Source organism: Lactuca serriola, chromosome 8 (assembly GCF_051521515.1).
Source record: "Lactuca serriola cultivar US96UC23 chromosome 8, Lser_US96UC23_V15, whole genome shotgun sequence".
In the NCBI taxonomy this organism is placed as follows: Eukaryota; Viridiplantae; Streptophyta; class Magnoliopsida; order Asterales; family Asteraceae; genus Lactuca; species Lactuca serriola.
In genome coordinates, this window is record NC_136415.1 from 132,468,547 (window position 1) to 132,612,725 (window position 144,179).

The 144,179-nt window shown below is 37.5% G+C and overlaps 4 protein-coding genes and 1 pseudogene across 4 annotated transcripts; 4 read left to right on the plus strand and 1 right to left on the minus strand.

The window, feature by feature from the left end:
• The first annotated feature begins 48,491 nt into the window (after positions 1 to 48,491).
• LOC145071167 (putative phospholipase A2 homolog 1) lies at positions 48,492 to 49,579 on the plus strand. Its single transcript, XM_079018083.1, has 4 exons — positions 48,492 to 48,737; positions 48,818 to 48,857; positions 48,952 to 49,071; positions 49,259 to 49,579. The coding sequence occupies exons 1-4, from the start codon at positions 48,648 to 48,650 to the stop codon at positions 49,435 to 49,437; spliced, it is 429 nt and encodes a 142-aa protein (XP_078874209.1). The 5' UTR covers positions 48,492 to 48,647; the 3' UTR covers positions 49,438 to 49,579.
• A 7,083-nt stretch (positions 49,580 to 56,662) lies between these two features.
• LOC145067413 (uncharacterized) lies at positions 56,663 to 57,776 on the plus strand. Its single transcript, XM_079014563.1, has 2 exons — positions 56,663 to 57,437; positions 57,529 to 57,776. Exons 1-2 carry the CDS (start codon positions 56,663 to 56,665, stop codon positions 57,774 to 57,776), a joined length of 1,023 nt encoding a protein of 340 aa, XP_078870689.1.
• Positions 57,777 to 84,760: 26,984 nt separating this feature from the next.
• Positions 84,761 to 88,969, plus strand: LOC145066237 (uncharacterized). The gene is made up of 7 exons (XM_079013448.1): positions 84,761 to 85,077; positions 85,165 to 85,297; positions 85,837 to 85,940; positions 86,016 to 86,187; positions 86,256 to 86,396; positions 86,482 to 86,656; positions 86,748 to 88,969. Exons 1-7 carry the CDS (start codon positions 85,028 to 85,030, stop codon positions 88,733 to 88,735), a joined length of 2,763 nt encoding a protein of 920 aa, XP_078869574.1. The 5' UTR covers positions 84,761 to 85,027; the 3' UTR covers positions 88,736 to 88,969.
• Positions 88,970 to 89,072: 103 nt separating this feature from the next.
• On the minus strand, positions 89,073 to 91,130 carry LOC145066238 (deoxyhypusine synthase-like). Its single transcript, XM_079013449.1, has 7 exons — positions 90,803 to 91,130; positions 90,510 to 90,677; positions 90,194 to 90,412; positions 90,031 to 90,117; positions 89,778 to 89,883; positions 89,440 to 89,675; positions 89,073 to 89,345 (listed from the first exon to the last, which is right to left on the minus strand). Exons 1-7 carry the CDS (start codon positions 91,010 to 91,012, stop codon positions 89,262 to 89,264), a joined length of 1,110 nt encoding a protein of 369 aa, XP_078869575.1. The 5' UTR covers positions 91,013 to 91,130; the 3' UTR covers positions 89,073 to 89,261.
• A 4,340-nt stretch (positions 91,131 to 95,470) lies between these two features.
• LOC145067414 (plasma membrane ATPase 2 pseudogene) lies at positions 95,471 to 95,803 on the plus strand (annotated as a pseudogene).
• Positions 95,804 to 144,179: the final 48,376 nt, after the last annotated feature.

The following is a 144,179-nucleotide window of genomic DNA, read 5'->3' on the forward strand; positions in this document are numbered from 1 at the left end:
GAAGCACTTCGGAAGATGCTATGGAGAAGTGACCTGCTATAAGTGTGGTAGCACCGGTCACTATTCCAGAGATTGTACGTTCGATAATAGGAAGTGTTACGAATGTGGAGATGGTGGTCATATTTAGAAGAACTGCCCAAAGAAGGACAAAGCTGCAAATAAAAACGTACCGCTACAGCCAAGGGCATTCCACATGATCCTCGACGAAGCGAATCAAGGATGAGGATTTTATATCCAACGATCAAGTTATGAAGTAACAATGCGAATAGTAACTTATGATGTAGCCTATTAGAGGCATAGTATAGGGTGAACTTGAACTTTTGTGTAATAGTTTCAAGAATTAATATAAACCCTGGTTTGTTATCTGATGTGTTGAATGATTATATGATTTATGTATGGTGACTTGGTTAACTGCGAGACAATACTTGGGACGAGTATGAGTAGGTGTGAATGGTAGTAGAGATCTATACTACCGGAAGCACAGGACTCGCACTTGGATCAGGGAAAGTCGCAAGGTTACCAAGAAGCTAGTGATTGATTCCATTTTATTCTGGTATGTCATTACCATTGTTTCGGTAATGACTAGTAAGATGGTTCTTATTCCGACCCTAGTGGTCATGTTTAAATTTGAGTTCGACTACGAGGAGTATGTTACGTGGTCTAGAGGACCAAGTTAGATGTAACATCTGACTTAAGTCAGAAGGTTGAAGTTAATGCGATTGATAGTGTCGCGCTCGTTGTTAAAAGAAGTTTGTTGGTAGAAATGCTACATGCTGAAATGTGATTATATCACATTAGAATATGAAGGAAGGTATATTCCATTTTGGAATTTAACTCTAAGAGACCTGAGTCTAAGCATTGCATCATTCGATGAGAGGTCAGTAGAGCACGACCCATCGGTTTGTTACAATAGATAAAGGAAAGTATTTGTCCTGAGAAGAAGAAGGAGTCCATAATAACGACTTATTTGGTAACTCGAGGGTTACGATTGAAAGTACAACATAGTACGATAAGCAGATGCAAGATTGGGCATCGTCTGCGGTCAAGAAAGCCATAGAGTTAAATACTCTTTCGAGGAAACATAGAATTTACGGTTATTACCTAGGATGAAGAGATAGCGTATGGATTCATTATACAAGTTCTATTTCGTTGATGATTCCGGGACGTAATCATCCTAAGGGGGAGATAATTGTAACGCCCGTAGATCAAGGCTAGTCAATTTAGAGACGATAGGCGTCAAAAATGAATTTTTGATGAAAGATTATTTAGAATGAATAATCTTAAATAATTTGTAGTATATGTTACAAGGTTTCCGTACATATAAAGAACGCCGAAATCCGAGTTACAACGAAGAAGTTATGATTTGTCAAAGTTTCGCGACAGAACCGTAACGACACAGCGCGACGTAAAAAGTGAATTTACGTTAGAGTGATATTTAGCCTTAGCAATCTAAATGAAAGTCGTAGAATAAGTTAAACCGTGAGCGTGCATAAAAATAACGCCCAAATCTGACTTTGTATGAGGAAGTTATGATTAGTTTCAACTTAGCAATATGCAACCTGAATACTCGATTTGAGACCGAGCGGTTTTTAGTCGAAACAATCTAAATGAGAATCGAATATCTCATTAATTGTAGTAAAACGATAAAAAGATAGGCAAAAACGGACGTCAGATGAAGAGGTTATGATTTTATAACGGAGTTTTCCTGTCCCGGCCTACTAAAAATAAATAATAAAAATAAAGTCAAAATTAGCCGACGGATTCTAAACGAAAGTTGTAGAGCATAGTCTCACCTACGTGGGGATATAAAGAACGTCGAAAACGGAGTTCGTATGAGGAAGATATGAATTTTTGAAGTTTATTAAATATTTTCGATATTTAATTTAATTATAAATTAACCGATATTATCCATGGGGGGAGTCAACGATCTGATCCACATTACGCCCAGCGTAATGTAGATTTACACCCAGCATAAATAGGCTTCCAGCCCCCTATAAAAGGGTGTTGAGGGCAACCGACTTCTTTGCTCATTTCTTCCCTCTCTCTCGCGTTTTTGCATCGTTTTTCGTGCAAGAAATATCCCGAAGCCCCGGTATCATTCCCGAGCCCCGAAGCAAGTCCCGAGGCCCCGAAGATCCCGAGAAGTGCAATTCCCGAGCCGAAGCTCTGTCCGCGAGAAGTCCGGTTTTTGTGAAGATCTTCTAGATCTACCGAAGAATACTACTTCTACAAGTCGTAGTGTTGTCCGATCATCTTCTGATCAAGTGAGTGTGTAGTTACTTTCTTCTAACACATACTTTCTCCATCCTCTCTCCTCTTCATCCTCTTGCTTATGGTGTTTATGAACCATTAGAGGAGTGACATTTGTGACTCTAGGCTTTCTAAAGTCAATACAAGGAGATTTGGGATTGTTATCACTACATAACAATCAAGGTAACATCTTAAACCTATTCTTATGTTAATATGATTACTTGTATGCTAGAATTAGGGTTTATAGTCTTGGATAACTTGCATGTACAATAGAGAGACCTAGATCCAAGCATTAGGGTTTGTATGAGCATATAGGATGTTCTTAGGAACAAAACCCATCAATAATTCATTAAACTCATGTGGGGATTTTATGCCCTATGCAGGGCATAACCTTGGTTACGTAGGGAGTAGTGGTGCAGAGTTCAAACCCTAATTTTCAGGGTTTTGAGCTCTACTTAAGGACCATAACCCCGTCAGACCTTTCTTATGACCATCCTTCATCACCTGTAACCCCCATCTCGAAACCCTAGTCAATTGGAGAGAGTTTTGGAGCTTAAGTGTGATTTTTGGTGCATTTTGATTTTGAAGGAAGTCCATTATAGAAGTTGTGGTGCACTCAAGCTCGTGGATCCAAATTTTGCATCCTTTTCGTCTTCAGAAGGTATCAAGTTCAAACCTTGATTAGTGCTTTGTTAGATCCTTCTAGTTTATGAGTTTTTGTCCTTTTTGTCCCATATTCTTGGTCTTCTTGGGTATTAACTACTCCAGACTTTGTGAGTAGAATTTCTAGAAGTTTTGGAGTGTATTAAGTCATAAAAATGCAATCTTGGCCCCTTCCTTCCATCCATGCATGAGATGTGGATCGTGAGAATGAGTAAATGGTTAGGGTTTTGGATTTGAGATCTTTTTAGCCATGCAAAGGCATAAAGTTGGAAAACTTATGATTTAGAATTTTCATTAGGGTCAGATCAGAGATTTGATTGAAATGTATTAATGTATTAAGTGCTTAAAATGAGGATGTGTAAAAGAGTTGTACACGGGGCGTAATATGGGATACCCCCAAGGTAACCTCATTTCTAACTGATTCTAGTTAAGGCTCTATGCCTTATGTAGAGACCTTGAGTACACCATGTGTAAGTCAACAGAAGGTCGAATGTTGATTTTTTGACCAATTTGACTCTCGTCAATTGTAAGGTTTGAGGACCTGGAGGGGCAAAATGGTCTTTTGCCAAAATGAGGATTAGTCTTGGTATTTGGACTTGTTGAGTTGGAATAATTACCTTAATAGTTAATTAGGTCTATTTTTATATGATTAGTAGGAGGAGTCTAGTACCGGTAGTTTGGGTGTGAGGTTTATCAGTCTTTTGTGAGAGGCAAATCTTCTCACTATATTGCATATGTCATAGTATGTGTGCATGCTGACAAGTTGGGTCTTACTGGATATTTGTTGTTATCTATTATTCGAAGTTTCTGATAACTGATGATAATTAGGTGATGAGTTACGAGTCCAGGCGATGTTGTGGCTACGTATTCACGCGATGATAGTCTATCCCTTATTATGAATTACGAGTCCAAGCGATGTTGTGGCTGCGTATTCATGCGATGATAGTCTATCCCTTATTATGAATTACGAGTCCAGGCGATGTTGTGGCTGCGTATTCATGCGATGATAGTCTAACCCTTATTATGATTTACGAGTCCAGACGATGTTGTGGCTATGTAATCATGCAATGATACCCTAACCCTTACTAGACATATATTGAGGGAGTGATCCCCGAATTAGCATTGTCTATATGATACAGGCGATGATCCTTAGGAAAAGTTCTTAGGAACAAGCATTTAAAGGAGATGTAAATCATTAGTGTAATTGAATGTAAGTTCTGTTTATGCTTATATGTCTGTATCGGAACATGACATCCCGAGGTTTTATTATTAAATGAAAATACATTCTCTTTGAGAAATGTTTTGATAAGTTATTATCATATCTTGTTTTGGGAACAAATTCCGCAACTGTTTTCTTTAAAAGATTACTCTGATTTTATAAAACAAAGCATAAACAAATCGGTCTTTTCTGGCCGTGAAAATGGGGATGTCACAAACCCTCCAAGGTATTACACCTAAGTGCCTCGGGAACCCCCCGAGGTCTTGACCTAGGATGCCAAAGAAACCCTCCTAGGTCTTACACCTAAGTGCCTTGGGAACCCCCCGAGGTCTTCTATGCAAGTATCATAAAGGCCACTAACATATCAAGTACCACAAAATCAATTACCATATTACATATGTTGGAATAGTGTCTAAGGCTGCAACTCTATTAGGCAAGTATTTGACCCGGTTGTGTATGGTCCTTTTGGGTTGCCTTCACCATAGCAGCTTGATAGGATGATTTATTAAGATAGAGTAAATATTATTAATATATTATGAGAATAATATAAAGAATAATATATTGTTATTTGATTAATATAAGTCATAAAATTAATTGGAATTAATTTGGTGACTTAAAGAGATTAATTAAATAAGAGGGTATAAACTGTCGATTGTTTGATAGTTAAGCTTTAGACTGTAAATCCATATAGATATACAAGGGACGGATTCTAGAAGCTAGGATAGCTTCAAAATCGTCCAAGGGGTTATCTATGGAATGGATTTGGATAGCCTTAAGAGAAGATTATCCAATTAGGGTTTAGGTTGTAACCCTTAAGGAGTCTACAAGTATAAATAGACCCCATGGCTAAGGGAAATCGGCACTTCACCTAAAGTAAGAGAACCCTGGCTGATTTCCTTCCCTCTCCTCTCTCCTAAATCATCTTTCTTGCTATTGGTGTTTGTAAGTCATTAGAGGAGTGACAATTGTGACTCTAGAAGCTCCAAGACTACAAGATCAACAAGGAATTCAAAGGTATGGTTCTAGATCTGTTTCAATGTTGTTATTTAAACTAATTAGTCATTAGAAGTCTTGGATTTAAAGCATGTTTAATTAGAAAGCCTAGATCCAAGCATTAGGGTTTTGCATGCGCACATAGGAAAGTTCTTATGGCTAAAACCCATCAGTGGTATCAGAGCCTAGCTTGGTTTTCATTAAATTGTTGCTTAATTGTCTGAAACATAACTGCAAAATTCGAATTTTGTGTTTCTAAGTCATGGACTCGGCGAGTTCCAAAGTGGACTCGGCGAGTTGGCCTAACTTGGCGAGTCCCTTTGTGCACTCGGCGAGTCCAAGCGTCAGGAATGGCCAGATTCGGGATTTCTTCATAATTATCTTATGGAAACTTACCTTAATCATATTAGATCAACCCTAATCCGATTTTTTGATATATATGACTATTATCTTGATCTAATTAAAGATATTTATCAACTAATAAAATATTTAATTTCCTTATATGATAATTAATTAATTATTTTGATTATTTTGGTAATTATCTTAAAAGGAAATCTTGAATAAAATCAAATATAGATAATTAGGATATTAATTGTTAATTGGAATTATTTGTTATTTGATCTTCCATGTTTTAAATGTTTAAAACTTGCCCTCAAGTTTTTTAATTTATATTTTGTGATTAAAAGTTTTAATTTAGACAACTTAAATTTCAACCCTAGATTTTAAAAGATTTAAAACACAACCTTATACTAATATGATATTACTAGAATAATATATATATGTATAACTAAATGCTAGTCTTACCGTTAGTAGGGCTCATTCACGAATCCGATCTATAAGGTGGGTATAAGGTTGCGGCCTATAAAATGGCGCTTAATGGGTGTACACTCACACCCACCGCTTGCTTGATTGGTGGAGGGTCGTTAGCCGAACGGGTAGGATAGGGCAACCTCATCCTCTCATTAAAAGTATAATAAGTAATACAAAGTAACTACACATATTTTTAAAATTTCCCAATCTTAGTTACTTTAGGAAAAGTGAATTGATGCAATCCCATGAAATTACACTTTGCACCCTTGCTAAGAAGTTAGTGGAGCGTGTGTGGTTTACCGGCACACTAATTGGTTCTAAGCCAAGGTGGCAAAGGGTGATTCATTGTTTATCATAGTTCGATGGAGCGTGTGTGGTTTACTGGCACATCGAATAGGTGGTCGTTACAATGAAGGCACCATGTGAATTTGCATGGTAATTCACACCCGCTTTGTGATCCTCGGTATCCCAGTCACAAACAAGAGGGGCATATCGAGATTTAAACATGCCATTGAATAGTTTCAATGAATCTCATCCGAACCTAGGAATTCTCAAAAAAAACATTTAGGACTAATAGTTAGATTTTGTGGTGGAGAATTAGTGAATCGTCATTCACTTACCTTCAATTTATTTGCATGTTAGATTACGGCATCCCTTTTCTAATATGTAAATGTTATTGTTGGATCCTAGCCCTAATTTTTCTTTTTGGGTGATAATTAGGGATTCTTATTCTAATCTATCTTTGTCCTTTCTCTTTGTAGATGTCAAACGCTAACAACGCTGCTGCTAGTTCTTTCACGTTGATGAGCCTTTGCCAAAAGGTCACCTTCGATGGAACGAACTTTAGCAAATGGATAAGATACATTCGCACCATTGCTCGCTATGAGGATAAGGAGTATGTCCTCGATGAGAAGCTTGAGAAGATCAACCCTGAAATCGCTACTCCGGCTGAAATCACCGCTTTAGAAACTCATGAGCGAGATGCAACGAAGGTACATTGCATCATGATTGCCACCATGAACTCCGAATTCCAAAAGTCCTACGAGGACATGTACCCGTACGAGATGTATCAAGACTTATTGGAGAGATACCACCAAAACGCGAGACAAGAGCGTTATGAGATTTTCACCAACATGATTTCTGCTAAGATGGGTCATGGAGAATCTCTTACCGTGCACCTGCAAAAGATGCAAAGGTATGTCGACCGCCTTCGCAAGTTAAATGTTGACTTTGGGGAAGACTTGGCGATCGACATGGTGCTTCACTCTTTGCCTCCGATGTACAATCAATTTAGGATGACCTACCACATGAACAAAGAGGAGGTCACCCTAAGCAAACTCCAAGGTCTATTGAGGGTCGCTGAGAGCAACTTCAAAGACAAGTCTGTTGCACCAACTCCCAATCCACCCGTTGCTCCTGTCTTGGCTATTGGTTAAGGAAAGGGAAAGAAGAGGAAGGCTTCGTCTAAGAACTATCGCAAGGTTAAAGCCCACGATGGTGCCTCTTCTAGTGGGACCAAAGTTGATCCCGCTAAGCCCGACAAGATAGGACATTGGAAGAGAAGCTGCCCAGAGTACCTGCAAGCCATCAAGGAAGGAAAGATCAAGCCATCTTTCGCAGGTATATACACAATTAAATCAAACGATTCTAATCATGCTATTTCTTGGGTTCTTGATACCGGTTGTGGTTACCACATTTGTTCTAATGTGCAGGGACTAAGAAGAAGTAGGGATGTGGAGCAAGGAAGAATCAATCTAATCATGGGGAACAGAAGATCGTCACCTGTGACCAAGATTGGAGTGTATTCTTTAGTGCTTAGGAGTAATTTGTGTTTAGATTTGAACAATTGTTGCTATTCGCCAGAAATGGCTAGAAACATCATTTCATTTCATGGTTTGTTTAGACAAGGTTTTAGATTTTCTTTTAATAATGAGAATGGTTCTATTTTGGCTTATCTAAATGGTGTCTTTTACTTTGAAACTATACCATGTAATGGAATTTATGAAACTTTTATGATTGTTGATAACTTAGGAAATGATGTTTTGAATATTGATTCTTCGACTAGCATGGATAAAGCATCCTTGTGGCATTGTCGTCTTGGACATGTCAACAAGAAACGCATAGCCCAACTCCAAAAGGATGGAGTGTTGGAGTCATTCGACCTTAGGGAAGATGACACGTGCGAATCTTGTTTACTTGGAAAGATGACTAAATCACCCTTCACAAGTACGTGTGAAAGGGGTGAGGGTCTATTGGACCTAATACATACCGATGTATGTGGACCGTTTAGATCAACCACGAAGGATGGGAACCACTTCTACGTGACTTTCACCGATGATTATAGTAGATATGGGTATATCTATTTAATCAAGCAAAAGTCAGAAACCTTTGAAAAGTTCAAAGAGTTTAAGAATGAAGTGGAGAATCAATTGGGCAGGAAAATCAAGATGCTTCGATCCGATCGAGGAGGAGAGTACCTAAGTTTTGAATTCCACGATTATCTCAAGGAGTGTGGAATAGTTTCGCAATTGACGCCTCCTAGGACACCGCAGTTGAATGGTGTGGCAGAAAGGCGTAATCGAACCTTATTGGATATGGTTCGCTCTATGATGAGTCGTGCTTCACTACCTATCTCTTTTTGGGGGTATGCCTTAGAGACTGCCGCCCATATCCTTAACCGAGTCCCTACCAAGAAGGTTGCCAAAACACCTCACGAGATGTGGACAAGGAAAGCTCCCTCGTTGGCACATATCAAGGTTTGGGGTTGCGAGGCTTTCGTAAGACGAGATACTCACGACAAGCTCGAACCTCGAAGTGAGCGATGCATTTTCATCGGCTACCCGCAGACTTCCTTTGGATATCTCTTCTATAGACCGAAGGACAATGTTGTCTTTGTTGCGAGGAGAGGAGTTTTCCGAGAGCGAGAACTCATAAGCCAAGGAGACAGTGGGAGGCAGATCGAACGTGAAGAGATTCAAGAGTCGATAGATGAAGGAACCTCTACCGCTGGCATTCAACCCGAGGAGGAAACTCCGGTTGAACCGGTTGATGAGTCCTTACCTCTTAGACGTTCCGATAGAGTTAGAGTTCATCCCCAGTTTTATGGTTTTCATATTACTACCGAAGGGGACACGTATATTAATGATGGTACACTAATAAATCTCGATGAACCTAATAGCTATAAGGAAGCCATGGAAGGCCCGGAGTCTGCGAAATGGAAAGAGGCAATGGATAGCGAGATCCAATCCTTGTATGACAACCAAGTTTGGAATTTGGTTGATTATGTGCCCGGACGTAAGACCGTTGGGTGCAAATGGATCTTCAAGAAGAAGACCGACGTGGATGGAAAATTACACACATATAAAGCACGATTGGTTGCAAAGGACTTTACTCAAACTCCTCGAGTTGACTATGATGAGACCTTCTCACCAGTTGCAAAGATAAAATCTATTAGACTGATGCTAGGAATTGCCGCATTTCATGATTATGAGATTTGGCAAATGGATGTCAAGACCGCTTTCCTTAACGGGAAGTTGGCTGAGGATGTTTACATGGCTCAGCCAGAGGGGTTTGTGGATCCGAAGCATCCAAATAGAGTGTGTAAGCTTGAGAAGTCCATTTATGGACTTAAGCAAGCGTCTCGCAGATGGAATCTTTGCTTCGATGAGAAAGTCAAAGAGTTTGGATTTGTACGAAGCGAAGACGAATCATGTGTATATGTCAAAGCCAGTGGGAGTATAGTAAGCTTTCTCGTTCTATATGTCGATTACATATTACTCATAGGAAACGATATCCCGACTCTACAGGAGGTTAAGTCCTGGCTCGGGAAGTGCTTCGCTATGAAGAACCTCGGAGAGGCTTCTTACATTTTGGGAATAAGGATAGTAAGAGAAAGAAGTAAGAGACTAATTGGACTTAGTCAGAATACTTACTTGGATAAAGTACTAAAACGATTTAGTATGGAAAACTCAAAGAAGGGAGAATTACCGATACAAAGTAATGCCAAGTTGAGTAAGACTCAAAGTCCGAGTACCGAAGCTGAGATAGCAGAAATGAGCCGAGTACCATACGCTTCCGCAGTTGGCTCAATTATGTACGCTATGACTTGTACTCACCCTGATGTAGCCTTCGCTTTGAGCATGGTTAGCAGATATCAAGGGAATCCTGGCATAGCACATTGGATTGCGGTGAAGAATATCCTTAGGTACCTTCGGAGGACGAAGGAATGGTTCTTAGTCCTCGGAGGGAGTGATGACTTGAAGGTGCGAGGGTATAGTGACGCCAGTTTTCAGACCGACAGGGACAACTACCGTTCGCAGTCGGGCTGGGTCTTTACCCTGAATGGAGGAGCAGTGACATGGAAGAGTTCCAAGCAGGAAACCGTAGCTGATTCAATGTGCGAATCATAGTACATTGCAGCGAGCGAAGCGTCGAAGGAGGCAATATGGCTAAAGAACTTCATCGGTGATCTTGGAGTTGTACCTGCCATAAAGGAGCCCATGGAGATTTTCTGTGATAACGAAGGAGCGGTTGCCGTGACCAAGGAACCGAGGGATCATGGTAGATCAAGACATATCGACAGAAAATATCACTTCATTAGACATCGTGTAGAAGAAGGACAACTCGTAGTGAAGAGGATATCATCAGAAGATAACCCATCAGATCCGCTTACGAAGGGACTGAGTAGGGTTAAGCACTTGCAGCATGCTAGGAGTATTGGGCTGAAGGATGATATTAGCATTGATTAGATAGTATTAGAAACGTGTAATAGATCAATGTAATTAACATTTGATGATTAAATAAAGGAGTTTTATTTATGAGTAATGTTACTGTCTTATGTTAATTGTTTAACTATTGTTTCACTTTGCATGTTTTGACTTCCAGAATAATTGAGTTTATTAGGAATAATCGAATTGTTCAAATTGTCCACAATCGTTCATATGTTGGAAGTAGATATGAATGAAGATTGTCATGAATTGGTGTGTAGATTGTCTAAATGGTGTTAGACATAGCAAAGGGTTGCTGCAACGTTCATGAGTGCTTATGAACTAGTTTTGAGCATTGGAACAAACCCGCGCTTGCTGGAATCATCTTATGGAATATGATATAAAAGGGTGATCGCAAGACGATAATATCATATAGTCTTAAAACCTAGATATATGGTTTATTATTTGTTAATTGATTGTACATTGATAATGCGAAAACGCATCAGTAACTCGGTGTTATAAAACGCATTGTTGTGTATAGTTAGTTAATGAATAAGTAAATGCATATAAGTCGAAGTTTATCTGTAACTTTTATCTAAGAAGGTAAAAGTGATATCTCGGCCGCTTGATGATTTGAATTTGACTTATGTGCCGGGCCCGGTCAGAACTGAATTGATTTGTTCGATTAAGTTCTATGTCAAATAAATCAGAGATCGAGAAACCTAAATGCTTGACTAACCATTCCATAGGATTGTCAACATGATATCTAACAGAGGACTGTACGATCCCTTATCAAAAAGACAAGATTGATTAGATCAGAGTTTGACAGCGTCTTTGAGAGCTACGATTGCAAACCGAATTGTACTTGTGCATATAGTTACTAGAATTATCCAAGTGGGAGACTGTTGGAATAGTGTCTAAGGCTGCAACTATATTAGGCAAGTATTTGACCCGGTTGTGCATGGTCCTTTTGGGTTGCCTTCATCATAGCAGCTTGATAGGATGATTTATTAAGAGAGAGTAAATATTATTAATATATTATGAGAATAATATAAAGATTAATATATTGTTATTTGATTAATATAAGTCATAGAATTAATTGGAATTAATTTGGTGACTTAAAGAGATTAATTAAATAAGAGGGTATAAACTGTCAATTGTTTGATAGTTAAGCTTTAGACTGTAAATCCATATAGATATACAAGGGACGGATTCTAGAATCTAGGATAGCTTCAAAATCGTCCAAGGGGTTATCTATGGAATGGATTTGGATAGACTTAAGAGAAGATTATCCAATTAGGGTTTAGGTTGTAACCCTTAAGGAGTCTACAAGTATAAATAGACCCCATGGCTAAGGGAAATCGGCACTTCACCTAAAGTAAGAGAACCCTGGCTGATTTCCTTCCCTCTCCTCTCTCCTAAATCATCTTTCTTGCTATTGGTGTTTGTAAGCCATTAGAGGAGTGACAATTGTGACTCTAGAAGCTCCAAGACTACAAAATCAACAAGGAATTCAAAGGTATGGTTCTAGATCTATTTCAATGTTGTTATTTAACCTAATTAGTCATTAGAAGTCTTGGATTCAAAACATGTTTAATAAGAAAGCCTAGATCCAAGCATTAGGGTTTTGCATGCGCACATAGGAAAGTTCTTATGGCTAAAACTCATCAACATAATCACTAGCATACTCCCTATCACATAACCAGCTAACATGCAACATAATACAACTTCAACTAGTGTATCAGATATCATAAAATGGGCTGGCATTGGTGCCTTAGACCCATTGGTATGGTGAGGAGACTCTCCTGGCAGTGCTGAAGTCCCCCGGTTGCAAATCCAGCTGCTGGTTGACAGATTCCCGAACTGCCAACATCAAAAAATACCCAATTTATATTTGGGTCCCAACACATAACCATAAGTTCCTGGATTAACAGGCTACATTACCCCATATTGGCTTGATTAAAGCCCAAGGCCCAATACATAGACCAAAAAGTCAAACTAGGAATCAAAGCCCAACATATGGCACGATTTTCCAAATGGGCCCAAGCCTTTACATGGTCTTATTCAAAGGCTCAACAATTTATTTCAGTCCAACATTTGACATTCTAGTGGCTAAATAACATATAATCATTAAGGCCAAAACTATGGCCTAATTTTCCAAATTGGGCCTAACTCCTCATATAGGCCTTACCTCAAAGCCTATTAATTATTCTAATCTAATTGCTTGACCTTGGATGGCCCATTAATAACCCAATCATCAAGGCCCAATAGAAAGGCTCAACAATAAACCCAAGTGAAATTAGGGTTTTCACATAAAATGATGATTAGGATTAATTTTTCCTACTTAACCCATTAAGGACTTAATCTATTGAGTCCCACATGGCCTTTGGTTTAAATGCAAATGGTTATTAATTAATAGTTTAAGTAAATAAATGATTCTAGTGCGGGTCCCGATTAGTCCCAAATTAGGGTTTCATGGCAGTAGGGTTTCCAACCCATATTAGCCTAATAGGCTCAAAATCAAGTCCTTAAGTCCATTAGGGTTTCCTTAGGTCCATTAGGGCTCACTAGACCCATTAGGGTTTCACTAAGCCCATTAGTCACATGTTTGGGATTTTAGGTCCAATAGGGCTTCATTTGGCCCATTAGGGTTTCAGTCCCTTGTCCAAACATTCAAACGTGTCACGATCCAACAAGGCACACCGCCACCCGACATGGCGGCCGGTGGCCGCAGCCACCACCCTAAGGTGGTGGTTTTCAATTTCTTTCCATTATTCCATTTTTACAATTTACACATAAAATACCAAAATAAACACACACACACACACACACTACACTAAATAAGCACACACACGCAATCACCCTAGCGGTGGCCGGCGGTGGCACGTGGCGGCAGCCACCACCTCACGGTGGTGGTGATGCCTTTTCCGACCAAATAAACACCCACACACCTACTTCTGATTTGCGAGATGCACCTCAGCCACCCTCCCGGTGGCTCGCAGCGATGACAGCAATAGATTTGGGGACGTTAGCCACCGCATCACGGTGGTGTGTAAGTCCATAATCTGCTTGTGTATCAATCAGATCCGTTTGATGGTGTGGAATCCCAATCAAACGGATGATGTCAGATCAAATAGAAGAGGAGAAGAAGAAGAAGAATATGAATCTTCAATGTATTGAATAGATTGGAATGATGCTACTTTACATGAGATTCACACACACACATACACATAAGCTCCTATGTTATCTTCTGTTCATCAATCTGTACTCCTTACCCCTAACACCTATATATATATATATATATATATATATATATATATATATATATATATATATACATATACATATATATATATATATATATATATATACAAAGGGAACATGGGCCAGGTGAACATGAGCCGTAAATGGGTTCACGGCCGTAAACACCCACTGACCGTAAACCTGACCGTAAACTCATAAAATATTACAGAAAAATACATTTTCCTAGAAAAGTAAAGTATAAACCATATTTTTGACCCAACAATCTCCCCCTTGGTTTATAACTTTCTTTTCTAAATGACCCAACAAGCTCCCTAAAAAGTAGTTGGCTTTTCTTGTCAATCTTCATCGAGAGATTGGCTTCAACATTAATCTTCAAATTCGCCACAACTTCAAGATGAACTTGATGAATCTTCAATGAATGACCTCTTCTTGAGCAGTTGGGCTTTTCTTCAGAATTTGACTTTGAACGCACATTGGGTGAGGAGGCTTGCGGTACTGATTCTTGAAAAATAGCGCTTTTAGCTTGAGAATCTTCAGAGAGAACAAATCTTCTGGATCACTTTAGTAGGTACAATGATAGCAGCAGACTGATTGAGGAGGCTTCAATGCAATCTGTCACATAATCTTCAATTTCTGCTTCACCTTGGGTTGAAGGATTGAATGTTGAAAGAATAATCTTCATTTCTTGCTCCTTCGAATGAGAATTCTTCGATGCTCACAGACGAAGCCTTGGCTCAGAAATCTTCGACACAAACTCCATGAGTTTCATCTTCACCTGAATTCACTTTTCAAGACAAAACAAAACTAAAAGAAAATTTAGCACACAATATTTTTGGGTTTTTCATATTTTCTGAACAAAAAGTAAAACAGAAATAACGCTACTTTTATTTTTTGTTTTCTGATTTTTGTGTGATTTTTTTTTAAATTCTCCCCCTAAATTTGTGCATAGAGGAAAACTATGAACAAATTTAACAAAAACAAAAATATTTGGGATCAAAGTTATGAGACAGCCTTAATCCACTTGTTGGTACCCTTATTTTCACGTCTTCGTCTGATCGATTGCCAGTATTGTGGTCCACTTAAACACGAAACATTTGTGACATAATTTTGGACAATTTGCCAATAACATGACATTTTTTAGCCCTTATTCTTAAGTAAATTTCTTAGGGACCATTTAGCTGACGACAACCATGGATATTGTTGTGTACCTAAATTGAGCAGCGAGATCTACAGACAATTTGTATGTGTTCAATTTTAATTATACTAGAATGTGTTTCCCGTTTCCTGGTATGCTCCAGTAATCAAGGATTTCTAGAATACTCCTTACATCGGGCGAGCAGACAATTATTGAGAGAGAAGATAGATTTAGAATGCATATGCTATACACCCAGGTCGGATCTCTTCCAATCATGCAGAGGATGAAACATATGACTAACTGAAGTTTTAGAAGGGTTGAGAAAAAAAATGATGCATATACTATGTACCGGGTCGGATTGTGAGTCGCACAGAGGAGACAATATATGGCTAACAAATAGAAAAAATTGCATAGATAGAAGATGCAGAGAGATAGAATTGCATATGTTACAGTCCAAGTCGGATCTCTTGATCACGCAGAGGAGGCAACATATGGCTAACAGACAGAAAGAAAGAAAATAACTTTCTACAGACCTAATTTATTGGAATTCCCCAGTCACCCCATCAATATCGGAATTAAGGACAGAATCCGCACATCGAGGAAAAGTGAATCCACAGTTCTAGATACAGGTTCTTTTAGTGTGACCGGTAGATTCCCATGTATATCTCCCTGCTCAGCCTATCCGAGCGTCGTATTGTCAGGCTAAACGGATCTAACTAGTTCAATATTTGTCAATTCCTTGAATTCCTTAAGTTCAAATCTTCCTAGTCAAGTCCATTTAGAATCTCTCATGCCTACCGATGCATCGAGCACAGAGTGTAGACAATTTAATTTTGGTACGTTACGCACATTCAGATTGCCCATTATCACTTGCTAATTTCATTTCCCAAACAATACCTACTAACAAAAAACTATTAAGAAAATGAAAAGTTGTCTTTAAAACGAATCACAGTAAGATAAATTCAGGAGTATAGAGAAGAAAACGCAAACCGTAATTCACCGATTGAATCTGCATCTAGAAGGTCTGAGAATAGCACGCATAATCTCAGAACAGATCCAAAAATTCTTCATGTCATTAAGCACAAACCCCATGTGATCCCTTCCTTTCTTCCCTTCCCGCAAAGGACACATACTCTCAAACAAAAGTCTAAATGTTGTACAGTTGAGAGATGTCCCCTATCATGTGCCTGGAACAGCCACTACCAACAAACCGAAGTCTGATGATATGCCTCCATAGCTGCTCCGACACAGAGCGGGATTAATTGGTCTTTGGAACCCAGTCCATTTTGAAACTGGGTCGACCTTTGTCATTAACGAACGATACTCTCTCCTATCACATATCCTGCTTATCACAAACCGAAGATGTAGAAATATTAGAATCATTAATTGATTTGGGAGATTGAACCTTTGGTACCCATTTGTAGTCGGGTTTAACCCATTTCTTGTTGGATCGGATGGGTGCCTCGGCACTTGCTTTTGATATGGATGTCGGCCATTGAGATGACTTTGACCTAACTGGTCTTTGTTTCACTGGAGCATCTCTTGGATTGGGCTTCTTGGCCGACATTTCCTTCTTGCCCTTGGGATTCGGATTCTTTGCCTTGTGGTTTTGATTCTTGGCCTTCTGCGCGTTCCAGTCACCATTGTCTGAACATGACCTGGAAGGGTTTCTTTTGAAGTATCTCCCACTTGGCACATTTTGCCATCCTTGTGCGTAGTAGGGAACGTACGTGCGATTAGGACAATTTCTGGCAATGTGTCCAGGTATTCCACAGTGAAAGCATGTCTTTTTCTTCACTGGGAAGTTGTCTCTTCCTGCCCCTGGTGGCGTATCCATGCCTTGTCTCTTATTGATCCCACATGCAGACTTGCAACAAGCACTCTGTTGCGTTGGAATTGGAGACCTGTATTTCACAATGACAGGTTTGTTAGGAGTAACAGAATTCGAAGCAACAGATTCTGAGTTCAAGGGGTCATTGGTTTGTTCAATGGTTTTCTCCTTGTTCTCATCTTCTGCTACTTTACCTGCACATAAAGTAGACGAATTAGTATTCTCAACTTGAATACCTCCTGACACAAATCTAGATGGTTTGCCATATTGAAGATGTGCCTCCCTGTCAATTTCTTCCTGTGTCATAGGGATGGATGTGTAGTTATGATTGAAAGGTGGAGGAACACTATCATACCCTAGACCCTTGTTTTGATTATCTTTGAATTTTAATTGGGTTTCAAATAAGGACTCGATTGTCTGACCTGACGCAGTATAATTTTTGAAACTAACATTTGTTTTTCCACACTTAATTTTCAAAGTGTCAAGTTCTTGAGTTACAGCAGCAAGTTGTCTCTTAATATAGTCATAATTTTCACACTTGTTGCTATACACTTCCTGAAGCTTCCTAAAGTCTTTGGTTTTTGCTTCTAATTCAACCTTCAGGGGTTTCTGTCCTTTCCTAAGTTGATATCCTTCGTATTTTAGGTCCTCGACTTCCCTTTTTAGCAAATCATTATGTTCACAAAGAAGTTTAATCGTATCTTCACAAGATGGAGTACATGAAACTTCATTGACCGAGATGTTTGTGGAACTCATTGTTTTTCCACACTTCAAAGTGTCAAGCTCTTCAATTACATCTGCAATACTAAGACGATTGAGATCTTTTGTCTTCTTGATGATAGCTACGTTCATATCCCACGATTTCGAAAGTGAATTCAATAGCTTTTTGTTTATCTCAGATTTGGTCAAGAAGATCCCAGCTAGATTCATCTCGGTAGTCAGTGTGGTACATCGATACAACTGAGTTTCGAGGGTTTCTCCAGGGATATAATAAAAAATGTTGAAATTTTGTCTTAACATATCCTGATGACTCTCTTTCATGTTTTCAACTCCCTCGTAGACCTTAAAAGCCATTAAAAAGCACAACTAGAAGCCAAAATCAAACTTAAAAGTCAAACCCTTTGATTATAAACCTCAAAAGTCAACCTTAAAAGTCAAATTTAAAAAGTCAAACTTGAAAAGTCAAACTTAAAAGTCAAATTTAAAAAGTCAAACTCAAAAGATAACCTTGAAAAGTCAAACCAAAAAGCTAAATTTGAAATTTTAAAAGTTAAATGAGAATGTCAAAATTTAAAGTCAAAGGTAAAATTTTAAAAGTCAAAGTCAAAATTTTAAGAAAGAAAAAAAAATCCAAGTTAAAAGTCAAAAATTAAAAACGAAATTTTTTATTATTATTATTATTTTTTATATTTTATTATTATTATTTTTAAAATTATTATTATTATTATTATTATTATTTTGGTTGAAAATGGAATTTAAAATTAAAAAAAATTGAATTTTGGGGTTAAAAGTGTCAAAATGCGAAATTAGGAACCGAACAGGACTCCTTTTGAATCAAATTGCGAAGGAAAGGAATAAGATGCAAGCTGATTCAACTGGTAAGACGTCTTGTTGAACTTAGAGGAGACCCGGGTTCGATCCTCGCCACCCACAACTTCGCTCCCCTTTTTTTTATTGAAGCAAGCTGCGCGGACTTCAGAAGAGATGCGATGCGACGACGAAGCTATGCGAGAACGAGGTGCTGGCCGCAAACCGAGGCCGTGAACCTCGGGCCGCAAACTCCGGACCGTGAACTCCGAAACCCTAGCCGCCGGCCGCAAGCTCCGCCACCCCCTCGCAGGTTTCGACCAAAAACAGTGATTTTTGCCCTTTTTTGCTCCAAAACTCGATCAAAAACCCATTTTTATGAAAAACGCGAAGAACAAATCCCCCTTATTTTTCAGATATCTATCCAAAAACGCAAGAATCTTTCAAAAATAAGATCAAATTAGCTCCAGATCTGACAAAATTGACTGATACAAACCTTGCTCTGATACTAATTGTAAGTCCCTAATCTGCTTGTGTATCAATTAGATCCGTTTGATAGTGCGGAATCCCAATCAAACGGATGATGTCAGATCAAATAGAAGAGAGGAAGAAGAATAATAATATGAATTTTCAATGTATTGAATAAATTGGAATGATGCTCCTTTACATGAGATTCACACATACACACACATAAGCTCCTATGTTATCTTCTGTTGAAATTTGAAATTGAGTTTGAATGTAATCCAAGTATGAATTGAGTAAATGATTTTAACGATGAACACTGGAGTAAATAGAATCTTTGTTCAGCTCGTATTATGCTTTTCAGTTTACAGAATACAATGACTAAACTGTAAATCTGTGTCAAAGCGATCCCTAGAGCACTAGTACGGAGCCCTATTTATAGGTGAACAAAAGCATAACAATCTTCTAAGGACTAAACGTTAAGCCTCGAATTTATAATGCCTTAGAAAAATAACTATACATACGAAGACCCCTACATACGAAGACTAAAGACTCTTCGTAACAAACAAACTGACTCTTTGACTATTACAACATTTAGCCCTAACAATCTCCCCCTTTGGAATCAAGGTCGAAGTCTTCAAGTAGTCAGTGATTGAACGGCATACATCAGCACTCTTCGGATCTCCGTATACCAAGAGATAACCTTCTTTATCTCTTTCTTATCTCCTTCTGTGTTTCTCTTGCAGTGGTTCATACGAACAATTAAGTTCGTATATTGAGAGTTGTTGTACCTCTCCACTTCGCAAGTTTGAAACAAAAATCTCTTTGCTCTTCCAGCTTTATCTTTCCCAGCAAAAACTATCCCTAATGGTTTTAAGCAGATTACACCATCTTCGTATTTATTCAGCTCAATTTGCTTCTTTGTTGGAGCCATTGGTGCAGTTATATCGATTCCTTTGACTATTGCAAGTTCTACATCAGTTTGAGCCAAGCATTCGAAGTAATCTTCCAAGAATATTTTTATGTGCTTGCATCCAAGGCTAAAAACATCAGGCTCAGTGTCTTGGAGATACGAAAAAGATTTGTCTTTAAGCATCAAGGCAGTATTGATGAGATCATATGTATTCATCAAAGGAAAGTCTGCAACTGTAAATTCTTGAAGTTTCCCACTTGCTCTTGCAACAGTGTATTTGATATTTTCAAACTTCCCTTCGAAAATGACATCCCTTTTAATAGATATCACCTTTCGTATCTTCTCCAAAGACCAAATCTCTTCTGGAGCCTTTCCCAACACTGCATTGAATCGAATCTTCATCTTCTTTCCCTCTTCTGTTTCAAGTGATTTTGCCTCAGCTTTAAACTGTGGCATTACGAACATCATCTCGTTGATCAGGAAATCAAGTTGACATAAATCAGAGTTTGTCACCATGTAGCTCTTCTTCAGAATCTTCTCAAAAGAATACATATGGTCAAACAGAACCCTAGATTCAATGGTTTCGTAATTATATACCTTTGTCGGATCACCCTTGTCAACCTTCGAACCATCCAAAGCTCTCTGTCTCATGATACTTTGCACCTGTTTCATTCTTTCTACTTCAGCTGCAACCTCAACTTTCTTTTCTTCATTAGTCTTCTCAACAGCAATACCCTTCCCCTTATCCTTTATATTTGAAGCAACAACTTTAGCTGACGAAGATACATCAGTTTGCATTCCAATAACAACCCCCTTCGTGATTGGATTTGAAATTGGAACTGTTGTGATCACAATTAAAGTAACTGGACCAGCAGAAACAACAATTGGCTTTGCCGCTACTTTCGAAGGAAACACCTTACCAACCACCTTCGCATCTTCTGTGGTTGTCTTCATCCCTTCGCAAGTTTTCACTTGTTCCCCAGCCTTCGTTTGTTCTATCTTCTCTCCCCCTTGCACCCCTGTGAAAACAGGTGGGGCATCTGATACAATAGGTAAAAGGTTGGAAATTCGAAGCAATGGAACAAGTTGCTTGTGTAAAATGGCTTCGAACTGAGTAAACTTCTGGGAAAGGAATTCTTGTGAAATAATCAGAGAAACAGACTTTGAAGATAGGTCCTTTAATTCCTTAAACAAATTGACCAACTCTCCAAAGTTCTGTTCCTCTTTGGCAGAAAGAGTTGTCAATGTTGGATGCATGTTTTCGAAAAGTTTAACACATCTGGTGACTGCATCATAGATGATATCAATCTTCTGATTACCCGAAGCATAATCATGTTGTACGATTAGAACTTCCTTTTGCATATCTTCTCTAAGTTCTCGGATTTGTAGGTTGACATCCTCCCGTACCTTCTTTACTTCTTATACGAAGAGCACATGACGCTCCTTCGTAACCACCTTCAAATCTTTCAATTCTCTCATAAAATCTACTCTCTGAGAATTGATTCGATTCTCAGTAGTAATATCATCATTTTCCACTTTTTCAAGCACTCTACTTTCTGAATCCCGAATTAACCCAGATACCTTCGAAAATACCTGGCCTTCCATCAATTTCATCAAAGAATTAACCTCCAATCTTGTAACCCCAACACCACCAACATCTGCTTGTGATTGCAAGATCGAATTCAATTTGGAATTCAGAATCTTGAATTGCTTCATCGTCATAAGCATATGGTCTGGAAAATCTTCTTCAGAGTTATCAAAGTGAAGATCTTCAAATGTTCCTCCAAAGCCTTCATTATCAGTACCAGCATCAGTGGCCATTGTTTCATGAACAGGTGAGGATGGGTTTGGTGGAACAGTAGATTGAGTAGAAAAAATCGTAGTGAACGGTTGATCCATAATTAACTGGAAAGTTGGAGAATCAGTGGTTGAAGTAACTTGGGGTAAAGAGACAACAATACCTTGATCAACAGTTGCTTGTTGAACAACAGGCTTTGAATCATCTGGCTTCGAAATATTAACAGGAGGACTGGTCTTCGCTCGTTCACCACCCTTCGAATCCACAGAGGTGATTAAGACCATGTTATCATTGGGTGAATTTTCTTCTTGAAGATTTGCCTCAGGTGTTTCAGGAATTCTTTCATCTTCATCAGTCCTTTGGTTCTTCTGTATGAATTTTGCAAGATCCTCAGCCCTTCGTTTCTTCGAAGATGGAGAAACAGGGGCTGGAATTTCCCAAACCATAACACCCTGATGTGTTACTTGGGTTTTGCTAACAAACTCAGATGAAGATTTTCACTTGCATTTGAGTCGGCGAAAAACCCCTGACTTGGATGGAATAGTCTCTTTCTCCTGAGACTCTTCGAAAATTGGTGTATCAACAGCAGTCATAGAAATAGTCGAAGCAAGCTGTGCAATAACTTCTTCAACTGTAGCAGGCTTTAGCTTAGGAGACTTCTTCTTTTTCTCTACCTTCTCTGGGTGTTACGAAGACCCAACCTGTGTCTTCTTAGTTTTCTTGGACTTTTTCTTCTCAGGTTCGTACAGAATACCAGTGACAACGGCTGTGTCTATCGTTTGAAGATAAGACAAAAACACGTTATTTGTAGGATCCACCTTTTTGAGCATCGCATCCGGAATGCGAGCAATAGACGTAAAGATTTCAGGATCATCAGCGACCTCCTTCGGACATCCATACATATGAAAAGAAGCTTTTTCTTTGAAATCAGGACCTTCAATCCTCTCCTTAGTGTAAACGTACTAAAGAATAAGACTCCAATATCTGGCACATGAAATCCCCTGCCTGACATTGGTCTTCGAAAAGCTCGTTGAGAACTCCGTCCATAACTGTTTGGAATAATCAATTTGCAAATCATAATAAAGCCCAGCCACCATAGCATAGACTTCCATTCTCCCCTTGTCAAGACCCACTGTTCTTCCCGTAAGACAACGAAGAAAAATCCCAACCAAAAAACTCCATACCGTTGGTAAGCTAGATTTCTTGAAATCACTTATTCTCGTCAATGGGGGTTGATGACCCATCTCGTTGAACATAAAAACAATCTGTGGATATGTGAATTCCACAGTCGGAGAAGTGTTTGGAATCCCCAAAATCTTGCAAAACAATCTCTTTGACACCCGAATTCTTGTTTCATTCACCATGGTAAACTCCACACTTTCAGTAATTTTGTTGTATGATGCTGTTGATCCAGCCTTAGACAACCAAGACATCGGAACCGGAAAAGAATCAAACATTGCTTTTGAAAGAACTGAATTTTTCAAAGCAACCACCAACATCTTTAGTTCATCCGGATACTTGGATAAATCCGACTCCACTTGATAATTCGAACCCTGGATCTTCAAAATTGGAACAGAAACAACTTCTTCAGTTGTTGGTGATGACGGAATAGGATCTTGCACTGGAGTCGCCATTGTTAAGAGTTTGAAGAAGATTGATTGCTGAGAGAATTTGTAAGTATGAGAGTATTTGATCGCATAAAGTGATAAGGATCACTGAATTCCCTTTTTATATGTAACCCTAGAATTTTGAATTTCAAGCGGGATGCATTAAATGCTTGCTGACATGGCACCTTGAAATACGGACCTCAACACCAAAAAATAGGCACTCATCAAAAAGTAACAAACGTAACTGTCAGTACGCCTAAAAAACCGTATCGTATACTATACGTCACCAAAAGACAGACTGTTTTGTTTACCCCAAGAGAATTGTAACCGTCAGAACCCTTCGGAATAGAAGTAAGGCTCTTTCACTTTTGGGTTAAAAAGCAAAGTCATATGCTAGAGTTTCGAAATCATCAGCCTGAGTTGGTATTACTCAAAACCTCAAGGATTTCGTGTGTGCTGTGTTCCAAAAAAAATTTAGATAAGAAACAAATGTAAAAAAAATTTGGATTATAGTGATGTCAAAATTTTGATTTGACACAAAAATAGTTAAATCCCGAGCAAAGATTACTTCGAAAATTATCAAGAGAGATAATCAACAGCTTGCTTGGTTTCCCGTGAATTACAGTCGACAACTTGTAGAGAAGTTTCGAAGGGTGTCTTTTATAAGGCAAATGGGTGGCTTCGAAAATTTCATTACATATCAACCTAAACATACGGTGAGTAATTGTAACTGAAATTATTTGTTTGACCAGTGTAGTCAGTGACAAATTGGTTTAGAATAATATTCAAAGTAACAAGGATTTTCGAAGTATACTCACACGGAAATCATATTCATGAAAAAATATTATGCTGGATCTTGTTGGGAACAAACATCTTAGGCTTCGAATGTTTGATCAAGACCACTCAAAAAGAATGAATACGATTTGGAGTATAAAAGGTTGGTACTGAAACAAATGTTTCGTAAGTTTTGGAATAAGGTTCCCCGTCAATTCCTTAATTGGTTGGATTTTTGGGTTTCACTTCCATCACGGTCTCATGATGTATAAACACAGACTTGTGATTTGTCTAGGTTTTGATTGGTTTGATCAAAGACCTCAAGGACAAATCTCTGATACCAATTGTTTGGTATCAAAAGATTGGTTAAGAAGCGAAGTGTACCTCTGTTATAATGGACAAAACAGAAAACTCTTAACTCCAATGAGAAGAGTAAGGTAGCTCAGTCGACTAATGTGAATTTAAGCCTGATTGGGAAAAACCCTCCGTATGAAAGATTCATTAAGGCTTTCAGTTTTCACACATTGAGTCTTTTTGAGGCTTTTGGTCTATATACAGCAGCATGCTTCTAGGGACAGCTTAACTAGTTATGAAAATTGAATAAAAATAATGTACCTCCCCTAGAAATGCCAAACAAGAAGTCATCGTATGTTATCGTCATAAAAACTTTTGCTTTACATGCTTCCCATCAAACATACGAATACGAAGCATTCGAAGAGTTGACTTTGAACAGTAACCTCTGAATAAGAGCTTCTTCAAAGAACAAAACATACGAATGCGAAGCATTCGAAGAGTTGACCATGAACAGTTGCCTCTAAATGCGGAACACTTTTTAAGCTAACTGTCCTTCAGCGCACTGAATCATTCTGACCCATCGCTCTTAGCTTTTGTCGCATGGAATTGAATTTCCATCAATCATTCCCAATCCTTCTAAAATACGAAGAAATGATTTTTCATCCAATGCCTTTGTGAAAATGTCTACCAGTTGTTCCGTTGTGTTCACAAAATGAACTTCGATATTTCCTTCTTCCACATGATCTTTTATGAAATGATATCTGAGAGCAATGTGCTTAGTCTTCGAATGCTGCACAGGATTATGACAAATTCTTATTGCACTTTGTGAATCACAATATAAAGGAATCTTTTTCGTATTTATAGAATAATCACGTAATTGACTTTGAATCCAAATAATTTGTGATGTACACGCAGCAGCAGCAACATATTCAGCCTCAACAGTAGAAATCGAAACACATGTTTGCTTCTTCGATTGCCAACTGACCAATTTTCCATCTAGTAATTGACGTCCACCAGTTGTGCTTTTTCGATCAAGACTGCATCCTCCCAGATCAGCATCTGAATAAGCTTGAATAAAGAACCCTGTTTTCGAAGGGTACCATAAACCTAACGAAGTAGTGCCTTTCAAATATCGGAAAATATTCTTCACCGCTGTTAGATGTGGTTCACGTGGATTCGATTGATACCTAGCACAGTTACAAACAGAAAACATAATATCAGGTCGACTGGCAGTTAAGTATAATAATGACCCTATAATGATTCTATACAGAGTTAAATCAACAGCAGATTTGTCTAAAGAAGGAGTTAGCTTTATGCCTGTTGCCATTGGTACTCGTAACCTTGTGCTATTCGTCATTCCAAATTTTTCCAGCAAATTCTTTGTATATTTCTCCTGATTAATGAAGATGCCTTCTCTGTTTTGATGAATATTTAAACCCAAAAAATTATTAATTTTTTCCCATCATACTCATTTCGAATTTGCTTTTCATCAAGTCTTCGAATTCTTTAGACAAAGCAGGGTCAGTAGATCCAAATATTATATCATCAACATAAATTTGAACAAGCATCAGGTGACTCCCAACTTTCTTTCGAAATAATGTGGGATCAACTGATCCTTGTTTAAATTTTGACTGTTTCAAAAATGATGTTAAAGTTGCATACCATGCTCTTGGTGCTTGTTTTAACCCATATACAGCTTTATCTAAAATGTAAACATGATCAGGATGTTCGTTATTTATAAAACCTGGTGGTTGTTCAACATAAAGCGTTTCTTCAAGTTCGCCGTTTAGGAATGCACATTTTACATCCATTTGATAAACGTCGAAATCTTTATGAGCTGCATAAGCCAGAAAAATACGAACATCCTCGAGTCTTGCGACAGGAGAAAATGTTTCTTCATAATCAATTCCTTCTTGTTGAGAATATCCTTTAACAACAAGTCTAGCCTTATTTCGAATAATATTTCCATCTTTGTCGGTTTTGTTTTTGAAAATCCATTTAAGTCCAACAATTGAAACATCGACAGTTAGGAATTAATCTCCAAACCTTGTTTCTTTTGAATTCAGACAATTCAGCTTGCATAGCAACAACCCAATCAGAGTGTTCCAGTGCAACCTTAAATGTCTTTGGTTCGATTTTGGAAATAAAGACATTAAACATGCATAGCTCTTGGTGAGTATTGAGTACCTCATTTCTCGCATGAAGTTGAGCCCTTGTCAATACACCCGCTTGAGGATTTCCAGTTATTTGTTCTTTTGGATGATTTCTTGTCCATTTTTCCATTGGCGGATAAGTAGGATCAAAGTCCAAAGGTGCATCTTTGAACATATCATCGTTTTCTGATCCATTTATTGAACATTCATCCTCAGCATCATCAAAATGCTCCCTGTTGAGTATTGGTTCCCTCTCGAGTATTGGCTCCCCCTCGAATATTGGTTCCCCCTCGAGTATTGACTCCCCCTCAACATCAACATTGGTAGACATATTATCCTCTTCGTACGAATGCTCCCCCTCAACCAAAGTGTTCGAATCCAAGTGCTCCCCCTCCACTGGACCATCAGGTATTTCATTTGGGTTCCCATGCGAAAACGACATTGATTCATCATCAAACTTCGAATATTCTGATTGTTGATTATCTGGTGCTTTTCTTTTTGCATCAATTGCGTGATCTGAAACACCAAAAATCAATTCATAATCGATATCATCCATTTCTATGGGTTCGTTCTCATTTTGAGAGTTTTGCAAAATAGGATAATTTGCAAATTGATGATCAGTCTTTTTAAGATAATAATCATCAAATGTCAAATTGAATGTTTCTTCCACTTTGCGATTTCATTTATTTAACACTCTATAAGCTACAGAGTTGTATGAATATCCCAAGAAAATTCCTTCATCAGCTTTTGTTTGAAACTTCGAAAGATTATCCTTGAGATTCATTATGAAACACTTACATCCAAAAACATGGAAGAATTTGACATTAGGTTTTCTATTATTGATTATTTCATAAGGAGTAACATTAAACCGTCTATGAATGAATGATCTATTTTGAGTAAAGCAGGCAGTTGACACAGCTTCAGCCCAAAGATATTGAGGTAAATTCGAATATGCCAACATTGTTCTTGCGGCTTCGCATAATGATCGATTTCTTCGTTCAACTACACCATTTTGTTGCAGTGTATATGGAGATGAGAAATTATGCGAAATGCCTTTCTCCACCAGAAATGAATCCAAAACACGATTTTTGAACTCAGTTCCATGATCACTTTTAATTTTTCGAACTGGCTTCTTCAACGAAATTTCCATTTTCTTTATAAAATCAATCATCACTTGTGAGACTTCGGATTTTAACCTGAGAAAGTAAACCCACGTAAATCTTGAAAAATCATACACGATAACTAGAATGTACCTTTTCTTGTTAAGAGTAGCAACTATTGAAGGACAACATAAATCAATATGCAAAAGTTCCAGTGGTTCAACAATCTTCGAGTCTACTGTTATTGAATGACCTTGTTTGTGTTGTTTTCCCACTTCGCAAGCTGCACACAAACTTTCATTATCATATTTAAGAATGGGTAAACCTCTTACCAGATCGTATACTACAAGTTTGTTGATGTTTCGAAAATTGAGATGTGATAGCCTCCTGTGCCATAACCAACTTACATCGGCAGCAGCCTTCGAAAGTAGACACACAGCAGGTTTGCCTACAATTGGATTGATGTCCAATGTAAACATATCACCTTTCCTTTTTGACTTGAGTAGAACTTCGTTTGTCTCAACATTCGAAATGACACTTCCTTCTTCATTGAAAAGAACTTGATTGCCAGTACCCACAACAAGTTGTGAAACACTTATCAAGTTATGTTGTAAGCCTTCTACAAAAGCAACTTGATTGACAGTGAATTTTCCATTCGTTATCTTTCCATAACCCCTGACTTTGCATTTATGGTTATTTCCAAATTTAACCACTCCACCATTCTCTAGGCTTTGAAAATCACGCAAGTTTTCCTTCTTCCCAGTCATGTGACGTGAGCAACCGCTATCGATATACCATTTGTTGTCATATTGCTCGTCACAAAGTACCTGTGATTATTGAAAAAATTTAGGTACCCAAGGCTTTTTTGGGTCCATTTATATTAGGTTCCTTTTCCAATTGTAAAGTATAACCATTAACCCAATCACAAACTCTAGTTTTGATACTGTCAACAAAGTTAACATCTTCATTCAAAGGGTCAGATATATGAGATTTTACTGTCTTCAAATTTTCACTGACTGTACCCTTCGCATTTTGAGTTTGTGATATGACAGTCTTCGCTTTTGTGACCGGTTTCCAAGCTTTGACTGAAATATTGGATTCCTTGGATGATTAACTGCCATTCATTGAAGGATTTGCATACTTTTCATATGCTTCATGTATCTGTTCTTTCGAAAACTTACTTGATTGATACACTTTTCCCTTTCCTTCCAACCAATGATCAATATGTCTTTTAGTTGTTATACCCTTCGCATTTGAAGCTTTTTCAGCTTGTTTCTTCGGAAGATTGGAACAATTTGCTGAAAATGGAACATAATCCACTTTTGGTTTTGAAAGATATGATTCATGATAAGACGAATTTATTTGTGAATTTGAAATCTGTTTTTCAACCTTTTTCTGAAAACTTTTTCTTGGAAGTGTTGTTATTGGTTTTTTAGAAAATGTTGTTTGCTTATCTCTTTCAGAGAATTGTTTAGGTTTTTGAAAATCTTTTCTAAAACTAGTTTGATTATTTGAATACGAAGCATTTTTCTTTTCAAAAATTTGACTATTTGATTTTCCTTTAGACATAACTTGATTTTTGTTATGAAGAATTTTCTTTTCTTTTGAAAAATTTATTGATGTCTTATTTAATGACTCAATGGTTTGCCAAAAAATTGTTGTTCTTGCTTGTCTTTTTAAGATTTTATTTTCTTTTGAAAAAATTTCAACTTGTTCTTTAAACTCCTTTGAATTCAATTTTTATCGCTTTGTTAACTTCTTTAATTACTGGTTTAACAAATTCTTTCCTTGTTAGCACATTTTCAGTTGTATTAACCAACTTCTTTTCAACTTTTGATTTTTCAACCCATGTTCATTTTGGTTTTTGACGTTGAAATGTATATGAGTTCTTTGTTAGATTGTTATCAACCGTGCTTTGATTTGCGAAGAAGCCTTCATCAGAAGTTTTCTTATTGTCCTCCTCCACCAACTTTTTGAATTCAGGCTTTATATTTTCAACATTGCTTGTTGTTATGAAGACTTGGTTTGGGAACACAATATCATCAGTGCATTTGAAGATTGGATAAACCACGGTATTTGATTCAAGATAATGAGCACCTTTTTCACTAAGAATTTTCTCAAACTCTTGTGAATCCATATAAACCTGATCGACAACAACTCGAGAAATTTCAACCTCTTTCAGACTTTTCTTTGTCTTCGAATGTTTGGTTTCTTCCTCATTGTCACTATCATCTGTTTGACTATCTCGTATATCCACAAAATCCATATCAAAAACTTTCGAAATTGAGGGTTGATCAGTGTCAATTTTCACCAATAATTCCTCACATTTTTCTTTCCCTTTAAAAGAAGTTGTAACATTTATCACAGACAACTGGGAACAATCTACATCCTCTAAATCACTAATTTCACTAATATTGTCAGAATTATCTTCAATATCAGCAAAATTAGATTGAGAATTAGATGTAGAATTCTCAGTCTTTTTCAAAATTCGAATTTGTTCAGATTTGGTCAAGGTCTCATTCACAATTTTTACTAAATCATCAGCATCAAGATACTCTTCGACTTTAACAATTCCATATCTAAACCTATCAGCTGGAACTTTGTTAAAATCAGCTATTTCTTTTTCACAATCATATGAAACATTATCTACCTTAGCTCTTTCATAAGCTAAAAATGGTAGTAACTTTCTATGTTGTTCCTTACTAATCTCACTAGAATGATGCAATTCAGTTAATTTTCCATAAAGTCTTTTTGCAGAATTACAAAAAATATTACGTTGTGCCAGTAACAAGTTTATTTCTCTAGCTAAATTCTCCCTATCTGCCATAATATTTGAAACTTGCAATTCTAGATAATCAATCCTAGTGACTTTCGAATCTAGCTTCTTTCTTGTCTCTAGTAATTGATCATTTAACTTTTTCGCCTCATTGCTAGCAGATACGACAAGTGAATCAAAGTAAGTAACAGTTTCATCAAAAGATACTAATTCAGAATTGTATGCAGAAACTGGAATATTAAAAGATTCAAGAATGTTACGTACCTTTGCTCTTGACTTTACTTCTTCCAGCTTCTCAGTATAATAGGCTTCATCCTTTGTTTTGTTTTTCTTTTCCTCCTTCTTTCTCAACATACAATCCATTGCCAAGTGATTAGCACCATTGCAATAGTGGCAATCAATCCCAGTGTCACCCTTTAACTTCTTTTCCATTTTCTCCACTCCGCTCTTCGAATCCTTCTTTTCTTCCTTCACCTTCTCAACCATTCCACTTTTGTTCTCAAAACTTCCCTTCGAATCTGATGACTTGTTCTTTGTATTAAAAGGTTTCTTAAAAAATTTCTTTACTCGATTGTTTGAGTAAAAAGCCACAGCTTCATCATCAGAATTCATCAGAAATCCTTCTTCTTCATCAGACTTCGATTTTTCACTCTCTTTTTCTGAAACCTTCAAAATTAGAGCCAATGGACCACCAAGACTCGCCATTGCTTCCTCAGCTATTTCATTAACCTCATTTTCATGATATTTCAGTTGATTGTACAAGTCGTTAAGTCGAAGTGTCAAAGCTCTGTTGGTTTTTCACCATCATACTTACACTCCTCCATTCCTTTTGAAGTCCCATCACAAATATCAAGTTGAACTCCATTGATGACCTTATGATACCATAACGATTGCAATGGTTGATTAACTCGTTGAACCGATCATAGTATACTTCAATGGATTCAGACTCCTTCTGTTTGAAATCCTTGATTTCCACTAGACATTGTTTCACAGAAGTGATCTTCGTCTTCTCACTGCCTTGAAATTTATCTTTGAGGTTGTTCCAGATTTCTTTAGTTGTTGTGCAAGTCCTGACATAGTTGTACACAACAAGAGGCAAAGCACCTCTTAATTCCCTCATACACCTCTTCTCCAGCTGTTTCAGACGATTAGATTGATTATCAACCTCTGAATTGTTTGAAGATGAACCAATTGGCTGAACTGTTGCAGGTGGATTGATTTCCCATGAAATGCAATTCCATAGTTCCTCATCCAATCCGTTCAAGTAGTCTTGCATACGATCTGCCCACTGATCGTAACATTCCGGAATTAGCATCGGAATCTTTGTGGATGATCCAAGCAGATGAGAAAATGATGTCATGGAGTTAAGATTGAATAACGCCATTGTTGTACGGAACGAAAACTTAAGTTTTTTATGAAAACTTGGAGAATTTGAAATCAAATTTTATAATTCAGATTAGAATCACAAAACAAACACTCGATTTACAAAAACTTTTGCAGAATCAAATCCTAGACCTGGATCTAGAAGAATTTTTCACACACAAAAAGAACGGAAACTTTTTGAATCACACAATAGACTCAAAAACCTTTTTGAACGTATGAAAATCAGATCACAGAAAGGATTCCTGCTCTGATACCAATTGTTGAAATTTGAAATTGATTTTGAATGTAATCCAAGTATGAATTGAGTAAATGATTTAAACAATGAACACTGGAGTAAATAGAATCTTTGTTCAGCTCGTATTATGCTTTTCAGTTTACAGAATACAACGACTAAACTGTAAATCTGTGTCAAAGCGATCCCTAGATCACTAGTACAGACCCCTATTTTTAGGTGAACAAAAGCATAACAATCTTCTAAGGACTAAACGTTAAGCCTCGAATTTATAATGCCTTAGAAAAATAACTATACATACGAAGACCCCTACATACGAAGACTAAAGACTCTTCGTAACAAACAAACTGACTCTTCGACTATTACAACATTTAGCCCTAACATCTTCTGTTCATCAATCTGTACTCCTCACCCCTAACACCTATATATATATATATATATATATATATATATATATATATATATATATATATATATATATATATATATATATATATACAAGGGGAACATGGGCCAGGTGAACATGGGCCATAAATGGGTTTACGGCCGTAAACACCCACTAACCGTAAACCTGACCGTAAACTCATAAAATATTACAGAAAAATACATTTTCCTAGAAAAGTAAAGTATAAAACATATTTTTGACCCAACATGGTGGCGGTGGTATCTTTTGGTTCTCAGTCAAGCAACAGCAGTTCAAGCAGCCACGACAGTGGCTATCGGTGGAAGATTGGAAAGGAAGAGGAAGAAGAGGGACGACGACGACTGGACAGTAACGCTATGGCGGAGTGGCGATCTCCACCGGAACAACAACAACGACAATGATGCCCCAAGGTGGGTTTCTTCCGATTTCGCGCTGCCACGACATCAAATGGAGGTCTCCGTCTTCAATGGGGTGGCACAGCGGCGGTACAACAGGAAACGAGGGATGTGGCGATTGTAGCTTCATTTATTCCAACGAGGCTAGGAGGCAGTCGATCGGTTCTTCAACGTGCCTCGGGCTTGTCGACACTCGTCAGGGAAACATCTTCGGTGGCCATAGCAGCTTCACAGCGGCTAGAAGGTGGTGGTCGAAGGTTGAAGGTGGAGAGGGCGGCGGCTGGTGCTCCTTCTAGGGTTAGGGTAATGCAACAGTTAAATACCCGACACCCACTCAAAATTAACCCCATAATGTCACAAATAGTTCCTCCCCATAGTATTCTTTCCACATAAAGTCCATAATTTACTCTTCCCACCCCTGCTCACATAATTTCTTTCATATTTAGTCCCACAGTTACCATTCAACCCCTCCTTTACAAATTATTCTCAAATAAAGTCCAGACCTTACCCTTTTAACCCCAACCTTCAAAACTCTTTACAAATCGAGTCCGAAATTTACCATTTAGCCCTTAGCTTCCAATATCTCTTCATATTAAGTCCTAATAATTACCGAATAGTCCCTGCCTTTATGATTATTTACGAAACCAATCTGAAACTTACACTTTTAACCAACAATCCCAAAAATTATGACGATTAGCTCCTCGAGACCAACACCTTACTATATAATTATTGATTTTCGGGCTACTATGCATTAATTAATAAATTAATTAATTTAATAAATAGGGTGTTACAAAACCCTATCATGAAACCCTAATTTTCGAAAAAGGCAAATCTTGGGGAGGAAGGCAAGGATTTCAATCCTTTCCATATTTCGAAAATCATGAGGGTTAAGGAACCCTAATTTTCAAAACTTGTAGGTTAAGGGAAAGGGTTAAAACCCTTTTCCAAATTTTCGAAATCTAGGGTTAAGAAACTCTAATTGCGAAAACCCTAAGTCCAAAGGGTTTAATTGCCATAAACCCTAATTGATCAAATTCAAACAATTGCAATCAAATTCAATAGAAAACAAGCCAAGGCTCTGATACCACTGAAGGGTTTTGAGCATAACAAACAATCAATATGTTTGCATGCACCCTAATATCTTAGATCTATGTTTTCTCTAATTGAACATACAAATATTGAATATCAAAAGGAAAACCTAGGATGTATATGCTATTTTCAAAATTCATAAAACTAGGGTTAGAATACATACCTTAATTGTTATATTGTAATAACAATGGATTCCTTGAACATCTTGAACTTTGAGAGCAAGTGTCACACGTGTCACACCACTAGTAGATCACACCCAAAACTTAGCAAGATGATGAAATTGGAGAGAGAGAGAGAGAGAGGGGGGAGAAGCTCATAGAAATTTGATTATCCTTCTATGAATATGGTGGCCGAAATTGTGAAGGGGTGAAGCCCTTTATAAGTGAGGTAGCTTAGAGCCAAAGTTAGGGTTTTAGGAGGAAACCCTAATCCCCTTAGCTTGAGGACTAAACAACCCAAGAACTCCCATCCAAGAGGCCCTTGGACGAAAATTCTAGGGCCTTCCTAGAAGTTTTCGTCCAACCCTTCTAGGGAGGTTCTAGAACCCAATTCCTCAGCTATTAATAAATTGTCGAAAAGTCCATGCACTTTTTATTAATACAACTAATCCCAAAATTAATTCTAATAAATTTATGATTAACTATTAATTAAATAATATGATTTCTAATTAATATATTATTTCCATAATATATTAATAAATCATTTATTTCAATTTATTATTCAAATAATAAATTCAACAGCTCTCCAAAAGTTATCTTGTATGGTTGCTAGTTATGAGGTCAACCCGAAAGGAATGCGCTACTATGAATTTAAGATTGTACCAATTATAGTTATGGGCTTAGACACCTAATCCAACAACACAAACGTATGAGACAGATGGAGGCAGTTAAGGAGGAAGAAATGAGGCCGTAAGAGTGCTTAAATACAAGACACATCCTAAAAATTAGGGTTTCCTTAACTGGAAAGTACGCCATGCGTACACCATGTACGTGTGGCGTACTCCCAAGGCCAAATTACGCAAGTGCCACTAGGGCTCCTTTTGCATATTTTCTTGAACTTAGGGACCAAAATGCAATGTAATAAAATTATAGGATTGGAATTTGAAGTACCTTATCATCGGGATGTTATAAAATCCTCAACACCCTCCAGAAGGGTCAACACCGGGGCCTTACATAACCTCTGTCGCAGCGTCTCAAAAGTAACCTGCTGCTTAGGGCCCAGCAGAAATCCACTCCCTTCCTCGTCAGACCAGTGAGGACTACTGCGATCTTGGACAAATCATGGATGAATCTCCGATAGTATCCAACCAAACCCAAGAAACTCATGATCTCTAAGGGAGAGTTCGGAACCTACCACAACATCACGGCCTCGATCTTAGCCGGATTGACCAAAATCTCGTCATGGTTAACGAGTTGTACTAGGAAGTGGACCTCTCGTAACCAAAACTCACACTTCGAGAACTAGGTATACAGTCGTTCCTGACTTAATACTCCCAAAAGCTCTTGAAGGTGCTCCTCTCTCTAGCCTTGGAATACACCAAGATATCATCAACAAACACAATAACAAATCGGTCAAGCACCACGAACTCGTAATGCCCATAACGAGTCTGAAACACGGTCCTTTACACGTCATCCTCTCTCACCCTCACCTGATGATACCTCGACCTCAAGTCGATCTTAGAGAACCTAGATGCACCCTGTAGCTTATCAAATAGGTCATCAATCCGCAAAATGGGATAATGGTTCTTCACTATTAACTTGTTCAACTCCCGGTAATCAATGCACATCCGGTATGAACCACCCTTCTTCTTGACGAACAATATCGACGCTCCCTACAGTGAATTGCTCGGTTTGATGAACTGCTTACCTAACAACTCCTGAAGCTGAGATAACAACTCATGTATCTCGTGTGGTGCCAAACAGTACGGTGCCTTGGCGATTGGAGTTGCACCTGGCACTAGGTCAACCTGAACGTAACCTGCCCCTCGAGAGGCACACCGGGTAACTCCTCTGGAAATACATTAGAAAACTCCCTAACAATTGGTACATCTGAAACCAAAGTCTGCTGCCCCACTGGATTATAAACCACATAGGCAAGATAACCCGCACACCCATGTTGAATATACTGTCGATCCCTGGCTTCCGAACAAAACCCTAAACCAACCCTGGTACCTTCTCCATAGATAACCAGTTCCCCCCCCCCCCCACTTGGGGTTCGAACTACTACTCGCTGGCCCTCGCAATCAATCATGGCACCAAACTTGCTCAGCCAATCTATACCCACTATCACGCATACATCCCCCATGGGGATAGGGATCATATCAATCGAATAAGGCACCTTGAATATCTCAAATACACAACCCTGGTATACATTGGATGCAGAAACCCCATGTTCGTTGGTGATAGAAACCCACAGCAGACACTCTAACTTCCCAAGAGGCATATCAAACTCCCTACTGAATGTCTGGGATATAAAAGACTGACTCGTACCTAAGTCAAAAAAGTACAAGAGTAGGAAAAGAGTTCACTAGGAAGGTACCCAACATAATAAAAAATATAAGCATACCATAAAATAATCGACAGAATATAAATAGAAACATACCCATCACAACGCCTGGCACTGCCCTAGCCTCCTCCGCCATGAGCTAAAAAGTGTGACCTTGAGCCCTTGGGGGCTCCGCTCTATCCTGGCTCCCATCAGTAACCCTCAGAGTAGCCGGTGTTGGGGCCTGTGTCGGTCTTGAAGCAAGAAAGGGATAGATGGCCTTCACATGGCCCACCTAATCACAGTGATAGAAAATCTTAGTACTAAGTATTGGAACCTACTGACGGTAGTCCCTCACAATGTGTCCCTTCCTGCCACATTTGTGGCATCTAGAAGAAGATCGGGAAGCTCCATCATGAACCTTGATGCACTTACCACAAGTGCGGCCCCTCTGACTCCCAGATCTTACACCAGCCGCCTTGAACCGCTTTGCCGCAGGATGTGACAGCATAAGGTCCTTCCTCTACTCCCTCTTCTGGAGCTCCATTTTGATCTCCCGCCGCCTAGCGACCTCCTGCAAAATCTACCAGTGAACTATAGTGCTATGTAGACACAAACTGGCGGATGTCCGTCTTGAGCATGCTCAAGTACCGAGTCATCTGAGCTTGCTCAAAAGTAGAAAACTCAAGGAAAAACATGGGTATCTGTTTAAACATCTTGGTGATCTCTAACACCGATGTGGTCCCCTGTCTCAGATCCAAGTACTCCTGGACCAGCCTCTCCCGCACCACCAATGGAACATATCTCGAGCAGAACATCTTAGAGAATTGCTCCCATTATAATGTAGCTCGCTACTCTAGGGTGTATGAACTAGTAACCAGCCTCCACCAATCCTTCGCTCCAGACCGAAGAAGGTTTAGAGGGCACTTGACCTCCTGGTCAGCTGGGCAAGAGCAAGTAAAAAAACATCCCTCAACATCTGACAGCCACCTCAATACAATGATTGGATCTTGGACTCCATCAAACACTAGGGGCATCATATTGTCGAAGTCCCGGTACGGGAAAACCCTCCCAACGCTAATCCCCGCAGCAGCCATGGTTGTGGTGGATGCAGTAGCAACAACCTCAGCAAGTGCAATGTATCGGTCATCGAAGAACTTCATCATAGCGGTCTTTATAGACTCAAACAACTTTGGTATCTGCTCCCGGACAATAGAAACAACCTCCTCATGAAGGATCTCCCTAACCCGATCCTTAGTCAATCCTGGCTCATCTTGGGCACGTGATCTGGATTCTGAATGAAATCGTCTTGTGTGACATCCCCAAAATCATGGCCAGAAAAAACCGGTTTCATTGCCTTTAAAATAATTTTAGAGTAAATCCTTTTGATTTAAAAGAGTTGCGTAATTTGTTCCTAAAAACAAAACGTGATAAAATAATATTTACCAAAGCATTTCATAAAGAAATGTATTTTCATTATATAATCAAAACTCGGGATGTCATGTTCCGATACAGACCATAAAGCATAAACGATAACATTACAAGTCATTCAGCAAATATATACATATACATACTTGTAAACAAAACGACTTGATAATTCATCCATCTTATGACCTTGTGCCACTTCCTGTAATACAAATAAAACTGAGTGGGTCAGGCTTGGGAGCCTGGTGAGCATATAGGGTTTTCAACCCACAATAAATAATTAATTAAATTTCCTCAACCCAAAAATGACCCAATTACCCATTCCCGTTATTCTAACTTTACGTCCCTAAAACAACTATCACAAGGGACCTAGTCTTAGAATATTTCATCGGGGCGACAACACATGCTTCGGGGATTTCTCAGCAATATGAGCTAAATAAGGCAACCATGAGGGGGATGGAATATAGCGAATGAACACCCAAGTTCATTAACACCTACAGGTTATGAGCCTGCTAGTGTTCCACAGGACTGTCTAGAAAGAGTCTGTGGTCGTCATCTAAATTCCGCTAGATGACTGGATCACAATGACATCGAGGCCTCTCATCTGTTTATCACACATCCATTATATACCCATGTTCTACCTAACATATTAGTAGATAAAAATATATATTTTTATACATAGTTTAAAACCTGTATATCATGTTCATTCAATAGATATTCCACATAACAGATGAGGCACACACACATAACACATATTTCATAGAGAATAAATCATGTCTATGAGATAGAAGAAAGTGAATATACATTCACACTTATAATCAACAAAATATACACATAACACGTATTTCGTATCTAATACTTCATTATTATGTGTTAGAAGAAAGTAACTACACACTCACTTGATCAGAAGATGATCGGACAGCACTACGATTTATAGAAGTAGTATTCTTCGGTAGATCTGGAAGATCTTCACCAAAACTGGGCTCCTTGCGGGCAAAGCTTCGGCTCGGGAATCTTACTTCTCGGGATCTTCAGGACCTCGGGACTTACTTCGGGGCTCGGGAATAATACCAGGGCTTCGATATATGATTGGCACGCAAAACAATGCAAAACTTAGAGAGAAAGGAAGAAAATGAGCAAAGAAAATGGTTGATCTAGGTTTCTATTTATAAGTTGCTGGGTCTGGGATTACGCTAGGCGTAACTCCAAGTACGTTGTGCGTACCCAGTACGTTGGGCATAATCTTGGTTACGCTGGGCATACTTTGACGTCACTGCATGCATCATTTGGTAGCACTCGCGTATTGGTCAGGCAACTTGCACTCATCCGAGTACGCTGGGCGTACTCAAATTACGCTCGGCGTAATTTGACTCGTCAAACTTCTAAATTGCGTAACTTTCGCATACGATCTCCGTTTTGGGCGTTCTTTATATCCACGCGTATGTCAGACCATACTCTACAACTTTCATTTAGACTCCGTCGGCTAATTTTGACTTTATTTTTTATTATTTATTTTTAGTAGGCCGGGACAGGAAAACTCCGTTATAAATTCATAACTTCTTCATCCGACGTCCGTTTTCACCTATCTTTTTGTCGTCGCACTACCATCGACGAGATCTTCGATTCTCGTTTAGATTATGTCGACCACTCGATCTCGAATCGAGTATTCAGGCTGCATACTTCTAAGCTTAAACTTCAGAAAATCGTAACTTCCTCATACAAAGTCAGATTTGGACGATTTTTTTATTCACGCTCTCGGTTTAACATTATCTACGTATTTCGTTTAGATCACTAAGGCTAAATATCTCTTTAACGTAAATTTCACTTTTTACGTCATTCAGCGTTGCCGGTTCTGTCGCGAAACTTCGACAGATCATAACTTCTTCGTTATAACTCGGATTTCGGCATTCTTTATATACTCGGAAACCTCGTTTCAACTACTACAACATTATCCAAAGATATCGGCTTTATATACTATTTTATTTTGACGCTTATTTTTATTCTTAATTCAATTAAGGCACACAATTAAGCAATTAAGCATAAAACACATAATATTCAGATAGTACATTTTATTATTTCAAAATGGGTTACAAAGGTTAACCTAGACTATTACATTGCTTTTAATGACAAGCCCGGAAACACGGGCGTTACATCTCGTAACCACCATACTGAAAATAAACTAGGGAGATATCATATAAAACACATATCATACCATAGTATCCATTTCCCAACAAACCATAAGGGTTGTGACTTCCCTGCTATACGTACGAGTCCTGTGCTTCCAGTCGTACGGTTCCATACTACCTTCCACACCTACCCGTATTTATCTCAGGATATCATCACAACAACCCTAAAAATACTTATTGGAATACGCATACAACCTATTCTCACTTCCTAGAGAAATACTAGACATCCCTCAACGAGTCGGTTGACTCCATATAACTCATCCATGAAACTTCCACCAACCATGTAGCACTCGTGTATGCTAATCATACATAACATTGGATCCTATAGATAGTAGAATACTTGATTCTACCCTAAGCCCACAACCAAACAAGTAACAGGAAATAAGGCTAAATCAAACATTCTCAGGCTATAAAATCTTAGTTATGAACAATTTTGATGCATACACTATGCAACCGTAGTAATGATGTCAATTCCATATAAGAAAGAAACCTTAGGCTACCAGGCATCATACAACTAGGCAATTCTATCATGCAATTCTTGAAGATCCCTTGCTTATCACTAGCATGTTGTTCTAACATTTCATAATATCAAATAACACTGTGGTAATTTAGGGTCTACTTATTGGCTCCGGTGGATCATACACATCACATCCTTTCTTGATTATTTTTAAAATAATTTTGAAAATAATTTTTAAAACCTTTGCAGTTCCTTAGTTTGAGACTAGACTCACACGGGTGTTCCCTCCAATTCGCTCAAACGAAGGCTCTGATACCAACTTGTAACATCTCAAAAATCACAATCAATTTAAACTTTTCAAATCAACCCATTTACTAATAAAAGTGTCTACAAAACCATTGTTTTCAAATCATTGTTCAAAACAGATATCAACAACATAAAATTAGGATGTGTACGGTTATGCCTTCGTCTTCCCACGATCCTCGGAAATACCTGAAACCATAACCAAAAACTATAAGCCAACACTTAGAGAGTTCCCCCAAAGTATCACTACACAAAACACATATCATACACAAACAAGCATGTTGGGTCCAATCAGTCATCAGACTGGAATACTGACGGGTCTATAACCATCGGGATGGATTACCCCCTGACCCATTCAGTCATCAGACTAGAATACCAAAATACAATAGGTCCACTTAGTTATCAGACTGGAATACCAATATACATCGGGCCCACTCAATCATTGGACTGGAATACCCTCAGTTCCACTTAGTCATCGGACTAGAATACCCCCGGTCTGTTGACTCACGCACAAAGCAGTAAAGTCTCAATCCAACACAATATGTCAACATACAACGTATAATAAACATAATCAACAGACAAATAATCATGCAGTCAGAAATCACAGGTAATCCTACAGATCTACCGGTCTACACATACCAGCATCTAGCATATAATCATACAGATCAATCCCATACTCAGCATCTGAAAGTATATAATGGGCCGACCTTGGTGCCTTCGACCTGTAAGTACAATGAGGAAACTCACCTCACAGTCTGACGAAAAGTTGAACGAGCAACTGCTCCGAATACCGACTCTATAGGTCACATATTCAACAGATAGAGACCAAGGATCAACTATAACTTAAAATACCCAAAATACCCTTAAGTCAAACTTGGTCAATCTTGTTCAAATTCAAATTCAAAGTCAATGGGTCAAGAAAAGTCAACCCATACAGAGTACGCCCCGCGTACTCGCGACCCAGATCAGGCTCCCTTAGGCATACGCCCGACATACAACAAGTTATGCTTACACCCAGCGTACGCAATGGCTTAATAACTTCATTTTGAGGGCTTAATTCCTTAATTCACTGCATCAAATTTTCAGTCTTAGCCCCAAATGGCATCCCAAACCATAAAGTTTCCAACTTTATGGTTCTACATGTCTAGATCAAGCCCAACAACAAAACCCTAACTTATCTTAACCTCTAAAGCTCTTAATGGCTTGCATGAAGGAATCTCAGGGGCCAAGATCATATTTTTATGACTAAAGACATGGAAACACGTCCAAATGGATAGCTTAAACGTTCTATAACATGTCATGCACAAGAAGGACATATTTGGGGACAAAAAGCTCATATTATGTGACAATAGTCAATTTCGGGTCAAGTCAAATACAAACAAAGTCAACGAGTCAAACCGGGCGACTCAATTAACCCTTGTATATTAGGGTTTACGTTATGTAATTACTATACAACTCGATATTTTAATGAGAAAACATCATTTGGAAAATTCGTGTGTTTAATTTTCCTTAGCCTTGATATTGCTAAACAGCGAAACAAAGCGATAAAACACTATTGCACACTCATCGGGAGTGTGTAGGACACTAAAACATGGCTTAACGGGGTTTACGGACCTTGCGTTGCGAAGCCGGATGCTCAAAAAGGTCATAAATGGAACCTCTCTAAATTTCTTTCACTCTATCTCTCTCTATTCGAAATCTCTCCCAAATCTCTCTCAAAAGTTTCTGTAACTTTTCGTAATCATTTGGGCCATCCCGACCCTTAACCGGGTCAAAAACGGCTTGAAACGGGGTAAAAACAAGTAAAATAGGCTTAAGGACCCGAAACCTACTCTATAGGGTCGAACCCTCTTAGAGCCGAAAGTCCCCTTAAGGACCAAAGTGCTGAGAAGCGAACCTCAGGACCGAACCCGAAGCCTTCGGGCCCGAACCTCGCATGATGAACCTAAGCCACCTTCGGGCCGAACTCTCCTACCTTCGCTCCATGTCCAGAAGGGACCGAACCTCGGCCAGGACCGAGAGGTCTCGCAGGAAGCCAAAATTTTCCCGGTTTTCGACTACGACTTCGTTTTGGCTTCGTTTTTCATCATTTTAACGTGGTATTTTCACCCAAAACTTTATTTTATCAATTAAAGACTCATAATTCACTAATTCCCACATTTTAATGCAAATATTATCCAAGAAATTAGTGAGTGAAGTACAAAGGGGTGGAGTGTTGACTTTTCTTTGGTTTATGACACAAGCAACCCCCCCCCCCACACCCACTCCATGACTAGCCACACCTCCCCACCATCCCTAGTCACTTCATTGTACTTTTTCCATCATACTCTAGCCATAACCACGTTATAAAGACTAGGAAACCCCCACCTCTCTCCTCACTTCATTCATTTCCTCTCATACCACCAAAAGATCAAACTCTTTTCTCTCAAATCTCCTCTCTCAAGTTCGAGATTTCCATGGAACTTTCCAAGACTTTCCTTCTCCATTTGGTAAGTATCTTCATCAATCCTATGATTGTTTCACATCCTCTTACTCAAATCATTGATTTCTTACACAAACTCCATCATCTTTGTGTTAGATTCTCGAATCATCAAGGCATCTTCTTAGTGTTCTGGAGTGGAACACTTTTTTTCTTCGACATTCATCCACTGAAATCACACAAGGTGAGTTCATACCCTTATGTTTTCATTCAGAAAAGATAAATTAACAAGAACACAACTAAACTCTTCCAACAGCTTTCATCAGAAAAGTTGGACTCCATTCACGGACTGTTTTGGGCAACTTAAACATTTTGGTTTTCAAAACTGTACTAGGTGCAAGTAGCTCAAGTTCTTATCTTTAAAATGGCTACTTGTACATCTCCATACGATTTTTCTACGATTTATGGTGATTTTTACAAAACTATCTATCATTTCAAGAACCAATCCGGACCAGTCTGTGATTATGGACTTTTTCACACATGTTGGAGATCACTAAAAATCATGATAAAATTTACAAACAAACTAGACCCAATTTCCAAACTCTCAGAATTTACGGATTTTGATTTGGACCTTTGATGATTTTTCTACAAATTTTCTAAGAGCGGTAATAGAAAATGTGAACAACAGAAAAATGCTATCAATTTCATTTCACATTGTAAGATGTCGAGCAAGGTGTATATCTTTATGTGAATATATGTTATTTCAATAAATGACATTTTGTCTTAGTATATAGACATGCATCATTTAACAAATGGATTTTGATATATAGATCATAGAAGATAACAAATTATTATAATCAAAGTACATCCATTACATACAAACATTTGAATAAACTATGTTAGGTATAGTTTATGATACATTACATAACACACTCATACAAAAAGGGTACATATAAACAAAAGGGATTTTCATTACATTACACGTAAATTCGTTAATGACGTTTGTGAGACATTCGCTTCACATTACCAATAAGTCTTGTATTGTAACCAGAGTCTCCTGGAGGGAGAGCGTGATAGTTGTATATAGATCTATATTGGGTTTGACAAACCCACACCTAAGTTGCATGCAACAGCTAGACCGATAGGTCTGATGTGACAAATGTCATAACAATTCCGACGCCTGAAGAACGTCGTTTCAGGTCATCTAGGTCATAGCATGGTTATAATAACTCACATTAAGTATTAACAAACATAGAATTTACGAGGATTTCATTGAAATCAAACGAATTTATGTCGATTTAAACTTGCATTGTTTTACTATAAATATGACAAATTATTTGTATATTCCGGTCTTTGGGTTTTAAGACTACATTTACACATTAAGGAAAATACTGGATTTTCTAGAACGGACACTACTTTTATAAGAAAAGGTTTTCATAATTGCATACAAAAACTTATGAACTCACCAACCTTTGTGTTGACACCTTTTTCAAACAACTTGTATTCTTAGGAAATCACTAAACAGGTAACCAAGTGTTTTTCAGGATGGGATGTTAAGGCGTCAAACATTTTACATTTTTGTCAACATATTGTAATTGATTTGGAAACATGTAAACTCATACAATGATGTAACTCTTTCAATTATATTTATGTTGGTTGTGTTTACTTTAATCACTATTGCAATGTTTGTTATGATACTATACATGAAGTCCTCCACCCCCGGACGTTTCCGCCATCCTTGTTTTGGGGGCGTGACATATTATCATTATGTAAGCTAGATCTAGTAACTTAATCATCAAGGTGGGAACTTTTTACCTTCTGGAGATGGAGAATGATGCAAAACTTCCAGATCCAAGCTTGCTTCTTGCTTCTAAGGTTCACCACCACCTTCTTCCTCCTTTGGAACACACAAAAACACACTCAAAGGGCTCAAAATGCAATAGAAGGGGTTCAGGTTTGCAAGGAAACGTCTTAAATGATAAAGGTTGGGAATGACGTGAAGAAATGGGACTTAAGGATCAATAAATAGGGTCCAAACCCTCAAGATTAGGGTTTTCGTCCAGATAAAGTATGCCCAACGTGCTCAAAATGGCATTGTTTCCATTATGAGACCTTATGCCAAACGTACGTATGTTTCACCCCAAAATTACAACAATGCCACTATGGGCCATTTTGCAAACAAAACTCATTCCAATGGTCAAAATAAAATATCTCCTCATACTAGGGTTAAATTTAGGAATACCTCATCGTTGGGATGTTACATAGTATCATTTGCACATTGTAGGTAATGAGCACAAATTGCAACATATTAGGTTGAAATTAGCATGATATATCAAAAAAAATATAACCAATTTGATTAAGAGAAATCCAGCACACTAAATTAAATCGTCTTAGTTATTCTTACCTTCAACCTGTCTATGCTAACAGGGTTCATAAGAGTTTGGCGACAAAAATTGTAATGTTCCCTTCAGGAATATCAAATTTTTTGTATAATTTAGCCATTTAGGCAAGGGCAATATTTTGTAGAAAAATACTATTTGATTTGTTAAATCTTACTAATGCAACTTAAATTTTACACATAGGATAAGTTAAAGGAGCAGGTTAACATGTGGGATCACAATCAATATTCAAGAACATATATTCAAATAAATTGAAACTTTAAGTTCTTACTAGTAAAATATTAAAAAAAAATTGAAAACCATATCAATTTATCAATAAACATACAATCAATCTAAAGGTCTAAAATCAATATGTTCATTCTTGAGAATAAAAGTGCAGAAATGGGATTTAAAGATAACACACATAAAAGACTAACAATAGCTAAACGAATATAATTGGAACAAATTTCTTTTTCCACGGCTTCATGATCCACCTCAAGTATTCCATAATAATCCTAAAATCAATCAAATAACATATGTTGTTTTTAGAAAAAGATCAATAACTTATAGAACCAAGTCATATTTTATAATGACAAACTTCAAAAGAGACAAAACTGAAAATAAAGAAATCTATAAAAAGACAAGGTGGATGCGGTGGACCTTGGTGACGGACTGGTAAAGATGCGTTGTATTACAATAGTTCTCGTCATTTAGGCTAGAGGAGTGGTGCATGGCATGTCATGCTGCCACATCATCTTTAAAGCCACAAATGACTTGGGATGTCAAATTTGCCACACAACATAAATGATATTTTTCAGAGTGGGTCAAGATTGTTTTTTTAATCTAAACTAAATTTTTTATAAAATAACAAACATTTTATTAAAATAAAAAAGGCTACAATATTTGAAATATTACTTAAAACTTGACTTAAAATAGATTTAAAATTACTCAATACTAGACTTAAAATTAAACGCTTAAAAACTAGACTTAAAACGTGAATTAATACTAAATGTCAAACTCATATTTTTTTTCATAAGCTCCTCTTGCATTTTCTCCGCAACTCGACGTTGACACTTGGGTAATTTTGAAACGTCTTCCATCATTAGCTTTCACTCTCGATTTTTTTTCCTTTTGTTTCGTAATTGGCAACATTCTTTGGATATGCTCATTTGAATCTATGAGCCCCTCTCTCTTCTCATCTATTCTCCTCAACTGTAGAACCTTCAACACCCTTGAGCTTTTTCTTCGCTTTGTCTCTTCCCATAGGACGACTCGGTCTCAGAATATCATATGGTTCGTCATCGTTGAGGTCTATTCCAACATGTGCATTTGAAGATTGACTATGAGAGTTTTTTCGAATGTTTTAGTTCTTGTTGAACTACCCGTAAAGTCTTCCGACGTGTATTGTTTTAGCCATTTTTCTTTGTCCTTCAAAACACTCCAAAAACTAATATTTTTGAATGTTTTCTTCTTTTCCTTATAGTGCATTTCTTGAGCTTTGGTTAGGATTTGTGCATCATTAGCACCGCTTGACCAAGATCATTTCACGTTGCCGTAGACACCATTGAAATTCATTGCATATTTTCTTGTATTCCTCAATTTGGAATATATTTGATCTTTCGTTCGGTATGAACCTCTCTACGTGCACTTAATAAAAAATTTCTGCACTTTTACATAAAAAGTTTCTCCATCTTTGTCATCTCCAATGATAGGATCCTCTGATACATCAACTCATGCTTCTCCAACTTCTTTTCTTTATTTGTTGTCTAATTTTTGTTGTCGGCCCTCCTTTTTTTCTTGTTGTAAACTCGAGGGTTCTGTGCTAGAGGGTCGGATTGAGTTAAGGGTGGATCTTCGTATTCGGATGAATCTGATTCAATAGACTGGAAGATATTTTCTTGCATTGTTTTGGATGGGTTACCTTCGGGTTGTGAAGTGTGTTGGGATTGGAATTAGGATGGAAATTGAGATTGTGATGGAATCTGGGGTTGGGATGAAAATTAGGGTTAAATTGGAATTTGTTTGCTCCATATGTATAATATGAAGCATTTTCGGTATAACGAAAAGTTGGTGGTGAGAACATTGGTGCTTCAAGTTGAGGTCGATACACCGAGCAACAAATTGTTTGGTGAAGTGTTTGAAACATTTTTCTTATTTCTTCTAGGAGTTTTTTTGTTGGCTAGGAGAAGACATTTTTGAATTTGAGAGATTGAAAAAGGTTTGATGTTTTGTAAGTTGGTGTGGAATGAGTTAGAATATATAAATGTATTTATAGAGGATGAATGAGATTTTTAAAAGTTTGAAATTTAAAACTCTAACGTCTAGTTTTTTTAAACTCTAAGGGTTAGTTTAGAAAAACAGTGGGTGAAATTGAATTGTAAAAATTGGTTAAGATTTGAATATGTAGGTTAAAAAGGTAAATTTAGAAACCAATTTTTTTAAAAATTAAATGTAAAATTACGGTTGCCTCCTCTCCCTCCTCGGCACATTTATATCGTCAACCCATGCCACCCTCGGCATGTCAACGTCGAGGGACAGTGTACAACGAGCATCTTGCCAAGCAAAATGTCATCCACACCTTCGAGCCTTATAATCTTTCATAAATTAGAAATGTGTGTGAGATGACTTTGCAAAAGCGTTGACGGTGGAAGGTATTATTGACCGAAAATGTTAGCCAAAAAATCATCTGGGTTGAAGAGATAAACCCTTTAAAATATAGAAGACCGCTAAAAAAAGTAAAAAAAAAAAGAAATTAATAAAACTGACATTATTTAAATCTGGATTCATAATATTTACACCTGGTAATAAAATGTCATCTTCATTTGCCATGGATATTGATAGAAAATAAAATAGACATCTGGGGGTTAATCCAAAAACATACCAGTTGATTGAAAAACTCTTAAATTAAATTATAAGGTTAATAACATAATTTCATAATTTCATTACAAGGGTGACGTGTTCTTGAATAGATAAGATCATGGGCTCATGGCCTCCTTAAACCTAATGTTGGGACCAGAATATTTATTTATTAAAAAAAAAAGACATAAAAAAGGACCAATCAGATTGAAGGAAGCACGTCAGGCACCAATAGACTAACCGGTAAGAAAACCTACCGGAGAAACCATTACCAGTAGAGAGAACTCGAACTACGGCCACAGTTCTAGATACAAATTTTGCATATCTATAACTAAAACATAATGATTTGGAGGAAAATCTTGTTCACCTGCTTCTTTATTATGCACATAATCATCTCCATCGCGATCCCAGAATCTTCGGATGCATCTCAGGTTTATACATTTCTATCTTTGTAACTTTATCCAAATCTAAATTTTACGTTGCTGAAAATCGAAAATAAATGAAATGTCAGGTGAGATGCAGCAAGCGATGCGTGGCAGAAAACTGTAACTGTAATGCTCTATCTGATTTTTTTTCCCAACATTTTTAGAAGTTATTCGATTTAATTGATTTGCTTTGGGTTTTGTTGATTGACATTGCGATCAGCGATTGGGATTAGATACGGGAAGTACTGTGGCGTTGGATGGACTGGATGTCCAGGTGAAAGGCCTTGCGATGATCTTGATGCGTGTTGTCAGATTCATGATGAATGCGTCGAGAAAAGAGGTATTGTTTGAGAATTCAATACGCTTTATTGCCCTGTTTGGTGTCCACTTTTATCCTCTAATCTCATCTATCTCTACCAATCTTCGATAATTTAAGTTTTGATGATGATTTGGTGATATAAAAATGATAGTTTGAATTGAGCCCTAACAAATACAGTTGACATGAGTGAGTAATCTGTGTATGGTAGGAATGACGAATGTGAAATGTCACGAGAAATTCAAGCGATGCATAAAGAAAGTTCAGAAATCTGGAAAGGCTGGGTTTTCTAGAGATTGCCCTGTTGACACTGCAGTGCCTACAATGCAACAGGGTATGGACATGGCCATTTTATTTAGTCAGTTTGGTAACTCTAAGCTTGAACTCTAATTCACCAAGTGTATTATTGCTTTTGCTGCTTAAGAAGTTAAGATTAGACTTCAAATTCTTATACAGTTCATACAAATTCATTTTTTTGTAAGTTACCTCACATATTAAGATTTATATCTAACATTCACCTTCATCATTGTTAGTTGTTTGTGTTTTGGTGATTCAGAAAGTTGGGTACCTGTTAACTTTAACCCAATGTTTGGAAAATCATAGTTGATAGTTATTATGAAATTGGAGTAAAAGTATCTCAAATTATCGTATGCAAAAGGGGCACTAAGATACTCGTGTAAGTTATTCTTCATATTATCGTATATGAGATTTATCAATTTTGTTGGTACTATTCTTACTGTTTAAGCATATGAATAATGTTTTTTATTTGTAGAATTACAAAAGTAATTCATGTATAATAGTAAAATCACATAAATTGTTCTAATGTAATAGCAGGAAATAAAAATCATAGAAATTATCCCTACTTAATATTAAATTTACAGAAATGGAGCCTCTGTGATAGTGTAAAAAATGAAAGAAATTATCCATGTGTACTGTTAAAACTATAGAATTGTCATTGTGTCCTCAAAATACGTACATTACATAAGTTCATGTGTTTTCTATTTATAGAATTGTAAAAATGATCCTTTTGTAATAGTAAGAAATATAAAAATTATAAGAATGGACCCTGTATAATAGTAAAATAATAACATTTTGTATTATTTTATGGGTTGAGAATGCTAACCGATTGGTAAAATGAATAAAATAGTAACACAACCGGTCGAGAACGGTTGAGAGTGGAGATTATATGCCAGCTTAAGGCTATGTTTGGCGGACTAGCTGAAAAGCTAGCTGTTAGCTGAAAAGTTAGCTGATGGCTGAAAAGCTAGTTGTTAAATAAAAAGCTAGCTGATAGCTGAAAAGCTAGCTGATAAAAAATAACGTTTGGTAAAACTAGCTGAAAAACTAGCTGAAATATATAAAATTACATAAAAGGACATGTAGGAATATATGTTTCTATAATTAATTAAGGGGTGTATTTGAAAAATTTTAAAAAAGCTCCTAAAAAGCTAGTCTAAATAGCTTTTCAAAAAGCTAGCTTATCAGCTACTTTTTGGTTTACCAAACATGACAACATAAAAAAGCTTGAAAAATAAGCTGTGGCACGCCAAACACAGCCTAAACTCATTACCATGACCTATATATCTATGGTATTTTTATATTTTATTTTGTTGTTCTTTTCAATTTAACAATAGTTTGATTGATAATGTATTTATTGAAAAATTACAAAAATATATTAAAAATCATGGTTTTTTAATTCCTTATAAATAAAGTGTAATGAATATATTTTTCATGAATATCTTGAAACTCTCTTATAAAATATATTTATGTTATGTTATGATGTTAATAAAAGATAAAAAGTTAATTTTAGTTAGTTGTCTATATAAATGAATAATAAAGATATCCTTCTTAATAAAGGAAGATTTTTTTGCCACATGTCAATCTCTTATGAATTTTGATACTTGTCATTTTGTTGTATTTTTAAAATAAATATTATCAACTTGTCAATTTTGGATTTGTTTTAATTTTTAAAATTAAATTCATATACTTATATATGTAAAGTATTAAATATCATATATATGATATTAAATTGCAATAAATACGTTTCTTCGTTTTTTATTTTAAAGTTTTACATTAAAAAATATTTTCGACTTACACTTTAATTTTATATTTAATCTTTTTTTTTAAATTAACCCGTGTAATACACGTTATCACAGCTAATTTTTTAATATAAAAATAGTTTAGGAGCCGGTTTTTATGAGAATTACCATTTACCACAATTCACAACACTACCATGGCATATTGTCATGGACTGATGGAAATGGAACATGGAGGTTGACAAGTCACGTGACTATCGCCAGAAAAACTGCTGTTGTAAATTAATGTAGTTTCTTTGACTATAAAAAAGAAACTTTTTAGTTTGGTTTGACATTGACTATAGATATCTACTTTCCTTCTAGAAAAAAAGTTCAATTCAAAACTACATGAATTGAAAATTATAAGTTATTTTCATTTATATAACCTTTAATAAGGTTGTTTTAATTTTTAAAACTTTAACTAAATTCTTTTATATTTATTTTACAAGGTCAAAAAAATACGTTTTATTATACTTTATATATTACAAAATATTTTAAATTTAATTAGAAAAGTGAATCCGCTTTTTGAAATGAATTTATTTGGGACTAACATAATATACAAAGTTTAATTTATTTCTTGGGAAAATTTCATATATAACATATTAAACATCAAAATATAGAGCTAACTTCTAGACATCATTTTTAGTTTTTATAAACTTTTAGAATTTCATATTTATCATTTTTTTAATACGTTAAACATTTATAATATTTTAAATTCTTATATTTATGAGTTGATTATTATAAACGTCTTATAAATATAATCTTAAACTATATATATATATATATATATATATATATATATATATATATATATATATATATACTAGTTGTGAGACCCATATATTATATGAGTTAATTTAAAAAAAAAAGTTAAATATAAATGTCAAAATATTTGAAAACTTTGAATTTATAAGAAAATAAGAAAAATATTGAATTATTATAATAGAAATGTTTTTTATGTTTTAAATTTAAACAAATACTAGTTTAAATAAATAAAACAAACTAATAAGCTTTAATTTTGAGAATTTTGAAATAAAAACGTAAACTCACTAATGAAATTGATATTCATTTATTATTACATTTATTGCAAGTATTATATTAAAATATTATATGAAATTTAATAAAACAGAAAAACTCATAAAATGACATATAGAAAAAAATTAATTCAAAATAACCGTAAATGACATTTGGCAAATTGAATGAGAGTGTGACAAGTAGCAAAAAAAACATTAATTTATTATAGAGGATATATATATATATATATATATATATATATATATATATATATATATATATATATAAACTTTCAAAGATCATATTACCTAAGTTATTATTTTAATCAATTATAATAAGTTAAAACTATAATTAACTAAATAATTAATTTATATTGAAGCAATTTCACACTCTCATCCTTTCTATTTTCATCGTTGTCCATTTCTTAAGCTTCAAAGATGACAGTCACATATTAGGCTAGTACCTATATCTACATATCATATCAAGAACAAAAATATTTTATTATCACTAATAATCTTTAAAATTCTTCAAATTCATAATTTATTTCACTGTATTCACCCCAATAACATTAATGACTAAACGAAAAAAATTTACAAATCAATTATAGTTCATATCTAATCCAATTCATAACAATATAATCCAATCCATGACAGTCTTAATTCACTACTCATTTCCCAAAGTTTTAGTGACTGTGAAATTTGAATAATTAAAATTATTCGGGAAGTAAACATGCAAAACGAAACATAGGAATAAATAATTGACAAAGACAGTAAACAAACTCATAAATAATCTATATTATTTAATCACCAAAAGTCAATTACATTTATTTTATTACAAATTTCAAAATAATCATCTAACTACTAAAACTAATATCATCTCTTAATCCAATGCTCTGCTTAACCCTACTCGGAGCCTTTGTCAAAGGATCTGCAAGATTCTCTTCTAGTGATACCCTCTTCACAATGAGGTGGCCTTCTTCTACTCTATGTCTGGTATAATGGTACTTTCTATCAATATGTCTTGATTTGCCATGATCTCTCGATTCTTTAGTTAAAGCAACCGCACCTTCATTATCGCATAAAAGTTCCATTGGTTCCTGAATGGTTGGGACTACTACAAGATCTCCGATGAAGTTCTTCAACGATGAATAACTTTGATAGAATGGAGAGCATCTCGTTGAACTTGTGATTTGGAACATCCATGATGTTCCAACAGGCCCTGAGGAGCTTGATGAGAACCTGTGATAACTTATTTTATTTTCTTATTTTTATTAGTTTATTTTAGATTTTTAGCTCTTTTTATTAGTATTGCATTGTATATTCTTTATTTTCTTTATCATGGATCGTATCGGGGACTTTTTATTTTGCATGAGGAATCTTGCAGGATTTTGGAGCTTATTGCGATTATGGGTTACAATGAAGACGGACTTGTGGGCGCTCGAGGCGCTATTGGGCTTGGCGGATCCACCAAAGGAGATTTGGGCTTAAAAATATAAAGGCTTGGATGAAGTGGGCTTGTGAAGATGGATCATGGATAATTAATTTTGGGTTTGGAGCATCCACATTTGAAGATAAAAGATGATTGGCTGATTTGAATAACATAGATATGAAGGGGACCAAAGGAATCTTTGGTAGTGGAAGGGTGGAGTGGAGGAATGAAGGACCAATAACATTACAGCAACATTTGCGCGGGTGAAATTTTCGTCGCGTGGGTGCCCGCACAACTGCCCAGTTTGGGCATTTTGGTCATTTGGCACACCATGGCCTGGGGGGATCAAATCTAGAGGATCATAGACGGTTTTTCACCATTGGAGACCTGCAAGAGGCGATTTTAGAGCTTGAAGACTCATTTCTTTTCATCTTTCCAAGATATTGGTAGTTTCTTTATGCAATTAGACTTTTGTGATTGTTTTTCTATTGCCATGAGTGGCTAAACTCTCTATATTGGTTAACTTTGGTTAAAACCTTTGAATGTTTGTGGGTTTTTGAAGGATTCATGCTAGATTATCAATTATCTTATGTTTATGGTTCTAGATCATATTTCTTATGCTTGTTTAATGCTTTGATCATGAGCTTGGCACTTGAACGAGCTATTGTTAGTTTATATCTTTGGTTTTTTTTGAATCATTGAATTAACTTATAACAAGGGCTTTATGATGGTAAAAATCATCTCTAGTTTATGAATCATAGCTCCTTTATGGATGTGTAAGCATTGACATCCTCTAGGAATCGGGGATTCCTTCTTTCTTAAGGCTAATTAACTTCTTGGGTTTAATTGCTTCAATTAAACCCTTGATCTTGATTAAGAATGTGTGTTGTGGGCTTCCCTAACCTCCATACTACCTAAGAGGAATCTTGGCATATCATGTTTCATGATTGCTATAACCAATTTGGGATGAATGATAAGCTTCATGTTGAATCCTAATGATAAACACACAAATGTTCATTGTGTTGAATTGCCTTAGTTAACCAAGTCTCTCCAATATTTGAGCATCTCACTATCTTGCTTAATTGCAAGTTTTTAGTTATTCAAGTCTTTTAGTTTTCAAGTAATCAAACACCCCCTTTTAGTTTAATTGTAGTTAGTTAGTTTATTTACGATAGTTCTTTTTATTGCATTGGTGATTGAATACAACCATTTCCCCGAGGATCGATACCCCTTTTTACCATTATATTACGTTTTATTTGCAAGCAAAAGGGTGTAATTTGCTTGGTGGGCTTGACATCCCATCAAGTTTTGGCGCCGTTGTCAGTGAAATTGGTTATTGTTATTTGATTGTTTATGCCTAGGTCTACAAGAACCGGTGAACTACTCTACAATCCAGAAATTGAAAAAGAAGTAAAAAGATTGAAAAAGTTAGCCAAACAAGCAAAGCAACAACAATTCGTTCAAACTTCTTCCTCTTCTCCACTAATCAACATAGAAGATCAAGTTCATACTTCAAGTGATATCGACACCGAGCCGAATTCTCCAATTATTGGTCAATCCTTTGAAGACATTCCTTTTGAAAACTACATAGCCATGAATCACAATCCACCTCACAATCCCAACCCAAACCCAAATAATCAAGATGTTAATACCCCACCCCATCAACCAAGACAACAACCACAAGAACCTCTCATTGATATGCCACCTTGGAATCAAGCCCCTCCTCAAAACCAACCCAATTATCAACCACCACCACAACTACACAACCAACAATTCTACCAAAACAACCAACTTCAAACCAATGCTTTTCAAGTTCCACAACAAGTACATTACCCAAATCAACCCAATTACCCACACCCTCCAATGTACCCATAACAACAACCTCTCTACACCCAATACCCTAACTACCAACCTTATCCACCACCAATCTATAATCCCCAATAATACCCATACCCACCTTACCAACAACATCCCAATTACTTGCAACAATATCCCAATTGTTGCCCATTCTACCCAATCCTCCTTAAGAGTTGACACTTAGACAAATGATGGAAACAGATGTTACTCATACACCTCTTGTTATTGTTTATCCCGCAAACCGTCGAGGAATTGAATTGAAGTCAAGTTTCATACATCAACTTACCAAGTTCCATGGTTTGGGTAGAGAAGACCCTCAAAAGCATTTGAAGTCATTTCATATGATATGTGTTAGCATGTTGCCCGAAAATGTGACATTGGATGATTTTAAGCTAACTGCTTTCCCGCTCACCTTGGAAGATAAAGCTAGAGAGTGGTTATTCAACTTACCACCGGGATCTATTCACACATGGAAAGAATTACTCAAAGCCTTCAATAGCAAGTTCTATCCCACATCCCGGATATCAAGCCAAAGAAGTGACATTTTGGGTATTCGTCAAGGGGAGAATGAGACATTTCATGATTTTTGGGAGCGATTCAACAACTTATGTACAAGTTGTCCTCAACACAACATACCCGAACAATTACTTCTTCAACAATTTTATGAGGGTATGAATGAAAAAGATCGAAGGATGATTGATGCTTCAAGTGGTGGTGACATCTTCAACAAGACACCTCATGAAATCCGATCACTTTTTGGCACCATTTCTCAAAATCAAAGGAACTTTGGGACTCGAAATGAAATGAAGAGTAGTTCTCCACAAATGGTTGGTGAAGTTATCAACACTCAACACTTGGAATCAAAGCTATTAGATTTGACTAATGTGCTAAGTCAAATGGTGGTGGGAAGTGGTCAACAATTGATTGTATGCGGTATTTGTGCAATGACTGGGCATTATACGGATAAGTGTCCCACTCTTGGAAGTGAACCGGAAGATGTGAATGCAATGGAAGGATATCAAGGTCAACCAAGACCCATGGGATTTCAAAACAATTTCAACCCCAATTGGAGGAATAACCCAAACAACCCATACCCACCAAAGCAAAATCCACCAAACATTTTGATGAGACCTCAACATCTACAATACCCCTCTTAAAAACCTCCATATCCACAAACGTCTTTTAACCCTCCAAATTACCAACAACCTCCACAACAAGGCCAATCAAGTGGTAACCATCAAATGAGCCTTCAAGAACTCGTTACTTCTCTTGCTCAAAGCCAAAGTCAATTTCAACAAGAGACTAAGAACACCTTCTCCAACATTCAAGCACAAATTGGAGACTTGGCCACCGCTCTCAACAAGATGGAACAAAGGGGCAAACTTCCATCTCAAACCGAGAAGAACCCCAATGTGAGTGCAATAACTTTGAGAAGTGGCAAAACACTTGGAGAAAGCAACCTTAAAAGAGTTTCAAGAGAAGAAGAAGATGACGTTAATGTTGTTGAGCCTCCGAAGGTTGAAGCTACTCCAAAGGAACCAGTTGTGCCAAACGTTGATCAACCTGACTCTTCCAACAAACCCATCAAACCATTGGTCATACCACCACCCTTCCCTTCCCGGTTAGCCTTTTCCAAGAAGACAGAGGAAGAAAATGAATTATGTGAAACTTTTCACAAGGTCCAAATTAACATTCCACTATTGAATGCTATTAAGCAAATTCCAAGTTATGTAAAATTTCTCAAGGATTTATGCACCAAGAAGAGAAAACTCAAGGCAAATGAAAAGATTCAAGTCAATGCAAATGTGTCTGCGGTTATCCAAAAGAAGTTACCTCCCAAATGCAAGGACCCGGGAATATTTTCTATCCCTTGTACCATTGGTGATTTGCATGTCGAAAGTGCCATGTTAGATCTTAGAGCCTCGATCAATGTGATGCCATATTTGGTTTTTCAATCTCTCAATGTTGGACCTTTGGAAGAAATCAGAGTAATCATTCAATTAGCAGACAAGTCAAGTGTGTCTCCAAGAGGAGTCTTGGAGGATGTGTTAGTACAAGTTAATCAACTTGTTTTTTTCTGCGGATTTTTATGTCATTGATCTTGAAGAGAAGACTCCTTCCAAATCGTCTATGATCCTCCTTGGAAGACCTTTCATGCATACCACTCACACAATCATTGATGTCCATAAAGGAAAGATAACTATGGAGTTTGATGGAGAAACCATTCACTTCAACATCTTTGAAGCAATGAGGTACCCTAGCAATATTTCTCCATTGTACCGGGTTGATGTGATTGAGCCAATAAACGGGATAAGCCCTAATGTATGCACACACAAGATTCTTATGGAAGATTAATGCAAGCCTAGGAGAGAGGCTCAAAGAAGATTAAATTCTCCAATGATAGAAGTGATCAAGAAAAAGATAATTAAAAGGTTCAAAAGGTGCAAAGATAAGAAAAAGGCATTTCATGACAAGCACATAACCCAAAAACACTTTATTCCGGGTCAAGAAGTTCTTCTTTATCATTCACGCTTAAAGTTATTCCCGGGAAAATTGCGATCTCGATGGCACGGACCTTTTATTGTTATAAAAGTGTTTGATCATGGTGTGGTTGAAATTAAGAGTTTGGAAACGAATCAAATCTTCAAAGTGAATGGGCACCGCTTGAAACCACTTTATGAAGGATTTGGATTTGACACAGGAGAATTTAACAACATAACATTGGAAAATCCAAATTACGAAGGTTGAAGGAAGCGGAGCTATGTCTTGGCAAAGACGTTAAACAAATGCATTGTAAATAAATAATATCCGCTTAAAGTTTTGGGTGATTCTAAGCTTGAAGTTGGTCTAAAAATAAGCATATTGAAGTCTAGCAATGATCTTGGTGAAGCTTTAATAATGCTAAAAATTTGAAATTTGCACATGTAGCACCTGGTTCCTGGTACGTAAATCTTATTCGAGTATTCTCTTTCTTTTTGCCTTGGACTCGGCGAGTCATAGGTCCGACTCGCCGAGTAAGGACGGGACCCGGGACGTGCTTAAGTTGGCGACTCGGCGAGTCCATATTCTGGACTCGACGAGTCACCGCTGTTGGATGAAACCCTAAGTTTCAGGGGTTTGCACCATATTTAAGCAACATATCCGCCCCAAGCCATCCCCCATTCCCCCCCCCCCCCCCCCCGAGCTCCCAACCCTCGTCCTAAGCTTGTTCCTTGAAAGTTTGAGGCTATTGTGTGTGTTCTTGAAGGTTTTGAGGCAAAAGGGGGAAGTAGATCAAGAGGAAGGAAAGGAACCCAGGCATCTTTGCACTCTTTCAGCAGTTCCTTTGAGGTATAATCAATTTCCCCCCTGTTTCTATGCTCAATACTTCATTAAAGTCCTTTTTGAGCCACTTCCAAGATTGTGTATGCTTGAGGGTTCGTAATAAGTTGATTGGCCTCTAGATCTAGGCAAGATTGAGCTCCAGGAGCTCAGATCTGTTAGCTTTATGGACCCATGTTGCTTGCTCACCCTAGATCTACCCTTTTGAGGCATTTTGAACCCTAAAATCCATATTGGTGAATATCTACACATAAAGTTGGAAACTTTACGTGTGATTCGTGTCCTAGAAGCCCAGATCTGTGAATGGCATGGACTGGAATCGAGCAGATCTGTGTATTTAGTAAGTGCATGGCAAGGACTCGGCGAGTCGTTCATGTGACTCGGCGAGTCTGTTCGCGAGTCTCCGAGTTTGTCCCCGTTTCGTAGTGTCGAGTGAGCAGTGTGTCACGGGGTGTGACTCAGTGAGTCAGAAGCCGAACTCATCTATGGAGGTACTCGGCGAGTCAATGCCCTGACTCGGCGAGTTCAAGGCAATCTCCTTAGATCAAGAACAGACTCGGCGAGTTCTTCATACAACTCGGCGAGTCTTAGCATAAGTGTTCATCGGATGAAGATGAACTCGACGAGTTGTTCATACAACTCGGCGAGTAGGATGAAGGACTTGAGTATCTGTTAAGTAGAAGAACTCGTCGAGTCGTCGCCTAACTCGACGAGTAGGAACGGGATTCAGGGCAAACGTTTGGGTAGGGACTCGGCGAGTTGGAAAGCCAACTCGGCAAGTCGGGTCAACTGAAAGTTGACTCTGATTTTGACTTAGGTCATGATCAGGGGTAAAATGGTCATTTTACCCAAAGGACAGTTAGCAGTGTTTGATTGAGTATGTTGTGGGAATTGCAGCCGGAGGATTTCCGGAGCAGCAACAACAGCAGTAGACAGTCAGTTCCCGCTCAGATCAGCAGCTACTTCGAGGTGAGTTACCTTCCAGTAGCGGTGGGTCTTCGGTCATAATGCCGGCCCACCAGTAGGAGTCGTATGTTAGATGATTGTCTTTGTGATATCATCTAGGTTGCTACTATCTGATATGTTATATGCTAGCATGATATGTTATATGTGATAATAGTAGAGTTCGGTTGTTAGGACCGGAGGGTAGTCAGACACCCCAGAAATGTCTGACAGTACGTGATGATATGTTTGCATGCTGGCCTGTTATGTTATATGTGATAGTGGTAGTAGTAGGGGACTAGTCCCCGAGGATCGGTTGTTAGGACCGATGGGTAGTCAGCACCCTAGAATGGCTTGACATGGGTAGTCAGCACCCCAGAATGGCTTGACACGGGTAGTCGGCACCCCAAAATGGCCGTACCGGGTAGTCAGGCACCCCAGAATAGCCTGGCAGTATGCGTGTTATTTGTTTGTATGGTATGTGGTACGATGGGGGAACTCACTAAGCTTTGTACTTACAGTTTACAGTTTTGGTTTCAGGTACCTCTTCGTCTAAGGGGAAGGAGCCGGCGCGGTAGCGGCACATCATACACACACACTGGATTCCGCACTTATGAGATTCTATGGGATTTATACTCTGATATTTTGATGATTGTATGATTTGGCTTTTAGACATAGTTTACGTTTTGTTATGGTATATCAAACAATGTTTTTAACTATTAATGTTTTCTAAAGTAATGTTTTTTTAAAACGAAATTTTTGGTCGTAAATTTTGGGACGTTACAGCGCAGCTGCCCGCACAGCCGTTGCACGACCGACCCTCAGCCGCGCAGATTCCGAGTTCCAAATTACCCACACATGGGATGCATTCTGATGTATGTGCGCGACCGGTTCCTCACCCGCGCAAATGTTTGCGTGACCGACTGCCACCCGCGCAACCCTTGTGTGACCCAACCCTAGTCGTGCAAATCCGAGCTAGAAAATTACCCTAACATGGGATGTATTCTGATGTGTGCGCACGGCTGCCCCCACCCGCGCAAAGTTTGCGAGGGTTCCCGCGCAAATATGTCATTTCATAAGAAAATTTCAAGCCATTTCATATGCGTCCTTTGTGCGACCAAGCTTTCATCCATGTGTATTTAGGCGGCCAAGAACTCCATCCAAGCATCATTATGCGACCCGTGTGTTGCTTCCATACCGTCCTCGCGGGCCTCCTCCATCTTGATCCTGGTATGATCCTTCCTTACTCTCATCCTAAGCATTGAGGACAATGCTTAATTTTAAGCTTGGGGTGAGGTATTCTTTATTTTTTATTTTTTATTTTTTTATTATTGCATTTAGGTTGTATATTGTTGCATTTAGAGTAAGTCATTTAGGTCATTCATAAAAAATTGCATAAAAAATTTAAAAAAAATTGCATATTTTGTTTATTTCTTTTCTAATTTTCATACTTTTTAGATGCATTCTAGTTTAAGTTCATGCATTTTTGTTCTCTCTTGTCTTCTCATCCCTACAGATACCATAGCGCCGAGTCATAAGTATTGAATCATAAATTGGTCCCGGGTCTTGATATGGAATTCCTTGTATTTGATGAATGAGACACGTTTTGAGCCTCACAGACCACTCTGAGACCGCTTGTGTGGGGGTCAGATGCAAGTAGCTTGATTGGGTCTAGGTGCGGAGGGATGTGGTTGGTCATGACAATGTGTGCGAGCAAAGACTAGCCCGGTAAGGTATTTTGAAGACATTGAAGATATTGAAGACTCGCATCTTGGTTTTGGAGGGAGTACCCCTTAGTACTCCCGAGTCTTGTCCGAGCCTTGCTTAGTTAGATTCTCACCACCTTTTTAGGATAGGTTATCATTTTTCTAGGGGTCTAGAGTAGATAGTTAGATAGATTTTGTTTATCACACCTTGCATTGAGGTGCTTGATGAACTTTGAAGTGGGTCCCCCAATTCACATCTTTTGGGACCAAGTTATTTCGGTAACACCCATTTTTGAGTCATATCCCACCCCTTTTTAGTTGATCTTGGCGCATTGTCAATGATCATTAGGTGTTCATGTTAGCCTCCATCCTATCTTACATGGTGAAATTCCTTAGACCTTCCAAGAAGAAAACACAAAAAAAATTGAAGAAATTTGAAAAAGTGAAGACAATAAAAGCCTATAAAAGATGATTCAAGAAAAGCAACAAAAACAAAGAAGAAAAATGAAGAAAAAGAGCAACACAAAAAGAAGAACAAGGTTCCAAGTTCAAGACTTATGTTATATATATAATTCCAAAATAAATAAATAAATAAATAAAAATAAAAATTAAATTAAATTAAATTAAATCTGAATGTCAAGCAGCAAATGTGATTGAAGACCCAATAACAGAAGTTCAAGATTGAAGATTTGAGATGCTAGGTTTAGAATAAGGTTAAGTAGAATTTTTATTATTTTATTTTATTTTTGATTTTTGGTGAGAAAAGGCCCCGACGATGAGACGGTAGACTGTAAAGGATAATACAAGGGAGAAACCTCTGAAGTCGGATGTTTGCCCGGAGGTCGCGCTGCAAAACCCTATTTCGAACTATACACTTTAGCCTAACAAATGTAGGAATCATAGTGTGTGAAGAGGCGCCTTTCCTTCGTGCATTATGTTCTGCATTGGTGATTTAAAATGCCCCCACTGGGCGCATCTCTGTTTCCTTTGTCTTGCACACCGCGACCACATCCAACCGTGATCTATTCGCCCATCAAGTGGTTGAGAATGTGATTTATGGCTCTAAAGCGGGGAACATTTTGAAGATGCATAGGGTCCATGAAGGACTAATTCTGACCATGTTGACTGATGCTGACCAAGTTCTATGGTATCTTTCTTTTTCTCTTTTTAGTTTAGCTCATCCTGAGCTCATTTTAGTCTTGTTCTAACTTGAGGACAAGTTAGGTTTAAACTTGGGGTGATTTGATAGCTTATTTTATTTTCTTATTTTTATTAGTTTATATTAGATTTTTAGCTCTTTTTATTAGTATTGCATTGTATATTCTTTATTTTCTTTATCATGGATCGTATCGGGGACTTTTTATTTTGCATGAGGAATCTTGCAGGATTTTGGAGCTTATTGCGACTGTGGAATATAGTGAAGACGGACTTGTGGGCGCTCGAGGCGCTATTGGGCTTGGCGGATCCACCAAAGGAGATTTGGGCTTAAAAAGATAAAGGCTTGGATGAAGTGGGCTTGTGAAGATGAATCATGGATAATTAATTTTGGGTTTGGAGCATCCACATTTGAAGATAAAAGATGATTGGCTGATTTGAATTACATGGATATGAAGGGGACCAAAGGAATCTTTGGTAGTGGAAGGGTGGATTGGAGGAATGAAGGACCAATAACATTATAGCAACATTTGCGCGGGTGGAATTTTTGTCGTGTGGGTACCCGCGCAACTGCCCAGTTTGGGCATTTTGGTCATTTGGCACACCATAACCTGGGGGGATCAGATCTAGAGGATCATAGACGGTTTTTCACCATTGGAGACCTGCAAGAGGCGATTTTAGAGCTTGAAGACTCATTTCTTTTCATCTTTCCAAGATATTGGTAGTTTCTTTATGCAATTAGACTTTTGTGATTGTTTTTCTATTGCCATGAGTGGCTAAACTCTCTATATTGGTTAACTTTGGTTAAAACCTTTGAATGTTTGTGGGTTTTTGAAGGATTCATGCTAGATTATCAATTATCTTATGTTTATGGTTCTAGATCATATTTCTTATGCTTGTTTAATGCTTGGATCATGAGCTTGGCACTTGAATGAGCTATTGTTAGTTTATTTCTTTGGTTTTGCATTGAATCATTGAATTAACTTATAACAAGGGCTTTATGATGGTAAAAATCATCTCTAGTTTGTGAATCATAGCTCCTTTATGGATGTGTAAGCATTGACATCCACTAGGAATTGGGGATTCCTTCTTTCTTAAGGCTAATTAACTTCTTGGGTTTAATTGCTTCAATTAAACCCTTGATCTTGATTAAGAAGGTGTGTTGTGGGCTTCCCCAACCTCCATACTACCTAAGAGGAATCTTGGCATATCATGCTTCATGATTGCTATAACCAATTTGGGATGAATGATAAGCTTCATGTTGAATCCTAATGATAAACACGCAAATGTTCATTGTGTTGAATTACCTTAGTTAACCAACTCTCTCCAATATTTGAGCATCTCACTATCTTGCTTAATTGCAAGTTTTTAGTTATTCAAGTCTTGTAGTTTTCAAGTAATCAAACACCCCCTTTTAGTTTAATTGTAGTTAGTTAGTTTATTTATGATAGTTCTTTTAGATTGCATTGGTGATTGAATACAACCATTTCCCTGAGGATCGATACCCCTTTTTACCATTATATTACATTTTATTTGCAAGCAAAAGGGTGTAATTTGCTTGGTGGGCTTGACATCCCATCAACCTGCTACATGATGAGATTCATCTCATCCTTCTTAACCTCCTTTTACATCCTTTGAATTTGTTTCTCATGACGAATATGAGTTTGATTAATAAGTTCATTGGTGGCCCCAATCATGTCGTCATGGACCTTGAGAATTATGGTGATGGTGTCAAGGTAGTGATCCAAGCTTTCATTGTAATTCTTTTCCATTTCTTTTACTATATGCTTCAAACGAAGAGAGATAAGTTGATCAAGATGAGATTCACGTTCAACAACCGTTGGGGAGGATTTGGTGACATCGGAAAAGGATGTAAGAATTGCATCAAGTTTAGAATCAAGTCCGGAAACCTTTGCATCAAGCTTGGTATTGAGTCCAGCCACGGAGGACTTAATGGAATCAACTTTCTTCATAATGTTAGAGACATTGTCTCGGAGTTCCAGAAGGGTAAACAGATCGATGTAATTTCTTGCAGAAGATCCGGTGTCCGAAGTGGAAGTTCGGGCCTTGTTCTTGTCATCTTCCTGGTTTACTGGTTGTTCGGATGTGCCAGGTTGGGTTGTATTAGCGTTGACATTCTTGGGAGTTGATTCAGTTTCACCTTCAAGATTGACCTGGACTTGATCCTCTATTTGAATTTCTTCGTCAATTGGTTCTGAAGAGGATGATAAGAGTCTGAAGTCGAAATCAGGCATTGATGAGGATGGTTTTGTATGAAAGAGAAATGAGGAGAACAACTGAGGAGCAACAATTGAAGCACCTTCATCATCGAACATGACTTCATCAGAAAGTTCTTCATTTAGATCGGAGTGCATGGCATCATGGATATGAGTCTTTGGTATTTATTTGGAAGCAAACTCCAAATCTGTGATTTCATCAGTAGGGGCAACGAAGGACAAGTTGCTTTGAATGGCCATGTTCCTCATAGAGATGAGAGTAGCTTCAACTTAAGGCCTGGTGAGTTCCGGATGTCTGGAATGAGCCTTGTCAACATAATCTTCCCACAAAGGATCATTATCACCTGGTCGTCTTGTACCCTTACCGGGTATCAGACCAGTTTTGGCACCTAAGATTGGAGGGACTACTCCAGCCTTGGAATGCTTGGGGTCCGAAACAAGGGTTTCAGACCATGCTTGTGTAGAAGGAATTGGGATTTCAAATGAGACTCGTGGGTCTGTTCCAGGGGGAAAGGAACTATTGTCAACACCGACATCACATTGTTAGGAAGGTGAGGGTGGATTATGAGGAGACTCCTCGTGTGTGTGTGCTTGTGATATTGAAGCTCCGAAGGGTACTTCGGAAGAGTGGGTAAGTGGGGTAGGAGGATGGCCATAGTCTGTCAGAATGTCCTTGGCTCCTTCCTGTTGAGAATAGGAACCGACTTTGGTTCTCTTTTTTGGCTTTTAGCTTTGAGGGGGATGTTTTCCTCTCGACAAATTTCTTCTTCTTGCCACCGGAAGGAACAGTCTTGGCCACTTCCGGAGTGGGCTCAACAGGGACTGAGGCAGATTGTGTAGGGATATATACAATCGATGTCTCCATATGATGTTTCAAATGAATAGATCCGGAAGGTAGGATGGCCAAGATATGTTCCGGTAAACGCGTAATTGGTCCGAAGGAAGTTTGTTCCGGAATACGATAATGTTTAACAGTTTTGAAAGAAACAAATACCTCTCTCGAAATCGTATCCACTGGAATTAGTTCAGACATCTCACATTATAATTGTTGAATCGTCAGGGCCCAAAATCTAGGGCTGGAAATCTCTTTTGGCTTCCGTTTGATGGCAAATTTCCGAAAATCTTGCCACAAGACCGGAGGAAGATCAATGACGTTGCTCTTGCCAGAGAAAATGATATAAACCACGTACAACCAATCTTTGCTTAGAGTGTTTGTATCTCCATGTTTGTCGGATAAACCCCTGACAATGAAGTGCATTAGGATGGTCCAGAGACCTAATATGGTTGATTTCTTGAACTTCTTGGCTTTGTATTCTTGACCATAACCAATGTGAGTGAGAAACTGTTGAAGTTCTTTTGAAGGGTTTTCTTTTACTCCAATCGCCTTGAGAAACGTGGACTTGGGGACAGGAACTATGCGATCATTGGTTATCTTCGTATCAAGAACATCGTTCTTGATCTTGATCTATTCTAATGTTGTATGAAGAAGATGAAGTGGGATTGGTGGGTCTGGTATCTTGGTGAGTGGAACGGTGATGGGATGATGAGAAATGAACCCAATCATAACTCTAATGGGCTCGTAGAAATACAAGGGGTCAAGAGAGAACAGTTGCGTCGTGTCTCTGAGAAAGGGTTCGTTAAACTGAGACGATGATGATCCCTTGGATGATTTCTTCTTTGCAGTAGTTTTGGGAACTTTGGGAGTGGTTTGAGTGACTTCAAGAACGGTTTGAGAGACTTTGGAAGGAGATGAAGACGCCATGTTGCAGAAGATGAATGCTTGAAGAACACAGTTGGGAGAGAAAGAAGAAGAAGGATTGTAGCTTTTTGTGCGCGTAAATAGTAAAAGAGGGATTGAGGAGGGTTTATATAGGTTAAGGAAACGGGTTGGTTTGGAGGTGTAATGATGAAACCCGAAAAAGGAAATGGGTCGCATTAATATTGTTGTCATATTTAGGTGAGTTGACCTGCAGTGACTAAAGATTCCAATGGATTGAAGTGCAAAATAGAAATTGTCACTTGGTTGATGTGATGTTTACTTTTCGGAGACGTGCAACATGGAGCGAGTTTTGTGGGTGAAAAGATAATCACCATTAAAAAGTAACCGTTAAAAAACGTGTCACCTAAAAACCTTTTGGACTTCATCATCTGTTTCGATTTCGGAAGAATAGGGTTCCATAATGTTTTGAAAACAGTTTCTTATCATGAAGAGTCCGAGAAGAACTTGAGTGATCTCGGAACATAAAAAAGGTCCGAGATACTTTCCGTAATGAAGCAATTGAGAAATAAGGTCCAGATTGAATTTTTATGAATTTCGGAGCCAAGAGTCCATAATGAAATTTTATGAAGTTCTGGAGTGAGTTTTGAAAAGATTCCAAAGCAAAATTTTGAAGAGATTCCGGAACAAAACTTTTATAAAATTCTGGAGTGAGTTTTGAAAAGTTCCGGAGACAAAGAATCTAATCCTAGACAAAGAATGAGAGTTCAATATTGTTCCGGACTTGAATTCCGGGATGATCTTATGAATTAAGTTCTGAGGTGAGATTAGTACCAATGCGACTATATTGGTCATGGACTTCATATGATGAGATGAGTTGTACAACTTAAAACTACAAGTGGTGGTTAGATAAAAAGACACGTAAAATGAACCTTTTTATTCTGAGAGGCAATAGTTCTGAGATGTGAGAAATTTTTTAATTCTGGAACTAATCTTCTTTCTGATGTTGCCATCAGAGAGTACAAACCTCTTGAAAGAATTGAGGATCAGGCATCATCATACACATTTTGTTCAGAAAACCATTGAATTTGGTTTCGTCTATTGCCTTAGTAAAGACATCAACAATTTCATCATCAGATGGAACAAAAATAAGTTCGATGTTACCATTAAAAACATGATCTTTAATGAAATGGTATTGTATGTCGATGTGTTTCGTCATAGAGTGCTTAATTGGATTGTGCGAAATTGCAATGACACTTTGAGAATCACAATAGATTGGGATTTGTTGAAACCGGTAACCATAATCCAAGAGCTAAGATTTCATCCAAAGAACTTGAGATGTGCAGCTAGTAGTGGCAATGTATTCTGCTTTAGCTGTTGAGAGTGCAATGCAGTTCTACTTCTTAGATGATCAGCTGACCAATCGACCACATAAAAATTGATAGCCACCATATGTGCATTTTCTTTCCAATTGAAGACCACCATAGTTTGAATCGGAATATGCTTAAAGGAGGAAACTCTCATTTTCTAGGTACCAGATTCCGAGATTATTTGTACCTTTGAGGTATCATAATATTTGCTTAACGGCCAAGAGATGAGACATATTTGGATTGACTTGAAATCTAGCACACAAACATGTTGAAAACATGATGTCCGGACGACTTGTTGTAAGGTAGATTAGGGATCCAATCATTCCCATGTACTTCTTTTCATCAACTGCAACACCGGATGTGTCCGAAAATATTTTGTGTCTGAAACCCATAGGTACCTTGGCAGAGGCACATGTGTCAATCGAGTACTTTTTGAGAAGTTCTGAAATGTACTTCTCTTAGTGAATGAAAATTCCTTTGTTTGTCTGTTTAACTTGGAGACATAGGAAGAAGCTTAGTTTCCGATTCATACTCATTTGGAATCGACTAACCATTAACTTAGCAAAGTCAACAACCATTGATGAATCAGTGGATCCAAAAATGATGTCGTCAACATAAATTTGGAAAAGAATGAGATGTTTTCCATTTGACCTTCGGAACAGGGTAGGATTGAGAATACATCTTTGAAAACCTGAACGCTTGAGAAATTCGGTGAGGGTCTCGTACCAGGCGCGAGGAGCTTGCTTGAGGCCATAAATAGCTTTTCGGAGTTTATAGAAGTAGTTCGGATATAAGAGATTGACAAAACTGGGGGCTGTTGGAGATACACTTCAATATCAAGTTCACCATTTAGAAAGACATTTTTGATGTCTATATGGTAAACCTTAAATCCTTTATGAGAAACATAAGCAAAAAGATTTTGACAGCTTCAAGACGGGCAACAGGAGCAAAGGTCTCATCGTAGTCAAGCTCTTCGATCAGTGTGAATCCTTTGACCACCAATCTTGCTTTATTCTGAATGATGACTCCTGCGCCGTCTAGTTTGTTCCGAAACACCCATCTAGTACCAACAATGGGATGATTCTGAGGAGGAGGGACGAGAGTCCATACTTCATTTCTATCGAATTCTGCCAATTCTTCCTCCATGGCTGTAATCCAGTCAACATGTTCTAGTGCTTCTTTGATGTATTTGGGTTCAACCATTGAGATAAATGCCGAGAAATGACATTTATTTTGAACCCTTGTGGTAGAACGAGTTTGTACACTAGCGTTTGGATTTCCAATAAGTTGGTTCGGAGGATGATCCTTAGTTCAAACATGTAGTCTCGGAAACTCTTATGCAGCAAATGATCTCATATCAACAATAGGGTTGTGTTGCTCCCCCTGAATAGTTTAAACTTGTGGATGATGCTCCCCCTTGAACTTCTGAACCGGATAGGTTGACATCATCAGGTGGGAAATTGAAGAAATTTGCATCATTATCGTTGTTGATAAGATTAGGGTCGAATTCAGCAGCTGCATCTTGGAATCCATCGACATTTGATTTAAGGGAAGGTTGACCATTCTCCCCCTCAACCTGAGAAGGTTGAAACGGATCAGAATCAAACGGAAGAAAACTAGGTGTCGATCCAGAAACATTTTGGGAAACTGGAGCTTTGGTTGATAAGGTTTGTCTTGTTCGAGATTCCGAACAAAGTTTCAAATTCAACTTCATAGATTGTTTGCTAGTTCGGACATCCTGGCGCTGGAGCATCGGACTCCATGATATGAGTTGTAACATGGGTTAGGCTAGAATTCCGAACGAAATTTTCATCAAAGGTAACATCAAAGCTTTCTTCCAGAAAACGAGTTAACCGATTAAGAACTCGATAAGCCTTTGATTTAGCAGAGTATCCAAGAAAGATAGCTTCATCAGCTTTGGGTTGGAATTTTGTAAGTTGATCACGATTGTTCTTGATGAAGCATCTACATCCAAAAACGTGAAGAAAAGAGATACTTGGCTTCCGACCATTCATGGCTTCATACGATGTCTTATTGAGGCGTCGATTAATGATACTCCTATTCTGAGTAAAGCATGTAGTTGAGATGGCTTCAGCCAAAAGATAGAGTGGAAGATTTGCAAAGTTGAGCATGGATCGAGCAACTTTGACAAGTGTTTTGTTGCGGCGTTCGACTATACCGTTCTGTTGTGGAATGTATGGAGCAGAAAAGTTATGGTTAATACCCTTCTCGGTGAGAAAGTTCTCAATCGTGGAATTTGTGAATTCTGAACCATTGTCACTTTGGATTTGCCTTACTGGAAGTTTGATGAGAAATTCAATTCCTTTGATAAAGTTGATGAGTTCGGAGGCTGTTTTTTGACTTGAGCCTTAGGAAGAAGACCCAGGTGAACCTAGTAAAGTCATCCACAATCACAAGAATGTATTTTTTGTGATGCAAATTGTCTACTGTTGAGGGTCCACACATATCAATGCGCAGAAGTTCTAACGGATCCGAGATGGATTTTTCAATGATAATGGGATGACCTTTCTTCTATTGCTTTCCACACTCGCACACAACTCATAAATGATCATTTTCGAATTTGAGGAGTAGCAAACCTCTTACCATCTCACCAGAAACAAGATCATTCATATATCTAAAGTTCAGATGAGCAAGCCTCATATGCCATAACCAGATGACGTCAGGAACAACTTTTGAGAGTAATCAGAGTTGGGGCTTGCCGATGATCATGTTGATGTCAAGAGGATACATGTTCTTGTTGCGATTTGACTTGATTAAACAATCCTTCCGGTCTTCTAACATGACATAGTTGTGTTCTTGCAGAATTCAACTCGTTGATTTGCATCAGTGAGTTGAGCCACACTTATCAAATTATGCTTCAATACAACTACATATGCCACATTCGAAATGGAGAAGTTGTCATTTGTAAGGATGCCATAACCTCTGATCTAATAGTTGGAGTTACTGTCATACGTCACATAGCCAACATTTGGTAAAAATTTGAGATCTCGCAGAAAGATCTTCTACCCCGTCATGTGCATGGAGCAAGCACTATCAATATACCAGATTGTTTCTTGCTCCGAAGCACAGAGTTCCTACACAATTAGTGAGTTGTGGAGTTTTTAGGCTCCGGGTTAGGTTTTGGGATAAAGGCACGAGTCTTAGGCTTTGGTTGTGACTTTTGAGCAACAGATGTTTTGGAAGGTTTGTTCCTTGATTCATTGGGAAACAAACAGAAGGCCCTGGTTATTTCATCTATCCAATAATCATACTCAATGACACGAGGGTTTGGAACAGCTTTTCTCGGACAAGCAGCTTCTAGAGCAGTGGGAATCACTGAGTCTCTCGAAGTTGCAGTTTCATTTTTGCGATTTTTTACTTTCCAAACAAGATTTTGTTTTGAAGTTTTTTAAGAAAACGTTTTCTTTAAAACTTGTTCTTTGATTGATGATACACTTGGTTTTGAAAGCTGTTGTGGTTTGAAAATTATACCATCAGATTTGGCTATGAAAACAGATGAAACAGTCCGAGGAGAATTGGTTTGAACAGATTGAGTACCTACAATGGGCTTTTTCGGGGTAGGAATGACCACTTTCTTATGTGCTACCGGATTGGAAAGATTAGATGGCCTTTTGAGCATCTTAGTGGGTGCGAAGATGTTGTGACTCTTAGTTGGTGGGTTGACAGTCCGAGAAACACTCTTCTTGGAGTTCTCAAGGAATCTAGAATTTTGTCTCGACTTAAATTCCTTTTTGTGAGCATTTCGGGCTTCTACCTTAGGATCAACAACATCTTTCTTATTCAACATGGGTTTCTTTTTGGAATGGAATGAAAATTTGGAAGTTTGTCCTACAGAAGAATTGTTAAACACAGGCTTGATTAGCACAAGCTTTGTTTTGGAAATCACTTGGGGTTCAGACTCACATGAATTTGACGAATTATCAACGTCACTATCTAAAGATGCACAAACAAACTCAGAGAATTTAGGTCCAGTTGTCTTCGAAATTTTTTCCTCAACAACACATTTGTTAGGAGGGATGTGGTTCGAAATTTGAACAACAGTGTTTGGAATACTAGAGTGGAATTCCGGGGTCCGATTCAGGTCCAGGTTTGTCAGAGGCAGAAGAGGCGTAGAATTGGGATACTTGAAAACTATAGGCTGAAACTCAGGAATTAATGATGCAAATTGGTCAGAAGTCTCAGGAAGGGGTGACAAAGGCAAGACAGGGGTGTCTGAATGTTTAATGTTCAGAAACTCTCCCATAAAAGTTAAATTTTGCAACTCCTTCAAGGGACGAGCAATAGGTTTCGAAAACTCGCTTTCGAGACTAGGAGCTTTTGACCAAGGATAACAAAAATTATGAGTCATTAGTTCATTTGCTTCAAGAATGCCAATAGAATTATGCAAAACATCTATTTTAGCATTGAGACGTTTGTTGTAAAAAATTAAAACATTTCTTTTAGAATACGTGATTTCACATTTGTCTTTAAGAATGATACATTCATTTTGTGACATTACAAGCTCTCGTTCTAAAGACTCTATTTTCAACTTCTTATCCTCAAAATGTAATCTAAGATGACTTAATTCACTTTCCTTCTTCTCACTGTCTTCTATGATTGACTTATAGGCTTTGTAAATGATGTTCACATCTGATTAGATCTGGGTTAGATATGGTTCACAAAGAGACAAGTCAAAATTATTATCAGTAATCATAGATTTTACCTGTTAAATGATGCTTCTGCCAGGTGGATCGGTGGTAGCCATGTAGCAGTAGTTTAGTTCATCATTTTCTTCATCTCTCCCTGACCTAGATGACCAGTAGCCTTCATCACATTCAATTTCTTATCGAGCCATAAGACACATGTTTCTGCCAGTGGTTATGTCATCATCATATCCAGAAGACTAATACCCTTCCACATCCCTTGGTATAGTGGTAATAAAAGCCTTTTCACTTTCTGCCATTTCTTGAGCTCGACGTGCATAGTAAGTAGAGTCCGTGATCATGGGTTTCTGTGGGACTTCGGATAAGCAATCCTTGGAAAAGTGGTTTGCATGACCACATTTGTGACATATAATCTATGGTTTTTCTGACTTCGGAGTCTGTGATGATTCCAGGGTGTGATTTGGTGTAAGGAGGTTAGGTTTGTAAGATGGTGGGTTTTTTGAAGATTTGTTGAAAGGTTGAGGATTATTTTGGTGAGGAGCGTGAAACAGTTGTGATATGGCTTGTCATAAGGATGATTGTATTTCATGGAAAGTAAGGCAAACTCCTGTTGAAAACGGAGTTCGGAGTCCATATCTTTAGGATTAAGGTCACCAGTTAATTGATAGTTGTTGTTGGTGGGAGCATTGATGTGTGTAAAACCAACTAGTTTTAATCCTACTAACTCAGACACAAAATAAACACACGAAAGGCAGTGTACCTATCGATTAGTAATATAGTTCAAGCAAGTAGGGTATCGAACACAGGGAACGGCAAATTAAACTAAAAACTAATTTAATCTAAGTTAATTAAGAAGCAGGGGTTTTTCTCTAGTTTTACAAGACTAGAAACTTACTGATTATTACTAATTTAAAACTAGGAAATAACGATTTAACTAGATTCAATAATTGGAAAGGAACTTCTGTTTAGTTCAACTTGGTTAACTCTATGGTTGATTTTCAAGGTAATAGTGCAATGGATTAATTCGTTCGTTGGTTACCGATTCAAGTGATTAGATTTGTGTTCACTACCCTAATCCTTAGCAAATCAACTAACTCAAACAGTGGCCAATTGTCTAATTTAATTATATTTACTAGATTAATTATTCGGGTTAAGTTAGACTTGCAATAGTTAACTAATTTATTCTTTTTAATTAACTTCTTGTTTGATAGTCATCTTACAAGCTTGCACATGAATTTACTCAATTTTCTTATTAATTCTATTTTCATATTCATTAATCCTAGACATATGACTATGTGGTCACAATATATCATATGAGGACAATAATCAACAGATGTTCATTCTAATCAATTATCTTCCTATTAACAGAAAATTAATTATTATTCACACACAAGGTTCTTTAGCAAGCTAAAATAACAAAAATTCACCAACTTGGAATTAATCCTACCAATCAATCAAACCATATTGTCAACTTTGTATCCCCAAACAGAAGTCTAAAAGTTTTAGCTCATAATTAAAGTAAATAACAGCAAACAATCAAAGTCGAGTTGCTTAATCATGATGAATAAACAAAAGAATAAATGGAATGATGAAATTTTGCCTTAATTACTCTCCGGAGTTGAATTCTAGCTCCTTCCGTCGTCTTCTAGGGTTTTTCAGGCTTCTCAATCATAGCAAAGCACTTCTGAATCGTCCCAGAACTCTCCCCTATCGATCTGTGGAATTATCCTTAAATATACGAATCGACTCGTCGAGTCAAGTGGTGACTCGTCGAGTCCCTCTCACATTCCCCGTATTGTGATAACTCTCTGGGATCCCAAGTCATTATCTTCTCGATCCTTCGATTGGACTCGCCGAGTAGACGATATGACTCGCCGAGTAAGTGCCTTTTTTAGTGTTTTCCTTCTTTATTCCATTCTTGATCTTCTAACTGTTTCTCCCGCTTCCTTTCGCTTCCGAGCTTCATCTTTGGACTGAAAAACATAATTTAACACTTTTAAGTACCTTTTGTCCATAATATGCAATAATTTAGCTAATAAATGAGTAAAAATGTATACTTAATACGAACTAATTATGCACATATCAAAATACCCCACACTTGTCTTTTGCTTGCCCCTAAGCAAAACTGAATTTTAAACATATTAGAATCATATATAACAACTTCAATCTAACCCAGCCATTATGCCAAGACCGCAACGCATGCATTTGTGTCTAAAATTTTTCCTAAAGACCTCCCGTACTCTAAATACTCACAATCCTCATAAACATTTGCCCACTCATCCCGAGCTATGCTCATTTTATGCAACCCTCCGAATCCATCCGCAGAAAACCTCTTACCCTCAAGGTGTTTTTAATTGAGCAACCCGAGCATACATAATCTAAAATTACAAGTTTTTGATACCACTATGGAGCTCTTTTGAATTCATCTCTTCTTTGATATTTGCTTTGATCTCTTTGAATTCACCACCTTAATTGTTTGATTTTCGGGTATCTTCAACTTTTTTTGATTTCTTGGAATTTTGATCTTTTGATCTTCACTTTAATTACTCCAAAATTCATACAATTTCTTTTGTAATTCTCTTTTTTTTTTTAACATGTACCTTTTTTTTTCACTCAGATCCCTACATGCTTAAGCAGGGGCGCTCCATCTCAACCTTTATTGACTAACGATAACAATTTTCCTGGATACATTTCAGGTTTAGGCTGCTAAACATATTGCATCCCTCGGGTCGAGCAGGATTGTGTTTTTGTCTCATGATTTCACTAGAATAAGGAAGCCACAAATACACTAGAACATATATAGGCTCAACCAAACATTTGAGTTATCATGCAATTATCAACACAACTCTAACATGGAGTCCTAATTACTTTTACCAAAATTTCCTAATTTAGATCCTAAGTAATTCTTTTTGGTATGCAAAATTTTAAAATTAACCTAAATTAAGACTCTAAATTACCTAATATGTAACCTACCCCCTACCCCACACTTATTTTATGCAATGCCCTCATTGCATATTATGCATAATAAAAACATAAAAAGAAACTAAAGAGGGAATTGGAACAAACTCCCTTGGGATAGCAGTGGATAGGTTGATCACTTTCATTCTAGCTCCAACTTCAATTGACTTTAGACATGGTATCCATGCCTTGGGTGTCTCGTCTCGTGTGGGTCACTCCAAATACGTGGATAACAGTGTAAGATCTTCAGGAATAAATATGGAAAGAATATATAGTCAAGTGGTACTCTAATTAGCATCAAATCAGCAGCCCCTTCGACATGAAACTAAACGACTCGTCGAGTATATAATAGACTCGTCGAGTTACTTCGGGAAATCTTCGCATTTGTGAAAATTAAGGGTGACTCGTCGAGTCAGTTTAGTGCACTCGACGAGTTGGTCACTGAATGAAAACAATAGAATTCTGCATATGATCCAGCTTCCAATAAACTCTCTATACTTTCTATTCACTCCTAGACTCCCTTGCCAACATCTCTAAGAACCGGACTCAATACTTTAACTCTAATGCTCCTTTTCCTTGACTCTCTTTCTCACTTGAATTCCATAACTCTAAACCCATTTGAAGCTAGCATTCCTAATTCAATTCTGAAAAATTGTCAAAACATCAAACATTAATTAGACATCAAAAACAAGTTTTAAAACAAACCAAATAAATAAACAAACACAAAATTAAAAATTGTTCAACAAAAATGCATAAAAATCAATCCTCCTCCTCATCATCATCATGCCCTACTCCACTTCCTCCAGCCCCACTTCTTCTTGCATTTATCACCTCTTCCCACGTTGGAATGTATGGAAAGTTACCACCATCTATATGTGGAATGTTAAAGTGGTCAAAAAGTCGAATATGAGACTGGTTGCTAAAATTCAAGCTTCTCACCATTTGATCTTGGAGTCGCCTCATCTCCACATTGTACCAATCCATTGGTACATCTTCACTCTCAACCGGAATCACCGACGGCTCCTCCTCCATATCCCGCTCTCTCCTCGAACGAACCCGTCTTCCCGGCGCCTCGGGGCCAATCACCGGATCGTCATTTGGGATGGCATAGTGGCCGCCACCATAGTCTTCAATGATTCTCGCTCTCCGAAAAAGAATAGGATTAAACGGAGGTGTAGGGATCATAGTCATAAAATTCCATGCACCGTGGTTCATCAACCCGAATGAGTTAGCCAACCGAGTGACAAACATCCCACCATTTATTCTTGAAGTCTTGCGATCCTTGACCGCACCCTCCGAAAGATATGAAGCAAGACACCAAGGAATGTTGCAAAAAATGTCGGGTGTAATGATGCTCCATAGGAAAAAGACATCAAGGTTGGAAACCTTGTCATCATCCTTTCGTTGGTTGATGGTGGATGAAATGAGGTGATGTGTTGGGGATCGAATACTCCCTTCTTGCGCCGACTTTGGAATATAAACTTTATTACCAATGGTATTCCACCAGCCCGTACTTGTAACTCCTTCGGGAAATGCCATATGTGCTTGTGCCAAAAAGGCCCGAAAGATGGGTGTTGAGACCAAGGGCTGGTCATAAACTCCCAATCGGCATGCAAGATCTACCACTGAGCATTGATGAAATTCTCCCCCAAGGCAGAAACTGAAGCTTGTTGGGTGAAAGACATCCACTCCCCCGGTGAAAGACACCGTGGAAAAGAACTCTAAACACAGCTCCAAATAAACCGGTTCTTGAATACGAAATACCCGACTCCACCCGTCACACACTATGGTTTCACCATCATGGTTAAACTCCTTCAAAAGATAAGGAGCTAACTCCTCCTCATAGCGAACACTCTGCAACCATTCCCAATCGATCCGGTTGGGCACATAGACCTCCTTCTTCTTAATATCAGCCAGCTTCTTCTTCCATTTCCGCAACGTTGAAGCGGACTCGATTTGTGGGAAGTTTAGCCACGGAAAATCCCCTTGGTGGCCACTGGAAGTTTGCCCCCTCCTAAACATGATTTCTGCAAAACAAAGATCCAAAACCCAGAAAACACAGAATATAATTAAAACAATTTCGCATATGAATCCCGACTCGACTCGTCGAGTCCAGGCATGACTCGGCGAGTCGCGCAAATTGCACGAGTCAGTCGACGGGTCGATGCGAATTAGGCCATGAAACCTGGAAATTTCGTCAAGGGTTTTGTATAGGGACTTTCTACTAAGGTAATAAGGCCAAAATAAACGTTCAAAACAACATCATTCATGAAAAATCGAAACCCTAGAAATTCATTGCTTTTCAAAAACGGGTTTTTCATGCAATTGCTGGTATAGATGGCCTTATAATCAAGTTCTTAACAGAAATCAAGAAGAAAGTTGTTACCTTTTGAGTTTGAACTTGAGAAATTTGAAGAAAACTTGAATGCTTGTGAGGAAGTTTGAGAAAGAGGCGCACCCAGCGAGTGTGTATGTGAAAACTGATTCTTAGGGTTAAAACCCTAGTTACCAGATGTAAAAGTAATTTCGAAATTATTTTTTTTTATTATTTTTTTTTGTAAATAAAACCGACTCGTCGAGTCAGGGTCAGACTCGGCGAGTCTAGTCGCGAAGTCACAGTTTATCTGAAATCAATATATACTCGTCGAGTCATGGTCAAACTCGGCGAGTCTCTTGTAAAACATTCATGATTTTCAAAATTTTGTTATTTATTTAAAATCATTTCACCCCACACTTAGCCCATGCACACTCTCAAGCAGACATGTCCGATAAATTGGAAAATTAGCATTTTTAAAAAAAACGAAGGGAAAATTAAAGAAAACTAAAAAGTAAAAGAAAGCAAACTCTATATAACGGGTTGCCTCCCGCCAAGCGCTTCTTTTTTTTAAGGAGTCATTAGCTAGACTCCTTCCCGTCTACGTTTCGTTATCTTCGAGCATCGGGAATGCACGCCTAGTCCTTTGTGGTTTGTACTTAGTCTTGTAAGCGTGAATCTTCTTCTTGTAAGCCCTTTTCAATTCATCTCTTTTCCTTTTCACAACATCCTCTTCAGTTGCTTGAGCTTCCCTTTTCCTCTTTTTCTTTTTTAAACCATTATGGGTTACCTTCTCTTGTACCTCCTTCTCTTTAAATTTAATCACTTCATATTTCATGATGGTTCGTGCTTTAGGTTTACTAGTGAATGGTCGATCAGCTTCCACCCTTCTTCCCTTTATGTCTTCATCCTTTTCTGTGTTCAACCCTTCTCCAAATGGAATTGTATCAAAGCATGCCACCTCGGCGTCTTGGACTTCCATTCCTCTTCCTTCTTCTGCTGTTTGTTCTTCCAAAGAATCATAAATAGTAACTAAATCCAGGGTATGTGAAGAACTATCAAAAAACAGATCAACATTGGGCAAGTTTTGATCAAATTCGACTGGACTCGTCGAGTCCATCAAGGTGACTCGGCGAGTCTGATCGGGTTCCATCAATTCTGGAGTGTTTTCTGAGTTGGCTCCTTCCAGTAGCTTTTCTAACTCCTCCAAGTCTTTGACAGCATCTCCACTTTCTTTAGAGTGTAGCAAGAGCTTGCTTGGATCTTCTTTTAGCAAAATTTCAAGCTCTTTTTGTAAAATCTCATCATCCAATTGGATAAATGAGATTTCTTCTTTCTTTTCTTCTTTTTGCTTGGCTTCTGGAATGGCTTTAAACATCACCGACTCATCACCCACTCTCAATGTCAATGTAGACTTACTTATATCAATTAGAGCACATGCGGTGTTTAAGAATGATCTCCCCAAAATAATTGGTATTGCGGGGTCTTCTTCCATATCCACCACCACGAAGTCTACTGGGAAAATAAACTTGTCCACTTTGATAAAGAGATCCTCACAAACGCCTTGTGGATGAATTATCGTTTTGTCCGCCAAATGGATCCTCATATTTACCGGCCTTGGTGCTGGTAAATTCAGCTTCTTAAAGAATGAATAGGGCATCAAGTTAATGCTTGCACCTGAATCAGCTAATGCTCGGGTAAAAACTTCATTACCAAATTGGCACGGAATTACCATATTTCCCGGATCACTCTTCTTTTCAGGCAGCTCATTCATCAATATTTCCGCGACTTCAGCCAGATCCTTCCTAGCAGCGAAAAGGCTTTTGAGCAGGTTGAAGTATTTAGGTGTTTGGAGCATTGTTCCCACAAATGGCATATTGACTTGTAAAGCTTTGACATGCTCCATGAAGGTTCTGTATGCTTCTACTTTTTCTGCAGGTATGGCTTTGATTGGTTATGGAAGAGGAGGATTGTATGGCTTTAGAAAACTGGCAGTTTTTTCATTCCCGAATGGACTCGTCGAGTCCATTTGAATGACTCGGCGAGTCTGATCGGGTTTTACTGGATCCGAATCTTCTTCCTTTTCTGCCTTCTTCTTGGAGGTTCTTAGTGCTTCTGTAACGTTTTCTTCACTGCTGGAGGCTATTACACTTACATTCTCCATTTTTGGATTGGGTTCGGTGTTACTCGGCAGTTGACCCGGTCTTCTATCATTCACTTGATGCGCAAGCTGCCCCAACTGTTTCTCAATGTTGAGAATTGATGCTTGCTGATTCCTAAGCATGTTTCTGGTCTTGTGTATGGCAGCATCGTGATCATTGTGTCTTTTTTCGGACGCGGCTATGAATCTAGTGAATAACTTTTCTAAATCGACTTTCTTTTCTACCGGTTCTTCCTTTTGGTATAGTCCCCTCTCCTTCTGTTTGTATTTCTCCCCCCTTGCCTTCTTATACTCCTCGTATGGTAGCCAATCCTTCTTAGGTTTCCGCCAATTTTCATCATACCGATCACCACTTGAATAGTAGACTTGAGCTTTCTTATTTCCATTTTCATCCAAATCACAATCCCTTGCGAGATGGGACCCTCCACAATTTTCGCATCCTACCCTAATAGCATGGATTGCTTGATCCATTTTTGTCATTCTTCGATCTAGACTATCAAGCTTTGCTATCACCGCCGCCATGCTATCACTTGCCGCGTTTACTACCCCTCGACTTACTTCGTTTCTCGGATTGTGGTATTCTCTAGAGTGCTTAGAGAATTCTTCAATTAATTCTTTGATTACCGGGGGCGCCTTCTTTGTAAGCGGGCCTTGAGAATCAAGCAATTGCCTTGTGGTGACATTGACTCCATCATAAAAAATGGAGACCTCTTGTTGGCTATTAAGGTCGTGGTGTGGGCAATTTCTAAGTAGGCTCTTGTATCTTTCCCAAGCTTCATAAAGAGATTCGTCGGGTTGTTGCTCGAAGTTGGCAATGACTTTCTTTAGCTTGGCTATCTTGGAGGGCGGGCAGAAATGGTCTATGAATTCTTCTTTCATCTTGGCCCATGTGGTGACCGATCCGGGAGGAAGTGACTTTAACCAATCTTTTGCAGCTCCTTTAAAGGTGACGGGAAGCATTCGAAGAAGTTGGGTCTCGCGTGGAACATTAGGCACGTTGAAGTAATCGGCCACATCATTCACTTCGTCCAAGTGTTTGTAAGCGTCTTCATGATCCTTCCCGTAGAAAGGGATCTCTTTGAGTTGGGCGAGAATATGGCCTTTTAGTTCAAAAGTGGCGGTTGCGGGAATTGAGGGTTGCACAAGTCCCGGCCCGGTGTCATCACGCATCCTTTTCTTCCACTCCCCCATAGGGACTTCATCGATGTTAGCCATAGTGATAGCTAACTCTTCTTCGGAATCGGTTTCGTGCTCGGAAATTTGCTCTTCTTCTTCCTCGGTCTCGTACTCGATATCTTTGTGAATTGGTTCTTCAATTGTTAACGAGGCACTGGATGCTCATGATTTGCTGCTTTTCTTCTTGCTGAAAACGGATTTTAAGTTTTTGAGTGGTGAGCTCTTTGAAGTTGCGGTTTCTCCTACGGCTTTTCCTTTGCTTCTCTTTAGTGCGGATTCCAGGTCTTCCAAAGGTGGTACTAGAGGTGTGTCCGATCCTCGGGTCATGAAACAGCTGAAAACAAACGAAACAAAAGAAACGAAACGCGTAAAAGGAACAAAAACGGAAAAAAAAAATATAAAGACTAAAACAGCGATGTACTCGCCGAGTCGACACGAGTGCACTCGGCGAGTGCAAGGCAAAAACAGAAAAGAAAATTTCTAGTTTTAAAAAAAAACGGAATTGTAATAAAACTAAATCTACTTACTGATTTGCTTTGTAAATAACTTTGTGTAAGATAAATCCCACACAAAGGATCGATTAAACTAGACTTTATTATTAATTTTAGAACCGTTCCCCGGCAACGGCGCCAAAAACTTGATGTGTGTAAAACCAACTAGTTTTAATCCTACTAACTCAGACACAAAATAAACACACGAAAGGCAGTGTACCTATCGATTAGTAATATAGTTCAAGCAAGTAGGGTATCGAACACAGGGAACGACAAATTAAACTAAAAACTAATTTAATCTAAGTTAATTAAGAAGCAGGGGTTTTTCTCTAGTTTTACAAGACTAGAAACTTACTGATTATTACTAATTTAAAACTAGGAAATAACGATTTAACTAGATTCAATAATTGGAAAGGAACTTCTGTTTAGTTCAACTTGGTTAACTCTATGGTTGATTTTCAAGGTAATAGTGCAATGGATTAATTCGTTCGTTGGTTACCGATTCAAGTGATTAGATTTGTGTTCACTACCCTAATCCTTAGCAAATCAACTAACTCAAACAGTGGCCAATTGTCTAATTTAATTATATTTACTAGATTAATTATTCGGGTTAAGTTAGACTTGCAATAGTTAACTAATTTATTCTTTTTAATTAACTTCTTGTTTGATAGTCATCTTACAAGCTTGCACATGAATTTACTCAATTTTCTTATTAATTCTATTTTCATATTCATTAATCCTAGACATATGACTATGTGGTCACAATATATCATATGAGGACAATAATCAACAGATGTTCATTCTAATCAATTATCTTCCTATTAACAGAAAATTAATTATTATTCACACACAAGGTTCTTTAGCAAGCTAAAATAACAAAAATTCACCAACTTGGAATTAATCCTACCAATCAATCAAACCATATTGTCAACTTTGTATCCCCAAACAGAAGTCTAAAAGTTTTAGCTCATAATTAAAGTAAATAACAGCAAACAATCAAAGTCGAGTTGCTTAATCATGATGAATAAACAAAAGAATAAATGGAATGATGAAATTTTGCCTTAATTACTCTCCGGAGTTGAATTCTAGCTCCTTCCGTCGTCTTCTAGGGTTTTTCAGGCTTCTCAATCGTAGCAAAGCACTTCTGAATCGTCCCAGAACTCTCCCCTATCGATCTGTGGAATTATCCTTAAATATACGAATCGACTCGTCGAGTCAAGTGGTGACTCGTCGAGTCCCTCTCACATTCCCCTTATTGTGATAACTCTCTGGGATCCCGAGTCATTATCTTCTCGATCCTTCGATTGTACTCGCCGAGTAGACGATATGACTCGCCGAGTAAGTGCCTTTTTTAGTGTTTTCCTTCTTTATTCCATTCTTGATCTTCTAACTGTTTCTCCCGCTTCCTTTCGCTTCCGAGCTTCATCTTTGGACTGAAAAACATAATTTAACACTTTTAAGTACCTTTTGTCCATAATATGCAATAATTTAGCTAATAAATGAGTAAAAATGTATACTTAATATGAACTAATTATGCACATATCAAGCATGTATGGTTGGAGGTGAGGGATGAACAGGAGAGATATATGGACACAACAGTTGAGAGGGGGTCCGAAACAACAGGGTTCAGAGTTTGTGGATCGTATGAACTGACTAGAGCTAGAGGGCCTCCAGTGAGTTCATGTAGGGTTTGTGCAATCAAAAGTAAATTAAGATGACATGTTTTTGCTATTAAGAATAAAAATTTGGAAATTTAATTTAATAATTGATATATGTAAGTACATAAATTACCACAAACTGATAAAATATATATATATATATATATATATATATATATATATATATATATATATATATATATATATATATATATATATATGCATTGTATTCGATGTGATTTTTTTTAGTTTCTAATTTTATTCCTTCAAATAACATATTGGTTTGCACTAAATGTTAAAATATCCAACATTATGATCACAAAAATATAAAACATGTTTTTGGAATTATGAATTTTAAAATATTAAGAAGCAATAGTGTTATGTCAGGTTCTAATGCATAATAAAATTTAATGATAAATAAGTGAACATTAATTGAAATATGACTATTAGTTTGTCAACGAACTAATAGTAAACCGGCTTTGACGAAAAGAAATGAACCGTAATCAATTGAAAGTTAACTGATGCTCCTGGTCTCGCCTGATGCTTATTCGCGTGAAAAACAATATCATTTTTCGCTTGCTCTCCCCCGTTAGAGGTGTGTATTTCAAATCGTATTTTTAAGTGAAAGAAAAAAACCGAACAATTTTTTTGAGAATCGGGTAGGTTAAAATAGAACCGTCAGTTAGTAATAGGTTTTAATATATGTATTCCAGTTTTTCTAATATAACCGAATCGATTTTAACACCGTTTTCCAATTAAATTTTAGTTCAAACAAACTGAAATTATAACCGAAACCGGTCTAAACAAATGATTTTAAAAAATAAAAACTGGTTCAAAATCGATATAAAAATAAATCGTCTATATAAACTAATTTCTGAAAAAATTATTCGTACCTGTCGCTTAACGAAGGTAAATGACTAATATATATACACACACGGTTTCAAATGTAAAAAAATATCACTTACAAAGTTTTAAATGGAAAATTATAAGCATTGAATAAAATTGAAAAAAATAATGGTTCGATTTGGTAAAACAAAAAATGGAATGTCAAAACGGAAAAAAAAAACTTGGTGTCAAAATTGAAAAAAAGGTGAAAACTTAATGTCATTTGTGTATTTTTTTTTTAAATTTTGATATGTCTGTATGTTATAACAGCATGGCACATCATAAAAACTGACACGTTATCATGTCACATAACAGACAATTGGATTGATCGGTCAAGTAGTTAGAATTATAACAAATTGAAAACACAATGTTCAGACAAAAAATAATGTCAAAATCAATTTTTTATATAAACTTAATAACTTTTTTAATATTATCCTTTTAAATTTCAATTATATTTATCTAAAAAAGAGTCAATTTTACAAATACTTTACTCAATCTATTTCGCGATATATTAATTTAAGAACTCAAAAGACGTGTCCTAGATTTTATTTTTCGAAAAAATTAAAATTAAAAATGCCAGCGGACTGAGTTTCTTGGAAGTCTAGAAGTCTTGGTCAGTTCCTTCGACCCCATTATCTGATACGTTGTTTCTTCGAGCAAATTTCGACGAAGTATCCGATTCTTCAAATCCAAGAAATTGATACTCCATCGAATTCTTTCCATTTAATCTATATTTTCTCCATCAATCGTGTTTACATCTATTCGTTTTTGGTTTCTTTCCCTTCTACAAAAGACAAACCCTAATCTTCTAACTGTATCATAGATCGTACCGTTGATCCAATTGGAGGGTCATGCCCATATCATCGACAATGCTTCACAAAAGCTTCAAGCCCGCGAAATGGTAAATATTCATACTTGATTTTACAAATTCTTACTTGATATGTTTGTTGAAGATCTTGTTTATCTTGTTTTTGTTCGATTGATGCAGTAAAACGTCTCTGAAACTGGCGACATCCCGGATTAAGTTAATGAGGAATAAGAAGGGAGTACAGATTAATCAGATGAAGAGGGAATTAGCTCAATTGCTTGAGACAGGCCAGGATCGTACTGCACGCATTCGAGTACGTTATCTTATTTGATCATTCAAATGATTAATGATGAAGAACAATAATACAATTTGCAAGATAATCAAGAGCACTTCTGTGTAAAATCGAAAACCCTAGCATTCCAGATCTTTGTTGCATCTTGCTGTATACTGCATGCCAACAACAGTCAATATGTTGTAGCCTTCGTGATTATGATAGTTTAATTATGGGGATCTTTGGTGGTGTGTTTTGAAAATGATTGTGATATGAATTAATCAGAATCAGATTATCAGTTTTAACAACACATATATTGCTTCAATAGTTAGATTTGTGATATCAAGGTTTTTAGTTTTTGGCAAATTGATTAGTTAAAGAATTAATAAATAAATGCATTGCCCATCTTCAATAAGTGAACACTGCCAAGTTCACTATTCATTAGGTGATGTACCAAAAGTAACTTTTAGCCTTCTTTTTTCAGTAGCTTTTAGTTCTGACATTTGACCTTATTCTGTCCTTTTCTTATATCCCATATCCCTGAAAATTTTATTTATTTCGTATCTTCATTATTCCTTCAGGTTGAACATGTAATCAGGGAAGAGAAGATGGTGGCAGCATACGAGCTAATTGATATATACTGTGAACTTATCGTAGCACGAATGCCCATTATTGAATCCCAAAAGTAAGCTATCTTTCTTTACACTTTCCCTTCATTATTTTTCCCTTTGTTGACTTTCTGACCAATCACTTTTTGTAGAACTTGTCCCATTGATCTGAAGGAAGCTGTGACAAGTGTGTTATTTGCAGCTCCAAGATGTTCTGATATATCAGAACTCGTGGATATTAAAAAACAATTTACTTCAAAATACGGGAAAGAATTTGTTTCTGCAGCTCTCGAGCTAAGGCCTGATTCTGGTGTAAGCCGCATGGTAAGTTGACTCATGCTTTTTTTTTTTTATTTATCTGAATTTGAAAATAATATTTGTTTTATTTTCAGTTGGTTGAGAAGTTATCTGCAGTAGCTCCTGATATTCAGACAAAAGTCAAAGTATTAACTGCCATTGCAAAAGAACATAATATCAATTGGGAACCAACTTCATTCGAGGAGAAAGAGTCAAAGCCTCCAAATGACTTGTTGGTGAGACTGATTTATTTATTTATTTTTTCATGCTGATTTTTAGTAATCTTTAGATGGGAATTTATAACTTTTATTATTTGAGCAGAATGGTCCGAATAGTTTTGAGAATGCCAGCATGGCGAATGCCAATCCTTCAAAGATTCAACCCTCAAATGTCAATGCTGTTCATAGCCATGAAAAAAAACCGGGCCCACCTCTCGACTTTGCTGAACAGAACAGAAAATACATAGTTGATAATGGGGCTGCAACATCATCTTCAGGTATAACTATCGATCAATGCACCAATCTTTCTGTTAATTTTATTTTACTTTATTTTTTTGTGTTTTATATTTTGTTTCTTGCTGTGATCAGGAATAACTTCTGAGAAGATGGAAATGAGGGGTGATGATGATTTTTCATCAGGTGGGCAGAACTGGAATATGGGATTTAAAGATGCTACTTCTGCAGCAGAAGCAGCAGCTGAGTCTGCAGAACGGGCAGCCATGGCTGCCCGAGCTGCTGCCCAATTTGCAAGTCATGAAAAGATCACCACTAGAGATGAAACTCCTCGAAAATCAAAGATAATTAATCAGCAAATGGATCAAAGTGAAAATGAAAATAAACGAAAAGATAATGAAAGAGTCCATGAGGCTAATACAAGATCCAACAAATCGAATTCATCTAAAGAATCTAAGTTAGAGAGTGGGAAGAAAAACAGTTTCTCTGGTGATAGAAAACCTAAGATAACGAATCAGCAAATTGATCGAAATGAACATGGAGAAAAGGATAATGACAGATTTCATCAGGCTTATACAGGATCTAGCAGGAAGACTTCTTCTATAGAATCTAAAAATGAGTTTGAGAGTGGCAAGAAAGAAGGATTTGAATCCGAAAATATTAATTTATTTGCAGAAGAAATGTTTAAAAAGCAACCAAGTGTTCATTCCACCACTTCCAGTGATGAACCTGATGATGAAGTTGTTGCTGATGATCGGAAAGCTGGGAAAAGAAGTGTTGTTGGGAATCCTTTTGCAGTTGTTGATCAAAGAAATGCTTTTAGTCAATCCACAAAGTCAAAATCAGATCTTGATGACCAAAGAGACAATGAAGCAGTTTTTGATGATGATCATGATGATGATGATGATGATAGCCCAAAGTTTGATACAGGATTTGAGTATGATGAAGTTGAGGCCACTTCATACTTCCAGTCTCCAGTTCAAGAATCTTCTACGCATTCCCTAGAAAATGCTCACATTTGGAGCCCTAAAAGAAACGAGAGTATTAAATTTGAAAAGATGAGTTCTCAATCGAATCTTTTTTCAGAAAGTGTCTCTTTTGGTGAGCATTCTGTGAAATCCATGGAAACTTCAGAAACAGAAGATGGTGCTCCTGTGAGTTTTGATCATTCAGATGATGAAAGTGAAAGCGAGTTTAATGGGAAAAACAAATTGGATGATGTTTTGTCTGCAAATCCCGAGCCTTTACCAAGAAAATCCCGAATTGAGTTGAATGATATGGTTGAAGAGGAATCGTCTTTTGATGATGATCCCAAAGATGAAGAGAAAAGACACTCTTCAAGCATTTTACTTAAAAAACAGGACTCATTGGAAGATAACAATGATTATGATTTTGGGAAAGAGCTGAAGTTTGGAACATTGACAGGTGGCCTTCGAAACAAAGGTGGTGTTCTTAAATTCCCACCATATACAAAACCTACAACAACAGATGCCTTGAATTTGTCCAAAAAGTCAGTTGATGAAAGTTCTGTGACTAAAACTGAAAATGAAACATCTCTTAATAGTTCTTTGGATTCAAGAGTGGGCAGAATGGGAGATAAGAAAGCAAGTGTTACTATTTCAACTTCTGATTCAGATTCAGATGACTCCGGCGACAAGTTTCCGGCGAGATCACGGTTTGTGCCGCCTACTCCATTCTTCGATGATGATGATGATTATGTTGAAACCGCTTCTGAGGAGGTTTCAAAAAAGGCTCCAATTAGCAGTGTTCGTTTGCGTACAGAGCTTTCTAGAAGGACTAGAGGATCTCCTTCAGTTTCTAATTCAAAGACTCGTGTTGACCCCGAGCCCAAAACAGTAATTTCACCCGAGCCTCGGTTCAATTCAAGAAAAACAACAGAAATTGGACAAGAAAAGCCCAAAAAGGAAATGGAAACTTCTATTCCGAAAAGTGGGCTCACTCCAAGAAACAGTGATGAATCTGGTGAAAAGAAGATTGTTGGGAAAACAGAAAAACAGAGTGTAGAAAATATAGCCAAGAAACCGAGTTATGTTCACCCGAAGCTTCCTGATTATGACACTTTTGCTGCTCGTTTACAAACCTTGCGAAATGAGCACAAGTGAAGTACATATATATGATAATGTTGATTGTCTTTTTAGCACATAATACATGTAACATCTGAAGCACGTTTTGCTTCAGGTGGATTCTTGTTTATATACATATATTTCAATTTGGTTTGTTTATAGAAGGGACACAGACAGACAGACTTATCTTGGTACATGGTTGTAATAGGAATGATTTCTTGTGAGCTTTTTTTGTTTATGATTTTTTATATAAGTTTTGGGTCTATGGAATAAGTTTATAGAGAATAATATATTATATTAGTATTACTTTGCTACCACCAAAAAATGAAAATGCTTTAAGAGCCTAAAGAATCAAGTGTTGAGATCATGTGAAGGCTTGATTGAATACAATTCAATTTCAATACATTATATAATGCAAGTGTACGTACTTGAAATCAACAAGTTAAAATACAAACGTTTTTTGTAAATAAGTTACAAGCAGGTATCGATCGTTATGGACCTTATAATCTTTTATTCTCACCAAATATATAAAAGTAAATCAAAGCTTTGCGTAAATCAACATTTATCAGGAACTTGGTTTCTGTGTTTTTTTTGTAGCAAATGTTTGAGCGACAAGTAATGGGAACGCAATAGTTGCATCACAGTGCACCTGGATCGAAACAGTCAACATTACAATCATGAGAATGGTAAGAAACTAAAATCATTTTAATTTGAAAAATATTGCAATTAATTTGATGAAAAACCTTGACAGATTTAGCAGAAACTCGAATTTTCCCCCATGACACAGCTTCATCAGGACGAGCACCTGAATCACTGCCATCAAATTCCTGAGCAGTGTTGATATAAACAGCATAATCCGCACCATTTCTCATCATATTCGCATTGCAAATGTGATGTTTTGGTAATCCTCCTCCTAGAAGTATCATCCCTGTCTTTCTAGGGTTTGCATTCACAGCTTCACTGTCCATCGCCACCACATCTGTTCAAAGTTCAAACAAACTTGTCAACTTATATCAACCATAGCCTTAAAATCATGACCTTATTCAAGAAAATCAAAACAAAGAGAAAATTGCCATGTCACCTTGTACTATGTCGATAACAAGACCAGGGTTGCGAAATGAATGAAAATATAACATGTCTCCGAGAGACCCATCTGTCAAGGCGGGGCAAAACACAGGAATATTGTTCTACAATGGAGCAATCATGTTAAAATCGCAACAAAAGATACAGTTAATCTTATAAATAAAAAAGTTATATAAGAGAATATAACTTTGTTAGATAAAAGTTTGACATTCAAGAAACGTGAAAATGGAGGTGAACATGCGATTGATTACCTTATATGCCCAATATAGATATGAGCTTTCGTCATTAATTTCCTTCCCCATACGTGATATTACTTTTGATGGGGTCCATAACACATGCTGTTGAACACAGAGGGTATAGAGTCATGTAAAGTGTGTAAATCAACAACACCTTGAATGAAAATACAATGAATACCTGTGTATTTTGTTCTTGAAGCATTTGGTCTAATATTGGGATAATCCAATCCTCAAACTTACAGTAATTATCATTAGGCACCAATAAGTTACCAGTACGATTTAGTCCTTTTGAGCGTAAGGCAGCACCAGGTAGAGAAAATTCACCTCTGTATGTGTCTGCAAGACATTTTATCAGATCTTCCTCAATGCCACCGGCTGTTGTCACAATCACATCAACCTGCATGGATTTAAAACGTACATATATTTTGTAAAAGAATAAAACTCTGATATGTTTGTTTAATTGTTCATAAGCATGAGAGCTGCAAATTACTAACCATATGATGTTGAGCTAGATAGCGAATAATGTCTCGAACACCAGAGGAAATGAGGTTTGAAGTGAACCCTAGAAAGATTTTGCACTTGACAGACTCTCTGTAAGCTGGGTTACTCTCTTCCTCACTGCAATCTTCTGTTACTTGCTCATGAGAAAGCCTCCAATCTAGCTACAATCATCAAATGGGAGGGAGGGACCCATCAAGATCATACAAACATGAAGAGAAAAAATAAAGCAAATCATATATTCTGTTGAATAAAGTAGGAAATTAAGATTTTGAGAAGAAACCAGTACCATTTCATTAACGATTTCAATGGCGTCACCAAAGTTAGAAGCTTGGAATCCGGTGGAAAGTAGGGATTTAAGAATCTGTGTATAGTTAATTCCATCGTTGAAATCGTAGCCCTGGATTTTAGCACAACTGCCTTCTAAACTTTCTGAATGCTTGAACACTGCCGATCTTACATCCTCAATCATCTTCGACTCTTTCACTTCTTCCCCCATAACTGCAACTCAGACCTGATATGTTGCTTGTTGCTCTTTCGCTACTAAATCAGTCTTATATATACAAACTCTTTTTATCTTTCACTTTGCCGCTAACTTTTCTAATTGAAATATGGCTTAATTATCTTCTTATATTAAACAAATAAATAGTGAAAAGACTTGTGTTGACTTGCTTAATTTATAGTATTATATAGTTTATGACGTACAAACAACAATGTTTTCATTTTTCGAAATTCACCAAAATGATCATACTTGCCGGAATTTGCATTCTGGACATCTTGGATTTCAGACAAGTATTTATTTATTTATTATTTTTTTGGTGGAGGGGGGGGGGGGGGGGGGGGGGGGGTTAACTGTTTAAAAGTACTGTCTAAATGTGGCTATAAAAATCCAAACATGTTGGTAGAGGTAAAGTAGTTTAAAAATTCATTCATTCCAACTTAACACTATAATTTATGAATAAGCCAACTCTCACATAATATTATTATCAATTGAGCCACTCAGCTTTCATCTAACTCGTCACTTCATAAATTCACATCAATTCCTACATACCACTATATAAACATGTTAAAACCACAACATAATTCACAAAAAAGTTGCATTGAGTCATTCACTCTCCAAATTAACTCAAAAGCTTAGCTTTTTATTTCCTCATACAAAATGTCTTTTAACCTATCCAAAATCGACCATTGATTTAACTGCCCTTCAACCTCCAACAATGAGATCAAGCATTGAATGATGCCATGTGTGATGAAGAACGTTGTACGGGTCAAAGAAGCAGAGGTTTGAAGGATGAAACCGGTTTCTAAGCAAATCAGTCAAGAAAGAAAGAGTATTTTCTAGCAACGATCAAAGAAAAGAAAAAAATGGATAATTAACCAAAAAAAATCCAAGGTGTTGAACGATAGATAAGAAATGCCAAATGTAAGGCTCAAGGTAAAAAGTCTGGACTTCTAGAGAATTATAAAGGATATGAATGGGACGAAATTACATCGGGACATCCGATAAAATTGGAATGATCAAATTACATTGTTAAAATGTTTATAAATGATTTTATTCACAAAAAAGAAATCTAAATGTCTTTTTTTTTTTTTTTTTTTTTTTTTTTTTTTTTTTTTTTTTTAATCAAATGTAATTATTTTCAGAACCCAAGTAACAATATAAGATGATTTGGAAATTCCAAAAAATTGTTTTGATTTCCTTGATTTATTATAATTTTTACAAGGAAATAAGACTATAATTTACATAAAATACTTTCTGAGGTCTATAAATCCTAGATAAATTCGTGAATAACCCATAAAGTACATAAACATCTCCCATGAAGTTTCACCTATTTTTGTTACTGTTTGCTATGATTTTTAATTTTCATTGTGCTTAACACAAATAACCTAATTTAATTTTTCTATGATTTTTGTGTATTTAATGTACTAAATCGGGAAAAAATAGATACAATTTTTCATAAATCATGAAAATTTACCAAGACCTTTTATGTTATAGTAGGATACTAAATAAAAATTTGGTGATTTTTCCCTACTGCTACTATTTCTTTTTGATTTAAATGCTTATTTAATGGAATAAATGAGGAAACATATAAAAAACCCTTCCAGAAAATCATATAAACTTACCAGAGCTCTCTTGATTATATTCTAACCAAAAATGGAAATTTTGAGGATTTATTTCAATTGTTTGCTATTTATTTCTATTTTTCTAAGATTAAACACCCATAAATCCAAAATCGGATTCCACTGCTTTAAAATCAATTTTGATATTTTTCCCAATTTATATGCATTATAAAACACTTTAACAAAATTTTTGAGGAATTATCTTAACCGTTTACTATTTATTCTATGTTTCTTACATTAAATACACATAAATCATCAAAACCAGACTCTACTATATGAAAACCATTTTTGACATTTTTACCAGTTTATATACATTGTATATAATTTTTACAAAAAGTTTGGAAAATTTTCATAACAATTTAGTATTTTTCACAATTTTATGATGATTTCAAGGAACTAAATGGAGGAAAAATAGTTAAACATGTTTAAAAATCAAGAAAACTTTCATGTGGATTCTCCATTACAATAGGATTAGAAGGAAAATTTTCGAGAATTTGTGGAGTTGTTTTAATATTATTTTCTAATTTTTAGCTTTTAAAACATCATTGAAAATGCTAAAACACATTACAAACAATATAACCAAATTTGGGATTTATTAATTTGAATTATCCTTAAGTTTAATAGCTTATAAAATTTTTATAATTTCAGAAAAACAGTTACAAATTATAAAAAATTAAGTTTTAAACAATCTTGGTATTTTTTTATATGTAGGATTAAGTATATTAGTATTAGCTCTTCAATTTAGAAACTCACTAGTGTGTATTCATTATCATAGGACCCTAATAGTGAGTGTAACACCTGTTTCAGGTATTAAGTAATTTACATGAATTTTTAGGGTTTGTGCATGGACTTGAGGAGTGGATGCCCCAACTCGTCGAGTAGAGGCCATCTCATGGATGCGGGGGCAGGACCTACTCGATGAATTGGAAGTATCGACTCGACGAGTAGGAGCTGAAGAGAGAAAATCATAATTTTAGGGTTTTGCACCCTATCTATCATCTCCTTAAGAACCTTGAGGCTGACCTTCCATCAACCTCCAAACCCTAAGAATGTCTGTGCTAAACCCTAATCCCCATTCTCTTTCATTTTGTGAGCTAGAGGGATTTTTGAAGCCTAAGAAGAAGGAGATAGTGAGAAGAAGGAGAAGATCTAGCTAACCAAGCCCTCACTCTTGAGCTTGACCATCTTGTGGACTGTTGTAAGTCTTCAAGACTCGATTTTTATCTTAGAATATGGCCAGATATTGAGTTTACTCTTCATTTCCTATCCTTCCTGTTGATTGCATGCATGGGGTTCATAAAGTTTGCAACTTTATGGATCTCTAGGGCAAAATGGTCCCAAGGTAGGCTAGATCTAGCCTTTGGTTAAGCAAGGATGCCATGAAAGGGTTTTAGGGCATATTTCCCTCTTTTTGGCCATTTTGACCTAAGGACATGCATTGGACATGCATGCCCATAAAGCCTCCATCTTTGGAACGTTTTGAGGACTAGAAACTCTTCTAGAAATAAGGGGTTCCAGATCCCTAGCTAGAGTTTTGGACTTTATGGCAAAGCTTTGAAGCTTTCCAACCTTTGATAAGGTCCTTAGAGCATTTGGAATGGTTCTAGAGGGTAAAGTTGGAAACTTCATCCTTCTAGACACCTTAGGGCTTCAGATCCAAGCCTTGGAGTCCCTGCATTCGATGTATCATCATAACAAGCAAACAGGAAGGGGGACTCGACGAGTTGCCCTGGTAACTCGACGAGTCAGATTGGGTTTCCCCGCTTTCTGGATATCAAGTAAACTCGTCGAGTTGGCTAGGATTTGACCAGGGTTTCTGGACTTGATAAGAACTCGACGAGTCGCTAGATGCACTTGACAAGTTGAGGTCAACATGTGTTGTTGACCTTGACTTTGACCAAGGTTAACCCGGTTTGACTTTGAGGATGGTTTTGGGATGATGACAAGTCTATCTTATGATGATATAGGCAGTTGAGTTGGAGCAGCACATGGGACATATCTGATTCTAGCTTGTCAGTTCAACAATCTTGAGAGGTGAGTCTTCTCACCATACCAATGGGTCTAAGGCACCAAGGCCGGCTCATTTTATGTTATGTGGTACACTATCTGTAGTAGGGATATGTGGTATAATAGTTAGCTTTATGTTAAGTGGTATGCTAGTGATTATATGATATTTGTATGGAAGACCCCGGGGGGAGCCCGTGGCAGTTGGATATGAGACCATGTGGGGGAGCCCATGGCATCCCTAGGTAAAGACCATGTGGAGGAGCCCATGATATAATGGTATAAGACCTTGGGGGAAGCCCACGACATCCTTATATGTTTATGTATGTGTTATGTAGTATGATAGATACTTCTGTGATATATGATATGCTAGTTGTTTATGTATGTTATTGCATGGAAGATTCACCCGATTTATTTTTCGTGATTGAGAATTATCCAGATTTATTCTGACTTATGCTTGAGATTTTTCAAACAGGTCTAAATAATGTTCTTCATGATTGTAACTTACAAATATGTGTTATTATCCATCGAGAATATTTCTAGGATTAAATTATCGACGTTCTAAAAGGTAAAACTTCTCAACCCTAATTTTGATTGAAATCTTCTTTTTCTCAATCATCATATGTTTTCTTAACACTTTTTTGGGATTGGTTATTAGGTTTTGACCGACATTGGTAACTTCTGCATATGCTCAATCGCGATTGGGCTCATAATCGAAAAAGTGGTGATGTACCCAATCCAGAATCAAACTTAAAGGAATGGAATCGACAATTTGTTGGTCCTTCTCATTAGTGGAATCCCAATTGCGACACAAATTATTTTCTCAGTCCCCATGGCCATCAGATCGCACAAGTCATCGGAGCACGACACTATCACCAAAAGAATGAATGTCATTGAAGAAATGGCAGGGATGGATGTTTTATGCAGTGACAAAATCGGAACTCTCACTTTGAATAAACTCGTAGTCGACAATACCCAAGTTGAGATCTTTGCAATGGATTGTTATAAGGATACATTGATTCTAATGGGTGCAAGAGCTTCAAGAGTCGAGAATCAAGATGCAATTGATGCATGTATTGTAAACATGCTTGGAGATGCCAAGGAAGCACGTGCATGGATCAATGAGATTCATTTCCTTCCATTCAATCCAGTTGATAAACGATGAGAAAATGGAATTCACCAGTTTTGGGGAAGAAGACAAGAATTTTACACTTTGGTGCCCATAGTTTCTAAATTGTGGCAGTTTTGGTCGTGTAATTTAAACCATAGCTGGTAAGGAACAACTACGAAAGAAATTTAAAACATAGGGGTCATTCGTGTAATTTAGAAAACTAGTTAACAGAGGAATGATTAAAAACTAACGATAATGACTTAATTGACATGTACAATAACATTTAGATGACCTATTGTGCACAAAAAAAAAATAATTGATCAAGTCGGACAAAACATATAAGTTACTTGTGCTACAATGACATTTCTCATTTTTTGTACCAAACAAAGTTAGAATATTGTTTTTATATAATTTTTGAAACTATATTAACCTACTAAATCAATTTCTTATAAAAAATTGTCAACCCAACTATTAACATATTATAGTTGGTTATTGAAAAGTGTTCATTGAACAATATTATAACTTTAAAAATTGTCAACCCAACTATTAACATATTATAGTTGGTTATTAAAAAGTGTTCATTGAATATTATAACTTTAATAGTGAGTATGTGTATAAATGTTATAGTATTTTCAGAAATATAAAACTTGAATTATATTTTTGTATAACTTTGAAACTTTGTTAGTCATTTTTCCAAAATTTTTACCATGTGACGTCATTTCCTAACACTTTCCCTTTCATTTAGAAAAATAGTCTCTCATCTCCGGCATTATATATATATATATATATATATATATATATATATATATATATATATATATATATATATATATATATATATATATATATATATATATATATATATAGTTAGGTTCATGTGAGACGGCTTAATTTTGTAAGACCGTGAGACGCAATCCTAGCCACACATTTAGTAGATAAAATAAAAACATTTTTACAATGCAAAATAATTGAAAATTTTCGATTTTTTTCCAATATTATTTTTGGAATATATATTTTCCAAAAATAAAAAAATAAAAAAATACCAAAAAAAAATACATTTTTTACATATTTTAGTAGAGTATTTAGAATATTCTACATATCTGGCAAATCTAGTAGAATATTCTAAACATTCTAAAAATCATATTAGAAATATACAGTGTAATATTCTATTAGAATATTTCACGTATTTAAAAAAAATGGTAATTTTGTTTATTTTTTTAAATTTTTTTAATTTTTTTAGGTAAATAAAGTTCCGAAAATAATAATTAAAAAAACAATTTTTGGATTTTTCCTTTTGGTTTGCATTTTAAAATTATTTTTAGATTTGATCTCACGGTCTCACAAAATTAGCATGGTCTCAAATGAACCTGAACATATATATATATATATATATATATATATATATATATATATATATATATATGAATATATATATATATATATATATATATATATATATATATATATATATATATATATATATATATATATATAGGTTCAAATAAGAACCTCTAAAGGTTAAGAACCCTAAGAACCACATATTTCTAGGCTATTTTTGTTTATTCTAATATTTTTATTTTTTTAATATTTAATAAATAACAAAAACTAATAAGGTTATAATGGTCTTTTTGAAAAAACTTATTCCATAAACTTAGATCCGATCCATTGTTCATAGTTGTTCAAAACAAAAAGTTATTCTCTCATCTCTTTTAGTGGCCTCTGATGAACACCACAACCACCGCCACCATCGCCGACGGTGAATGGCCCAATTAGTGGTTTGGTCTAGGCTTTGCATTGTAATAGTGGTTGTGTATAGATAGAGTATTTTGGTGGGCTTGGTAGTTGTTTACGAGTCTGTAATGAGTTTTTACGGCCGTAAACACCTTACGGCCGTAAACCCTTTTCGGTCGTAGTTCCCTATATATAGAGGATTAGCCAGTTGTGTTTTGTTGTTGATACCTAGTTGTTCACGGTCGTATATCGAGTTGTACCAGACATTTTCAGCAATAGAACGTGTGCAAGCTTGATTCCTTTTCTTTTCTACTATTATTCTTGTTTCTGTGATTGTGTTTGTTTTTGATCACTGGTAAGATCTATTCTCAGGACCTTACAATTGGTATAAGAGCAGAACCAGCGTCAAAGGCACTCTACAATCGATCTTGGAGCGAGTTTTCATTGATTTGAGACTAAAGTTTGTAACTGCTGCGAAAAGGGTTTTTTAGTCCAGTCGAAAAGTTGCAATATTCAAGTTTTCGGCCTGAGCTTACGGCCGTAATCACTGTTTACGGCCGCAACTCTTGAAGATTCTTAAACCGTAAAATCGAATTCTTGAGCCGTGAATAATGAATATTCATCAGCCGAAAACTGTTTGCTCTTGGACCGTAAGCTTTAGACCGTGAATCTATTACGACAATAAACTGAGAGTTTACGGTCGTAATCTACAGCTTGACCGTAAACATAGTTTACGACAGTAAACTGTGTTTGACCAGTAAACTATGTTTGACCAGAACTCAATTTAATCATAATTAATTTAATTTATGTTTCACATTAATTAAATAATAAAATAAAAATGGATTCTCAAAGTCAAACAAACCAACAAGAGCTTGATTCAGTAATGAGCATGACCGCCCGGATTCCTAGACTTTTATCCGCTGAAGGCTTCCCAGAATGGAAGTATAGAATTGAGAAATACATAAAAATGAAAGACTTCAAAATTTGGAAATGCATAATCAAGGATCCAGTCAGAATAACCACTACAGTTGCAGGCCAAGTGGTTGACAAGAAGATAGAAAACTACACTAATGAGGACTTCGAGAAAGTGGAAGAGCAGAAGAAGGCTTTGGCAACTTTGACCATGACCCTATCTCCAGATATTGCTCAAGGTTTCAGGGAGTATACTTCTACTAAGGCTTTGTGGGAAGCCCTTATTGAGGTCTATGAGGGGAACGAAGACATGCGGGAGAGTCGCCAAGATTTGCTGCGACAACAATTCATTATGTTCAACTATGTTCTTGGAGAGACTCTTGAAGCTCAGCTGCAGCGGTTCATATCTCTCAATACTGAAATGACTAGCTGGGATTTTCTATACAAAGTCAGAGATAAACAAGAAGCGACTGAATGCTCTCCCAAAATCTTGGAATATGAATGTAGCTGTCATCAAGAAAACCAAGGACCTTAGCCGTCTCACTCTTGCTGAAGTGATGGATGTCATCAAAGCTTGTGATATTGATGACAAGTATCGAGAGATCAACCATGTGAACTCATACTCAGCTGCGAACCTTGGCATCTCTACTAACAATGCTCTTTCATCTTTTTCTCTTCCTTCTGCAGGTCAAACATTCACTACTCCGCAAGCTCAGATTTGTAACATCCCGAGTTCAGGAGTGCAAGTTCAGGGTTCAAAGTGTAAATGTGAAAGGGCAACTCGGAGAGTCCATGGGTGGACTTGGCGAGTAGGGACGCGAATCTGGTCGCGGGTTAAGTGGCCAACTCGGCGAGTCGGCGGCTGGACTCGGCAAGTTGGTGCTGAGTGGAGAAAACCCTAATTTCGGGGGATGAGCCCTATATAAAGGACATTATACCCTCTCCCCAGCCTCTTTACCCTCTCTTGAAGTCCAGAAAACCCTAAGGCGCGTTTGTGAGTGGTTTAAGAGCTTTTGAACCTTGGAAAAGAGATTTTGGAAAGCTAAGAGGCTTGGAGCAAGGGGCTTTGCAAGGATTCGGATTTCTCTTCTGTTGGAGCTTCCTTTGAGGTATTATTTCGTTGCTTGGGCTGTTATTCATCTAGATTCATCATTTTGGAGCATTTGGAAAGAATAGTTTGTGATATTTTGAGTTTGGAGGTTAGATCTAAGGTTGCTACCTCAGATCTGGAATGGAGAAGGTCTAGAGTGCATTAAAGTCCCTGTTCTTGAGTGATTGGTGAAACCACTTTGTCCCAAACCCTAACCCTAGAGTGTTATATGCTTAGATCTCTTTGGATTCACGTAAAGTTTGCCACTTTACGTGATGGATGGGTTGTAGAAGGGTAGATCTATGGTTTGGATCATCTGCATGGCCTGGAAAGCTTCTGTATGGATTAAGATCTAGGGGTACTCGGCGAGTCACAAAGGTGTACTCGGCGAGTCGCTTGAAGATGGGCAGGAACTCGACGAGTTGGAAGAACAACTCGGCGAGTTGGTTGAAGATAGCCTTGGACTCGGCGAGTCTGGTCGTGAGGACCTAACCTTCTTCTGGTTGAGCCGTGAATCGGTGAGTCAAGGGAGGACTCGGTGAGTTGAGTGCGAGGGGACTCAGAGTTGTAGGACTCGGCGAGTCTCGGGGTGACTCGGCGAGTTGCTGCGCGGATTGGGGAAGTTCTGAGCATGGGGACTCGACGAGTCATCGGGTTGACTCGGCGAGTTGAGTCAGTCAGGAGGTTGACTTTGACTTTGACTTTGACCAAGGGTTGAGCAGTTGACTTCCAGGGGCATTTTGGTAATTGTTGGAATTTGTTTTGAGTTCAGTGTTGGTGTTGGCTAGTGGTGGAAATCGTGTCAGTGGTCGGAGCAGCTCGATCTTATCTTTTCAGTCGGCAGTTGCGAGGTGAGTTATCCTCACTATATCGACAGGGTCTACGACACCAAGGCCGACCCTTTATCGGATTGTGATCCGGGTATCATTGTTACATTATTTCTTTGCTATGTTTACATCCTGGTAGTTAGGATGGTATATGCTAGTGACTGGTTAGGTCGGTATCCTGGTTAGGATGATGTTATGCTATGTGATCTACTAGATCGGTTTGATTGGATGTGAATCGTTATATGATTGAATGTTTATGTGCATGGTTGTTGGACTGGGGTTGGGTTGAGGCGGGTCCTGCTTTGTGCTATAGGCCAACATACCCAGGGCGGACCGGTTATTCCGAAGGCCCAGCGAGCAGTCCGGATAGGCTGTAGGCCCCAAGAGGGCAAACCAGCCGTGCCGAGGCTCGGAGAGTGGACCAGGCCGACTGAAGGCCCAGTGTGGGCGGACCAGTCATACTGTAGACTCAGAGAGTGGACCAGGTGGATTGAAGGCCTGGTGCGGGCGGACCAATCACACTGTAGACTCAATGTATATGGCTAGACTCGGAGGGTGGACCAGGTGGACTGAAGGCCGGTGCGGCGGACCAGTCACATAGTAGACCCGAAGTGCATGGCTGTTCTGTGTTCTGTTATGATATGGCATGTTGTGCATGTATGGTATATGTGGTTGGTATTTTGGGGGTATCTCACTAAGCTTTCGGGCTTACAGTTGTGGTTTAATGTTTTTCAGGTTCTTCAGGAGACTGTGGCAAGGCAAAGGCATGATCGTACCGCTCCTCATGATTATGTTTTATGATGTGGTTCTGGGAAGACTCTAATAATAATTGTATTGAAAACCTTTTTGTAATAACTTTATGAAACCGGGTTGTTTTTGAAAAGTTTAAAATGCTTGAAAATTTTAGAGTGTTACAAGTTGGTATCAGAACCTTGGTTTGAGTGAATTGGAGGAACATTCATGTGAATCCAGTGTCAAATCAAGGAGAGTTTTCAAAAGAGAATTTAAAATGGTTTTCAAAATGAGTAAAGGAGGACACGGAGGTACGATCAGTCGTAGCCAGTAAGTAACCCCAAAATACCATACATGATATTTGTTTCTGAGCTATGATAGAACAACATGCTAGTACTAGGCTAGGGATCTTCAGGATTTCATGATAATGTTGCCTGATTGATGATGCCTGCTAGCCTAGGGTTTCTTCTGTGGGAGATTTCCAGTGTTCCTCTAGGAGTGAGGGTTGAGTGCTTGTTATGTATGTTCTTCACTAGGGTGTTGTGGTGATAATTGATGTAAATATGGGTAGGTGTGGAAGGTAGTATGGGCCCGTACTACTGAAAGCACAGGACCCATACGCGTATCAAAGAAGCCACAACCTCTAGGGTTGGGTTGGGGGTTGGTTCCCGGGATAGTGGGAAGTATCTGAGATCTTGTGATGTTTTTCAGTATGGTGGTTACAAGGCATGTTGGGAGCGGATCCGGGTCAGGATCGGGAGCAGGAGAGGGCGGTCAGGGTGGGTCAGTACCACCCAAGGTTATTGGTCAGATGAGCACAGGCGAGTTGGATGCTAGGATTCGTGAGATTTTGCATGATGAGGTTGCTGTGTTGTTCCGGGCCGAGTTGCCGGAACTGTTTGGGTCGATCAAGACCGCCATGGTTGAGTATTTTGATGAGCGCTATGCGGCTCTCACAGAGACGGCTGCCGCGGCAGCTACAACGGCTGTCGCAGCGGCAGGGGGAGGAGCAGGTCGAGGTTTTCAGTATCGGGAATTTGATAATACGAAGCCCCCTACCTTCGATGGAGTCCAGGACCCGATTGTTGCTATGAGATGGTTGTCGGACGTGGAGGGGCGTTTCTTCACGTGTTCATGCCCTACTGATCAGAGGGTGAGGTGTGCTCTGAACCTGTTGAGGCTCGGGGCGAAGGATTGGTGGAGATTGACTACGGGGTCATTTTCGGATGCGCAGAGGGCTACGGTTTCTTGGGATCAGTTCCGGGAGATGTTTAGCACTCGTTATGTTCCGCGGGTTGAGAGAGAGAGGTTGGCTCAGGAGTTCCTGGAGCTGAAGCAAGATTCAGAGTCGGTGACGGAGATCACCAGGATGTTCACAGAGAGGGCGATGTTTTGCCCTGAGTTCGCTTCAGAGCAGGCTCAGATGTCCCGCTATCTGAGTATGCTCAAGAGGGATATCAGGCAGTTTGTGTCTACACAGAGGTGCGATACCTTGTTGGAGTTGCAGGAGGCCGCCAGGCGGCGTGAGTTGGAGATTGAGTTGCAGTTGTGGGAGCTGAGGCAGGCTCCGGTGTAGTCGCAGCCAGCGCCGAAACGGTCCAAGACCGTTGATTCTAGATTGGGAGATCAGAGCAGCCACACGTGTGGGAAGTGTGGGAAGGGTCACACCGGAGTTTGTAGGTTCGGTGGTGCATGCCGCAAGTGCGGAAAGGAGGGGCACTATGCGAGGGATTGTCGGCAGACAGCCCCGATTCGGGATTTGAGGATTTGTTATCATTGCCATCAGGTTGGACACTTGAGGGTCAACTGTCCACAGTTTGTTGTAGGATCGGTGCAGGCTCCAGCACCGACCACTTTGAGGATTACGGGTGGAGGTCAGGGTGGAGCGGAGCCCCCAAGGGCTCAGGGTCGTGCTTTTCAGCTTACAACGGAGGAGGTTAGGGCAGTGCCGGATGCAACTGCGGGTATGTTTCTTTCTTGATGTCTTGTTATTTGGTAATTATTGTGGAGTATTGTTTATCTGCTAGTCTCGCTGTGTGATTTTTGGTATTGTATTCGTTGTTCCTTGAGGGTTGTGGTATGGTTATGGGTTTGGTGTTGGGAATTTTGTTGGTTATCATTCATGAGGATTATTAGTGGGAATCTGACTTTTGGTCTGAATGTCGAGTAGCATCTGCAGTCTGAGGAGTGGTTAGCTGAAGACCGGGTTTCTTTCGAGCCCGGGATGATCAGTGTTGTTATGTAAATTTGTGAAGATTGCTTGTTCTAGTGGAAATCAGTTCGCGTGTAAGGGATTGTGTTGTGTAGGGCTGTTAAGGGAGGTCGGTGATGGCGACCGGTGGTTGATAGTCAGTGCTCTAAGTGGGGGAGGATTGAATAATTCTCCGGAAGATCGATAAGCATGAGAGTTTGTCTAGCTATTGGGATTCAATAGTGGTTTTGTCAGCCGAGCGTAGGCTGGTATGAGAAAGTGTCAGACAAGCGGGGCGGGATGCAGACCAAGGGTGATTGATTGTGGAAGGCCTGGGATTAGGTCGGGTTTGAGTATGCAGGGTGGAGATAGAGTTCGGAACCCCTAGAGGGCTAGAACAGTATGCATGGGAAAGTTTTCTGGAGGGATAACGTGGGATGATGAATGCTAGTTGAGCGGTCCGGATAGACTGAAGGCCGGTGGGCGTACCAGTCAGGCGAAGGCTCGGAGAACGGTCCAGACAGGTTGAAGGCCCTGGAGGGCGGTCCATACCTGTTGAAGGTTCTGAGAGTGGTCCAGATGGACTGAAGGCCTGGTATGGTGGCCCAGTCATGCTGAAGACTCTGCATGTGTTGATAGATCGGTATGAGGGAATGGAATGAGTATGTCGCGATGTGATAGCATCAGAAGGTCTGGCCCCGAGTATTGATCGTGATTAGTGAAAGGTAGTGCATGGACTCAAGAGTCCTTGCGAGCGGATTCAGAGCATGTGTGGGCATTAGATAGCGGTTATGCTATAAGGGAATGATGTAGTATTGGGTGAGCACCGTGGCGCTTGTGGTAGTGTCAAGGTAGCCAAGTGGATTTTCTTGGTAAGGAAAGGGAAAGGAATGTAGCTCTGAGAGGGAGTGTAAGTTCACGGAAGTGAAAGCAATAGTGCGGAGTTATGATTTGCGGTGTTCCAATTATGGTTATTGAGCAGTGTGTTGCAGCTGTGGTATGGAATCACATCTGGGTTGGATGTCTGCTGAGGTCGTGGAAGGAATTCCGCGGGTGTAGAGCCAAGAGGCTCGAAAGGGATGCAGGGATGGAATCTTGGATTTCCAGTTTGATTTTGAACAAGGAATTATGTATGTGGTGGAAATTAATCCTGGGGGATGTTTGGAGGTGTCTTCAGTGTATCGGGTTTTCCCAATCCGAGGATGCTAGAGCCAGTTCTGCATGGGTATGAGATTGCGGAGGAGAACTCATGGGAGTTGCTCTGAGTCTGAAGGATGTGTCATTCTGTCAGCATGGAGTGGATAAAGTTGGTCTTAGATCGGGATTCCGGTGGTTCAGGGCTATTTCTGGCTCGTATGAGTCTAGTAATTGTTGTGATTTAGAGCGAGTGAAGTATCATGGAGTGGTACTCGGTTGATAAGTGTGGTTATCAGAGGATGAGGCCGGTGGCCGGCTTGAAGCGGTGGTTAGGACACCGCAAGAGGGAAAGTTGGGTTTTGGGTTTCGATGGTTGTGTTTTGAGGAACCTGTTCTGGTTAATGCCAGGAGGTACATTGCGAGAGTAGTTTTGGAGTTGTGTTGCCGCAGGCTTCGAGGACGAAGCCTAATTTAAGTGGGGGAGAATTGTAACATCCCGAGTTCAGGAGTGCAAGTTCAGGGTTCAAAGTGTAAATGTGAAAGGGCAACTCGGCGAGTCCATGGGTGGACTCGGCGAGTAGGGACGCGACTCTGGTCGCGTGTTAAGTGGCCAACTCGGCGAGTCGGTGGCTAGACTAGGCGAGTTGGTGCTGAGTGGAGAAAACCCTAATTTCGGGGGATGAGACCTATATAAAGGACATTATACCCTCTCCCTAGCCTCTTTACCCTTTCTTGAAGTCCAGAAAACCCTAAGGCGCGTTTGTGAGTGGTTTAAGAGCTTTTGAACCTTGGAGAAGAGATTTTGGAAGGCTAAGAGGCTTGGAGCAAGGGGCTTTGCAAGGATTCAGATTTCTCTAATGTTGGAGGTTCCTTTGAGGTATTATTTCATCGCTTGGGCTGTTATTCATCTAGATTCATCATTTTGGAGAATTTGGAAAGAACAGATTGTGATATTTTGAGTTTGGAGGTTAGATCTGAGGTTGCTACCTCAGATCTGGAATGGAGAAGGTCTAGAGTGCATTAAAGTCCCTGTTCTTGAGTTATTGGTGGAGCCACTTTGTCCCAAACCCTAACCCTAGAATGTTATATGCCTAGATATCTTTGGATTCACGTAAAGTTTGCCACTTTACGTGATGGATGGGTTGTAGAAGTGTAGATCTATGGTTTGGATCATCTGCATGGCCTGGAAAGCTTCTGTATGGATTAAGATCTAGGGGTACTCGGCGAGTCAAAAAGGTGTACTCGGCGAGTCGCTTGAAGATGGGCAGGAACTCGACGAGTTAGAAGAATAACTCGGTGAGTTGGTTGAAGATAGCCTTGGACTCGGCGAGTCTATTCTTGGACTCGGCGAGTCTGGTCATGAGGACCTAACCTTCTTCTGGTTGAGCTGTGAATCGGTGAGTCAAGGGAGGAATCAGTGATTTGAGTGCGAGGGGACTCAGAGTTGTGGGACTCAACGAGTCTCGGGGTGACTCGACGAGTTGAGTCGCGGATTGGGGAAGTTCTGAGCATGGGGACTCGACGAGTCATCGGGTTGACTCAACGAGTAGAGTCAGTCAGGAGGTTGACTTTTGCTTTGACTTTGACCAAGGGTTGACTAGTTGACTTCCAGGGGCGTTTTGGTAATTGTTGGCATTTGTTTTGAGTTCAGTGTTGGTGTTGGCTAGTGGTGGAGATTGTGTCAGTGGTCGGAGCAGCTCGGTCTTATCTTTTCAGTCGGCAGTTGCGAGGTGAGTTATCCTCACTATATCGACAGGGCCTATGGCACCAAGGCCGACCCTTTATCAGATTGTGATCCGGATATCGTTGTTACGTTATTGCTTTGCTATGTTTGCATCCTGGTAGTTAGGATGGTATATGCTAGTGACCGGTTAGGTCGGTATCCTGGTTAGGATGATGTTATGCTATGTGATCTGCTAGATCGATTTGAATGGATGTGAATTGTTATATGTTTGAATGTTTATGTGCACATGGTTGTTGGACTGGGGTTGGGTTGAGGCGGGTCCTGCTTTGTGCTGTAGGCCAACATACCCAGGGCGAACCGGTTATCCCGAAGGCCCAGCGAGCGGTCCGGATAGGCTGTAGGCCCCAAGAGGGCGGACCAGATGTGCCGAGGCTCGGAGAGTGGACCAGGCCGACTGAAGGCCCGGTGTGGGCGGACTAGTCATACTGTAGACTCAGAGAGTAGACCAGGTGGATTGAAGGCCCGGTGCGGGCAGACCAATCACACTGTAGACTTGATGTATATGGCTAGACTCGGAGCGTGGACCAGGTGGACTGAAGGCCGGTGCGGCGGACCAGTCACACAGTAGACCCGAAGTGCATGGTTGTTCTGTGTTCGTTTATGATATGGCATGTTGTGCATGTATGGTATATGTGGTTGGTATTTTGGGGGTATCTCACTAAGCTTTCGGGCTTACAGTTGTGGTTTAATGTTTTTCAGGTTCTTCAGGAGACCGTGGCAAGCTAAAGGCATGATCGTACCGCTCCTCATGACTATGTTTTATGATGTGGTTCTGGGAAGACTCTGATAATAATTGTATTGAAAACCTTTTTGTAATAACTTTATGAAACCGGGTTGTTTTTGAAAAGTTTAAATTCTTTGAAATTTTTTGAGTGTTACAAGATTCAAACTTTTCCCACTCCATCAGCTTCCTCTGCATCAGCCATGCCTTTCTCACAGAATCAATCGTTCGTGGTGTCTCAAGCTACTTCATCCTCAATTGGGGCTTATTCTTCAAGGGGAAAAGAGGGTGATGAAAATCTTGCATTTGCTTCAGGGCTTGTCAATTGCTACAATGCACTCGTAGTCGGGGATCTTCCACCCCAACTATCATTTGCCGATCTCGATCAAATTCACCCTGAAGACGTTGAAGAAATGGATATTACATGGCAAATTGCCATGGCAGTATTTAGGGCGAAACAGTTTGCCAAAATATCTGGAAAGAACAACTGGGGGATGAGTGCTGACAAGAAAGTTGGGTTCAACAAGGGAAAGTTGTGATGTTTCAACTGCCACGAGCCAGGGCATTTTGCTCGTGATTGTCCACAGCCAGACAAAAGATCAAATAATGATAGGACAATAGTTTCAGTTGGAAACAATCGAAGTGGTGCTCAGATAAACAATGAGAAGGCTATGGTTGCACTGTCTTTCGACTGGGAGGATCAGATGCAGGCCCTGAATTTGTCTGCACCTGAAAATGCTCACCTGGCACAGGTCTGTGATGATGCTCCGACAGAGATTGTGGCAGCTGAAGACAAAATGATGGAGCTGCAGTTTGCGTTGATGGTATCTTCTTCTCATGAACCGAATACAACCGAGGTAAGTCTACCATCATGCTATCAAGCTTGTATTGATTATGTTAAAATTCTGCATGAGAACATTGAGACATTAGGCAGTGAAGTAGAAAGCCTTAAAATTCTCCGTGAACTTAATGACCCGCTAAAAAGGGAAGTAGAAGACCTTAGATATGAAGGTTACCAACTCAGAAAAGGTCAAAAACCACTTAAAGCCCAATTGGAATCCAAAATAAAGGACTTTAGGAGACTTCAGGAAGACTATAGTAATAAATGCGAAAATTATGATTATGTAGTGAAACATAACACTGAACTAGTGGGTAAAATTGAATCTTTAAAGGGCAAATTTTAAACTGCTGATTTTGATTTTAGAAAATATGATGTCTCGAGTGAGGTAGTTGCAAATATGATAGACCACTGCATGCAATTTAAGAGGAATCAATCAAAGGGTCTAGGTTATAATCAAGTGCCCCCTCCCTTCAATCATTCATATCAGCACATGCCTTTGTCCAAAGAAGAGATTGCTAATGAACCATTTATGGTTTATGGCAAGCCATCTGGTTTTGTTTCGGGAGGATTTATTAATGTTGAAAGTACTAACATTTCTACTTCTCCTGCAGATCAATCCTTGAATCAGTCAAAGCACGAAGTTGAAGGATCTGTTTCTGAAAATAAATTTGAGTCTAAACCTGAAGTTTTAGTTTTGAATAAAGACAATATTTTTTCTGATGTTTCAAATGACAATGATTTTTGTGGTGGTGTTTCTAGTGTTTCTGATACTATTTTGAATGGTTTGAAAGTGTCTGCTTTGAACAATTTAGTTGACAATTCTGATGTACGTGATAATGATTTTAAAGAACCACCAGTTTCACAACTTTCCCCATCTAATGCAACCTCACTTGCCTCACAACCTAATTCTCATTCATGTTCCTGTGAGAGAAGCAAGGGTGTTGAGATGGAAAACAATTTTGAACAATGTAGTACAAATTATAACAATAACAAACAGATATGTTTCAGTTGTGGAGTTGGTGGCCATATAGCTAGAAATTGTCAAAATCGTATGTTTGTACACTTCGAATTTCCAAGAGGAGAAAATGAATTCAGAGGAAGGTCTTTAACTAGAAAGTCCTCTAGAAATCATTATAGGAATGATGATTGGAAAGATGATCGGAGTAGAAAAAGGGTCGTTTTTCAAAAACATAAAGAGGTTTTTCATTACAAAGTCCCAGGTAGTTTGCCAAAACCGAGCATGGTTAAGCCAAGGTCGATTTCGTCAACAAGCAGCAGTGAGTCTTCAACCAACTCTGGTAGAAAACCCACATGTTTCAAGAAAACTGATAAACATTCAAAATCAACCGGGACTATTAGAAAACCAAATTATCAATGGCTTCCCAAACAAGTTTCCAATTCATCTTCCGTGTCCTCTAAAAAATCCGAAAATTATCAATTTGAAAAGGCATCGGGACCGCCCAGGAAAAGAATGACCTGGGTTCCCAAATCTAATTAAACCCGCACACACTACTAGAAAAAAGGCCTTTTACGACGCTCATTGCGCGTCGTAAAACGCTTAGACAACGCGCAAATGCGCGTCAAGGAAGGCCCTGTCATAACGAGAGACGACGCGCTTTTGCACGTCGTCTATTTACGACGCACATTTATGACACGCATTTACGATGCCCAGTTATGACACACAATGCGTATCAAGGAAGGCCCTGTCATAAAGGAAGACAACATGCATTTGCGTGTCGTAACCTTACGACGCGCATGTTTATGACATGCAATGCGTATCAAGAAAGCCCATGTCATAAATGAAGATGACATGCATTTGTGTGTCATAAACTTCAGTAACCATTTACGATATGCATTTACGACGCGTCTTTACAATACTCATTCACACATAATACAAAAATATGTAAACAAATATATACCAAAACTATCAATATCATCCAATAACATCATGTCAAAAAATTGTAATACATTGATATTAAGGGGATCTAATTGTACATTGTTATTAAGAGGTTTTCTCTAGCTATATAAGCTAATAGTACATTGCTATTAAGGAACACCTTCTTGTTTCTACTTCTTATTGGTATGCTTCTTTTTTTTTTCCATATGATACTTGTGGAGGCTCCACCCAGTTATCACTCATAATCTTCTTAAAGTCAACCTTGTGAGAATATCAACACCCTTGAAGTCAAAAGTCATAAGTTGAAATGGTAAATACCTGTGAAACAGCTTGTTTACACAACTGATGCACAATCCCATCATTCATTATAACTCCTATGAAATGTAACACACATGAAAAATGAGGGGAAAAAATGTAAAAAGTCAAAAAAGGAACACTTACCATCTTCTCTGACAATACCATCATGCCCATCTGAAGAATACGGATCTAGAGCAACATTTGTGTAGATGATATGTTCATGTGATTTCACCAACATTTGTGTAGTTGACACAAGATTGTGATCTAACTTCTGCATGACCTCCATACTCATCAGGAATATCCTCCTGTAAATATTATTCAAGAGTATAAAAATGGTTATAAATGTTGGGTGTGTGTAAATTTATCATAAAAAAGAGCTTGTTTGAAAAGACCAAATTGTCACCTCGATCGCATGGCCGGTATGTCGGACAACCACCATTTGAAACTTTTCATGCATTTCTCCTATTGTGAGAGCCCTGGTACATAAAATAGTATAAGCAAATGACATTATCACAATCTAGTAAGTTGTATATGAAACAAATTTATCACACTAATGCTAAACAGTATGTAGGGGTAGTTTTCATAAAAAAAAAAAACTCTTAAAATCTCTTCTTTTTAACCAAATAAACAATATGTAGGGGCAGTTTGGTCAAAATTATTAAACTCATTATTTTTTTATCAAAAAAACAGTATGCAGGGGTAATTTCGTAAAAAAAACACTTAAAATCACTATTTTAAAAAATAATAATAATCTTGGGGCAGTTTGGTCAAAACAGTTAAAATCATAATTTTTTTTATCAAAGAAACAGTATGCAGGGGCATTTTGGACAATATATATATATATATATATATATATATATATATATATATATATTAAAATCACTATTATTTTTACCAAAAAACCGTATGTAGTACAATTTGGACAAAAAATTGTTAAAAAAAGGAAGATGTATATAAGGGCATAAAACAGAAAATAAAATATTATACATACATTAAAGCATACATACCTGATGATAACACATTGGATTCCTTGAAGAAGAAAGATAAAAGATGATTTCTAGTTTTTACGATGTAAGTACTTAAGAAGATCCTAGAGGAAGGTGACAGTAACACCATTAACCCTACAGAAAGGAAGAAAATACATGTCAGACAATCACAACTTCATTAAAGTTTAAAGCCAGATATGGAGAATTAAATATATGAACAAATATTCCCATAAGCAAAAGACTACTCTATTTCTGTTTTCTCATTGCACCTTATAATATGCATCACTCATAATTATCACAAAAACAAGTTGGAATGCATATGTTTTAGAAGTGAGAAAATTAAAGCTAAAGTACCTACTAAGTCACATCAGCAGCTGTTGTGCCCATCCAGCTCAAGGAAGAAATTTGCAAGGTAGAACGCTTGTTAGATATTCTTTCTTTGACTGTATGAAGAGGTAAACCATCATTCACAAAGTGAATATTTGCATGTTGAGTGGAAGAATCAACAAAGTGAATATTTGCATGTTGAGTGGACAGTTTAAGTGGCCTCTAGAAATCATTCCACATTAAAGAATTAGATTTCAAAAGTTAATGTATACTTCTTCTTTTCCGAAAAAAATTTAAGACATAAAAGTGTATTCATACATATATAAACTTGTAGTGCAAATGAATGGTTTTGCAGTTAAACAGGGGAATATAAGTGGTTATCAACTTTTAGAAGGCAAATAAGTTATTATAGAAAGCCATTTGTTCTATAATATTCAATAAACTAATAAAATCAATGATCGATATCAGATATAGATGAGCAAGACTGAAGTTAATGTGATGCAAAGCATGGAAGATTTGTGAACTTTCTAATTGTTCTTTTGGATCAATGAGATGCATAAGGAAGGCACAACATATTGCACTCAAATCTTCATTGAGATAAAAAGTGATGTTAAAAATATTATAAATGAATAAATTAATCATGACATTCAACAAGTAGTTAATCCAATTTTCAGTCTTGGTGATGCTCCCAACCATAAATTACTTAAGAAATTTAACCCCAGTTGGTGCTGTTTTGGGTAGCTATTTAATGAGTAATTTGAAAAAAAAACATAAAGGAAAAAAACCAAATTTCAAAAAACCTCTAATATTTTTATGTTAGGTTGGTAAACAAAGGGATGCTAGTTAAAATCAAATATTTGAATAGTTTTATTAAAGGAAAAAATTGCATAACACATGTTTAATGTAGATATGAAGTGCGTAGTAGGATATGCCCTGTTAGAAAGCGAAGCTTCTTGTGCAAATAGAGATCAAATTTAAACAGGCGTGTATAAATAGTTGGTCAACCTTTTGACTATTTTAGAATGTTATCTTTCTAATTACACCACAGTTGGAATACAATTAAAAAAAAAACAAGAATGCTTTATTATTTATAAAATTTCATAAAAAATTGAGAGTACCTTAATAGCAAACACATTTCTTGACTATGTAACATGAATGAATTTCAAGAGGAGACTAGAATCACAATAGAGAAACAGGTAGAAGCTAAAACACCAAAGCCAATCCCCAAGACAAAATAAAGCTTCTTATTTTGTGTTAATTTGGCATTGATCCTCTTCCTGACTTGCCTCATTATCTTGTTCTCCTCCCTAATCACTTGGCACTCTTCTTTCATAATCATATTCTCCCTCCTTAACTATATACATACATATCACCAACCAACAAAAATGTATCTTCTTAAACTCGACTGTTTAATTTGTTTGCTGATTATTATACTATTTTATTGCACCTTGTTTTCTTTAAATGTGTACCTATTGTTTTTACTTTTATATAGCTAGAATTCTGATAATAAATTTTCTAAAGATATAAATGACATCAAAATAGAATTTGGTATGTTACTGTGACCTCAAGAATAGTGTTGACAAGTTTTTGTGTTGCTTCCTTCCATGAGGATAATGTTTATGAAGTGATAGAAGTTTCATGGCTTGATTGCACCTCCTCACCAGTTATTATTGAAGTAGTAGAAGTAGTGGAATCAGATAGAAGAAGTCCCTCCATCATAAACTCCTCTCCAATCAAATTCATAGTTTCAGGATCCAACTTCTCACTTAACTGCACAAATCCCCACATAGATGAAGAAGATGAGTCCAAATTTGTTATTTTGCATGGAAGTAGATTGTTATGTTGTAATGGGAATAAATGAAACTGGCCACAGAACATGTGACATCCTCATGCAAAGGATCTGCTGCAGCCGCTGTTGAACGTAGTGCAAGATCCAACAAAGACTGAAAATTAAACTCAAATAAATTAAAACATAAATTTTATCCCTAGCCATAAATATGGATGATACACATAAGGGTAAACTACAGAAACAACATTACATTTTGGGCAATTTTGCAGTTTAACTAACCATTTCTACTTTATTTTTTTCCAATAAAAAAACCATTAAAGTTTCAGACATATTTCCAATTTAACCATTTTTACCTGATATAATAGGTCAAACATAGTTAATTTGGAGAATTAGAATGGTTAATTTGGAAAAATGTCTTAACTATTATTGTTTGATTGGAAAGAATAAAGCATCAGTGGTGTATTCACAATAATTACCCATAATATACTCTGGTTTTTTTGAGTAAGATAATACGAGTTAAATAGAGAAAGACCTGAAGCTTCTCAACAGAGATCTCATTTGGTGCTTTATCAAGTTCATCAAGTGCAGTATCCGTAAAATGAACCAAGAAATCACCCTGTATTTGTAACTCAACCAAATCAAATATCAAATTTAATTACAAATTACAATTCAAAAAATTTAAACTACAAAAACACAACAATCAAAATTTAACCTGATCCAGAATAAGATAATGCTTAATAGAACGCAGCTTGCCAATGAGGTCATACTGTCAACATTCAAAAATAATAATTGGTCACAAAATATTGTTAAAATAACTAAAAAGAACAACCATATTTGAAAAGGAAGGAGTCAAAATTGGTTTGTTGATAATGTAAAGCCATATTTGAAGTAAGAAGCACCGTGTTGTTGGGGCCCCATGACTTGCGACTCCCCCCAATACTGATCCAACTCTGTTTTTGAAGTAAGAAGCACTGTGCATAAAGAACATAAGCATGCCCATTCCTCGTTTCATACTCTTCCAAAAATCAGATATGACAAGGAAAACATAGGCAACTTGATACATCAAAGGTGCATCAAGTATAAAAAAGAACTGGGAAACTGATATTAACACTGTCATATAGTAGTTTGGTGCACTAAACACTGTCACCACATTCTTGTCCTAATATCAATCAGAAAATTATTAATAAGCCTAATAATTATCATTAAAGAGGGATAGAGGGATGGAGGGTTAATTAAGTAAATATACATGACACCAGTTGAAACCCTCCATGAAAAGTTGGTGAGCTCTGGAGATGAGAGTAAGCCCATTTGTATAGTTGAAGTGAGACGCAATGTCTTGTCTGAATGTGTATCCAGCCCCATGTGGAGAGAACCCCTACCCGCATCTATCATCTGGATCCGACCTTAACAGATCACACATTGTTCCTTCATGTGGGACCTACAAATTCTTAAACACACCAATTTAAGTATTACAATTTAAGTATCACTATCATCTAAGATTGCTGAATCTAGTGTTTATGATATGTGTATACTAACTGGATCGTGCTTTTTTATAGCAAACATGGAGTCCCAACGACCTGTTGTATTAGTTCTAAGTGGAAAATCAAAAAATGAGAAGGAATTTGCAAGGTCTTTAAAAGAAAGTTCATCCCTTAAAATCACAAATGATGTAAAGTTCCAGACCTATTTGCATTCTGAGATGGAAAAGCAATCGGAAAAAGATGAATTCAACATTGATACTTACATGGATCCTGAAATCACTAAAGAAGGGCATTGGTCCTTCAGAAAAAGATGAAAAAGCTGACTACTGAAGAAGGGCTTCGTGGAGAAAATTGCAATCAAGCCCTAAATTGAATGGTTATCCATTTAAAGAAAACACAGTATAGGGCTAGTGTTGATAATTTGGAAGAAAAAAGACGAAGAACAGAAGAATATGAGGTCAAAGTAACGGAATGGAATAAATAAAGGAAAATTCTTACCTTTTCCTTCGAACAGAGGGTCAATTGACTTTCAATTTTCGGTGTTAGGGCTTAGCGATTGTAAGAGGAAGAAGACAAACGTACTCTCATAGATGATGGTTGTATGCGCTTGATTTTGCGAAGATGAGTTAAAGTAAAGAACTAGGGTTTTCTTGTTGTAAGTCAGGGGAGAAGCCGAGAAAGTAATTAGAGGAGAAGGGGGGAATCGCTGAAGAAGAAAAATAGGATGTCTTCATAAGATGGAAGGGAAAATTGGTTTAGAAGCTGGTCAAACATAATGAAATGTTGAAACGTTTGGAAACAACTTCTCCCAAATGGTTGGAGAAGATGGTCGGAGACAGTTGGCCGTGCTATGACGACCAACGCCCTAGGGCTTTTTCTTGCTAATCGGAAGAGGCGGGGGGTTTAATTTTTCGGATCCAATATAGGCGGGTGAAATCCCGCTTAAAACGCGTGTTTCATTAAAAAATTATAAAGCAACACTCTTAGATGACGCACGTTTTATGAAAGGTGCCCTCCGCATTTTTTTTTTCTTTTATGACACTAGTTTTAGGGCACGCACAAATGCGATGCCCTCTATCCTTCATATTTTGCAAAACTGACATTATTTTTTAGGGCACGCACAAATGCGTATCGTCTATCAACGCGTGTCATTGTTTGCGCGTCATTAAAGGGATTTTTTCTAGTAGTGACATTTTGCAGGGACAGTTGCGGGGGAATGTCGCCAGACCCTGGTTCGTCGACAGCGGCTGTTCTCGGCATATGACGGAAGATATCGCCCAACTGCAAAACATTCAATCATTTAATGGGGGATTCATCTCCTTTGCGGGTGGAGAAGGTGGCAAGATCACTCAAAGAGGAACTGTCACAAACGGTGTTTTAAGTTTCGAGAATGTTAATTTTGCTCCCGAACTGAAGCATAGTCTATTAAGTGTATCTCAGATCTGTGACAAGGGCTATTCTACGCATTTCACTGATAAGGAATGCATGATTCTCAAGCCAGGCTTCGTCATCCCAGAAGAGTGGATTCTCGTAAAATCTAAAAGGGATGGGAATGCCTATATAATTGATATGAATAACAATCTTCCAGATTAAGTTACGTGCATTTTCTCCAAGATCTCCAAACAAACTGCAATGCTGTGGCATAGAAGACTAGGTCATGCGAATGCCAAGAACTTGAATCGTCTTGCGAAAAATGAGATGTTCCGTGGATTGCCTGTCCAATACTTCATTACGTTCGAAAAATGTGTGTCATGTGCACAAGGAAAGCATCATAGAAAACCACACCTACCAAAACAGGTCAACTCAATTAGCAAGGTGCTTCAGTTGCTACATATGGATTTGTTTGGACCAGTAAATGTTCTCAACATCAACAAAAATTCCTACTGCCTGGTTGTGATTGATGATTTCTCTCGATTTATGTGGGTTTTCTTTCTATCCAACAAAGCTGGAGTTGCTGATTTGATTAAGAAATTCATTGTATTAATTGAGAACCAAACTAACAATCGAGTGAAGGCGCTTCGTACCGACAACGGAACAGAGTTCAAGAATTCTGTACTCGATCACTTTTGTGCAGAAAAGGGTATCATGCGTAAATACAACTCTGCTCACACACCCCAACAAAATGGTGTTGCTGAACATAACGTTGAAAGACGCTGCAAGGACGATGCTGTGTGATTCAAAGCTACCAGTCTTCTTTTGGGTCGAGGCAATAAACACTGCCTGCTATGTTCAAAATCGCGTGTTAATCAACAAAGCTCAGATGAAGACACCGTATGAAATTTTATATAATCACAAGCCATCAGTCAGTCATTTCCGTGTATTTGGCTGTCCTTGCACCCTTCTTCACTTAGATAGCAACCCGAAGTTAAATGCCAAGGCCGATGATTGTTACTTCGTAGGGTATGCTGCTCGCACTACTTATAGAGTCTACAATAAGAAGACAAAACAAATTTTAGAATCCTATGACGTGCATTGGATGGAAGAAAATGAGACGGATGCTAGAGTGGGTCCGGATTGGCTGTTTGATTACACGTCGCTGTTCAAATCAATAAATGTGTCGTCGAGTGGCTCGTCTGGATTTGTTTCTGGTTCGAAGAAGACTTCTGAAGATGAAGACGAAGAATTTATCTACAGACCTCCATCTGCATCCTCTTCTTCATCCAAGGGGAAGTGCCCAGTTTCGTCTGAAGGGGAATCCTCTGCTATACCTGAGGGGGAGTCCTCTGCTATACCAGAGGGGGAGTCATCTGTACAACATGATAGTCAAAATGATACTTCTGATGTTGAAGCTACGCCATCTGCTCCTACGGAAAGAGAATTCATGTCTAATGACGCTTCCGTAGCTTCCTCAACCTTTATGGAACTACTCTTTCCCGAACTTATCTCAAATGAGTTTGTAACAGAGCCTTCTGGAGCGGCTCAATCAACAAATGAAGGAGGTATCAACATTCACACTCTTCCTGTCTTTCTCAATGACATCAGCCAAGAGATACCTTCAAGAATTCAACGCGATCATTCGATCGACAACATCATTGGTTAGCTGGGGGACAGTGTTAAAACAAGAAGTCAGAGTGGAGATGTTAATGCTTGTCTCTACTCTTGCTTTATCTCTCAAATAGAGCCCAAGAATGTTGAAATGGATCTGAATGAACCCAGCTGGGTAGATGCAATGCATGAGGAACTGCATCAATTTGAAAAACTCGGTGTTTGGAAGTTAGTTAAGTTACCAAAGGGAAAGAAGTCTCTTGACACAAGATGGGTTTATCGCAATAAGCAGGACGATTCAGGGGTTATAGTGCAAAATAAATCTTGATTGGTAGTTCGCGGGTTTCGACAAGTCGAGGGTCTTGATTACACTGAAGTTTATGCTCCGGTAGCTCGCCTGGAGGCCATACGCATCTTCATAGCATATGCTTCTTACATGAACTTTACTGTGTATCAAATGGACGTCAAGACTGCCTTCTTATATGGCAAGGTGAAGGAAGAAATCTACGTTGATCAACCTCCTGGGTTCGTTGACTCAAAATTTCCTAATCATGTCTACAAGTTGGACAAGGCATTGTATGGGTTACATCAAGCTCCTCGAGTGTGGTATGCAACTCTAACAAAGCATTTACTCGAGCATGGTTACTCTTGTGGTACTATCGATCAGACTTTGTTTATCAAGCATGTCGACAATGATCAAATTCTTATGCAAATCTATGTTGACGACATTATCTTTAGGTCGACTAGTCCGCAACTCTGCAAAGAATTCGAAGGTGTAATAAAGAAGCGGTTCGAAATGAGTTCGTTGGGAGAAATGGCCATGTTTTTGGGGCTTTAGGTTAAATAGAATTCAACCAGAATCCTGCTACATCAAGCCAAGTATGTGGAGGATATTCTTGAGAAGTTCGGGTTTCACGGCGCTAAATCTACTTCAACACCAATGGTTGAACGACCTCTTCTGACTCCAGTTCCTGACGGCGAATCCGTAGATCAGACCCACTATTGATCGATGATCAAATCGCTGATGTATTTTACTGCATGCCGACCTGACATCATGTTTGCAGTTTGTCAATGCGCACGTTATCAGGCTAATCCTAAACTTTCACATCTTATTGTTGTCAAAAGAATTTTTCGGTATATCAAAGGGAGCCCAAATTGGGTCTTTGGTATCCGAAGAATTCTGAATTTGATCTTTATGCTTTTGCTGACAGTAATTATGGAGGCTGTGAGCTTGACATGAAATCAACTTTAGTAGGATGTCCATACCTAGGTGACAGACTAGTTTCGTGGCAATGCAAGAACCAACACACTGTCTCAACTTCCACAGCGGAGGCGGAATACGTTGTTGCATCGGCCTGCTGTTCTCAAGTCATCTAGATCCAACATCAGTTGTTGGATTACGGTTTGAATTATTTAGAAACCCCTATTTACTATGATAATGAGGCCGCTATTTAAATTGCCAAAAATCCAGTCCAACACTCTAAAACCAAGCACATCGACATTAAAATTCACTTTATCAGAGACTGTTACGAGCGTTCACTAATCCGACTGGAACAGGTCCCTACTGCTAATAATGTGGCGGATCTGTTCACAAAACCATTCAACAAAGCTCGCTTCGATGTGCTTGTGGGTTTTCTGAAAATGATTCGTTTTGAGGATTAAGTTTCTTTTTATTTTTTCTTTTTCTTAATTCTTCAATCTTTATTTTTATTTTTATTTTTATTTTTTTTATTTTTTATTATTTTTTAGGATAGATTAAATTTGCGCATGGTATTTTTATTTTATTTTATTTAATTCTCTCCCATGCACAAATTTAGGGGGAGAAATAAAAAAAAATCCAAAAACAATAAAAAATCAGAAAAATCCAAAAACATTAAAAATCTGGAAAATTAGAAATGTTGCTGTTAGTCTTGTTTGCAGGTGTTGTACTGGGAAATGAAATTAGCAAGTGATAAAAGGCAATCTGAATCTGCGTAACGTACCGAAATTGAATCGTCTACGCTCTGTGCTCGATGCGCTGGTAGGCACGAAAGTTTTTTAAACGGACTTGACTAGGGAAAGTTGAATCTAATGAATTTAAGGACTTGACAAACTTTGACCTAATTAGATCCGTTTAGCCTGACATCACGACGCTCGGATAGGTTGAGCAGGGAGATATACGTGGGAATCTATCGGTCACACTAATTAACCTGTATCTAGAACTGTGGATTCACTTTTCCTCGATGTGCGGATTTTGTCCTTAATTCCGGTTGGATGGGGTGACTGGAGAATTCCGATAAACTTGGTCTGTAGAAGGTTATTTTCTTTCTTTCTGTATGTTAGTCATATGTTTCCTCCTCTGCGTGATCGAAAGATCCGACCTGGACTGTAACATATGCAACTCTATTTCTCTACATCTTCTATCTATGCAATTCTTTCTATCTGTTAGCCATATATTGTCTCCTCTGCGTGACTCAAAATCCGACCTGACACACAGTATATGCACCATTCTCTTCTCAATCCCTCTAAAACTTCAGTTAGTCATATGTTTCTTCCTTTGCGTGATTGGAAGAGATCCGACCTGGATGTACAACATATGCATTCTAAATCGATCTTCTCTTTTAATAATTGTCTGCTTACCCAGTGTAAGGAGTATTTTGGAAGTCCTTGATGGCTGGGGCATGCCAGGAAGCGGGAAACACATTCTAGTATAATTAAAATTGAACACATACAGGTTGTCTGTAGATCTCGCTGCTCAATTTAGGTGGACAACAATATCCCTGGTTGTAGTCAGTTAAATGGTCGTAAGAAAATTTTATTTAAGAATTAGGGCCAATCATGATAAAAAAATTATAATCATTTATATGAATGTGTCATGTCATTGGTAAGTTGTCCTAAAATTGTCACAAACTTTTCGTGTTTAAGTGGACCACAATACTGGCGATCGATCAGACGAAAACATGAAAATAAAGGTACCGACAAGTGGAATAAGGCTGTCCAACAACTATGATCCCAACGTCACAAATTTTTCCCAGATAATTAATTTTTAAGTTGTATATTATAATCGGAGTAAATTTAATTTTAATTTTGTTTTTATTTTTTATTTTTATTTTGTTAACTGCTAAAATAAAATTGTTTTATTTTAATTTTTAATTTTTGTAAAGTTAATTTTATTTTATTTATTTTATTTTTAATTTTAGCTTTAATATTAATCCTCGAAAGATTTTTAAATTTTTAAAAAAAATATTTTGGACTATGTTGGAGACTGTCTTCTACTGAGTGGCTATCAGGTAAAGGTGAAATGGGTATAAATAGGAGTTTACCGCCGGAATCTCCATCAGTTTTCTGATTCCGGCCGCAAACTCCTCTCCACCCTCTCTCTCTCTCTCTCTCTCTCTCTCTCTCTCTCTCTCTTCAAAAAAAAAATTCGTCAAATCTTGCAAATCTAATCTGATAGTCTTGAAGGTAATGAGTTTTGGATTAGGAATATGTATCTTATTGCATGATTCACCGCGTTTTTGAGGCAGAAATCGAGAAAGAACAGTCGTCGGAGTTTGCGGCCCAAGCTTACGGCCGTAAACTGCTTGCGACCGTAAACTCTGTAGATGGTCGATGATTTACTGGCAAGGGGTTTACGACCGTAAACCCCTGTTGACCGCAAACTCCCTGTTGACTGCAAACTCCAGTGTTGACTAAGAAAATTGATTTTGACCTAATTTTAAAATTGTTATGTTATTGCTGGGATCAAAATTAAATTGTCTAAAATTTTTGTTGTTTGTTTGGTTCTTTCTGTCTTACTTGGTATGGTTAGTGCAGATCAATGGCGAACCTCAAATTTGTGGACATGCATAATCTGGCTATTGTCTTGGCGGATCATCCAACTGTTCACTCGGACCTCAAGTCGATGATCCACAGAATCAGGGAATGATGTCTGTCATCAGCCATCATTGTGAATCTAGTCGTCTACCAAAATTTGATCAGAGAGTTTTGGGCGACTGCCAAAATGGAAATGGATGATGCTGGAGTTGTTGTTATTAAAGCTACTGTAAAAGGACGCGAGATAGTGATCACTGAGGGCTTTATCAGAGATACGTTGCTGATTGACGATCAACCTAATTTCCCCACGGAGATTGGGATTGAGGATGCTCAGAGAATTCTAAGGAGGATGGGATATGCAGGCACTTCACATCCTACTTTAAAAAAGCTCTTACCTCCGTATTGGAGATTTTTGGCGCATGTGTTTGTTAGCTGCATTTCAGGAAGAAGATCAGGAGCTGATGAAATCTCAATGAGGAATACTGGAGCGATTGTTTCTCTTGTTGTCGGAGTGAAATTCAACTTTTCTAGATTTATCTTGGATGAGTTTAGGTAAACATCAGGGCTTCAACCTGGGATACTTTCTTATTGTATCCTAGGTTCGTTCAATTATTTATCAACACTCAGTTTCCCGATATGATAAAGGAAGGCGATACTTTTGATATGAAATCATTGGGTCCTCACACTGTAGGGCTCATCAAGCAAAACCGGAGAGGAAAAGTTATTTTTCAAGGAAAGTATCCTCTAGAGAAGTTTGGAAAGTTCGCCGAACTGAATGAGTCCTCAGAATCTTATGGGTCCTCTGACAAGGCGTCTTATGAGCCTGCATCTTCTGAGAAATCATCTGCAAATGACAATGTTATTACCGTATCTGACGATGAGAATAGAGAAGAAGAAGAAGAGACTCCGACTCCTGAAGCTAATGTGGCGGAAGAACATGAGTTGATCCATGCTAATGTTCAAAGTGACTATGTTGAAAGGACTGTGGCAACTGAGACGGAGGTTAAGGGAGATAAACATGATTCTTTTGATGATCTTGATCTTACCGGATTTGATCATGATGATATTGCTGCATCTCTTGCAAGTAGTGCTAATTTTGTTACGAACGAGAACCTTGACACGATTTTCAGCAATGTTGATGAAGTCGTTCCTCCAGTGACAGAGACAAGGGAGCCTGATGAAGTTCTTGAAACTGCACTTACTACCACAAACCAATTGGCGAATACTTCCACTCCTATGGAGACGGTTATAGGACTTCCTCCTCTTGTTTCTGCTTCTCCTACTATAGAGCCATTCATGAGTGATCTTACATCAACACAGACCGGTCAACCCCCATTGAAGGAAAGAAGAAGGGATCCAAGGCAAAGTGATTTAATTGCAGATCTTGTTAGTGGCCTTCCAGTACCACCTACCACCTACCACTACTCCTAGTCTTACTACAACCAAGCTTTTTACTGTGGGACCTAACACCACTTTTGAAGTTGGTGGATCTTCTTTTCCACCAGGTTTCTCTCCTCCTCGATCTGATGATGATGATGCTTCTGTGAGATTAGCCAGGCTCTTGGCTGAGGATCAATTTTTGATGCCTCCCCCTCGCGGTAAAGGTATTTCTATTGGGGACGACAGTTCTGGAGGAGACAATCTCACTATCCCTGGGCTACAGAAGGAGATATCGGTGCTTAGTCAGAAGAACATTGAGCTTGAAATCCGTGTTTCGGATCTTCAAGTTGAAAATACAAAGCTTAATGTTCAAGTATCTGAACTTCAATCTGACAATTCAAGGCTCGGTGTGCAAGTAGCTGATCTTCTTAAGGACAAAGCATTAAAGTCAAAGCAGATTTCTGATCTTCAGGATCATTTCAATCTTTTGACTTCAAGCTATTTTGAGCTAAAGAAGAAACTTGTGGAAGACCTTGGTGATAAATATCAAACGTTTGCTGATGAATACAAAATCAATCTTCATGTTCAAGCCTTTCCTGTTACCATGCCAACTAGTCAGACATTAGGAGATGTTGACCGCGTTGAGAATGAGCCACCCCAAGCCCCTCATGTCTCAGCAATGATACGTGACGCTCAGGAAGAAGCAGCTAAGAAGGGACAACTGTTGTTTAAAAGTAACCCTACCCAGAATGCTTCTTGGGATGAACCTGAGATTACCGTGACTGATCTTGAGGTTGTTCGATTTAGAGATACATTCGGCGATAGATAGGGAATTGTTTCTTGGGGATTTCATGACCCTCTCAAGATGTGGATTGTGCTAAGAAAGAGTGGCAACTCTGAGCTTTACAAAGATAGTCATGATTTTAACTCATGGACTAGGGTAGATTTGACAGAATTGTCACGCGCTCCTTTTTCCAATCTCACAAGCAATTCACAGGCGACCCAGTTCAAGCATTTTCTTGAAGATCAGGTTAAAAAGGGGTTTCCTGCCATGAAAACTGCTGAGTTCGTTATGTTGGAGCATCCTGATATCATTGATCCAAAAGCCGACAAACCTCTGCAAGTTGTGATGTGGCCTGCAACTAAACTGTGACAACCCGAAATTTCCATTCTGTACAAACTATATAACTTCAATAGAAGTTATAGCAGTCACAGTTAATTTTCAGACTTTTTTGCGTAAGTTTGAGTAATTCAGGGTTTACACTTCAGGAGATATCAGGAGAGTGGATGCACTAGGGTTTAGTGCAACAATGTTATTCCAACACTCTGTTATATGAGAAATCATTTCAGGAATAAAAATATTTTCTGCCAAAAATATCTCAGGACTATAAATAGAATTCTGAACCAAATTTATTCATTATTCGCATTTCCAACTAGAGAAAAGCCGTTTTCTCTCTCACGGATCTTCAGGTTTTTATCCCAAATCGTGAGTACTTCTTTCTAGTAGTGTTAGAAAGCTTAATATGTGTTTATAACATGATTTAGATGGCTAAATCACTAGATTTAGGAGTTTACTCCCCAAGGTGTTCTTGGGCGGTAAACTCCCGAAACAAAGCCTAGACTTTCCCTTGTGATATGCTACTACATTGGACACATATAGAAGTGTATTAGGGACAAGAAAACAACCAAGAAACTCAAACACATGGGAGTTCACGGCCCAAGATGATCTTGGACCGTGAACTCCAATAAAATGGATCAAAGGGTGCTTTTAAGGCACCTAAAGCCCTAGAGATTTACATAGAATTGTTCCCACTTAATTGAAGGACTAAAACACATCAAAATCACCCCTTTAAGTGAGTTCACGGCCCTAATAAGGTTCTTGGGCCGTGAACATCAAACAAAGGCACCAAAGTGTGCCTAAGGCCTTCATATGCTTGGAATAAAAGTCTAGAACCTATACCACTTGTGCAAGAGACTTGAAAGCATCAAAAACACCCATCCTTAAGTCTTTATGGCCGCAAACTATAAGGGAAATGGCCTTAGGGCCGTAAACTCCTCAAAGGAGTGTTTCTATGCCTTAAACCCTTCCAAGGACTTAACCACCAAGTTGGAATAATTCTAGGGATTATTTAACACCTTAAAACAAACAAAGACATTGAGTCTTGGAGTTTACGACCGTAAACTCAATAGTTTACAACCTTAAACTCCATGTGTGATGGTATATGGAGAGTAAACTCATAGATGGGGTCCTTTGGAACCCTAAACACAAGTGCCTTGTCCCACAATAGCTTAGATGCAATCCTTAGGGCTTAAAACACTTATATAAAGTGTTTATTATGTCTAGGATGTCTTAACATTATCAATTAGTAAATTAAGACTAATTGAGTGCATATATGTGTGATTATATGTTCATTAGGATCGTAGTGTGTGCACAAGTCCTCACTTGACACCTAACAATCCTACATCGTCCAGTTCATCCAAATCACCATCTACAGGTGAGTTCATACCCCTAATCGATGTTTTAAATGATTTTAAATGCTTTAATGGGGGGGGGGGGGAATACAAGTAGAAAACAACATGTTATTAAATCATCTATATGTATTTTATAACTGTGTTTTCATTCAACAGATTTCACATACTACAAAATGTGATGCATGAAATGGTTTTCTATCTTTAAAAATACTTTGTTATCAAATGTATGACTTTTGAAATGTTTATCAAAATGACATCAAGTCACTTTTATATTTGTTCAAAACCCTTAAATGTCTTACAAAACCATTTTTACATTCTTGAACTAAACTATGCATATACACTTATATTCTTATATATGTATTGATGTTATAGTTTACATCTGTCATTTAGTTTCTCACACCCTTGAGTAGTAAGAGTGTATAAACCTACTTGAACAACCAATTACCTTTCAGTTAACTATCATAGGGATAGTTAGAATATATCAAACAATATTCCTATTACAAGGAATCACACAAGAGTCAGTTCATTCATGAGTCTTTACGAGTACATTACCTGATACATGAGTACCTTTACATATGCTTACATGATACATGAATACGCTTACATGAACACATTACATGAATACCTTTACGTAGATACATCTACCTGTGTATACTTACATGAATACTTGAAACTCGATTCGTAAAGATGATTTATTAGTACCTTCAGTAAATCATTCCAGCCCATCCCAGTTCAGCGAGAGTCAGTTACTGGACTAACCATTCCTGGAACCTATTGTTTGCTACAGAGGTTAATTGGACAATCTTCGGATGCTCATTAGGTTATCTATTTCGCTTATAGCGATGTAGAGTCAGTTATGGGACTAACCATTCCTGGAACCTACTGTTCGCCACAGAGGTTAATTGGACAATCTTCGGATGTTCATTGGGTTGTTATTACATATATTAGGAGACAGTTACGGGACTAACCATTCCTGGGACCTACTGTTCGCCACAGAGGTTAATTGGACAATCTTCGGATGTTCATTGGGTTGTTATTACATATATTAGGAGACGGTTACGGGACTAACCATTCCTGGAACCTACCGTTCGCTACAGAGGTTAATTGAACAATCTTCGGATGTTCATTAGGTTATTTACTTCGACTACAACGATGTAAAGTCAGTTACGGGACTAACCAATCCTGGAGCCTACTGTTCGCCACAGAGGTTAATTGAACAATCTTCGGATGTTCATTAGGTTATACCTTTCGCTTCAGCGATGTCGTGTAAACCCTGGTAACCCAAGGGTAATACTTTCATGGTTATATTTTCCTATTTACTTTATTTTGTGATATATTCTCATAAACAATGAGTTAGACTAGTTACTGTTTGTAGTAGTCAAAAAGAAGGAAAACTATCATTTTACTTACAAAACATTCGGGTCCTGGTAGAAGACTACATTGTCATAACAAAACATTATTGTCTTGGTAGAAGACTACATCTCAAACTGATAGAAAATAAGGGATTTTCTAGGGCTTTTCATATTTACATCAACATTTTCATTTAAAGGTTTACATGACTTTTAAAACAAATTTTAGTAAACCAGACAATGACACTTAAATACTTATGAATTCACCAGCTTTAAAGCCGATACTCTCTTTCAAAATAACTTGTATTCTCAGGTCATCAGTAGACAGGTACGGTGGCCAGGTTTTGAGAAGACGGAGCAGACAAGTCTCGTCTTTTATTTTGATTGTATATTTTTGGTGTCTTATTACAATGAAAGAACACACATGTATTAAAACTTTACTTATAATGCAATGGATGATGTTGTTGCTTGTTTACTATTTTACACTGTTGTGATACTGCACATGACGTACTCCACCCGTGAACGTTTCCGCCGTTCGTGGTTTTGGGGTGTGACAGATTGGTATCAGAGCATTGTTTATAGTGAATAAAGTATATCAACCCATAAAAAATATACTAACTATAAATAGATAGGGATTAAAACACTCTGTCTAAGAGTTATACTTTTAAATAATAAAATATTTAAGTATGTATACGTGCCTGCATTCATACTAAAATCAGTGTCACAATGACTAGAACAAAAGGATTACGATTGTTGAATATCACAAGTAAGCCTGGGGATGTATGGTCAGTCTTGGGAATGGCATAGCCTGATCAACTATGCTGGTCTGAGGAGTGATTAGCATATGCCCAAGAATGGTTGTGATGTGGCAACAAGTCTAAAAACTTACCAACACAACCATAAAGAAATACCATAGGGGTATTTGGTCTTACTGTAATTATCTTAGTCAGTTCGTCTATTTAGCTATTTCTTATATCCCTTTTCTCGTGTAGATTTTAAATGGCTGGATTTCACCACGGCGATCCGTACTTCCCGAACCAAGGCAATGCTGGTTGGCTAGAGGCAGAACCAGAAGATGATCACCCAATCCCTTTGGATGATCACCATGCTGAGGGTTTTTCCGATAGTTCTGACTCAGAGCCTGAAGTCAACAACATACCCCCAGCTGCTCAAAACCCAAACCTGAACCCCCGTCCTGTGTTTCAAGGACCCACACCACTGTGGGCCACTAACTTGACTAGATGGAGTCAGGAACAAGGTCAGCCCATTCCTTACAATGGAGACCGAAGTTTCTACAACCTCATTGAAGGAGGCTCTGCTGACAGGGTCCTACCCATCATGGTTCGTAGAATTTCCAGAAACACGATACTGGGTCAAGCAACTATTGACCGGGTCGTGGGGATTGAAGCCAACTCTGGCGTTAACACTGTCCACATTCGCCAACTAGAGTCTGCTCATGAAAGGACTCTGGTCCGCAATGCAAATCTGCAGAGGGAACTTGCTGAAACTCAAGCTGAAGTTAGGGAACTTCAAGCTCAGAAAGTGAGAGCTGACAGGCGTATGAGGGACATGGAACATCTACTGTCGGGATCAAGAACTCATGCTAGCAGTTCTCGTCGCCGATAGAATCTCGTCGACTTATCTTTTGGATATAACCTAGTTTATGTAAAAACTTTAGTCTAATTTACTATCTTTATAAATCCTAGACCTGTTAGGTCTTGATCTAGTCTTAATTCTGTCAAAATTTTCCATCTTGGTTGATGTAAGGCCTACCTCTAGGCCATTTTTCCCGAACTTGTTACATCTGTAATTCCAGTATTATTGACAGATATCTAATCTTATGGAAATTATGATCCAAATACTGTCATCTTCATTTAGTCATTCTATTCATTTTGTTGTTGGACTATGGGGAGTTGGTCCATGAGACACATTCATTAATCATTTATTCTTATCCATGTCGTCATCTTTTAATCGTATAGTTAAAGATGCCGCCATGCAGAAATACCAGGCGTAACCCAAACAACGAAGCACCGATACCACCACCTGAACCTCTTCAACCACCTAATCCTTTTGATGCCAATATGTTCCAGGCAGCTTTCACAGCAGCAGTTGCAGCTGTTGTGTCAGCAATCAACGCTCCTGCCCCTAGTGGATCAGGAACAGACGCACCTCCCTCGAACCACAACGAAATCCATGGACACCCTCGGGAATGCACCTACAAGGACTTCACGAACGCCAAACCCCGCAGCTTCAATGGAACTGGGGGTGTTATGGTGTTGAGACAATGGATTGAAAAGATGGAATCCGTCTTTGAAATATATGCTTGCCAGGAGGGCAACAAGGTCAAGTTTTCAGCTTGTACCTTCTCTGATAGAGCACTAACATGGTGGAACAGCCATGTTAACTATCTGACTTTGGTGGTGGCGTATTCCATCAGCTGGGAAAAATTAAAGGACATGCTGATGAAAGAATACTGTCCTCGAGGCGAAGTACAAAAACTCGAGCAGGAATTCTGGGGTCTACAAATGGTTGGATCCGACATCATGACCTACACAAATAGGTTCTGCGATCTGGCAAACCTATGCCCTGATATGGTTGCTCTTAAGAGCAAAAAGATAGAGAGATATATCTGGGGACTGTCGCCCCAGATCCAGTCAAGTGTGATAGCTTCTAGGCCTATTACCTTCGATAGCGCCAAGGAACTGGCACAATCTCTCATCGATCACCGGAAGCCTCAGAACCCAACAATCCCCACACCTGTACCACCAAAGGCCAACAACAACAAGAAGGCGTGGTCTAAGAGGAAAAGAGGGGCTTTGCAAGAATCCTCCAAGAGACAACAACTTGTGGCAATCAATGCTACCACAGTAACTCCTGTTGTCCCTACGAACCCCTTACCAACAAAAACATATGCTGGAACCCTTCCGAAGTGCACCAAGTGCAACTACCACCACCACGGACCTTGCAAGGAGATGCAATGCTCTAACTGCAACAGAAAGGGGAATATAACCCGTGTCTGCAGGACGCCAACAACACAGGCCGCCCAGGTTCCTAATGCCGGTATGGGCCAAGATTGCTACAGCTGCGGCGAAGTGGGCCACTACAAGAGGAACTGCCCTAAAGTGGGGATGGCTGGAGGGGTAGGAAGAGTTATGGACCTAGGCCATGAGGAAGCAATAGCTGATCCTATGATAGTTACTGGTACATTCCTCCTCGATAACTCATATGCTTGCATACTATTCGATAGTGGAGCAGAGAAAAGTTTCGTAAGTCACAAATTTGCACACCTGCTTAAACAAAAACCATGTGCGTTGGATAGTTCATTCACGGTAGAAATGGCTAATGGGAAAACAGAGAGTACTAACTGCATATACGTAGGTTGTACTTTAACTTTAGATGGCCATACTTTTAAGATATATCTCATGCCTGTCCCAATTAAATGTTTCGACGTTATCATCGGCATGGATTGGTTGAGTCTTCTTCGCGCCGACATCTTGTGCTTTGGAAAAGCAGTTCGTCTTAACCTTCCAAACAACGAAACCTTAATTATCTACGATGACAAACGTAGTATGAGCCTTCGCATCATTTCGTGCATTCAAGCCCAGAAGTACTTGCGAAAGGAGTACCATGCATTCCTCGCGCACGTCGTTGATACAAGTCAAGAAACAAAAGACATTCAGAACATCCCAGAAGTACGCGACTTTCCCGACATCTTCCCAGAAGAACTTCCCGGTTTACCACCGCAACGCCAAGTCGAGTTCAGAATCGACTTAGTGCCAGGAGCTACCCCAGTAGCCAAATCTCCTTATCGTCTGGCACCGGCCGAGATGTAGGAACTTTCTAGTCAACTTAACGAACTTCTCAAGAAGGGATTCATTCGACCAAGCTTCTCACCATGGGGAGCACCGGTCTTGTTCGTCAAGAAGAAAGATGGATCGTTTCGCATGTGCATCGACTATAGAGAACTCAACAAACTTACCATTAAAAATTGTTATCCCTTGCCCCGCATTGACGATTTATTTGATCAACTTCAAGGAGCCAACTACTTCTTGAAGATAGATCTACGATCCGGATATCACCAACTACGAGTGTTAGAGGAGGATGTTCCCAAGACAGCCTTCCGAACTCGTTATGGGCACTATGAATTTGTAGTGATGCCGTTCGGATTAACTAACGTGCCCGTGGTATTCATGGATCTGATGAATAGGGTGTGTCGTCCTTACTTGGATCAGTTCGTCATTGTCTTCATCGATGACATACTCATCTACTCTTGAAGTAAGGAGGAACATAGTCAACATCGCCGTAAAATCTTAGAAACATTGTGGTCAGAGAAGCTCTACGCGAAGTTCTCCAAGTGCGAATTTTGGATTCGGCGAGTCGAATTTTTTGGGCCATGTTGTTAGCGAAGAGGGAATACACGTGGACCCCCTCCAAAATCAAGGCCATTGAGAACTGGTCAACACCGATGACACCTACAGAAATTTGCCAATTTCTAGGTCTGGCTGGCTACTATCGTAGGTTCATTCAGAACTTCTCCCGTATAGCAAAACCTCTTACAACCCTGACCCAGAAAGGCGTGGCCTTTGACTGGGAAGAGAAACAGGAAAGAGCGTTCCAAACGCTCAAACGAGCCTTGTGCACCGCACCGATACTATCCCTCCCCGAAGGGATAGAGGACTTCATTGTCTATTGTGATGCATCAAATCAAGGACTCGGATGTGTTCTGATGCAGCGAGGTAAAGTCATAGCCTATGCCTCGAGATAACTGAAGACACATGAGGTTAACTACACCACCCACGATCTTGAACTAGGAGCAGTTGTGTTTGCTCTGAAGATCTGGCGACATTACCTATATGGTACAAAAAGCACGATCTTTACAAACCATAAGAGTCTACAACACATTTTCGACCAGAAAGAGCTCAACATGAGACAACGACGGTGGGTTGAGCTACTCAGTGATTACGAGTGCGATATTCGTTATCACCCGGGTAAAACCAATGTAGTAGCCGACGCCCTAAGTCGGAAAGAATATTCTGGTCGTAGGGTCAAATCTTTGACTCTAACTATCCATTCACACTTGTCCACGCAAATAAAGGAGGCTCAGCTCGACGCTTTGAAACCTGAAAACGTGGCTGGTGAATCCCTTAGAGGAATGGATAAGAACTTGGAAGTCAAGGGCAGTGGAGCCTTGTACCTCATGGATCGGATCTGGACACCGAAACACGGTGGCTTCAGAGACTTGGTCATGACGGAAGCTCACAACACACGTTATTCCGTCCACCCGGGTTCAGATAAGATGTATATGGATCTTAAAAAGTTATACTGGCGGCCTAACATAAAAGCAGATATTGCTACCTTCGTGAGTAAATGCCTTACTTGCGCAAAGGTCAAGGTCGAATACCGGAAACCCTCCGGTATTCTACAACAACCGGAGATACCAGAATGGAAGTGGGAGCGGATCACTATAGACTTCATAACCAAGTTGCCCAAGACGACGGGTGGACTTGATTCCATATGGGTCATCGTCAATAGATTGACCAAGTCTGCACACTTCCTGCCGATCAAAGAAACAGACAAGATGGAGAAACTTACCAGAACTTACATTAGGGAGATTGTAAGGCTGCACGGTGTTCCTTTATCTATCATCTCAGACCGAGATAGTAGATTGACTTCGAGGTTCTGGCAGTCATTACAAAATTCCCTAGGAACTAGGCTGGACATGAGTACAGCCTACCATCCACAGACCGACGGGCAAAGTGAGAGAACTATCCAAACCTTAGAAGATATGTTGCATGCCTGTGTGATTGACTTTGGAAAAGCTTGGGATACCCATTTACCCCTCGTTGAATTTTCCTACAACAACAGTTATCACACGAGCATAAAGGCAGCTCCATTCGAGGCCCTCTATGGCCGAAAGTGCAGATCCCCTCTGTGTTGGGCTAAGGTGGGTGATACCCAGTTAGCTAAGGGACGAGTTCCCGAAAGTACTCTCACGTGTCCGGAGATCATTTGGGAAACGACAGAAAAGATCGTTCAAATTCGTGAACGATTGAAGGCCTCTAGAGACCGACAGAAAAGCTACACTGACAAGCGAAGGAAACCATTGGAATTCCAGGTGGGCGACCGAGTCCTACTGAAGGTCTCACCCTGGAAAGGCTTGATACGATTTGGAAAGCGTGGTAAGCTCAATCCAAGATACATAGGGCCTTTCGAGATTCTCGTAAGAATCGGCCCTGTGGCTTACAAACTTAATCTACCGCACAAACTCAGTAACGTACATCCTACCTTCCACGTCTCGAACTTGAAAAAGTGTCTATTCGACGAGACTCTTGTTATTCCACTCGACGAGATCGAGATCAACGAGAGCCTCAACCTCGTGGAGGAACCAGTAGAGATCATGGATCGAGAGGTCAAGCAAACAAAGCAGAGTCATATCCCGATAGTGAAGGTGTGCTGGAACGCAAACTGTGGACCGTAATTCACTTGGGAACGAGAGGATCAGATGAAACTGAAAAACCCTCACCTTTTCGCTTAGTTATTTGTAACTTCTTAATTGCTTAAATTCTAATTTTGGGATGAAATTCCTTCTAACGGGGGGATGATGTGACAACCCGAAATTTCCATTCTGTACAAACTATATAACTTCAATAGAAGTTATAGCAGTCACAGTTAATTTTCAGACTTTTTTGCGTAAGTTTGAGTAATTCAGGGTTTACACTTCAGGAGATATCAGGAGAGTGGATGCACTAGGGTTTAGTGCAACAATGTTATTCCAACACTCTGTTATATGAGAAATCATTTCAGGAATAAAAATATTTTCTGCCAAAAATATCTCAGGACTATAAATAGAATTCTGAACCAAATTCATTCATTATTCGCATTTCCAACTAGAGAAAAGTCGTTTTCTCTCTCACGGATCTTCGGGTTTTTATCCTAAATCGTGAGTACCTCTTTCTAGTAGTGTTAGAAAGCTTAATATGTGTTTATAACATGATTTAGATGGCTAAATCACTAGATTTAGGAGTTTACTCCCCAAGGTGTTCTTGGGCGGTAAACTCCCGAAACAAAGCCTAGACTTTCCCTTGTGATATGCTACTACATTGGACACATATAGAAGTGTATTAGGGACAAGAAAACAACCAAGAAACTCAAACACATGGGAGTTCACGGCCCAAGATGATCTTGGACCGTGAACTCCAATAAAATGGATCAAAGGGTGCTTTTAAGGCACCTAAAGCCCTAGAGATTTACATAGAATTGTTCCCACTTAATTGAAGGACTAAAACACATCAAAATCACCCCTTTAAGTGAGTTCACGGCCCTAATAAGGTTCTTGGGCCGTGAACATCAAACAAAGGCACCAAAGTGTGCCTAAGGCCTTCATATGCTTGGAATAAAAGTCTAGAACCTATACCACTTGTGCAAGAGACTTGAAAGCATCAAAAACACCCATCCTTAAGTCTTTATGGCCGCAAACTCTAAGGGAAATGGCCTTAGGGCCGTAAACTCCTCAAAGGAGTGTTTCTATGCCTTAAACCCTTCCAAGGACTTAACCACCAAGTTGGAATAATTCTAGGAATTATTTAACACCTTAAAAAAACCAAAGACATTGAGTCTTGGAGTTTACGGCCGTAAACTCAAGAGTTTACAACCGTAAACTCCATGTGTGATGGTATATGGAGAGTAAACTCATATATGGGGTCCTTTGGAACCCTAAACACAAGTGCCTTGTCCCACAATAGCTTAGATGCAATCCTTAGGGCTTAAAACACTTATATAAAGTGTTTATTATGTCTAGGATGTCTTAACATTATCAATTAGTAAATTAAGACTAATTGAGTGCATATATGTGTGATTATATGTTCATTAGGATCGTAGTGTGTGTACAAGTCCTCACTTGACACCTAACAATCCTACACCGTCCAGTTCATCCAAATCACCATCTACAGGTGAGTTCATACCCCTAATCGATGTTTTAAATAATTTTAAATGCTTTAATGGGAGGGGGAGGAATACAAGTAGAAAACGGAATGTTATTAAATCATCTATATGTATTTTATAACTGTGATGCATGAAATGGTTTTCTATCTTTAAAAATACTTTGTTATCAAATGTATTACTTTTGAAATGTTTATCAAAATGACATCAAGTCACTTTTATATTTGTTGAAAACCCTTAAATGTGTTACAAAACCATTTTTACATTCTTGAACTAAACTATGCATATACACTTATATTCTTATATATGTATTGATGTTATAGTTTACATCTGTCATTTAGTTTCTCACACCCTTGAGTAGTAAGAGTGTATAAACCTACTTGAACAACCAATTACCTTTCAGTTAACTATCATAGGGATAGTTAGAAGATATTAAACAATATTCCTATTACAAGGAATCACACAAGAGTCAGTTCATTCATGAGTCTTTACGAGTACATTACCTGATACATGAGTACCTTTACATATGCTTACATGATACATGAATACGCTTACATGAACACATTACATGAATACCTTTACATGGATACATCTACCTGTGTATACTTACATGAATACTTGAAACTCGATTCGTAAAGATGATTTATTAGTACCTTCAGTAAATCATTCCAGCCCATCCCAGTTCAACGGAAGTCAGTTACGGGACTAACCATTCCTGGAACCTATTGTTCGCTACAGAGGTTAATTGGACAATCTTTGGATGTTCATTAGGTTATCTATTTCGCTTATAGCGATGTAGAGTCAGTTACGGGACTAATCATTCTTGGAACCTACTGTTCGCCACAGAGGTTAATTGGACAATCTTCGGATGTTCATTGGGTTGTTATTACATATATTAGGAGACAGTTACGGGACTAACCATTCCTGGAACCTACTGTTCGCCACAGAGGTTAATTGGACAATCTTCAGATGTTCATTGGGTTGTTATTACATATATTAGGAGACAGTTACGGGACTAACCATTCCTGGAACCTACCGTTCGCTACAGAGGTTAATTGAACAATCTTCGGATGTTCATTAGGTTATTTACTTCGTCTACAGCGATGTAAGGTCATTTACGGGACTAACCACTCCTGGAACCTACTGTTCGCCACAGAGGTTAATTGAACAATCTTCGAATGTTCATTAGGTTATACCTTTCGCTTCAGCAATGTCGTGTAAACCCTGGTAACCCAAGGGTAATACTTTCATGGTTATATTTTCCTATTTACTTTATTTTGTGATATATTCACATAAATGATGAGTTAGACTAGTTACTATTTGTAGTAGTCAAAAAGAAGGAAAAACTATCATTTTACTTACAAAACATTCGGGTCTTGGTAGAAGACTACATTGTCATAACAAAACAGTCGGGTGTTGGTAGAAGACTACACCTCAAACTGATAGAAAATAAGGGATTTTCTAGGGCTTTTCATATTTACATCAACATTTTCATTTAAAGGTTTACATGACTTTTAAAACAGCTTTTAGTAAACCAGACAATGACACTTAAATACTTATGAGTTCACCAGCTTTAAAGCTGATACTCTCTTTCAAAATAACTTGTATTCTCAGGTCATCAGTAGACAAGTACGGTGGCCAGGTTTTGAGAAGACGGAGCAGACAAGTCTCGTCTTTTATTTTGATTGTATATTTTTGGTGTCTTATTACAATGAAAGAACACACGTGTATTAAAACTTTACTTATAATGCAATGGATGATGTTGTTGCTTGTTTACTATTTTACACTGTTGTGATACTGTACATGACATCCTCCACCCCTGAACGTTTCCGCCGTTCGTGGTTTTAGGGTGTGACATAAACAGGTTAAACAGTTCCCTGCGCTTCAGAATTATCAAGATGGATCTCTAAGATCAATGGAGTGTTGGGTTTTCGATGAAATTACATCCGCTGCGGTAATCAAGCTCAAGAATGGATGCATTCGACTCTATGATCGAAGAGATTTGTTACAATTCCGAAAGTGGGACATTCATCACTTAAGCAACTTTCAGATATTGGTTGCGGAGGATAGTTTTGAGGATGCTGCGAAGGTATATACGACCATGGTTGCTGAGATTCTGAATAAGCGCATGTGGAATGGAGTGATGGGGCAAGCGGACGTTATGGTAGTCAACAAGGGTTAACTTCAAGCTAGCACCAAACCAAGGGGGAGATTGAAAGGCCCAATTAGTGGTTTGGTCTAGGCTTTGCATTGTAATAGTGGTTGTGTATAAATAGAGTATTTTGGTGGGCTTGGTAGTTGTTTACGAGTCTGTAATGAGTTTACGGCCGTAAACTCTTTTCAGTCGTAGTTCCCTATATATATAGGGTTAGCCAGTCATGTTTTGTTGTTGATACCTAGTTGTTCATGGTCGTATATCGAGTTGTACTAGACGTTTTCAGCAATAGAACGTGTGCAAGCTTCATTCCTTTTCTTTTCAATTATTATTCTTGTTTCTGTGATTGGGTTTGCTTTTGATCACTGGTAAGATCCATTCTCAGGACCTTACCGACGGCGGCTTCACCACAGTAACTCCTCTTCCTCTGTCACAACCTCCGATCACCTGCGAAAACACTTACATTATTCGTCAGAACTTTAGATCTGGAACCGCCTTTCCGTCACCGCTGAAGACGCTAACAACCACCAGCAACATTGACCTCCTCCGACGTCGAACCACCACCTCAACGTCTCATATCAGTGCATTTTTGTGCTTCGTGCTCATGATTCTAGGTCTGAGTTCTTCAGATCTGGTTTTATCTTCTTCTTGCCTAGATTTGGAACTAATTTCTTCAAATCGGGTTTAGTTTTCTTCTTTTCTAGATCTAGATCTACGAAATTTGTTTGTTGTTTTCATCTCTAGATCTAGATCTATATGATCTCTGGTGAACAACCACATCTTTCTGTCGCGTGTGGTGGCATGTTGATAGATTCGTGATTTTGATGCCTTTTTTTGGCGCATCTTGTTCAGATCTGGTTAGATATGAGAGTCTGATGGTTTTTTCTTGTTTCTCATAGTGTTCATAGTTTAGATATGTCCATATCTTGTTAGATCTAAGTGAATCTGAGTTTTAATAACTATAATCTCTTGTCACTAGTGTTAGTTTTGTGGTTTCGATTTGTCAACGGTGATTCCTTATGGGACTGACAAGCTTCACGTGTTTTTGGTTCCAGATCTGGCAGATATTACAGGTAAAATCATTTTATTTCTTTTGTGTACATGCTTTTAGTATTTTCATTCATTTCTGTTCTTCCAGAGCTTGTCAAAATGAGTTTTTTGTTGTTATTTTGAGCAAATTCTTCTCCGATCATGCTCTAATGTGTTGGTTTACTTCATATCTTCGTTAATGTGTTTTAGATCTCTATTAGATATGATAGTTTACTCTTAATTTGTCTAGTTTTTTGTGGAGGTCTTACAGTTTTAAGTTGTGAATATATTATTTTGCTACATATCTAATGTGTATATCTTCTCGTTCTTAAACTTCAACTATATGAATTTTGTGATTAAACTGTGAATGAACTTTATTAAGCTATGAATAGACAATATTAAGTTGTGAATCGCCTATGTTAAGTTGTGGATCTTATATGGATTTTATGTTAAAATATGAATGATTTGTGTATTAAATTGTGATTTTTGTGTTTTAAACTGTGAATTTACAGCATTAAGTTGTGATCTTCTTAAAGTTAAGTTGTGAATATATTATTTTGCTACATATCTGATGTGTATATATTCTCGTTCTTAAACTTCAACTATATGAATTTTGTGATTAAACTTTGAATGAACTGTATTAAGCTATGAATAGACAATATTAAGTTGTGAATCACCTATGTTAAGTTGTAAATCTTATATGGATTTTATGATAAAATATGAATGATTTGTGTATTGAACTGTGATTTTTGTGTTTTAAACTGTGAATTTATAGCATAAGTTGTGATCTTCCTATTAAACTGGAACTTAACTATATTAAGTGTGAATTTTGTGTATTAAACTGTAAATTTATTGCATTAAGTTATGAATTTTGTGTATTAAACTGTGAGTTGACTGTATTAAGTGTTTTAAGTTGATAACATGGTTGTGAATTTATACTTATTCAACATTAAACTGTGAATTTATTGTAATAAGTTGTGAATTTTATATATTAAGCTATGATTTTTATGTTTATACTATAAATTAATTGCATTAACCTATGAATTTTTACTTTAAATTGTGAATTGATTATATTAAGTTGTGAAATTTTTATTAAAATGTGATTTTTGTGTTTAAAAATGTTAATTAATGGCATTAAGTTGTGAATTTTCTGTTTAAACAACGAATTGATTGTATAAGCAGTGACTTAATGAATTTTATGTTAAGATACAAATTATTTATGTGTGAACGTTTTTGTATTAGTTTTTTCGTGAATATATTAATTTTTTGGCTTGTATAAATATGTAAGAATACATTAGTTTTTATAATTATTTTACATTAAACTTATAATAAGTAAATTAATTGGTTTATTAAAATGTGAATATAGTATTTAAGCTATCAATTAATGATTTTATATACAGATCTGAATTTGAAGGAACAATGATTGCGATGGTGACACATTTGGTTGATGGTGGTGTGTGGTAGTTGGTGGTAATGTTTGTGTTTGACTTTTTTTTTAAAATACAAAAGTGTATATTGGATTGAATTATGTTATGATGTGAATTTTATGTATTAAACTAAACACGAACTTCATTAATTTGTATATTTTATATACTTTTTGTGTTAAAATATGAAAAAATGTATGTACAAAAATATTAAAGTTTGTATTAGTGAATTTAAACTTTAATTAAACTTGAATATGGTACTTTAAACTGTGAATATATCTTATACATGATATATTTTTAAAGAAATCTACAAATTAGAAAAAAGAAAATTAATTTTTTCAAGGCATAATTTTATTTTTTTATGAAAATTTTGTACATTTTGCTACAAAAATGAAATGGTATGTGTTAAAAAGTATCAACAAAGAAATGAAAATTGCAATGTTTGTTATATTAAATTGTGAATACGTCCAGAAAAATGCTACTAAATTTGTTGTTACTCTGATGGTGGTCCCGACAACGGTCAGGCGGTGGTTCGGCAGCGGTCCCACTACAAGTCGCAACTAGTTGTGAATTAGGGAATGAAAAACTTTGCTTAATATAATATTAATGTTTGATTTGTCCAAAATGTCCTTAATGAAAATATCTAAAAAATAGTTCTTAGGGTTCTTAACCTTTTTTGGTTCTCATTTGAACCACTCCCTATACATACATACATATATATATATATATATATATATATATATATATATATATATATATATATATATATATATATATATAGTTAGGTTCATATATAAACTCTAATTATTGTGTGAATGTATGACCAATTCTGATCCATTCATTCAATAAAGGTATTTTTGTTAATTGAATTAATTATGATCTAAATTAAATCCTTACATTTATGGAATATATCATAACTATTCCACCAATTTATCTCATTATCTTCTTCCCCTGATTATCAATTTGACTTGCTGGAGAGATCTTCATCTTCTTAAATTGGCGTTTGAATGTAAAGTAGGCAGAGGCGGAAACGTAATCAAATAACCAAATTGAGGAAAAAAAATTGGGGTACAAAATCATAAAATCATGGAATTGTCGATTATCATGTAATCCATCCCTAATTCGATGATTCTTTCTATGGCCACTTGTGTTGCTGGGTTCTTTCAAACATAATCCCTAAAACGTTTTGTGTTTAGACATTGTTTTCATTGTTTTTCGATTTATGGTTTTGATTGTTGTTTATAATATTTTTTATTGTGTATGGCCTAAAAGCTAGCTCCACATGAAATCATTTGCTTTTATTAGATTAACTGGATTTGTTTAATTGAGTACCTCATATTTTCTTTTCCTTTCTAATAAAGTTTCTCAATTAGTTTTCAAGATATCAATGAAATATTTATCAATATTAATATGAAGAACATGTTTATGCATTATATAAAAAAATAGTAATCAAATAGAAACCATCGAATTATGTATCCATGGTTGCTATATAAAACCATATATAATAAATTAGGCGGTGTTCAATTGTTAATCTTTTTTGTTTTGCTTTTACGTTTGACAACTATTGAGAAACGTTACATACTGTTGCTTACTTAATTACATTATTCGATAAGATATTAATATTTTCGTAATTGATGTAAATATTGTGTTCTACTATTTTAGTAATTAGTGTTAATATTACACTTTTTTATTTTACTTTTCCAATTATATGTTGATAGTTCAATAATTGTTCATCGTTTTTGTTTTACATTGAGTTGCATTCACAACTTGGTAACTGATATATATATATATATATATATATATATATATATATATATATATATATATATATATTCCAATAACTAAGTTAGTTTCATTTTGGAATTATCTTTTGACATCCACTTTTGTTACTTTAATTTTGGATTTAACTTCGATTCTTAAAGAATTAATTCTAATTCTTAAAGAATTAACGATGGCTGATGGTGGTCGTTTATGGTTATGAACTTTTAATCGTGACATTTGTTATGCATATAGATGACATATGGCAGAAGATGATTGTAATGTAGGTGGTAATTGACATCGACTAGAAAAAGTGGAAACACAAAGTTTTAGACGTATTTTTCAAGAATGTTTAAATTCTTCAAGAATACTTACATTCTTCAAGAATTTTTGGTTGTATAAAAATTTTGTGGTGTGATAGAGCTAGAACAATGTATTCTTTAAGAACTGATTCAATTGTATAAAGCATTTATGTTGTTACATAACTAGACCACTTCACTTTTTCAAGAATAGTTTATTTGTATAAATAATTAAATTTGTTAACAAATTCTTAGCCCTTAATTCCACAAGAATAGTTCAATTGTTGTTAAAGTTAACCCATTCTTAATCATAAAGTCTACAAATATATTTAATTTATAGTAAAGTTAAAATGATTCTCAATCCTCACTCCTTTAAAACAAGTTAAGGTTTGAGACAGAGTGTTATATTCTTCAAGAAAATTTCATTATATTTTTATTAAAAAAAAATCAATTATTTTTCTTAGAAAGGTTAAATCTCATCATGATAATATTTTGATTTCTATTAGTTTTAGTTTATTTGTTTTTTATTAATTGTCTTAATTTATTGGGCTAAAATGTAGTTCATTAATGTTTCTCTCTCTTAATTAAAGTGATTTGTCATTATTTTCAATTAAATGTGACTATACAGTAATTGCTATCCTATATCCCTATTCTAATAAAAGAATAGTTTTATTCTCCTTTTGACATGTGTCATCTTATTAGACCTCTTAATTAATGCATATTTTATTCTTCTTTTGCCATGTGTCACCCTATTATGTCTCATAATTAATAATTAATATTTGCCACTTGTCAACCTATTGATTATTCATTTAAAATTTTAAATTTTAAATTTCCACTCTATCTACATTAAATTAATAACATTAAAATAAAATTAATACAAATTATAAAGTGCTATAATTTCACATATTTATTTATCTAAATGATTATAATTTTATATAACTAAAAAAATCTCTTAATTAATAATTTATTTAAAATAATTGATTAATAACTTTGAATTTTTAATATAAAAGTTTTATTAATTTTGTAACCGTGGTTCCCACAGGTTATAAACTAGTTAATACTATATACCATAGGATCACAACCTTTCATTCTTTTTAATCTAAAGATCAGAATTTGGTCACACATTCACACAATACTTGTGATTCATATTTGATCCTAACCATATATATATATATATATATATATATATATATATATATATATATATATATATATATATATATATATATTTGAGAGCCAATATTAGCATGAATAAGTTTAAAAACTTATTTTCCAGCCTAATTGTTTCAAAACCAACACCACATCACACCTAGACCACTAACATCGTGTGTATGTGTGTGTATATATATATATATATATATATATATATATATATATATATATATATATATATATATATATGGGAAAAGTGAATATACCCTTAAGGGTATATACGCTTAGGTACCCAAACACATCATAATACGTCGTTTTGTTTGATATATTCATTATAATGCTTTTAAACTTCAATCAATAACTTGATTTACTTTCAACATTTTCAAAATTTTACTATTATCTTTCTCTTATAGTCTTATATCATATTTTATTTATCAAACACCTACTTGGCGATATATATTGTATTTAAAAAAGAAAATTATGTAAGTGGAAGATAAATGTGTAATTTATAAAAATAATGAAAGTAAATCAAGTTAGAAGTTAAATTATAAGAACATCGGACAATTAGAATGTATTATATGATACCAAACGACGTAGTATGGGGAGTTTGGGTACCTAAGCTTACATACCCTTAAGGGTATATTCACTTTTCCCTATATATATATATATATATATATATATATATATATATATATATATATATATATATATATATATATATATATATATATATATATATATATATATATATATGAGATGCATATTTATAGTGTTTGTCATATATTTGTATTTTTTTTAATTACAATTGCCTTGACAATGACATAGGGCAAGATGATAGTGTTGGTTTTGAAACAAAACTGTTGAAAAAAAATGTATGGATTTGTTTCTCTCAAGCTCTCATATATATTTTTGGTGCTCAAAATACATTAACCGTGTGTGTGTGTGTGTATATATATATATATATATATATATATATATATATATATATATATATATATATTCTTAATAAATGAAGATATTTTTTGTCACATGTCAATCTCTAATGAGTTTTGATATTTGTCATTTTGTGGTATTTTTGAAGTAAATATTATCCACTTGTCAATTTTTGATTTGTTTCAATTTTTAACATTAAAGTCATATACTTATATATGTAAAGTATTAAATATCATATATATGATATTAAATTGTAATAAATACATTTCTTCATTTTTTTATTTTAAAAGTTATACATTAAAAAATATTTTCCATTAACATTTAATTTAATGTTTAATCTTTTTTTTAATCAACCTGTTTAATACACGAGTCTCACACCGTGTATATATATATATATATATATATATATATATATATATATATATATATATATATATATATATATATATGAATCTCTTTCTATATATATATATATATATATATATATATATATATATATATATATATATATATATATATATATATATATATATATATATAGTGAGAGAGAGATTCTATAAAATAGCATATATTTTAACCTTTTTTATTTTTAGATCTTAAACTCTTTTCTTTTCCAAAAAAAACCTCAATTCATCCTACTACGTGTTATTTCCGCCCTTAAGTTGGTTACTAACCGGTAAATTGTTTTTTTTTCATAAAGACCCTATATTTTCCGTAAAGTAAACATAAATTTAATCTGTTCATTTTCATTTTATTAATGGACTAATGGGGTCAGTTACTAATATGTAACTGTATATCGTTTAACTCATTTGTGACCTAAGCATCGAACAACTATAAGAATATATGATTCTAAAACTCTAGTTCACGTTTCTGGTTCTTCTTCTTGTACACTATATTGGGTCCTAAAACTCTACGTCACCCTATATCCTCCAATCTCAGTGATGTGTTTATTAGATTAAGTGTAACATCTACTTTCAAGTATTGCTCATGGAAATTTATTTATTTCAAATCTTCAAAAATTAAGAGTTTTGGGTTGATCACGACACGGTGACGAGGTC

Coding starts and splice junctions, on each gene's coding strand:
- LOC145066237 (XM_079013448.1), top strand. CDS start 85,028: ATGCCCATATCATCGACAATGCTTCACAAAAGCTTCAAGCCCGCGAAA. Junction 85,078..85,164: donor AGCTTCAAGCCCGCGAAATG/GTAAATATTCAT, acceptor CGATTGATGCAG/TAAAACGTCTCTGAAACTGG. Junction 85,941..86,015: donor CCCATTATTGAATCCCAAAA/GTAAGCTATCTT, acceptor CACTTTTTGTAG/AACTTGTCCCATTGATCTGA.
- LOC145071167 (XM_079018083.1), top strand. CDS start 48,648: ATGATTTGGAGGAAAATCTTGTTCACCTGCTTCTTTATTATGCACATA. Junction 48,858..48,951: donor CGTGGCAGAAAACTGTAACT/GTAATGCTCTAT, acceptor CATTGCGATCAG/CGATTGGGATTAGATACGGG. Junction 49,072..49,258: donor TGAATGCGTCGAGAAAAGAG/GTATTGTTTGAG, acceptor TGTGTATGGTAG/GAATGACGAATGTGAAATGT.
- LOC145066238 (XM_079013449.1), bottom strand. CDS start 91,012: ATGGGGGAAGAAGTGAAAGAGTCGAAGATGATTGAGGATGTAAGATCG. Junction 90,118..90,193: donor TTCAAGAACAAAATACACAG/GTATTCATTGTA, acceptor TGTGTTCAACAG/CATGTGTTATGGACCCCATC. Junction 89,884..90,030: donor ATCTATATTGGGCATATAAG/GTAATCAATCGC, acceptor GCTCCATTGTAG/AACAATATTCCTGTGTTTTG.
- LOC145067413 (XM_079014563.1), top strand. CDS start 56,663: ATGAGCCTTCAAGAACTCGTTACTTCTCTTGCTCAAAGCCAAAGTCAA. Junction 57,438..57,528: donor TCAATTAGCAGACAAGTCAA/GTGTGTCTCCAA, acceptor TTGATCTTGAAG/AGAAGACTCCTTCCAAATCG.